Source organism: Mustela putorius, unplaced genomic scaffold (genome assembly GCF_011764305.1).
Source record: "Mustela putorius furo isolate JIRA1106 unplaced genomic scaffold, ASM1176430v1.1 tig00003988_pilon_pilon_pilon, whole genome shotgun sequence".
In the NCBI taxonomy this organism is placed as follows: Eukaryota; Metazoa; Chordata; class Mammalia; order Carnivora; family Mustelidae; genus Mustela; species Mustela putorius.
In genome coordinates, this window is record NW_025422127.1 from 14,553,575 (window position 1) to 14,668,899 (window position 115,325).

A 115,325-nucleotide genomic window follows, 5' to 3' on the forward strand; every position below is an offset into this window, starting at 1 on the left:
TAGAGGCAGAATTTGAACTCAGGCTTGTGAGATTTCAAAGTCCACTACTTACAGCTACCAGGCTACACTTTAACTCCAGGAGGAAAAAAAAAGACAAGAAAAAGGCTACGGAGCACAGCTCTGGCTCTGTGTTTGTTTGGGCTATCGCTGGCCCAGGGGATTAAACAGAGCTCTCTTAGGAGAGAGGTAGATAATGAAATGACAAGAAAAAAAATACTCCTTTCACTGAAAACTTCATCAGACCTGAACTATTTTAACAATCTACTTAGAGGCAAGTCTCCTACCCAGCTGTGTGTACAATCGTCCCCCACTGCTCTACCTTCCTGAGCAAAGAAGGAAAAATCGTGACTTTCTTCTTTAACTCCAGAAAATTGTTCTTTTCCAATCGTATCCAGTTTCTTCTGATCCCCGTTTCCCAGGTTTCTCATCGGATCCTCAGAATACACAGAGAGGAGAGTTTGCAACATTTAGGTAACTAGCCTCAGCAGGAAACTCCTGGCTGATGAACAGTGAGCGATAAGGGGCTCTGACTGAATGGAGGAATTCTCAACATAGCTTCGACACCCTCACACGATAGCCCAGAGCCACGGTGAGAGATTAGGGCAGAGGGACCATGTGTAGAAAGAACAATTTCAACCTCTGTACAGTCTTTTATGCTGAACATTTTTCCACAATACTGCAGGCATTTATTTGTGATAGGCAAGGGCGTACATCAATGCCCTGATCACTTGCCGATGGATATAGAACTAGAGATGCGCCCATGATCTCACCTCTCACAGCTGAGGACTCTTTTCTTCATCCAGAGAGGGAAAGGGAACCCAAAAGAGTTTGCTCTCAGAGGCCGTGGCCCCAGCTTCTCACATGCACTTTCCCCTGTTCTCAAGCCTCCAAACAAGTAGCCCTACCCCAGCCTTCACTCTTGTTACATCTCACTCCAACTCCCTCCATTAAGAAAATGGAAAAAGAAATTTCTAGAATAGACTGACATCATTTGGCCATTTTCCTCTCGATTCTTCTAAGATTAATATGTAAAATCTTCTGAATCAGAAATCACAAAGCATTACCAGAGAGTCTAGAGGAAAGCTTGCTTCCGTGGGCCTTGTGTCAGCTAGGAAAGAAAGGATTAAGAGAGGATAACCTCCCTAAGGGGTTTCTGCAAATCCTTCTTTGACACTAAGAACTCAACCACTCTAGGAGGGTGTCAGCTTGTTAGAATGTTTACCATTGTGGCCCACAGTCATGTGTGTGAGAATCTGGTCCATGCACTCCTGCCAACTTTGCCTCCCTCTCCTTTCAAACACGGTCCTCCCCTCCCGGCAAATGCTTTTTCTCAAAGTCTCGCCTGGTCTACTTTCCCACATTCACTCCAGATCCTACCTGCTCTTTAAGACCAGCTCAAATCCCACACTTTCCATGAAGTCTTCCTCAGAACTGGACTTCTGTGGCAGCCTGTACCATTTAAAGATTTATATATTTGAGCGCAAGGAAGAGTGAGAGAGGGCAAGAAAGAGCACGAGTGGGAGGGAGAGCGCGAGTTCCAAGCAGACTCCCCACTGAGCACAGAGCCTGATGCGGGGATGGATCTTAAGATCCTGAGATGGGGACTTGAGCTGAAACCAAGAGTCAGACAGTTAACCGACTGCGCCCCCTAGGCGCCCCCAGCTGTCCGTACCATTTAATCCAACAATCTCTTGTGTGTGTTTCCTAATGAGTTTCAGTGCAAGAGTTTGTGAAGTCCTTAAGTGGGAAGAACTACTTCTTTTTCTCTATTCTCAAAGAATACATAGTGTTAGGCACGCGGGAGGTTCTTGATGCCTGCCTGCTGGCTGATCCACTTCAGGGAAGCAGGTGTGTAACTGGGAAAGGAGGCAACCGGAGGTGGATGGAGAATTCTTCCCAGTTGCACAGCCTGGGGTGTTTTTCAGGGCAAAGTTAATGCCATCAAAATCTGCAGTGTCGGGGAGCCTGGGTGGCTCAGTGGGTTAAAGCCTCTGCTCAGGTCATGATCCCAGGGTCCTGGGATGGAGCCCCACATCGGGCTCTCTGCTCGGCAGGGAGCCTGCTTCCTCCTCTCTCTCTGCCTGCCTCTCTGCCTACTTGTGATCTCTGTCTGTCAAATAAATAAATAAAATCTTTAAAAAAAAATCTGCAGTGTCTTTCCCACAGCAGATGTTCATGAGAGGTGGAAATCAGGAGGATGTGATCCTTCCCTAGAAAGTGATCCCCCCCCCAAAATAAGTGATTCCCAGCACTGACTGTACATCAGAATCATCCATAGGGCTATATGAATTTGAAGATAGCTATATTTAACTACATAGATGTAGATAGATATATAGATATCAATCTAGCTATATATACATATTATATATAATATACATATATACATAATATACATGTAATAATATACATATTATCTATAACATATATAAATTTATAGTTTGGGTTCCATCAAAGAGATTTTGATTTGTTCTTCTGAATGGGGTGCGTTCCAGATAGTTCTGTATTTTTAAAGCTCTGCAATGTGATCCTATTGTTCACTGACCCTGATTCTCACAAAGATGATCTTGATTGAGAACTACCGCATCTAAAGAAGGCTACCCCATCAAAACCTACCTCTAAGGGATATAAAGACGGACAGGCAGACAGACAGATAGATGTAGATACAGACAGATACCTGTGCAGATGTATCTATACCTATCTATCCACACCCAAAGAAGCTAAGCGTCTGTTACATACGCAAACCATTTCTAAATAGGAAGACCATACACTCCACTCAGAGTCCCCTCTCAAATCACATCAGTCTTAGCAGGTAAGGACCAGTTATCTTCACTTTTAACCTTGTTTGCCCATTGGAATCACCTGGGAAACATTTTAAAAATTGCTGACGCTTGGTTCCCAACTCTAGATTCTCATTTCATTGTTCTGAAGTGCAGCTTGGCCATTGACTTTTTTTTTTTTTTTTAGATTTTATTTATTTGAAAGAGAGTGAGAACTCAAGTGCACATGAGCAGGGGTGGGGGCAGAGAGAGAGAGGGAAACGCAGGTTCCTCGCTGAGCAGGGATTCCGACTCCTAAGTCGGACCCCCTCCCAGGACCCGAGATCACAACCTGAGCCAAAGTCAGACCCAACTGAGCCACCCAGTCACCCCTTGGCCATTGACTTTTTTTTTTTCTTTAAAGCTCCCCGGATGATTCTAATGGGCAGCGCAAGCTGAAAACCTCTATAGCCAAAATCCCCTCGCTGCAGCAATCTTATTTCTCATTCCACCCTCAAGAAAGATGTTCTGCAGCTGGCCTTATATTTGAAATCTTTTTGAAAGCCACCCTCAGCCCTTTCTTCTCCAAGATAAATAACCCTAAATCCTTTCATCTTTTCCAAGAGCTCTCCTTCCTTACTCCACCCACTGTTTTCACTGCTGTCCTCTGGAAGCTCTCCAGGTTCATAACATATCTGTGAAGCCGGAGTGTCCCAAACGTCCCCGTGATTCCACCATGCCCTATCACCACTGACCCATTCGGATTGTGTTTGCGTCAACAGTGGCTCAGTTCTTGGTTTCCACCAAAAGAGAAATCCAGCATTGGAGGAATCCCACATACACACCCGCAAACCAAGGAGCAGAAGCCTGAAGAAGTGACTGTTGAAATCAGGTGGTAGGTCCTACCAGGTGACCAATGGCAGGTGCATGAAGGAGGCAAAAAGAAAGGCTATAAATGCAGAAGGAGGGAAGAGCAAATTTTAGTGCGATGAAAGAAATGGATAACCTGGAAGGCAGAAGTCCAAGATCTCTGTAAAGCAGAGGAGGCGCAGATACAGCTATGGAAAGACACAGCTTAACAGAGAAACACCTTCAAACCTGGCAATATCATGTGTACTTAAGCCAGCATCTCCTTCTCCCTCCACCTGTCCATTCATCATCCTCCATAGTCTCAACACACCCTACACACCAGACAAAGCTTTGCTTGGTAAACAAATATTTCATTGTACAATGGTGCTTAATTAGTAATATTAGAAAAAACAAGGTGGAACTAGGCTGTTTATACATAATATTTCCCCAACACATTTTTCATGCAAGCAGTAGCCACGTTTTAGAACTGTTTAGAACATGTTTAGAAATGATTTAAATGCTATTGTATTAGCACTAGAAGCATGGAAAAATTGACATTCGGATGCCTGGAAATGTTAGGGCTATGTCATTCTCAGACATGATTTAGGATATATGTATATATGTGTGTGTATGCATAGAATTTAAAGCAGAATATTAAATATATCCCAGAAAAAAACTACAAAACAACACAGAAAGCCAGCACTGACTCATGCCCTTGCTGAGGTAGAAAAAGCTCTCCAGGTGATTCCTATAAAGGAATCACCCATCAGTAGCACAGATGGAAATCTTACTACCTTCAAAAGAAATTACTATTAATTTTCAAACTTGGGATGAGAACTTTTAAAAGTCTGAATTCTTCTTCTAGTCCCTTGTCTCCTATCTTTTATTACCACACTTCAAGAAGGCAGTTTACAAGAAACTCCCAACTAAACCATCCCTAGGAACAAAATAGAAACTCTTAGGAAAATAGGAGTGTAATTACAATGATGAGGGAATCCTCACATTTCCATATTTGTGAATGAAAATTAGGAATGGAAAGTACAGCAACTATTGCTCACAGCCTCCAAAAGCACGAGGCTACAGAAGACAAGAAAATGCATGGAGAGGAGGCAAATTTGCAAAGACTCTCTGCTATGCATCCTGTGAATCTTATGAATTAAGAAATCCAAGGAGATTTGACTCCTTCCTCCAGAATTACAGCTTAAAGATTAAAAAAATGCTTTGCGTAGACATTAAAAAGGATAGGAACAATCTGGAATGTGTTCAGAAGAGAACTACCAAGAGGGTCAAGGAACTCAGAACACATAGGAATAGATATGATGTGAACTGGAGATTTTTACTGCTCTAAGAAGTGGGAAAGATTTGTTCCACTGAATGCAGGAGGAGATTGGCCAAAGGGCAATTATAATTACTTCAAATTGCAGTAGTCTTATAGAAGTTAAGCCCAAGTGAAAAAACTACTACTTTTCTTTCTCATGAACATTAGAAAAACAAAGCCATTATGCTTTTCTTTTACAATCTAACTTGAATAGGAAAGTACGGAAACTGTGAATGTTGCTTAGCCTAAGGAAGTTTCTTTTCTCAGGCAATGTCAGTCTTAAACTGATGCAGCGAATTACTCACCCTCACTGTGTGTGTGTGTGGGGGGCAGACAGATGTAAGGTGGCCCCCACACAATCACTGCCTCTCCCCTTGAGCAGGAGCTGGACCTCTTAGTTCTAACCAACAGATCACAGCAAAAGTGACGGGACATATGTGATTAGATGTACATGATTACATAAGACTAACATCTGCGGGGTGCCTGCGTGACTCAGTTGGTTAAGCATCTGCCTTCAGCTTGGGTCATGATCCCAGGGTCCTGGGATTGAGTCCCACATCAGGCTCCCTGCTCAGCAGGGGAGCCTGTTTCTCCTTCTGCCTGCTTGTGCTCTCTCTCTCTCTCTGACAAATAAATAAACTCTTTAAAAGAAAGAAAAGAAATGCAAAGCCAATGCTCAAGTACTTTGAAGAGTGAATGAGTATGCAGTAAGAAACTTAAGAAATGTAGTTGACAGAGGAATAATCTAAAAAAATTTGTCATTTTTCACACCAATTAATTCAGGATGGAACAAAAATTTAGTATAGATAATAAAACTAGAAATGTAGTAAGCAAAATCACAGAGGTATTTTTATTATCTTGTAGAAGTCATTCTAAGAATGTCAGGAAAACCAGGAATTATAAAACTAAAGAAGTTTACATTATAAAATAATAACTTTTATAAAGTAAAAAATAGTAAGAATAAAAGACTAATAACAAAGTCATCAAAAATTTGCAACACAAGACAAAGAAATAGTGTCCTCAATATACATAACTCTTAAAAATCATTAAGATTCCATATTATGCAAAACTATATAGCCATTAAAAAGAATACAAATCTGGGGGTGCCTGGGTGGCTCAGTGAGTTAAGCCTCTGCCTTCGGCTCAGGTCATGATCTCGGGGTGCTGGGATCAAGCCCCACATCAGGCTCTCTGCTCAGCGGGAGCCTGCTTCCTCTTCTCTCTCTGCCTGCCTCTCTGCCTACTTGTGATCTCTCTCTCTCTCTCTGTCAAATAAATAAATAAAAATCTTAAAAAAAAAAAAAAGAATACAAATCTGTATATTTGTCTTCTACGAATGCTCGAATGCTCTTATTATTAAGTAAAAGAAGCAGTTACAAAGCAGCAGAGTGTGACCTCATTTATGTAAAGCTGTACATATTTATGTATATCCCTATATAAATATGGACAGATAACTGTCAGGAAGTAAATCTGGTTAAATCTTAACAGTACTCATTTTTTGATGGAGGGTCATTTTTCATTTATTCTTAATATTTTTCTTAAACAAATGTGCATGTACCATTTTTAATGTTTTTTAAATTTTTATAAAGATTTGGGGTCCCTGGGTCACTCAGTCATTAAGTGTCTGCCTTCAGCTCAGGTCATGATCTCAGAGCCCCAGGATCCAGCCCTCCATCTGGCTCCCTGCTCAGTGGGAAGCCTGCTTCTCCCTCTCCCACTCCTCCTGCATGTGTTCCCTCTCTCGCTCTCCCTGTGTGTCAAATGAATAAATAAAATCTTTAAAAATAATAACAAAATAAAATTTTTTAAAGACTTTATTTCTTTGTTTATTGGAGAGAGAGGAGTGGGGAGGAGCATAGAGAAAGGGACAAGCAGACTCCATGCCAAGGGCAGAGCCCAGTGCAGGGCCTGATCTCATGACCCTGATATCATGCATGGCCTGAGCCATAATCAAGAGTCAGACACTTAACTGAGCCACCCAGGCACCTCTGTGCTATTAGGGAAAAAAAAAGCACAAAAAACAAAAATAAAAATAAAAAATAAAAAACGGAAATACATTTTCTTCAAAACATTTTTGGAAGTACTAGTGCAAAAATCTATATTTGGCAGAGAAGTTAAACAGAAAACATTTAGTGAAAAAACATGAAAAAACACCAATGTGAAAGACACTGAAAGGAAAACAAGTTCATGGATGGGATCAATAGCAGTATGTTGTAGTCATTTCTGGAGACTACATTATCTCAGGGAGAATGCTCCTGAGATCACCTCTGTCACTGGTAATTTACAAGCAAAAGGGAGAAAAGCAGACTAGACATGTTTTAAAATAGCTTGGGGGAAAGCATGGGAATCAATTTTTTTTTTAAGATAGATTTATTTATTTATTTGCCAGAGAGAGAGAGAGGGAGAGAGAGAGCACAGGCAGGGGAGCGACAGGCAGAGGCAGAGGGAGAAGCAGGCTCCCAGCTAAGCAAGCAGCCCAATGGGAACTCGATCCCAGGACCCTGGGATCATGACCTGAGCCAAAGGCAGATGTTTAACCAACTGAGCCACCCAGGTATCCCAGCAATTTTTTTTTTTTTGGTGTTTTTTTTTTGTTTTTTGTTGTTGTTGTTTAAGATTTTATTTATTTATTTGACAGAGAGAGATCACCCAGGCGCCCCTCCCAGCAATTTTAATTATGATTCTAAGAAGTATAAAAGGAAAACAATAGAATGGTCTATTAAGTTCTGTTCAAATTAATGATCTTGTCATACTAGATGGGTGAATACACTGGCGTAGGTGGGAGACACACACGTGAAAATATGTGAACTATTCTTATGATACACAGCCCTTAAAAATAATTAAGACAGGGGCGCCTGGGTGGCTCAGTGGGTTAAGCCGCTGCCTTCGGCTCAGGTCATGATCTCAGGGTCCTGGGATCAAGCCCCATATGGGGCTCTCTGCTCAGCAGGGAGCCTGCTTTCCTCCTTCTCTCTCTGCCTGCTTCTCTGCCTCCTTGTGATTTCTGTCTGTCAAATAAATAAATAAAATCTTTTAAAAAAATAATAATAATTAAGACTCCCTACAATGCATTTAGAAATGTGGTTCTGAACCTTTGGCTGCATTATTAAAATCACCTGGAAACTTTTTTTTTTTTTTAATCCTAATGCTTGAGTTTAGAAAAGGCAAAGCTATGGAGACATTAAGTAGACTGGCGGCTGCTGGGAGTTGGGAGTGGAAATGGGATGACTTTGAAGAGGCATGAAGCTTCTTTTCGGGGTAATGGAAACATTCGAAAGTTAGACTGTGGTGATGGTTGCATAATACTGTAAATTTATTAAGAGTCTTTGAATTTCATGGTATCCTATCTCAAAGAATCTGTTCCAAAAAATACTGGCGCCTGGGTTCTACTCTAAGACACTTTGATTCAACTGATTTGGGGGTGGGAGGGGCAGGGATGGATTTCTAAAGCTCTCCGGAATATTCCAGTGTGCTATCAGGGCTGAGAACCACCAACTCAGTTCTAGGAGACCACCTTAGAGAATTACTTTCCTGTTACCAAGGCCAGATTCTTTGAGATAGGTAACAGACAGAGCTTCGGACCACCTCTGGTTTCCAGTGTACGTGTCCAACTGTGCAAAAGGAATGTTAGTCGTATCGATCATGAAGTCCACTGTGTTGGGTTGACACTACATATCCAGTTTCACCTTTAGAATTGTAGCTTGAAAGCTAAAAGGATGCTCTGAATATATATTTAAGATAGATACGAAGTCGGACTTCGTTCAGATAAATCCAGTGAGTTTGAGTTTGAAGAGACTCAAAGTCATAGCACATGAGAAAGAATTAATATTAAGCCAGAAGATTGATGGTGAGGGGTGGGGAGGTAAAAATAACGGTCATTGTCAAATATTGAAATGCTGCCAAAACAGAGACAGTCAGACTAGTTTTTCATGTCCTTAAAGGAATCAGGATTAAAGTATGAGGCTACAGGAAGACGGATTTTAGTTCTTTATAAGGAAGATCTTTTAAAGATTCTTTTTTTTTTTTAAAGATTTTATTCATTTATTTGACAGAAAGAGAGAGACAGCAAGAGAGGGAACACAAGCAGCGGGAGTCGGAGAGGGAGAAGCAGGCTTCCAGGGAGCCCGATGTGGGGCTCGAATCCAGGATCCTGGGATCATGACCTGAGCCGAAAGCAACTGCTTCACGACTGAGCCACCCAGGCGCCCCTATAAGGAAAATCTTTACAATAAACTTGTTCTAAGCATTGTGCTAGAAGCTGGAGATATAAATATAGTGACTATGATGCAGTTTAGTGGTTCTCGAATTTCGGCAAACTTCGCAACAAACTGGAGGGCTTGTTAAGATGCAGGTTTTGGGCCCTGCCCCCAGGGTTTTGATTCAAAATGTCTGGGGCAGGGCCCAAGAATGTGCATTTTTTTCTTTTTTTAATTTTTATTTATTTATTTTTTATAAAGACTTTTTTTTTATTTGACAGAGAGAGATCACAAGTAGGCAGAGAGGCAGGCAGAGAGAGAGAGAGAGAAGAGAGAGAGAAGGAAGCAGGCTCCCTGCTGAGCAGAGAGCCTGATGCAGGACTCAATCTCAGGACCCTGAGATCATGACCTGAGCCGAAGGCAGCGGCTTAACCCACTGAGCCACCCAGGCGCCCAAGAATGTGGATTTCTAAACACATTCCCAAGTGTTGCTGATACTGCTGGTTCAGAGACCACACTTTGTGAACCACTGTATAATCTAAAATGCTATCAGCTCCATGAAAGGACACCTAAATCAGATTAGGAGGAAAGGATTAATCTGAAGACTTCTCAAAAGAGTTTTGGGGATGAGCTGAATTTCAAAGAATGAGGACTTTTCAAAAGACAACCATAGGCCCAACATGGAGTCACTTGTGTCAGGCCAAATCACCAAACTGGGACTTAATACCTAATCTAATGCAGTTTCAGCCTCCCTCAGAGAAGTAGTCATAATCAGTCAGTTAGGAGTTTTCTGGCGAGCATCAGTGAAGTAATCTGTCACATGGGTCCTCTCTATCCCTCCCTCCCCAATAGAAGATATGGTAGTCAGCTTGAGACCTCCTGATCTTCCCCCTAAGGGAAACTGTTTGACCTTCTCTGAAATACTTTTTTTTTCTTTTTTTTGCTAATAACATCATTGCCCCACCCTCCTTCCCATAAAAAAATTTCCATTTTGTACAGGTCCTCAGAGCTTCCCTCTTAACTTGGCTAGATAGGATGCTGTCCTCATGAATCATTTAATAAGCCAATCAGATCTTCATATTTACTCAGTTGAATTTTTGTTCTTTAATGGGAGGCAATGTGGATGAGGGCATGGCAACTCAAACATAGAGTTCGGTATACTGAGAGATAACAATATATACGGAGGATCAAAGGCACGAAACAACATTCACTCAAGTCATTTATTGAATGCTTGCCATATGCGGGGGGTTCTTCTAGTTGGTGTGTACAAAGAGATGAAGGAAACAAAGCTTCTGGCCTCACAGAACTCATAAGCAAATATAATACATATTGCCAAGTCCCATAAGGGAGTAGGACAAGCTGTTGTGAGAGAACAAAGGCACCTGAAAAGGTAGCGTTTAAACTGGCATCTTGAGAATGAGAGCTAGAAGAGCATTCCAGAAAAGGCTTAGGAAACCAACATCTGTGTCTGAAGCAGTGACTTAGGGTGTGTGCGGAAAGAGATGAACTTAGAAAGGCAAATGGGCAGATTCCATAGGACAATGTAGGTTCTTTTTTAGTTTTGTTTGTTTGTTTGTTTTTCTCATGGGACAATGTGTTGAACTGACTGGCTCTTTAGATAATTCATTCTAGTAATTTGCAAGATTAAACTAGCTTGACCAGACTAAAGCCTAGTGCAGAAATCCAGGTGAAAATGGAGGAGAGCTTGAGTTAATGCATCACAATGGGAACAGAGGAGATAATTGCATACAGGAAGGGAGGGGTCAGAAAGAATATAGGATGGTTTACAGAATTTTGGCTTGGGCATGGAGCTATTCTTTTGGAGGGAGTAAAGACAAACTGATTCGGGGGTGGGAAGAGAAGTTTGATTTTTGACACAATGAGTTTAAAGTGATTGAAATAATACAAATAGAAATGCTTACCAGACAGTTAAGGAGCAAAAGAAGGCAAGCATGGGCGATACTGATTTGGGAAAAATCCAAATAAAAGTAGTAAGGGGTAGTAAGGGGTAACTGGAAGTGAACTAGGGCATCTGAAAGGGGTATACAGAGAAGAGCCTCTGATGAAACTATTTTAAGATGTTGATGATATAGGTGACTAGGGAGACTCAGAGCTCTCCTTAGCTTTTAATTTGCTCAAATAGGTGTTAGGAGGGTAGGCCTCTGCTGAGGGAGGAGGTGGTGGGTGGAGATTTGACCTCAGTGAAAGTTGGAAGTAGTCTTTAAAAATGGAAGGGTTGCTGGACCACTGGGGCTTTAAGAGCCCACCTACGTGAGTCCATTTGTGGTGCTACCAATCAGTGGTGTGTACTCGGTAGTATTCAGCAGCCCATAAGGGCAAAGTCAGATGGCTGAAATGATCCAGAAATCGGTTCTACAGGGCCAGAGTGACGGGGAAACACCATGAGAAGATAGGCCATGCAGCCTAGGCTAAATGGAGAAGATAGAGGGTGGGATATTCAAAATAGGTCTGAATATTCCCTCATCAGAGTGAACTGAGATTGGAAAGGGAAGAGCGACTGGGGTTTCTCAAGGTCATAGAATAAATATACTGAGAGGAAGAGATCAAAGGACAAGATGTTAAAAATCAGACTAGTATGATTAAGATCCTAGACATTAACATTTCAGAAGTAAGGCTTTTAAAATTGTTTTATTTTTAGAGAGAGGGAGAGAGAAAGAGGGAAGTGGGTGGAGGTGAAGGAGGGGGAATGGGAAAGAATCTTAAGCAGACTTCACAGCCAGCATGGAGCCCAATGTAGGATTCGATCTCAGAAACCTGAGATCACGACCTGAAGGGAAATGAAGAGTCAGATGTTTAACTGACTGGGCTACCCAGGTGCCCCCAAAAAGAAATTTTTGAGAGTCCAACATATGGCCTTAGAATTTGTTTGCTAAATGGAGTGAAAATGATTATTGGAGATGGAGGTCCAGAAACGGTGAAGTCATCAATGATACTGCCCCGAATAACGGTAGGAATGAAGGCAGAGAGGCACATGAACCATCAAAGTCCTCCATAAATGTGGAAGAATAACCAGTGATGACAGTAATGAGGATAGATGGTGGTGCAGCTGAATATCAGAGGCCTCAATGTGTGGCAGTGGCAATCAGTAACAGCATAAGCACAACAGCCCTTATAACCTACCAGTTCACACCTTGTAGTAGTAAAGTGAGAAAATGAGCACCCTCAACTTGAAATAGCCCTAAGGAAATGTGGCTGAGAGCCAAGTTCCACTTAATGAAAAAGTAGGGAAGTTCACAAAAGAATAGGGAAACCAGAGTCTCAATTTTATATATATATATTTTTTCTATATAAAATATCTATATAATATATATATTAAAATCTCCATTTATATATATATTTTTATATATAAAATCTCTGCACCCTTGAACTCACAAACCCAAGAGAGCCACATGCTCTACCAACTGAGCCAGCCAGGTGTCCCTCTGTAAAGCAGGAAGTTTTAAGAAAGGGCCGCAATGGGAACACGAATTGGGGATAGTAGGTAACAGCAATTGAATACAAGGAGAGAACACTGATGACTGGATAGGCTTCTATCATTTATTCTTTCCTTCTTCCTTTGTTTTCTTTTATTGTAAGTGGGCTCCACACCCAACATGGGGCTTGAACTTAAAACCCTGAGATCAATACTTGAGCTGAGATCGAGAGTCAGACACGAGAGTCAGACACGTAACCAACTGAACCACCCCAGCACCCTCCCCCTCCAGACACCAGTTTTAGATGGCAGTAATGAATTACAAAGAGGAGAAACCAAGGGTGTTAACCCAGCCTTAATGTTCCAACTGGAACTCTGATGTGTCTATGACAAAATAAATAGAAGCACTGAGCCCTGATCAAGACGAGGTGTGCTTGAACGGTTGTTCTGGGTTCCAAAGAGTATTAGTGACAACAATCTTGTGTCTCAACAAAGCTTAGCCCCCAACTCAAGAGGATGGCAGGGTTAGGCCAGAAAGACTAAAGCAGCGTACCAAGACTAAAGACCAGTGAGTGACCTACTGGTTTCAGCACAGTGCAGCCTAGTAGGGAGAGGGAAGAGGCCTTTGCTTTGAGTGGTGGAAAAATACTAAGACCTACCAATTCAGGAGGAGGAGTGGTACACTTAGGTCCGTCTAAACGTATCTGATACTCTCACCTTCCCTCCGCAGAATTGGGCACTGGATAGAACAGCGAGGTGCCAGTCTTGGTACTTACATAAAAGTGCCTGATAAGCTCTGCAAAATTCAGACTCAAGTGAAGACTATGGGTAAGCTCTAATATGTAAGTGACTAAGTATGTAATATTTACATTTTCTAAAAGAATACTCATTGTAGTCTGTATATTCCCTCATTAGAAGTACTGAATAGATCTATCAATAAATAGAGATTTGGACATGTCCAAAGTCCATCTGCCTCTTGAAATTCTTTAAGTTTTAGTAGGAAACATCCTTAAAAATCATCTTCTGTTTCACTCTAAGGGGAGGAGCTGTAACTTAAATGTCTTTCTATCCACACAAACTAGCCCGCACATGGTAGAAAACCCAGTCTCAAAAAAACTAATATAAAAGCGCCTAGGTGGCTCAGTTGGTTGGCCCACTGCCTTTGGCTCGGGTCATGACCCTGAAGTCCCAAGTTTAGGTCCTGCATCAGGCTCCCTGCTCAGCAGGGAGTCTGCTTCTCCCTCTGACCCTCCCCTCTCTCATGCTTTCTCACTCTCTCTCAAAATCTTTTTTAAAAAGCTAATATAAGATCATATGCAGAGCTAAAACCCATTATTTATTTGACTCCTAAATCTTTGTTCTTTACTTTATGTAATCCTAAAGTCCTCATCTTTTTGAAGTTTTTGTTCATTTGTTTTTGTAAACTACAAACAATTCTGGCTTCATATTCTGGGAAACCCACCAGGGTTCCTTAATACAAGGTTTACGAGCTGGATCCATTAAGCCATTTTCTAGACTTCCTGTGGTGCCTTCTTTCCCATTAATAAGATATTCAACCTAGCTCCAAAGACAAGGTTAGGAAAAATCTTTGGTAAAGAAATTTCATGGAACTTTACTAAATGTCAAATAAAATCTTAATAAAATCTTAAAAAAAAAAAAAAAAAAAAAAAAAAAAAAAAAAAAAAAAAAAAAAAAAAAAAAAGAATTTCATGGAACTTTACTACATGGAAATGTGAATTAAATCTTTCTTCCTACTAAAAGTAGTGCAGAAATATATTTCAAAGAATAAATAGGTAAAAATAAGAAATTCCAAAATCATTCTAAATTTATTCATATAATATAGTTTTTTTTCTATTTCTCTTTTCTCTCCTTGTATCAACTGCTGACTTCCCAATTAATGGCTAATGGCCAAGATTCAGCCTCTTCAACTTACTCATATCAACCACAATGCTAAAGTCCCATGAAATATTTGCTATACTGGGAGGATCCCACATTAATTCTTAAACAAAATGTGTCACTGTATAGAATTTCAGGGGTCTTCTTTTGTTGGTAAGAAAAATATTTTTCAATTTAAGAGATAACCAGATTTTTTCCCCCTCCTTCCACCAATTTTCCTCACCAATACATACATACATATACACACTCACATACTTCATATTTGAGGCCAACTTCACTGAAAGCAGAAACATTTTCAGCAATGCCTGTATGACCTGGTATCGTCAGCAATGAGTAAAAAATGCAATCTCTAAAGTCAGCTGCAGTTTGAACTAGCTTAGAGCATTAGGAGACCAAAATATAGTACTTCCTCATTTTCCCTCTATTACTGGTTTGCTGCAAGGAACAAACTGCTCAAGAATCACAGGCTGGGAAATGTCCATTGGTCATCGCTGGATTCTTGCTGAAAACAGAGGAGAGCTGAAATCTTCTGGAATCACTTCTTCCACTTCACACTTTCTGAAAACACTGTTCTCAGGAATAGGTTAAATACACCACTGATCAAATTATTTGAGGCCGGTATTTTATTTTATAGAGAGCAATTGCAATATTAGAAACTGCTTTGGCACAGGTTGAAAGCGGCTCTCATATACTTGCCAGTTTTCCCCAGGGATCAATACTCATGACCAAAATTGACCTTTACTTGGTTACCATTTAGAGTTGCCACCAATGTAAATGACAGAGTAGGGGGGAACCTGAGCACACACACAAAACTTCTTTTATTTTTTCAGATGTAATGCAAATAACCGTATCTAATATTCTTTCAGAAAACAAAAGAAATGGAAAACATGCTCAAAAAACAAGAAATCAAGTTATACTTTTCATAAGGCACCACCAAAAACCCTGGTAAATTAGAGTCTGTATTTAAGTGTGTCACTAACAGGTAAATAAATACGTAAGAGAATAATCAGTAGAGGGTCTTGAGGTTTACAAAAGACATTCCTGTTCAGAAATCTTGGAGTATTGCAAAAGTAAGAATAAGCAGGCTCCATCTGAACCCAGCATCTCCTTTCCCAGTGCACATTATTCATTGCATAGTGGTGATTGGATATGATCCAGGCCAAGAGAAGACTGCAATTCCAAAACATATTCACATCCCATTCTTTCCTTCTCATGTTTTGAGTATCACTTGGCACATTCATATCCAAAGAAGTAATGATATGATTTAGTTTTTAAAAGGGGGGCGGGGTTCAAAAGGTAAAAGACAAATCAGTTGCCTGCTTTTAAAAATTTAGTTTAACAGACCTACTGCAAAAGCAACTTTCTACACGCATACGAAGCTAGTTCCATATGTAAACCTTTATTGAACCTGGTTTATGTGGGACTTTAACAGCTTAATTCTTTCACAATTTATAATTTTTAAATCCCACTCCAAATCGTCACTTTCTCCTTTAAAAAGCAGATAGTCCCATCGTTTGAAAGAAGGGGTTTCTCAATTTCTCCTTTCATCTTCCCATTTTAAGTACTGGCTGATAGTCTCACAAATGTACTACAGAATTAAAATATTGACAAGCAGGGAGTTTCTTTTATGTGTACTGAAACTGTATCCAGAATCTTAAAATTAAGAAAAGCAAAGAAACTGACAGTTTTTTGGACACCAAAGACAAAAGCAGAGAAGAACAGAAGTGAAGCACAGGTAAAATTATTCTAATCTTACAGGCCTGCTAGCCTTTGCTAAGATTCTGATTACTAAATAAGTACATGGTAGGCATTCACAGAATTAATGCTCATCTTCTCAATTATTCAAAGTATGATATACAGTAATTTGTAATTTTATTGAGGCACAAATTTGAATCATGCAGTGCAAAGGTGGTTTGCAGCAACTCAGGAAGGGAGCCTTAGCATCTAAATCTCAACATGGCTTTGTTGAAGTAACTATCAGTAAGTAAAAAAACATTTGTGGGAAGAAAACGTCCCCTCTTCTGCCAACAAGAAAGCAAACTACTAATGTTACAGTTGTAAACTTGGGGATTTGCATAGCTCCAATGACCTACCCCTTTTGAGAATGTTAAAGACTTACATAGCATTTTTTTCATTTTTCTTTCTCTAACCTTCCCCAACATAGCTATAATGAAGGTAGTAAGAAATACATTTGATAGAATTAACATATAAGTTAAAATACCAATGGTGAAAATTTGCAACTTTGGAGAGAAGGGTAAAGGAACATTTTAAATCAAGTTTTAATATAAAATGTTACAACACTGAAGAATGGAGTAAGTTGAAAGTAAGTAATTTCCTCTAATGGAAAACAATGTTTTATATTATATCAGGACATCAGCATGACTTTAAATAGATGAGTCTTAGTTCATTAAAATTACAGACTTGTGTATGTTCATTTTTCTTCCTCCCTCCCTCTCTATCCCTTTTTAAATTTTTTAAAATTAATTTCTCTCATCTGTTCTTCTCAGCCTTGGTCTAAATCTATGGTCAAGAGTCAGACCAAATCCTCTGACTTTCAAATAAATACAGAAACGCTCACAGTATCAACTAAATGATAGATTTAAGTTTCAAAATACCAGAAGGTAAACAGGGAGCTACTCATGGGGGAAGACTGCCTGGCATCTCTCTCACATCTCCAGCAGGTGAATACCATATTAAGGACATAAATTATTCCCTAAACAGCCATCTATATCCATCCACCATAATCCAGAAGCAGAGCACCTTAGCCATCTTTCTCAGCATCTTCATGCCCCTCCACTGATGGCTGAGTAAAGCTAACAGGTGACTAGGAAGAAAAATTAAATATTTTTAAATGTAGTCTACCCAGGCAGCCATCACTTAAAACTCCAATATTTTTACTCACAAGTATTTGAAGATCTTTACAGAGAGGATGAAAAGGCAAACAATATTGTGCTTTCTTTTATAACCAGATAAAATTTTTAACTAAGTAATATCTTCACACAGATTGGCAAAATGAAAACTTATGAAATTGGTTAACAGTTACTTTGCAATATCCACTGAAATCTTAAATCATATACACACGAGATCATGCACAGTGACATTTATGAACCTCTTAATAGGTCAAAATACTAAAAATGTTATATAAGATTAAGGGAAGAATGACTAAAAATTAGGTAGTATGAACCACAGAGAATGCATTTACAGAAACTGGGTTTTACAGGAAAGCTTTTGCTTTTTTGTAGTAAGATGCCTTTTGAGTTAAATCTCATACCCACTCAAACTGTAACTGGACAGTACATTTCACTTCTAGTTACTAGAAGACATTTCTTTAAAAGAGATTGGGGCCAAAAGGGAAAAGCTGTTCTCTAGGCCCACCTTGCTCCTCCCTTTTAAAAAGAAAATGAATTAAGTCAAACCACAGATTTGGGACACAGGATAGTGAAGACCAAACACTTCTTTTAGGGTTTTTTTTCTTTCTTCTTTTTTTTTTTTTTTTTTTTGTCCTTTAAAAAAAGATGAGTCCCCTTCTAATAAACATTTCCATACAGCTTACCTAACACCTTAACAAGAATAGAGAACACAACAGGAGGAAAGAGAACACAGCACCATAGTTTCAAACATTCACATACAAAAACAAAACAAAACAGCCACCACAGAAATAGTAGGACCAAGTTTCCCAACAGATAGGGACAAGTTCTAACACACAAAGGAAATGTAATCTATTTGAACAAAACAACATGGAAAATCTGGTCAGGTTAGGACGGATAAGGAAGTGCTAACTCCTTGTACTACAAGGAAGGAATGGGATTTCTTTATTGAAAAGCAAAAAAGAGAAAGCAAGCCCCCAAATGGATTTTTGATGCTGAAACTCTGTCATATGCTGCTGGTAACAGTAAATATATATATTTATATATTCATATATGTGTATTAAAAAAGGAAAAATAATCTATTTATAGAACAGTCAGTAGTCAGAGACATTTAGAAAAAAGTAAAAACAAGTCCTTTTTTCTTTTTTTAAAAATGGATTTACTAAAACAACTTTATCACCCAGAGGTGCTACAACCCCACATTCTCTGATGAAGCCATGGTGTTATTCAACAGCATCTGCTGTGGGCCACAATCAGAAATTGCCAGTGTTGGAAATAGCAGACATTGGGGTCAGGGCTGCAAGGCAAAAAGCTGTTATTTGCTGGTCTTGCTCATGGCCATGCCTGAAGCCTGGTGGTATCTGGTACTTGTGAATGAAGGTTTCCCCGAAAAGCATGCATCACTGTGTCTCAGTAAAACCTTCTGACTTGTCTTCTCTTCTTTAGCAGGAGCCTGGATCCATGTACCTGCTCGTCTCTAAAATGCAGACCCAAGACAGCAAGACTTCTCAAAGCCAAAAAAGGGCTCCTTGACTTGAAATGAGAAAAGCTCTTCTTTCCAGAATCCAATCTAGTCAGATTTCTGAACTAGAAGACATACTCCTCTCCTTGGGAAGATAAGGGGATCTGCCTCTCACTTAGGGTTTTCTTCTTGGTATGAACAAGCTTGGATCTAGACTCTGGCTGGCTACTATCCCATGATTAACAGGAGTTAACTCTGGCCCTGTTGCTCCCATCGTTGTATCTGTAGGGCATTATATGCCAGGTAACAGCAGAAGGGGAGTGGTACTCTCACTCCTCTCCAACTGTCCTAAGGAGAGCCAAGTCATCGGCACCTCCAGATGGTGCTGCTGCTAGGTTGTACTCCACTAACTAATACCAACTGGCCATGAGCCACATCCTACACGCCCTGATAGCATCCCAGTATATTAATGCCAACCAGCATTCTAGAGCTCAATCACATGTCTGGCTGTAAAGTAACAAACCATACTCAGAGGAGACAAATTGAAATATTGGCTGCTGTACCAAAGACACCCTCTGCATAGATGTGTTGAAGAGAATGTAGATCACACAGACCATGCAAAGAGGAAGTCAGCTCAGAGGACTTTCTCTGAAGGCCATTCGTCTTTGGAAGCAACATTCTGAGTGGATCTAAACCACTCTACTTGATGACTAAGGTCTCAACGTGGTCCATTTCTCCCCATGTCCCAGACTAACCCAGCAACTGCTAACTGGTCTCCTTAAGATCCTCCATTGGTAGTTTGTAGCTCATTATGTAGGAAGGAGGTGGTGCTTGACCTGGGCTATCTGGCCCTTGCTTCTTTGCACAGTTTATACAGATGTAATCTTCATTTTCAGCCATTTCTGGAGATACACCCACACAAACTTGATGAAACCACTCATCACAGCCACCATCACATTGTACCCAGTCTACCTGTAGGAGACAAGATTGGGGAATGTTTAGGTCACATAAACATTAAGCCTCAGGGGGAAAAAAAATATCAACAACAAACAAAAAACAAAGAGCTTTCTTGGCTTAAATGATAGCAAATAATTGGGACGTCCAGAGTCAGACAATGACTTCTTATGGGGCTACTTTTTAAAGACAGAAATTGGGAAGTTAATACCCCCAAATTCTATTTTACCATAGTATGTCCACAAAATTGGGCCTCTTAGGTACTCCATTACCTCATAATTACCCGGGGCTCCTTTTGAGGTAAAAACATATTTGAGAAAAACTTGACAAAAAAGGAACTTCTAATAGAGCAGCCAAGTAGTTTTAGCTATTAACAATTTCTAGGCTCTAAGACAATGCAATTATTGATCAAGAAAGGAAGAATACAACAATGTGAAGGCAATCCTGTGTATTAGCTTTATTTCAAAGAGATAAGCCAAAGTACTAAGAGCATTAAATACCTTTTTAGAAAAGCAGTCACATAGGCCACTTTTAAAACTAATATTTTTTATTCTTCTCTTCTTCCGTTACAAATACAACTCCCTATAAAAAGTTAGCAAATATCAGAGGTCAAATCTTACAAATTATCCAATTAAAACAGTCAAAGTCACAGGTCAATAGATTACTCTGGGGTTTCAAATTAGAGTCTGTATAACTGATAGGTCAGTAGTGGACACTAAGCAAACTTTGACCCTCCAGAGAATATTGTGAGGCTAGACAACGACTGTAGTTTGGTGACTTTAAGCCTTGGGCCTAGAGATAACAAGAAAGTGATCTGGGGCTTTTGTATTTGGAGGGTGATTGTTGGTAGTTTTTATAGCTGATGTCACAGCAGATGAGAACATTTAAGATTAAAAGAGCTACTCCTCAGTATGAAGTGGATCATCTCACTGGCAACTTACAAAGCCACTTACAACACTGGGCTCTGCCAGTTTTCAGAACAAAGAGGCATGAAAGGGTATAATAGGTACCTCAGTGCAGCTTATGAGAAAGAAGAGGAGGTTTTGGCTAGGTAAATAAGTGTCAGGGAAAGGGAGTAGTTTCCAAAATTATCAAAATGATGATATTCACATTAGTGGTTTTATGACTATGATTTAGCATGGGAAAAATCATTGGTCAAAATAATCTTTCTGCTTCTACTTCTACTGTTCTTATTCTAGAGTTCCAGATCTTAAGAGATGGTGTTGTGCCAAATGAAGACTACTGAATTCAGTCTCAAGTTTTGAGTTCTGATATGTATGGGTTGAGGCTAATAATTTAATCTCATTAAGGCTCAATTTCTTCATCTGCAAAATGGAGATAACATCTTGTTTACAGGATTACTTAGAGGAAGAAATGAAATAGTATATGGCAAAACAGCTAGTTCACTGCCTAGGACACTGGAGGCATTTTTTAAGATCACGATTTCATGACTCATTACCTTATCTTACACAAAAAGCATTTTGCACCTTGGATAACTGCCTACAGCACTGTTTCTCAAAATGTGTAGAGCACTTGCATAGAATTACCTATTGTGTTTGTTAGAAGTGTGGCTGAGACCCATCCCAAACCTACAGCCTCAGAATATCTTAGGGGTACAAGCCTTAAGACTACATTTTCTGTCAGATTCTAGGTAATTATATACCCTAAATCTGATCGTCCCTGGCACTCTGTGATACTGTTTGCTAGTAAATTCACAGCCATTTAACAACTTGTCCTAAAACAAATCCTTTTTTTGTTCTGAAGTTGTTTATGTAATATTTAGCTTCTGAAGTCTGTGTAGTAAAGAAAATTGATCAAAATGTTCCTATTGCAGCAAACTAGTACGTGAAAGACAGAAAGGGGAGATAAACGACTTCTGGGCAACAAACTAAAACTACAGGTAGTACAGCTATGAAGATTTACAAAATGCCAATCTGATGGTAAGTGCTTTGGCTCTTTGAGCTGGTAAAGAGAACTGGGAAGATGATCTGTTTCTCTGAGCTGCCCAAATTTCAGGTATTGCCGTCTTTATGATGCCACCCTGAACCAAGAGACAACTCTACTCCTACCTCCAACCCTCTTACTCCAGTCCAGTCCTCAGTCATGCTAATCCACAGAATAAGAAATTTCCTAATTTATCAGTTATCTGCTGCCAAGAAAAGCAGTTCCATGTGTCTTAAAATCTAATTCTTCACTACACTCACTGGGTTCCAGGTTTCCTCAAATTAAATCTGCCAACCTCTCGCAAGTAAGGAAGACATGTTCTCTTTCGTGATTTTGGCTAGAGATCCATTCCTAAGCCTAGCTCTCCCACCATTCCAAAAAAGTATAAACTTTTCTTGAGATATTCACCAGTACACAGATTCTACCCCAGCCTATGGATTACGTAACAGTTCACTTCAATAATCGAGCAGGGGGAAAAAAACCCAGTTCTTCCCTTACAAGTATCTTATTATTATTATTATTTTTTTAAAGATTTTATTTATTAATTTGACAGAGAGAAATCACAAGTAGATGGAGAGGCAGCCAGAGAGAGAGAGAGAGAGGGAAGCAGGCTCCCTGCCGAGCAGAGAGCCCAATGCAGGACTCGATCCCAGGACCCTGAGATCATGACCTGAGCCAAAGGCAGCAGCTTAACCCACTGAGCCACCCAGGCACCCCTTATTATTATTTTTAATCACATTCACATACTAACAACCAAATCCAGTGCTATTCTTGTTTGAAAAGGCCCACTGGATCATAAAGCAAACTGAAGTCTGGAATGTCAGTGGAATCCACTAATGATTTCTGACACAGGGGCAACAGAGTATATAGTGCCTGAAGACACAAGAACACAGAATGTGGCTGACTGCATATTAAGTTCTAACAGTCACTTCCCCTTTCATTATTTTCAAAAGAGCTACTTATCAAATCACAAAAATAATAATTAAAAAACTTCAAAGCTATAAGTTGTTCAAATCTCAAAGGACAAGAGATTTAGAAGTATAGTACAAACAGATAGCAGCTCGATTTGGGGAAATTTTAAAAAAGAAATATGGTAAATACAAGAAATAATGTTAATTTGGCATGTTTTGCTATATGGTTTGGAATTTACCCTTAAAAATATCTTGTTCACTTTGCAGAGCATACTACTGCACTGGGGAAAAAAGCAAGCCTGGAGAGGTAGTGATATTCTTAGCTTAGTTCCCCTTACTGAGCTTTTATTATTTTGGCATTCAACTCTACTTCACCCAAGATTCCTTGCGAAAACCAGATACAAAAAACTAAAACAATTTATTCAAAGTACATTATAACAATGTTCAGAATCCTTGTGTTTATTTTTTTGGTGCTCTCAACGTTAAGGGACCAAGCTTCCTAGCCAGCCCAAGATTGATATTTCCCAAGACACAGGAATTTCACTGCTAAAATTAAGAAAATCCAGGCAAATTGGAACAATTGGTTAGCCTATTTCCATGTCACCATAATTTGTGTGTGTGTGTGTGTGTGTGTATTGCACACACACTCAGGGTAATCCAACCTTTGATTATCTGTGCTTTTAAAAAGAGATATGAACTAGTAACACAAACACTATAGCTGAGGCATCACCATGAAAATCTTTTAAAATGAAAATGACTAACAAATAATAAATGTGAGAAACACAGGCTTATAAACTTAATCTCTATTTACCATCCCAAACTTCTTACGGAAGTGGTAATGGATATGGAAAAGGCCCACAGGAAGAGTTTGGTTTAAAAAAAAAAAAAAAGGAAAAAAGTCTATTTTCCTAAATAAGATGATTAAGTATTTACTCTATACAGAAAAAAAGTTACCTAAATATTAGCTTGAAAGAGTTTGCTCCTTCAAGTTAACTTGTTTTACTCTTGGTAACAGTTAAGAATGAATGAAAGGGGCAGACCTCAGGGAAAAAAAGATTCTGAACCTTAAAACTAATTTTTTGAAAATACTCATTTTTTTAAAATTAATTTCACCTTGAGGTTAATTTGACAATGATGGAAGAGACAGTTTTTTCTAAAGCCCTTTACAGTATTATTCTGAAAATGTTTTTCTTTTCTCTTTCTAAAACATCCTGAAATTGAGCCTATATATATTCAGGTAGCCCTTCAAAGTCTTCTCAGTCTGCACGTTTTTGGGGAAAAGGAATATTATTACTGGTTAGAAAAATGGTAAATGTACATTTACCTAAATATGAATAAACTCAAGAAGTTATTTTTGCTGCATGACATTTAAGGAGCATAGACTTCTCTCAAAACATTCTTTTCTTATCATTTAGTTCTGAAGATATGTGTCATGCATGTTTTCTTAGAGAAATACTATACTTCACATTGAGAAAGTTGTAAGATTCTTTTACAAAGCAGTTAAAGAAATACACCTTTTATTTAGTAAAACTAGTGCTGAGAACAAACCTAGAGAACCATAAATACTGCAAAAACAGCAACAATAGGCAAAATGTTTACAATCTGAAATAATTTGTTTAAAATTAAACACATTACAGAAATACAACATTTACTAAGTTTCTTTTATGTAGGATGATGACAGGTTCAGATATACCTTCCTCACTTTTGCATGTGCTTGAACAGTTTGAAACAGACATTTTATCTGCATGTTCAGCTAAGTCTCCTTTTGTTCTATTAAGAAAACTTTGTAGGTTTTAAAAGATACCTTTAATGTTAGGAGCAAATATAACCATCACATTTTAACACTGCATTTTGTTAGCAAGTACTTTCATAGAGATTATCTCCTCTTATTCTCATAACCCTGAGAATATGCAGGGCATGTGTTAACAATTTCATAGCAGACGAGAAAAAAAACTTCCTGTAGTGTTTATATGCTACAGGAAGATAACAGATGACCTGAGCGATATTTAAAATGCTGAGCAGAGGAGAGGGAAAAGATTACTAAGTGAAAAGGTGAAAAAAGAGAGAGCAAAAGGTTCATGATGGATATAAACATTGTAGGAAGGATGACAGGAAAACTTGAAAAAGAAACACCACTTCTTGCTGCCAGTCTGATACTACCACAAAATCAGTTAGAAAAGAAACAAAGGGAGAAGGTTCTGCCAACACTAAGCTGCCAATACTTCAGTACCCAAAGAGAAACAGCCTTTCATCAGCCTCTTTACTGAACAAATTCAGATGAGAATAAATTTAAAATGAAAGAAAAATACAAACACACATATAATGTAGCTACTAAAATACTTTAAAAATGTTTATAAAATAGAAACATATTTATGAAATCAATAAAGATACAAAAGTGAGAGACAGTATGACATGATATAAAATAAACTATATGGAAAAAGGACTAGAAGAAAACACACTAAAGTATGTATAGGTATTGTCCCTGGAAGGTTAGACTATGGGGATATGTTTCTTACCAACATATATTCATTTTCCAAAAATAAGTGGAAAACAGTAAGTATAATTTAAGTCTTAAGTGTCATTTAGTTTTGGAATGTTTTTGTACTTACATCTTAATTATCGGTAGGATGGGGATGAAGAAAACCTGGTCTCAGGAGGGAAACCTCGGTTCTACTTTTGGCTTTGTACTACTTAGCACTATGACTTTGGTCACAGTGAATCCTAACCCAGCTGTCATCATTTATCTTCACTGAGTCCTGGTTTCATCATTTGTAAAATGAAGACCCTGAACAAGGTGACCTCTTCAAGCTCTAACACGTATTTGAGGAGGGAAATAAGGGAGTACTGATGCAGTTATATTTATTCTGTTCATATATTCAAATTGAGGAGGTAATAAAATTTTAAATATCAAGTGGTATAATGAGCAAAATAAAATTAGAACTATGAATTACTAATCTGGATGGGAACCATAACAGATGTCTCCAGTCATTCAATGAACTGGGATTTTTCATAAAATCTATCCATCTTTCTCAAAAATTCTTAACATCAGTATTACCTAAAAGAACAGCCATCATGTAGTAACTATACTTAAAATTTAGGGCCAAAACTTTTAAAATAGTATCTTCAAAGGTCTTAATTATTTTTTGCAAGGTGTCTGGAAAAAATCTCATTCCATTTTAGAAGAATGCAGATAGGCCTGAGTGTGTGTAAGACACAGACCAAAAGTGAAGCTTTAACCCCTTAGTTTTAGGTCTTTAGAACAAAAATTTTAACACAATTTGCCAGAGCTCTTAAAACACTGGCTCAGAATGTTTTGAGGCCACCGTGACTAACTGACTGACAAGGTATTTAGTTCTCTGAGTCACCCTACAGGGAAGGCAAAAGGACTCAAGGACTACACTGAACCCCGCTATGCCAACCACACATGAAATGCACGGCTACCCAGGGTTATCACATAGCTTCTCTCTGCTCTGGTCTTCTTATGTTCACCAGGTACATGATTTTTAAAGCACAACATTTCTTCCATTAAGCACACTGACCTAAGAGCCTCATAATGAAAAACAGTTTATAGAAACTGTAGAAAACATATTCTGCTGGAAGCCCAAATCCTGGAATCAAAACCAGATTCTCATGACATCAGGCTTCTGTCTCCCGACTACTGCTCCTTGGCCTCTCCCCCAGGGGGGTGGATACAGTTAGAGCTCACCTTGTCCTTGCAGGGCCGCTGGCAGTTCTGCGCGGCACACACGGCATTTTCGTCATCAGACTCCTCTGCTCCAGACCAGTCGTACTTTGAGGGGATGTCCAGCACCTTTTTCTCTCTCTTCTTCTCAGTAGTCTCTTTCACAAGGTCAACTTTGGCTGCAGCAGCCTTCTCCTTCTTTTTCTTTCTCTCTTCTTCCTTTGCCAATTTCTTGGCCAGTTTATTCAGCTCCTTTGATTTTTCTGCACTTAGTTTTAATTTCTTCTTTTTAGGTTTATCCATTTTCTTTAACTCCTTGGACTTCTGTTTTCCTTCTCCAAAAAGTTGTTCTACTTTTTCTAACTTCCGTTTCCGTTTCTTCTCTGAAGAGTCTTTTCCTTTTATTTTTAATGGTTTCTCTTCCATGCTGTCATCCTTCAACAATATCAAATTAGAAAGAATTTTAAAGCAAGACATTTAAAAAAGCTTTATTCTCTTGTAGGAGGTACCTTGAATAGACAACTTCACAGAGACAGAAAGACAAGAGAGGTTACCAAGGGCTGAAAGAAGGAGAAATGGGACTTACTGCTTAATGGGTGTGGGGGTTCTGTTTGGGATAATTCAAAAGTTCTGGAAATGGACAATGGCAATAGTGTAACACCGTAAATGCCATTAGTGACAAGTGAACCATATACTTAAAATGGATTAAAATGGTAGATTTTATGTTGGGTACATTAGAACACAATAAATGTTATAAAGAGGGGCGCCTGGGTGGCTCAGCGGGCTAAAGCCGCTGCCTTCGGCTCAGGTCATGATCTCAGGGTCCTGGGATAGAGCCCCGCATCGGGCTTTCTGCTCAGCAAGGAGCCTGCTTCCCTCTCTCTCTCTCTCTGCCTGCCTCTCTGCCTACTTGTGATCTCTCTCTCTGTCAAATAAATAAATAAAATCTTTAAAAAAAATGTTATAAAGATATTTTAAATACATTTTAAGAAAACAAATGTAATAGGGGTGCCTGGGTGGCTCAGTGGGTTAAGCCACTGCCTTCGGCTCAGGTCATGATCTCAGGGTCCTGGGATCAAGTCCCGCATTGGGCTCTCTGCTCGGCAGGGAGCCTGTTTCCCTCTCTCTCTGCCTGCCTCTCTGCCTACTTGTGTGATCTCTCTCTCTCTGTCAAAGAAATAAATGAAATCTTAAAAAAAAAAAAAATGTAATATTCAATAAAAACAGAAAATAAAGAAAAGCCTGTAGAAAACATGTGACTTTAGCTTAATAGGGAAAAAAGATCATTGTTAGGCTATATCAGTATATGTGTAGCACCTCTAATTGAGATAAAACATATATATAAAGCTAAAAGTATTAAATGTAATAATTTCTTGGTCTTCACTTAGCACTACGACAGTTCTTTATTAACTCATAATTCCCAATGGCTAAGAAGTTATTAAAATTGTTGGCAAGACAAAAAACTGTATCCATGATCTCACTACATATAGTGACTCTGGCAAGGGCTAGAGATGTTGATGTGACAAAGCAAAAAAAACCCTTATTTTTCAATTTTCTAATATTGTTCCAATTTCTACTATCTGCCGATGTAATATACATTAAAATTTAAAAAATTTTTTAAGGATTCTATATTTATTTGAGGAGGGGAGAGAGAGAGGGAGTGCATGAGAATGGGGGAGGGGCAGAGGGAAAGAACCCCACACAGACTCCCTGCTGAGCACAGAGCCCAGTGCAGTGCTGGATCCCACAACCCTGCGATCACAACCTGAGCTGAAAACAAGAGTCAGGATGCTTAACTGACTGAGCCACCCAGGTGCCCCAGCATTAAAAATTTTTAATAGTGAAAGTGTGTCTAGCACACTTTCAGAAGAGGAGGAGGTAGAAAAATAAATAGTGAAACATGTACGTTTGTAATTAAATACCACCTGAGAATTCATTTTGTGACATATTTGAGACTGAAAAATCTTTGATGAGAACCTAAGAAACTGCAGAATGCAGAACACTGCATTATAAATGTCTTAAGTCTACCACATCTCAAACTACATATTTACCTTCTCAATAGTCTGTTTGCTTATGTGTAAAATAAAGAGGATCAGATGAGATAATGGATGTGAAGAAAACCCTTTGTATTTTGGAAAACAGTATCTAAATCAGGCTACCTTTAATCTGAATTCCAAACCAAAAGCTAACTATCATCTGCCAAGTTTATCTGTATCAACTGTTGGTGACACCGTATCATTCCACTGCATCAAAGTAAGTAATGGAAAAGAATAATGAAAAGAATACTCGAAGTGAAATGCCCAGTTGGAATCCAGGTCTGTTTTTAATAAATGTGTGGCCTAGGCCAAGTTTCCACATCTCTGACCCTTTATTAATATGTAGAAATAGGTCTATCCTTTTCTCTCATCCATTCAGGATTATTTATACTGAGGATAGAATGAGATCATGGATATAAAAACACTATATAAACTGCAAACTGCTCTTTAAGTATTAATATATGAATGCAGACTTTCTTTCCCACCCAATCTGCTGTTTAACCCTCCCCTCTTCTTCCCTTGTGCCTCCCCTATTTAGCCCTCCCCTTGCCTTTTTTTTTCCACCTGAATTTTCTTCCACCTTCTTTTTTGGGCCTTTCAACAGTGGGAGTATGGGCTAAGGATGTTGTTCCTTCCTTAGGAGAAAAACTAAGAGTTTTCAGTATCCTCCATTCTTTTTAGTGGAAATGGCGTTTGGTTCCCCCCCAAAATATTACATAAAATCGCAATTAGACCATAAAGCAGAATTACATTTGGCTTAATAGGAAAGGAGGACAGCCATAGTACTACCCACTCAGCCATCCCCATTCTGGCATATGTGGCACCTCCAAAGAACCAAGGCATTCTAAAAAACTTTAAAACCACTGTTTAAGTAAGCTTTAACTCCTTGCCTCCATGATATGCAGGAATCTGTCTTCAGAGGGTGGGTGTGTGGCCTGCAAAATCCGCCAAATGTGTTGAGTCTCATCCAGAGATACTTCTAGGAGATCTCCAACCATCATAAGTTCTTCCAGCTGGGCTTTAGCTCCAGGTGACAACTCTAATACTGGAGGTTCCAAACTTCGGGGCACCAAAGGGCTCTTCCGAGGTTGTTTCCTTGGGGTGCTAGAACCTTTCCAATAAGACAAAATAAGACAAAACAAAAAATGAAAACCATGGAAAAAATATGTCATGTTTCGAAAGTAAGTATTTAAGAGAATGGTCCCTCCTCCTCCAGTACTTACTCTAGATATCTGAATTCACTGTATCCATATGAAAGTGAAAATGAAATCTTCAAAAAAAATACAAAACAGAAAGATCCAGAATTCTAATGCCCACTCTAAAAAATTAGTTGAGAGTAAAAAATTGGGGGGCACCTGGTGGCTCAGTGGCTTGAAGCCTCTGCCTTCGACTCGGGTCATGGTCCCAGGGTCCTGGGATAGAGCCCCGAATCAGGCTCTCTGCTCAGCAGGGGGCCTGCTTCCCCCTCTCTCTTTGCCTGCCTCTCTGCCTACCTGTGATCTCTGTCCGTCAAATAAATAAATAAAAATATTTTTTAAAAAAATTGGTTCCTTATTGATTCTTTAGTCTGTGACTGACAGTGGAAGGAGAATGGGAAAGAATCTCTTATTTTTTCTCCACTTTAGAGGGGACCAAAAGATTAAGCACATGAGGTGCCCTATAAAAATAAGCTGCTATCCTCCTGATAAACCAACAGTAATATGCCACTCCGTAAGATCCTAAATTTTACTATGAAAAGAGAAACACCCTTTACTTCTCAGACATGTGACCTAAAGCAGTGTGATATATTTTCAATGGGGAAAAGCAAAGTAGACATATGAGGGCAATTATCTACCAAGGAAGAGGAAATCCCTAACACTTCACACTTTCCAAAACAAGAATGAATATTTTCAAAAAGCGACAAGCTCCTCGACAAGTGGTAATGAACAAATAGAGGCCTATCAGAGATTTTATATAAACAGAGATGGCACTAGAAGGCCTCTAAGGTTCTTACTAGGATTCAATAATTCCATGTAACTTTTTTTAGGTTACCACCTAGTAACATAAAGTACATACAAAGACTTAGCTTTTCTTTCTTTTTTTTTTTTTTTTTAAAGATTTTATTTATTTGACAGACAGAGATCACAAGTAGGGGGAGAGGCAGGCAAAGAGAGAGAGGGGGAAACAGGCTCCCCACTGAGCAGAGAGCCCAAAGGTGGCTGGATCCCAGGACCCTGGGGTCATGACTTGAGCTGAAGGCAGAGGCTTAACCCACTGAGCCGTCCAGCACCCGGAGACTTAGCTTTTCTTAATCAAAATCGCATTTTCAGGTTTTACAAGCATTTCATGGCCAGGATGTACATTTAAGAGGGATTCATAGTCTGGAGCGCCTGGGTGGCACAGCTGCTTAAGCATCCAACTCTTGATTTTGGTTCAGGTCATGATCTCAGGATTGCTGAGATCACGCCCAGAGTCAGGCTCTGCCCTGATCCAGCCACCATTGGGCTCTCTGCTCAGTGGGGAGCCTGTTTCCCCCTCTCTCTCTTTGCCTGCCTCTCCCCCTACTTGCGATCTCTGTCTGTCAAATAAATAAAATCTTTAAAAAAAAAAAAAAAAAAGAAAAGCCAAGTCTTTGTGTGTACTTTATGTATGAGGTCTGCTTGAAATTCTCTCTCCCTCTTCCTCTGGCCCCTCCTGCTCCCTCTTTCTAAAATAAATAACATTAAAAAAAAATTTAAAAAGAGGGATTCATAGCCTTAGTACAATGTTTCCTCTCCCTGGTTTCAGGTATATCTTTTTTTTTTTTTAAGATTTTATTTGTTTGAGAGAGAGACAGAGATAGCAAGAGAGAATAAGAGCAGGTAGGAGGAGAAGCAGGCTCCCTGCTGAGCAGGGAGCCTAATGCATGGCTCGATCCCAGGATCCCAGGATCATGACCGGAGCTGAAGGCAGACGCTTAACCAACTGAACCACCTAGGCACCCCTCAGGTATATCTTCTTTACACTGTTTTAAAGGGTAATACCTTGAGAACAACTCTTAGAAGCTGAAGAATAAGCATGTTCCGCACAGAATGAAGGTGCTGTCCACATGTGAGTGACCACCTCTTCAGACTTGATGGGAATTTCTTCATCACAAAACAGATTGGGCTCCAGACTACTGGAGGACTTCACACTGGCTGTGTCCTGAAGAAGAAACAAAGAAGGAAAAAAAAGGGGAAAAAAAAGAGGAAACGAAGAGGGGTATTCAGAATTAGAACCACTTCATTTACCCTGTGACAAGGACCTAGCTGCAGGCTTTCAAGCTTGTAATATACTAAAAATATGACTTTAATGGAATACTACCAGCTATCAAAAATCATGTCATTTGCAATGACATGGATAGAACCAAAGAGTATTATGCTAAGCAAAATAAGTCAATCACAGAAAGACAGTTATCACATAATCTCACTCATATGTGGAATTTAAGAAACAAGGCAGAGGAACATAGGGAAAGAGAAGAAAAAATAAGACGTGACAAAATCAGAGAGGGAGACAAACCACAACAGACTCTTAATTATAAGAAACAAATAGGGTAGCCTGAGTGGGGAGAATGGATGGGTAAGTGGGTGATGGACATTAGGAGGGCACGTGATGTAATGAGCACTGGGTATTATTTAAGACTGATGAATCACTGAACTCTACCTCTGAAACCAATAATACATTATATGTTAAATAACTGAATTTATATTAAAAAATTAAATTAAAAAAAATTTTAAATATGACTTTAAAATTAAATGCACAGTATTAAATAAGACAGAAAATGCCCACAGTGTGGGGGAATGGTGGAGGGGGTCAGTAATGACTACAGTTTTAGGTCAAAATGGAAAAAGTAAACCTCAAAAACAATCCAGAGATAATAAACCTATAAGAAAATTACTACTAACTAATCTACCTTCTACAGTCTACAACTAAAAAAAACTCCTATACTCCCAAGTTAGAGAACCTTGACACTTTTCGGACTTAGGAAGGGAAGAAAGGTTTAGATGTGACATCTGAAAGACACAAATCATTTAATCCTCTCCAAAGGTTTTCAAGCCTAGAGGCTTATCAATTGCTCTTAGATTGTTCTTTCTTAATACAATGAAGAGCCTAACTGGCAATATTCAAATTATGTACTTCTGACAGCTTTAATTAGTTCTCAGATGATTCTCCCCTGCAGTTAGTTTCCAGAAGCTCACATGTAGAGCTTTAATGGTAGAGTGCAATCAGGAAGACAGAAAGCACAGGCCTTTCAACAAGGATAATTTAATGAACTGGTTAGATGTATATTAAAGGCTTGAAAAGACAAAAATAGCACAGAGCTAGCACCGAGCTAACACCAAGAAAAAGTTGTCAACCCTAGAGTTTGCAGTAACAAAGGGAAGAAGTGGGGTTATTAGAACCTACAAGCTCAGAGAAGAGGCCCTGCAGAGATGGGAGCCAGATCTCTAAGAAGGAAGTGTTGGCCAGTTCATTCTGCTCTAACGGAATGTGATGTAGTTGGTTTCACGGATGTGAAAAAACAACTACAAATTGGACCCAGTTCCCATTGCCAGAGCAAAACAAAAAGAAAAAGGAAAAAAGAAAAAAACAAAACATGCAGTTCAGATGATAACACGAATAGAGAAAAATAAAACATGGGAAAGATCACGTCCCTTCTCACTATTCAGGCCTTTTAAATATTTTCTAATGTCCTCTTCTAGCAGAAGGCAGGCAGCAGGCAGAAAACAAATGTGGAGAGCAGAACTGGTTGGCACACTGCAACCCAACTGGCAGCTCATTTTTTGTATGGCATATAAGGTAAGAATAGTCTATGTCTTTAAAGAGTTGGGGGGAAAAAAAGGATATCCACTAGGGACCATATGTGGCTTACAAAACCTAAAATATGGGGCACATGTAGGCTCAGTGGGTTAAGGCCTCTGCCTTCGGCTCAGGTCATGATCCCAGGGTCCTGGGATTGAGCCCTGCATCAGGCTCTCTGCTCAGCAGGGAGCCTGCTTCTCTCTCTCTCTCTCTCTCTGCCTGCCTCTCTGACTACTTGTGATCTCTCTGTCAAATAAATAAAATTAAAAAACAAAAAAAGAAATAAGGCAGAGGATCATAGGGAAAGAAAAAAATATAAGACATGACAAAATCACTGAAGCAATCACTGAAAACACATAAACAAAAAGAGCTATAAGGCAAGAAGTCAATAAAGGAAATGAAATCAAACATTACATTTTTTTTTTCAGGTAACCCAAAGAAGTACAACAAAGGAAAAAAAATTAACAAAAAATAAACAGCAAAATGATCAACTTAAACACAACCATGTCAACAACTACATTAAATGAAAATGAACTAAATACCCACAATTAAGAGAGACTGTAGTATTACTTAAAAAATAAAACACAAAAAACAAGACTCAACAGTATTACACAAATGCATACAGATGCAGTTCAGAAAGGACCCTACTATATATACTATGTTCAAGAGACACATTAAAAAAAAAAAAAAAAACAGGCTGAAAGTAAAAGAACTGACAAACAACAAGCTTAAACAAATTACTCTCCATAAGGAGGAAAATTATAGTTAAGTCCCATTAATGGCAAACATAGAAGAAAGGTAGAATGTACTCTTGGTGAGAAATGTGTTTTATATACAGATCTGTCACTCTATCTTATGTGGTATTATGCTGGACTAAACTCTCAAATAAAACTGACTCTATTTCCACCAAAGCTCAAGCAGTCCAAGCATTAAAAAGGGTGAAGAGGAAAACCTAAAAGAATCTAAGTGTTTTATTTGCCTTTCTCATTTTTTAAAAACGATTTTATTTATTTGACAGAAAGGGAGAGAGGGAACACAAGCAGGGGGAGTGGGAGATGGAGAAGCAGATTCCCTGCTGAGCAGGGAGCCCAACGCAGGGCTTGATCCCAGGACTCTGAGATTATGACCTGAGCCAAAGACAGACACTTAACAACTGAGCCACCCAGGAACCCAACCTTTCTCATTTTTAAAATAAGCAATTACTAGGTTGCAAGAAAGAACTTCTCAGGAGAGAAGAGCTACTACTGTTGCATATCCTCCTTTCTGATGCGCAATTCTGCACTAAATGCATTTGCAAAATATAAACTGTGATATGGACAGACAGTTTCAGTAAAGGGAAATCAATATGCCCTAAAAGGAAATGATCATATGAGTATGTGAAAGGATATGCCAGCCACACATACAAAAGATCCATGACAGACTTTCCTTCATTAAACATATATTTTCCTAAGTAATGATTTTCCTGATTCAGTGGTGATTACAAGATACTACATGCAAATGAAGTAACCCAACAACATAAAGCACAAATTAAATGCTATGATAACTAGGATCAAATGACTGATTTTATTTTTCTACTCTTCTTCCTAAACGTTAAGGGTTCTCTCTCAAGCCAAGATACTAAATTCAAACTATTTTAAAGATGAATTCATGGTTATAATCAGGAACTTCATAAAAATGGAAAAAAAAATCACCAAATTAATTATAACTAAATCAGCAAATAACATTTTAATTAATTTTTAAAAATATTTTTAACCTACATCAAGGTAAATGTGACCTTGAATTATCCTTTTTATAAAATTTAAATTCAGTTAGCCAATATACATTACAGCATCACTTTCAGATGCAGAATTTAATAATTCATCAGTTGCCTGTAACATCAAGTGCTCATCATATCACATGCCCTCCTTAATGCCCATCACTCAATTAACCTAACCCCTCCAGCAACCCTCAGTTTGTTTCCTATAATTAAGAGTCTCTCGGGACACCTGGGTGGCTCAGTTGGTTGGACGACTGCCTTCGGCTCAGGTCATGATCCTGGAGTCCTGGGATCGAGTCCCACATCAGGCTCCCAGCTCCACGGGAAGTCTGCTTCTCTCTCTGACCGTCTCCTCACTCATGTTCTCTCTGACTGTCTCTTTCTCAAAAAAAAAAAAAAAGAGTCTCTCATGGTTTTTCTCCCTCTCTGATGACTTCTCATTCAGTTTTCCCTCCCTTCCCTTATGATCCTCTACGCTGTTTCTTATATTCCACTTATATGAGTGAAACTATCTAATTGTCTTTCTCTGATTAACTTATTTTGCTCAGCATAATACCCTCCAGTTCCATCCACACAGATATAAATGCTAAGTATTCACTCTTTCTGATATATATCATATAATGGGATATCACTATATCCCATTATATGGAATATATATTATTTATATATATGATTTATATATTTAATATATAAAATATATTAAAATAATGATGTATATGATATATATTTTATTGTATATATTACATATAATATATATGTAATATTTTATATATATCATATGTATGATATATACAATGATATATATATTTATCTCACATCTTCTTTATCCATTCTTCTGTCAATGGACATCTCGAGGGAGAGAGAGAGATATATATATAATTTATTGATGGATATATATATTATTGATGGATATGTTATATAACATATATTATTATATATCCTATATATGATGATATATGTATTATATATCATACATACATATACATTTATACATATATATATATCACATCTTCTTTATCCATTCATCTGTCAATGGACATGTCAGCTCTTTCCACAATCCGGCTATCATGGACACTGCCGCTATCAACACTGGGGTGCAGGTACCCCTTCGGGTCACTACATTTGTACCTTTGGGGTAAATATCTACTAGTGCTATTGCTGGGTCACAGGACAGCTCTATTTTTAACTTCTTGAGGAAGGTCCAAACTGTTTTCCAGAGTGGCTACACCAGCTTGAATTCCCACCAACAGTGTAAGAAGGTCCCACTTTCTCCACATCCTCACCAAAATTTGTTGTTTCCTGATTTGTCAAGAATTAATTACCCTAAGTCTTGCACCTACCATTCTTCTATTTTTCTAAGCTATCAAATATATTGCTAACACTAAATTCCTAATTCATATTATAAAGTCCCCTCCTACCAAAGGAGAGCTCATAAGCTAACACCACTATATAATTTTCATTAAAAAGATTACTCTGTACAACCATATCAAACCATAGTTTTGATCCCTAGCCCTAAAATCATGTAATATTTGTGATGTTTTGTTTCCACAGGTTTCTAAAATGCTTCTAAAGTCCATCCCGTTTAGCAATTCTAGAGCACTGATTGATACTTACTGTGCTAGAAAGAGAACAACCCAGATAAGGCCTCTAAGCATAGTAAATGGGCAATTCTAGCATTAGCGAACTTATATGTGGCATGGGCTGCATTCCTGCCCAGCTGCTTCTTTAGAACTTTACCATAACAGGCTAATTCAAGTTTTAACTTTGCTCAAGTCTTTAATTCATAAAACTAAAAATTCCCTCGTTAAAACATTCCCAAGATCCATTTTTATCTTGAGAAAAGTATTTTACAGCAGATAGCTTACAAGCATCTATGACAGATGGTATTAATGGTTAGAGACACAAATTCTAAACAGTTCAACAAAGACTAATATAAAACAGATCAATGGATTAACTGCAACCTGACAGAGTTTCTGCCTGTTATTACTACTAAGTAAAAGACAAAGCACCTGGGCCTGACACAAAATAATAAAAGGCCAGTAGGATCTAACACAAAACAAACTTGCCAAAACCAGTGTAGTGTCATTATCAAAAGAATCACAGTGAGGGTAAATAATTTGTTCTAGCTGCAGCTGTAACTGCAAATTTGAACCATGGGCCCAAGTATAACTCATCTCTGAATAGGACATTCTATCTTGCACCATCCAGATGAGAAATCAGAGCAAGACTCAAAGCACTGCTAGAATGGGATTCTTAAAACATAACTATACAGACTTAAGCTACCCAAAGGAAACAAAATTCTGAAATGAGCCATGAAAGCTTTCAGTAATCTAAATGCATGATTTTTATTTTTAATTTTTTTTCCAGCGTAACAGTATTCATTATTTTTGCACCACACCCAGTGCTCCATGCAATCCGTGCCCTCTCCAACACCCACCACCTGGTTCCCCCAACTTCCCACCCCCCACCCCTTCAAAACTCTCAGACTGTTTTTCAGAGTCCACAGTCTCTCATGGTTCACCTCCCCTTCCAACTTCCCTCAACTCCCTTCTCCTCTCCATCTCCCCTTGTCCTCCATGCTATTTGTTATGCTCCACAAGTAAGTGAAACCATATGATAATTGACTCTCTCTGCTTGACCTATTTCACTCAGCGTAATCTCTTCCAGTCCCGTCCATGTTAAATGCATGATTTTTCTAGTCCCTTTAGGCCACAAGGAGTTACAAGGTAAAGAAAATAAACACCGATTTTTTAAAAAAAACTCCATCCTTTAAAAAAATTGTTTTATCAGTCTGTATTCTGGGGGGCTTAGAAAAAAATGCTATCACCACAAAGGCAGGATAAATAGACTAGCTTCCTCTTTTACTTTCAGGCTTCAAACATTAGTGTTCAGTAGTTTTAACAAGCCCAGTGATCAGGTATGCCTGTCCATTAATTACCTTCATGTCATAGCCATATGTCTCCCGGATATCTTCATCAGAATCTGTTTCTTCATCATCATAGTCCATTGTTTGTCGAGGGGAAGAAGAAACACTGCTCACCACCCGGTTAAAAGCAGACTGCTGGAAACTAGGTAAGTGTCCCTAAACAACAAACAATTCCAACATGAACAGAGGGAAAAACTAAATAAACAGGGGTAATTAATGTGCACTTAAGAACACCTAAATGTAAGACCAACAGAATTCAACAGTTAGTACACATCAAATTATTTGGTTATGATGCCAAGGTCTGTCTCAATGATATTTCCAGGTTAATGGTTCACTAAAATGACCAGGTATATACCCAAAGAAAATTCTATAGGCATATACAAGAAAGATGTTATGGATAACATAGCTGCTGGCAACTTACTGTTTTCCTAGTCAGCTGGTAAAATATATTTGATTTACAATTTATACACATAATCTCATGAAATAAAAAAAAGAAAGAAAACCCTAAACTTGCCTGTAAGTCTGGATTAGCAGCTGCTTTTTGGAGTTCTGCACTGATGATCTTTTCAGTCTTTTCTCGAGCTGCCTGCTCCACCATGCGCTGGCTCAACACAGACAGTTTGGCTAGGGCAGAGGACAGTTCATCTGTGGCTAGGGCCTGCCGTGCTCTATCTTGCCAACTCATAGCTCGTTCTGTCAAACACTGCAGGGCCTCTCCTTCAGGCAAACGTACAGGCAGCTTCTGAAGAGATACCAGGAGTGAAAGAATAGTCTCTAACCTCGGCCTTCGAGACCGCATACAAAGAGGGCAAAGGAATTTTACTTCTTTAGCCTGCCAGCTAGACCCTTTTTTCTGGGAACCTGATTTAGGAAGGGGAACACAGCTGTTATGGAACCAGTCTTTGCAGAGCTCACACTGTAGCATAAACCCACTGGCTGTCTTGCGGCAAATGCAAAATTTTACTTCTTCTATACGGTCCACCATTGTCATCTTGGCTAGGTTGGCTGCTCTGAGGGAATGCATGGCTTCAATCTCTTTTTGCTCCCGTTCTTTGAAAACTGCCACCTGTACACAACAAACATTTAAGAGTCATTGAAAAATAGTGCAAAAATGCCAAATCAGAGCTGAGAGATCATCTCCACACTGTGCCCTCATTATGACAAGCACTGTCTTTAACAAACAGGCATTTATCAATCATTTCCTGTAATTTGGGTGCAAACATTCCTCATCTGTGAAATGGGCAAAGTGCTGCCATATTTGGCAATTTCTATCAGTAGAGTACCTAGAACTCTTCTGTAGGGTAAAATACAAAGATAATCTGCGTTAGAGTTAAGCAACCTAAGCACAAAGCCTGGCTCTTGTACTTACAGATGGTTGGTCTGGGGCACAAGTTTTCCAAATTTCAGTTTTCTGAAACATGAGGATACCAACCAACCCCATTTTGTTTTTTTGAGGATTAAATAAGGTAACACATGAAAGTGCCTAACTTGGTGCCTCGCACAAGGTTAACACCCAATAAATATTACTTCTCATCCCCTTGTAATTCCTTCTCAGGGGATGACTTCTACACAAATCAATTTTTATTTCTTTCTCAATAGCTTCTCTAATTCATGCAGAAGTAGAATAACAAAGTCTGATGGCCAAATATAACAAGGTTTTATGTAATTCATTTAAAAAAATAAGTGAAAGTAAACAAAATTTAATTGTCATGAACACTGCCAATGCATTTTCTTTTTTAAACTGATAGCACTGAAACAATTTTGAAATAATTTCCAGTTCTATTCATCTGACAGGACTGACTTGATAGGCAGGCTCCCTAATAAATCATTTCCACTGGCCTCAAAACAGGATCATTTGAGGGTGCCTGGGTGGCTAAGTCAATTTAGCATCCAGCTCTTGGTTTCAGCTCAGGTTGTGGTCTTGGGGTCCAGGAATCGAACATCACATCAGGTTCCCTGCTATGCGGGAGAGTCTGCTTCCCTGCACTCTCTCCCTCTGTCCCTCCCCCTGCTCATGCGCTCTCTCACTCAAATAAATACATCTTAAAAAAAAAAAAACCCCAAAACACAGGATCATATGTAGGCAGAAACATCATATCAAGTAACTTAATGTATGTAATTCCCTACTGTTAAATAGGCCCAAACTCATTTTTTATTTCTCTTTATATCCTCAGGCTCCTAGTCATCTTCACACATTCCTCCTCCTCTCCAAAAACACCCATCATTCTACTTAGTTACAAGTATTTTCTTGAGCATCCACTACACTGTGAATGAGACTAAGAGAAGGGAGATATTTTAAATAGCAGCTAGTGTCATTAAATGGATATAATTCCTTTTAAAAGCACAGTATTAAATGTCATAAAATGCTATTAAATTCTAACCTGGTAACCACATTCCTAAGAGCCAAGTATAAGAAAATAATTTGAAAAAAGGAAAAGACTTTATAAAGAATTTTCACTTTATATTATCCATAATAGCAAAGAGTAATAAAGTATTTGATGTATCAGAGAAGTGTTCAATAAATTATGGACAATCTGATGGAATATTAGACGACTATTAAAATAGTAAAAAAGAATAGAGATATGGAAAAGACAGTTTCACAGGGAATGAGCAGACTAATAAACTTGGATTATAAATCTATAAAAATGAAATATTTTACTATAAAGCCAAAGATAAAAGTAAAAATAGTTAAGAACATAAAACCAGCGAATCTAATAGCTTTATAGAATTCTATATTCACGATGCAGACTCAGAATGCATTACATAATTTCTTACCACCATAGCTGTATCTCTGGTTTCCTCCAATCCTTCCTCCAGATCACTCAGAGGCTCAAGGTCCAGATCCTTTTCTTTTTCTTTTTCTATTAGTTCTTTTACTTTTTTCCTCCTGTTTTTACCACTCCCATATATACCAATGTCAGTCCGGGGACTCAGCACCTACAAAAATAAAACCAAACACTGAGTCCTGGCTTTTAAAAAAATCTTAAAACTGGGGCGGCGCCTGGGTGGCTCAGTGGGTTAAGCCTCTGCCTTCAGCTCAGGTCATGATCTCGGGATCCTGGGATCGAGTCCTGCATTGGGCTCTCTGCTCAGCGGGGAGCCTGCTTCCTCCTCTCTCTGCCTGCCTACTTGTGATCTCTCGCTGTCAAATAAATAAATAAAATCTTTAAAAAAAAATCTTAAAACTGAAAATAATAAAAAGGAACCATTTACTGACCACTCATCTTGTCCTAGGCACCTTCTTATGTACCTTCTACACACACCTAATGCAATCCTCACAACCACCTTCTTTTGTAGGTATATCACCTGTATTTTACAAACTGGGGAACGAAGGCTCGGAGAGGAAACAACTTGCCCAAGGACACAGGGTTAGCAATTAGAGAGCCAGTCCTCAACATGAAGTACCTTACTCCAAAGCCTATGCTCTTTAACTACTAGGGCGTTTCAACTGCTCAAGATGAAAAGGGTAACACATGTAAGATATTTCAAGGACAGAATCCATTAGTAACAGAGATAAGATCCAGGCTGATTCCTTTTTCTGGATGCAGTACAAGATGAACTGTGGATAAATCTGTGTAAGGCAACAGATTTCCAGTCAACATTTGGTATCACTTAATAAGAATCACTTATAAAACCATGACCAGATAAATTGAAAATAATCTTCACCAATGAAACTCCTACCTAAGGGTATTAAAGTACTAACTGTTCTTTACCTGCAACAGGGTATGGCTAGAATTCTTCTTAAGGAAGGTCCTCCCAGTCCGTTCTCTCCATGCCCGTGCAGCTGCCACTTGTGATTCTACCTGGGGTAACGCGTCCAGACGCACAGGGATAGGTCGCCCTTTAGCAGATAAGCTCTCCAGCTGCTCTAAGTAAGCATAGTTGCTGCCACTCTGAAACACAAAAGTGCATTCTCACATGACTTGCACTTTCTTATGGAGTCTAGTGATATTGGTCAGAAGATCTTACAAAGAATTTAGCATTGAGTTTTTTTATTAAATGTTGTTCTTTAAACCTAGTTCTATTTCTTGAACTAATAGAGCTTCCAATGTCCTTTTTTAAAAGTCTGAAAATTCATTCTGTCAAAGATTTTTATTAATCAACGAGGGAGCCAGTCAAGATGTAAAAATCAGTTCAAAAGATAATCTAAAGAACAGACACAGGGGCATCTGGGTGGCTCCACTGGTTGAGCATCTGACACTTGGTTTCAACTCAGGTCATGAGTTGAAGAGATCAGGCTCCATGTCCAGCTCCCTGCTCCGCAGGAAGTCTGCTTCCTCTCTCCTCCTGTGACCCTCCCCCATTCACACACACTCTCTCTCTAAAATAAATAAATAAATCTTAAAAAAAAAAAAGACATTTATAAATACAATCAGGAAATTTGCTAACAGATGGAAACATACTTAATATCATATAGGACAATTCATCTTCTCTACCATGGAGAAATCAACTGTTTCATTATGAATTTAACTGTCTTTCTATGGACACAATTCATTTGTAGTACTCTAAATTTTAATAACTGCGAAGTTGTAAAATAGCCTGGTCAAAAAAAATCCACAGCATGCACTCATAGAGTAAGATGATCCTGGAGAGTTCTCCAGAAAACTTCCAGTACTCCACTAAAAGAACACCCATAATTTCTCCTATTTCAAAGGCTTTCAAACTTTCCCAATGACTACAGAGCAGTATTTTGGTGCTGATAGCCACCTCCATTTTATGTTATATAAATACAGATGAGAACAGATATTTGCCTAAGTCACAATGGTTTAATATTTCCATATAATGAAATTACTGTTTTTCAAACTATTACTGCTTTAAGTTCACTAAAGAAATCATTATAAAGAGGTGAGAGGGTTAACAAGTAATCCATTTCAGGGATTTGGCAAGAACACCTGCAGTGGGTTGGCAGCCAACAGGCAGTAATTCAGAGTAATACCTTAGACTGGATGAATCTCCAGGCAGACAGACACATAGTCTAAGAAACTGTATACATGCCCTTAACATTCATTGTTATTAAGAAGCTCTGAATGAGGGAAAGGCATAGTTACATGCTATAAACAGACATTGCAATAAAAGGTTATTTCCTATGTTAACTGATTCATTTGCCTATAAATTCATTTTGAAAGTTATACTGGAATATTTGGAAAAACAGACAAAAAACTTAAGTGATTTTTTTTTTTTTAAAGTAGGCTCCACACCCAGTGTGGGGCTTGAACTCACAATCCCAAGATCAAGAGTCACATGCTCCACCAACTGAGCCAACCAGGCACCCCAACTTAAGTGAATCTTCAGTAATAATAATGGGAAGGTTCTAGCCCTGAGTGATATTACAATGGCATAATTAAATCACTGTGGTACTAGGATTAAAGAACAGACAGGTATATGAAAGAGAAAAGAAAGCTCAAATAGGTACAACTGAGAAATACCATGTTTACTGCTATCCCTTCCTGTACCCAACTATAGCCATTTGACTACGAAAGACCTTCTGGCTAAGGCTTGACTTAGCCTGTTCCCAAGCTCTGTATCTTAGAGTATGCCTGTCAACAGAAGTTGTCCACTTACTTAGATCCTATGAGTCAAGTCTTCCCAATGAAAGGAGGGCTTGGCGGAGGACAAGTCCTTCAAAATTACAGAGGAAACACAAGACAGCCATCTTGTAGACTTGGTCCTATAGTCATAAATTAACAGCCAACTAAGGGTAATCAAATATTTGAGGACAACCAACCTCCTGAAATGGGTTAAAGATGAAACAGAGAATGGGGTGCCTAAGTGGCTCAGTGGGTCAAGCCTCTGCCTTAGGCTCAGGTCATGATCTTGGGGTCCTGGGATCGAGCCCTGCATCGGGCTCTCTGCTAAGCAGGGAGCCTACTTCCCCCCACCTGCCTCTCTGCCTACTTGTGATCTCTGTCAAATAAATGAAAAAATCTTAAAAAAAAAAAAAAAAAGATGAAACAGAGGAGCTGTCCTGATGAAAACAGAGATAATTTTTTTTCTTCCAATATTTCTTAAAGTCAAGTTAGTTAACATATAATATAGTACTGGTTTCAGGAGTAGAATTTAGTGATTCATCACTTACAGAGAACACCCAGTGCCCACCACAACCCATGCCCTCCTTAATGTCCATCATCCATTTAGCCTATCTCCCTATCCACCCATTTCCCCTCCAGCAATCCTTAGTTTGGAAAATACAGATAATTTTAACAACAGTATAGAAAGAGCACATCTAAGAAGCTCCCAGAAAGAGTTAACTGAAAATAAACTAAAACAAAAGTCATTAGAACTTGACACCTAGAGTATGTTCTTTCTTGGGACAGCAAAGAGTTGGTTTCCTTTTCTTTGGATATAGTTCTACAATAGAGTACATACAAAAGAAAAGTATATACATACTCAATAATGAAATGCTGCAAGGTTTTTATAATTCAGGAGGTATGTTATATATTGTTTTAAATTAAAATATATAATACATGTCTTTCTGAGTGCCAGCGTACTATCTTTACATCCTTCCCTCACATTTCCACTCCCAAACAACTAGAATAATATCTATTATAAGTGTTATGGTGTTCGGTAAATTTTAATTTCATTTTCTTTTTTCTGCCTATTTTAAAATTTATTTGCACACATGGCAAAGATTCAAAGAACACAGCAGGGAATAAACTCCCTATTGCTAGGAGTTAAATAAATAGCTAATTCCGCCATCTTTCATAGCAGGGAGTCCAGAGAAGTAACATTTAAATAGGTAATATTTATTCTGAATGACAGAATCAGATGGAAGAACAACTGAATTTTAAGTACCATTATTTTATTATGGTTATTCTATTTTAAAGAATTAAAGGCTTAAAGGATTCATCTGTGAGATAGCATTACCAAAATTGTAGGACAATTCAAGAGGCTCCTTACCTGAATAGCTTCCACTTTAGCTGTCCATTCTCGAGCTTTTTGTAATGCTTCTTTCAGGGACAATACATTGGGTAGAAAGGCTGGAATGTTTTTGGCTTCATTAACTATGCTTTCTAAACTTGCCACACTGTGCCGTGGTCTTAAAAAAACCACAAAGACAGGGCAGATGCATAAGGAAAAGTCAAAACACTACCAACATTTAAATTAGAACATGCAGAGAAATTTCATATATATGATTTCATTTAGTTCTTACCACAATCCTATAAGGGAGGCAAAGCAGCTATTACTTTAATTTCCAATTTACAAATAAGAAAACCTTAACTCAAAAATTATTTCTTTTCCTAAAACCATTTAATACGGTGAATGGCACAGCTCAAACACTGATTCAGAATGAGTCTCAGATACCTTGCTCTTTTCACTACACTAAATTGCATCTATGTTAGTTCTCCACAATATCTGAAATTGTCAGAGATGCGTGTCAGACAGCAGTGTGGAAAGCAATAGTCTAGGAGTCCAGGAATAGTCTCTAAGTCCAGGAATTAATTCAACCACATTCAATATCACCTAGTTAAAAGATGAATAAAATAGACCTTATCCTCAGTGAATCAGAATACAAGGTAAGAATTAAACTTGTACTGGGGACAAAGAGCAAATCATTTTAGGCTCACCACTATGGGAAGTTGTGATTAATTCTGCTTAGAGGAGCTGAGAAAGGCTTTGAGCCAAAGCTTAAAAAAGAAGTGTGATTTTCTCAAGTGAAAGGTTAAAGGAAAAAAAAAACAACCCAGGAATATAATGAACAAAGACATGAAGAAATGTTTAAAAATTAGTTAGAGGTCCAGGAGCACCTGGCTGGCTTAGTGGGTACAGCATGTAGCTCTTGATCTCAGGGTCATGAGTTCAAGTACCACTGGGGGGGGGGGGGTAGAGATTATATATTTTTTTAATTTAAAAACTAAAATCTTAAAAAAAAAAAAGTTAGTAGTCCAGTGTGAGGACGGGAGTGAGGTAGGAGCAGGAGTAAGAGCAAGAAGTAGGGGAATTTTGACAGGAAAGAAAGATGTAAGAGATTTTGAGAGCCATAAATTTCACCATGGAAGCAATAGGAAGCTACCGAGGGTGGGAACAGTTTCATTATCCATGAATCCTACCACGTGCTAGGCACGGTGCTAGTTCCTAGAGACTATTAATACACAGGAGTGACAGAGTGACAGAGCCCTTGCCTCATTAAACATTTTAATCTTGTGGTGTTAGAGGGGGATTATTCATAGCACTGTTAAGATGCTATCAAAATATAATAGCAGGGGGACCTAAACTGACTTGGCAGGAGATGGAAGGATTCCCAGAAGTGACGCCTAAGCTTTCTTAGCCTTTCTGAATAGGAGTGAGTCAGGAAAGCTGGGACCAGAGGCTGGGTAAGTGTATACCACAGGGGATGGGGAGAAGGGAAGAGTGTTCCAGAGGAGAAAATGAGCACATGCAAAGGCCCAGAGACAAGAAAGAACATGGCATGTCTGAGGAAAACAGGGTGATCATGACACTTGAAACACAGAATGCAAAGGAAGACTAGCAAGGGATGAGGCTTAAGCAAAGGGCTAGATTACAAGATGGCCTTATGAATTAGATGAAGGACTCTAAATGTCATCCCCAGGGGAATAGGAAACAGTGAAGGGCTCTAAGCAAAGGAGTGAAAAAAACTACAGCTGTCTTTTAAGAAAATACTAGTTGCAGTGCAGAGAATGATGAGAGCAGGGTGAGGTCCCAGAGCCTGTGGCTATGATTTAGGTCAGCTATGACAGTACCCCAAAGAAGAATGAAAGTGAAAAACATCAAGGAAATATAATCAATGTGACTTGGTAGTTAACTAAGGTTGAGGGTATGGAAATGGAAAGGTCAAAGGTAATTTCCAAAGCTTGTTTAAAGGAGAAAAAACAATGGTTTAATTCAAAGGAAAAAGGAACAAAGGACAAGATGATGGGAAAGAGTTAATGAATCCAATTTTGGATATGTGGAATCTGAGGTACCAACAAGACATCCAATGGAATTACCAAATAGGCAGACAGTATCTACGAAAAATATCAGTGCTATAGATAAGAATTTGGAGTTAATTAGCATACAGAGGGCCAATTGAGCCAGAAAATAAGAAGAAATTTCCAGGGAGATGTACAGAGTGAAAAAAGAAGTGGTCTAGGCCAGAATTTTGAGGAATGACATTATTCAAGAGGCAGGGAGAGAAGGCCAAAAGCAGAGGAGCAGGATATTGAGAAAACAGCGGTCAGAAGTTAACCAATCCAAAAGGCCAAGAATACATCTATCAAAATATAATAATAGCAGGGGGACCTAAACTGACTTGGCAGGTGATGGAAGGCTCCCCAGAAATGACGTAGATGTGTTTCAGAAATCTAACTTCAACAGAAGTTAGAAAACAAAGAAGATTCCGCTTCCCACTATCCCCACCAAGCCCTCTTCCTCTATTTTCTTACTAATTTTATTTTCTTCATGACACTAATTATCTGAAGTTCATTCAAACATTCATTCACTCACTTTTCACCTGTCTCTCCCCACTAGAATGTTGGCTTTCTTGTACAGCAGGGACTTTGTGGGTCTTTTCCCCTACTATCTCTACGGCACTTAAAAATAGTACTTGGGGGGGACGCCTGGGTGGCTCAGTGGGTTAAAGCCTCTGCCTTCAGCTCGGGTCATGATCCCAGGGTCCTGGGATCGAGCCCCACATCGGGCTCTCAGAGTCTGCAGGGAGCCTGCTTCCTCCTCTCTCTCTGCCTGCCTCTCTGCCTACTTGTGATCTCTGTCTGTCAAATAAATAAATAAAAATCTTAAAAAAAAAAAGAAAAAAGAAATAGTACTTGGCATGTAGTAGGTACTCCATAAATACTGAATTGCAAAGATTAAGGGAAAATACAAGAACCCCACACTTAGGTCAGTGACAATGGAGTTGAGGAAGACAGATTCGAGAGACATTTTACAGGTGAGCTCCTTAAAACTTAGTGACTGGTAAATGTGGAAAATGAGAGGAAAAAAGTCTTCAAATACTACTACCAACAAAATCTCATTCTGTAGACTACTCTAAGTTGCATCAGGTGTATCAAAACAGGTTTTGCATTCCAGTTATTTAGCTTTTCCCATTTACTATGCTCCTGGAACTGCCATGAATAATTTGAAGGTTTCAAACAGGAAAAGCTATAGATACATTTTAGTATGTATTCCCCATGACAACTAGACAGCAAAATATCCAGCAAAAATATATCCAGCCTTTTCTCGGTTAAACAGAACTGTGTTTGTTATATAACACAGCTCAAATCTATTTCTTTATTTATCATCTCTCTGGAGGTCTTACAATGGACTTTTTTTTTTTTTTTAAAGATTTTATTTGCCAGAGAGAGCAAGAGAGAGAGAGCAAGCTCGAGCGAGGGCAGCAGGCAAAGGGAGAAGGAGACTTCCCGTTGAGCAGGGAGCCCAATGTAGAACTCAATCCAGGACCCTGGGATCACAACCTGAGCCAAAGGCAGATGGTTTACCGAATGAGCTACCCAGGTGTCCCAACACAGCTCAAATTTAAAGCCTTTTCCACTTCATTCCGGAGTCTTCGTGTACTTAAGTACTTTGCCAGCCACTTATTTTTGTTGCAGTTGACAGGAAAAGTTGTGTTATTTAGTAACTATGGGCTTTAAGTATGCCAGGTTTCTCATCCTCACAAAAGAAATTATAGGTCTTAATTTTAGCTGAAGAAATACTTTCATAAAGAACATTACAGTCTAATTAGCTGATATACAATCAAGTACGGTGAATGGTTTACTGAAATCTTGCAAATCCAATGAGGGTACCAATGCTAATGCAACTGTGTAATGGTCTCCTGTCTTTCTTGCTTCCCCTTTCCCACTACTTTCCTACATAAATCCTTACTCAAACAAAGCCCATTTAACTTCTGTCACCTAACACACCCTAAGTATTCTTTAAACTTATTAGTTGGATCTTTCTTACTCTCCTTCCATTCAATCCCACTTGTGCTTCAAAGCTTTACCTAAGTTCTTTATTTTCTCTCAAGCTTCTCTCCTGACCACTAGAGCTAAAAATGACCTCTCCTCCTCTGAATTCCTATAGCATTTTTCTGTACCTCTCAGTTAACAATAACATATTGCAGTGAGCATTATATTTCTTAGCTCTGAACTATAGTATAGGTAATGAGAAGGTTCTAAACAAAATACTACTTTGTTTCACTTAAACTACTTAGCAAAGTACTCTGCAGGAACATGCACACAATATTTGAAACTGTTTATATGCAGACTTATTTGATAATTTAGTGACTGGTCAGGGAAGGCATAAAACATCTAACTAAATATTTAATGAAACAGATACTTAAATTCATCCTTCAGTTCTACCATTAGTTATTAAAGAGGCAACAGTCACCAATATATGTGTTCACCTTGCCTGTAGGCAGACCTTAGCCTTTTCTTCCCATCGCTCAGAGACTGTAAGGAGCTCCTGTAGTTCAGCCATTGCCTTCTCCACGGCATGGTGGGGGGCCAACCCCACCCCAGAGTCTATAAGTTTCTTCATGACATCCAAAGTGACCTGTTGTGGATCTGACAGGGTCAGTCTTACTTCATCCAACCATCGAGCCTGCTGTAGTTCTTGCTTTAGTCGGGCTAATTCAGGTAGCTCCACATAGAGACTAGAGCCCATGTCTATCAACATCTGAAGTTTGGAAGAATCTGGGGTTTCATCCATCATGGCCTCTTGAGCACGTTCATGAAACTCTTCCACATCATCCAGGAGATTCTGATAAAGTCAAAAAAATAAAAATAAAAAACAAATTTAAAAGATACAAAATGAGTATGGAATAGATATAAGTTCAGGCAAAATATCAAATTCTAGACTAATAATTCTAATCCAATAATCTCACCACTATAGCACCAGATATACTAGTTAAGAACATAATTATGCTTCTCTGTAATTACTTACACATTTACTTTTAAAATATGATTAATTCATTCAAACAATATTTAATGACTGCGGACTACAATGCAGCCACTGTTCTAAGCACACAGCATTGAAACAAATGGAAGTCCTTGTCTTCAAGGAACATATACACAGCCAGACACTGAATAGAAAATGTTTCAGTTAATTTTAAGTGCTGTGAAAATAAAACAGGGCAACACAATAAAGAATGACCAGAGAGGCGGGCATATTACTTTGCAACGGTGGTCACAGGAAAGAGATGAACTGACACTAAAATGAGGAGCTAGAGGACCTTAGGAGGAAGAGCAGTTCAGGCTGGGCGGATAATAACCACACAACCTTTCACAGAGGAACGTCCTGCTCTAAAGTGGATGATGGGAAGCAAAGGGGAAAAATGCAGTTTAAAAATAAACAGAGGTCAGATTACATAATGCCATATAGGAGTTTAGATTTCATTCTAATGGTTTTGGGGAAGCACTGGAGAATTTTAACCACAGAGAAGTGATATGATTTCATTTACATTTTACATGATCACACTGGCTACCAAATGAAAAATAAACTGTCAAGGACCAGAGAAGAAAAAGGGAGATGAGTTAAGAGGCTATTACAGTAATCCAAGGGGCAGAATCTAGCAGTTCAGAGCACAGTTTAAGCAATGGAGATGATGGCAAATGGTTCACTTTGGGAAACATTCTGAATATTCACACTTGTTTAGAGACTGGATGTGGGCTATAAGGGAAATAAAGGAATCAAGGATTTGATTCACTAAAAGGTTTTTAAGATGCCTTTTAGTCATAGGCAGAGGGATACAACTGGATAAGCAGAGCACACAACTGGATGTACAAGCCCGTAGGAGAGAACAAAAGCATTGAGAGTTGGTGATCTGGGGGATCAATAAGATACAGGTGATATTGACGTCACTGAACAAGTAAGATGTCAGGATCTAAAAAAAGAGCTGAGACTCCTATTATACTCCAACACTCAGAAGTCAAGCCAAGGAGAAAACAAATGACAAAGAACACCAAAGAGAAGGAACTGTGAATGAGCGAAGAAAAACAGAACGTGTGATGATGTCCCAGATGTTCAGAGAAGAAAGTTCTCTCAGGAAGGAAAGAGTGGTCAACTACTAAATGCTCCCATGGCATAGAATAACAGCAGAAACACAACTGATACTGGATTTTACGCGCGGATACCCCCCTCCTTTATTTTAAGATTTTATTTATTTGACAGAGAGAGAGTGCACACAAGCAGGGAGAGTAGCAGGCAGAGGAAGAGTGAGAAGCAGGCTTCCTAATGAGCAGGGAGCCCCATGCAGGGCTCAATTCCAGGACCCTAGGATTAGGACCTCTGCCCAAGGCAGACGCTTAACCAACTGAGCCACCTAGGTGCGCCTAAGCTGATAACCTTGATAAAAACCATTTTAGATACCCTGCCCATGGCCAAATCACAAACCACCACAAACTACCAGAGGATTACTAACTATGCTGATTAATATATTTGATATATACTTTTTAAGACTGTACATATTCAAGAAGCCATCAGGGCCCTAGTAATTTCAGAGCTCACATTTTTAAAAGCTCATGAACTAGTAACTTACTGATACATTCAGGTTCTTTTAACTATTTTCTTGCATCTCAATTACATCTGTGCTAAATGAGGATTCCGATCTAAAATCAATGTAGGAAAAAATTCTAAACTAACTACATTGGTTCCAGAACTTGAAAAGGAGAATACAAGGCTAAGAACAAAACCAGGGGTTCTTACTGCCTACTGAAAACCTTCAAACAGCACCATTTATGTGACAAACGGAACAAAAAGCTAGTCTAGACATACTATTTTGTTGACCCAAAACAGAAACCCATACTACAAAGGATATTACCCCAGAAAAGAATGTAATACTCCACCTTTACTTGTCGAGCTTGGCTGATGACACATGGAAGACTAAAAAGTTGTTGGACAAAGGCCTTCAATTCTTCCACTGTCAGTTTGGTCCGAGTTCTCCCACTATCTGGGCTCTGCCTGATATGAAATAATATTGAGACATAAGTAAGAAAAATCCATAGTCACCTGATAGCAAAGGAGCTTCTAGTCTCTCTAGAATTCTCACCCAAGCAATCCCAGAATACGAATGTTTGAGAGGTTCTACTGTAATGGTGATCACTTCCAAATTAGGTTTTTACCCTCATTAGTTAATGACTCAAAGATTCAACTCTCCAAGTTACAGTTCCTCCAATCTTCCAAGTATTGAGCACTTTAAACAATCAATAAATTCCTCAGAGTAAAATACTATGTTTATTAATAAAATTAAATCTTCTACCTCAAAAACCTTAAAATGTGGAACAAGGGCCTTTAACTTGGCTAGGGGATGATAAACCCCTCTGAAACGGATTTGGAATGGTATGTGTATATACATTTTTCTAAGAAAAGGGTCCGTATGCTTTTGTCAGATTCCCCAAGGGGGTTAGTGACCCAATGACAGGTGAAAATTCCCTGATCAATGCTTCAAAGAAAAGTTCTCTAATCAAATGGTAAATAAAAAATGTACAAAGTGATTTAGAACCCAACATGAAGGGCCATAGCAAAACCCATTCAGGAAAGTGTTGGCATGTATATGAAACAATACCGCAGAACATTTAGCACATGTGAATTCCATTAAATCAAGGGTGCGTACTTCTACACTTTTTTTTTTTTTAACTTCTACACTTCTTAAAAATACAGCCTCTCCAGCATCCACCAAGGTTAGTCTTTGCTGCCACCTGCCTTCAGCATGTAGTATCATTTATTTATTTACAAATATTTATTGCACATCCAGTATTTGCAGGACACTATTCTAAGCACAAGAATAGAGCAATGAAAAAGGATAAAAAAAAGTCTGCAACATTCTAGTCTAGAAGGTGTCTAGTGGGACTGGGAAAGAAAGGAGGAGATAATAAATAAACCAGTATATCGGGACGTGACAGGGCTAAGAGAAAAAGAGCTCAGGAAAAGAATAAGAAGGTTGCAGTTTTATAAAGCGTTGTCAGAGAAGGCCTCTTCAAGAAGAATGTGTCAGCGATCTGAAAAAGAACTGAAAGAAGTGAGGGAACAAGCCACTTGGATATGATAGAAGAGGGCTCGAAGAGCAAAGTGCAAAGGCGCTAAGCAGAAGCATGCCTGGTGTTAAAAAGCTCAAAGGGGAAGAGGACTCAAGAGTGGAACAAGAAAAAAGGGAGAGCAGTAGGAGAGAAAATTGGGACATAACTGAAGAGAGAGAAATGGCCACAACAAGAGGTCAAAGATAGATTGGGAGGGGCCAGTTACACTTTTGGCTTTTACTCTACAAGAAAAGCAAACAAGCAAAACGAAAAAATGCACAGGAAACCACTGGAGAACTCTTCTTAGTCTTACCTATGCTTCTGCTTTTTGCTCAGAAGCAGCTGAGCCACAGAGGCGCAAGTCTCAGCTTCCTTCACAGCATCTCTGAGTTTTCTAAAGAGATCATTCTCTGGGTATTTCCTATCCTCAGCATCTTCCAGCATTACTCGTAATTCGATCAAATCTGTAAAAACAAAGCTACATACTATGACCACAGACATAAAAAGGCATTTAAAAATACTCACCAACCTCTCTCAAGTTAGTCATCAATCTATTAGTGGAAACACTGCAGCTGTGAAAATCTCACCAATGCAATAAAAGCTTAAGAACAGGTGCCCATTCCTAACCCTTAGAGACAATTTCTCTCCAGGAAGGTAATTCCTCTTTCTTAACTAACCTTTAGTGGCAGTCCACTGATAACAATGGCTCCCCAAAATACGTTATCTACTGTAAGTTAGTTGTCTGTCCCATTTTATATTAACTATTTATGTAAAAGAAAATTTTCAAATAGAAAACTAACCAACCTACTAGCTACAAATCCCATATGAAGCCTACAATTTTCCCTTACTGGAGGAAAAGCACATAAAACAAAATAAGACCTCTTTCAATGTGTATGCACACAAAAGCTTAACCTTTCTTGTGGTTGAAGTTGGCAGATAATGCTTCTGTAACACGGCTGACCCAAGTGTCATAGGACTGTGCCCTGACCTTCACACCATACAGCAGAGAAGGGAGGTCCTCTAATGGGTAGCGGTATCTAAGCACAAAGAAAAACAAAACAAATAAACAAAAAACACAGAAATTAAAAACGTTGCAAACCAACAACATTAAAATAAATTTTAAGTAAAATCAGCTTAATAAACGACCAAGGAAATGGGGTCTTAGATCAAAGCCACTCACAGAGTTTTAATGCAGGGAGAGACAAGGAACATGTGAAATCAACTGATAAAAATATCTAACATTAGTTGCCAAGTTTAGGGCCAACTTTAAAGGATTGGTCCTCAGCAGGGAAGCAGAGACAAAGAAAAGTTCCCAGTGCACACTTGGGAAAGGGGAATTACAAAGAACAGTGCACTCGGTTTTTTAAAAGAAGTAACAAGTTTTACAAGAAACTTAAGGATACCTAAGACATTTCTTCTGCATGGGGCAGGGGCACAGATCAGTTGGATGGTAGAGACACACAAGGCGTTCAGGATTACAGGAGCATGTGAGAGCAGAGAGAAAACACGTGGTTCTGCACGCTGAACACTGTCGCTCATCATCAGGAACAAGTTCAAACACTTCTTCTTCTGACATCAGGACGCCCTGAAAAACAATTCATGTCACTACATCAAGTCTTTACAAGCTCTCAAGCATCAGAACTTAAGAGTTATTAAATTTTCTTCTACAGGTAAATCTGACTTAAGATATAAACACGAGGGGTACAATGGCACATCATCAAAATACTTTCTAAAATTAATCATTCTTAATTTTTTTTAAATGGGAAACATTAAACCTTTGTGTGCAAGAATACACAGTTGACTGATAGAACTATTTTTTAAATTCAGGGAACTTACTACAAAGGTCAAAGTAGTCATTTTTGAGGAGAGGGAGGGAAATTGTAATTGGGAGACAATTTTGGGGTGGCTAACAAAGTTCTATTTTTTTTTTTTACAAAGTTCTATTTCTTTTCTTTTTTTTTTTTTTTTAATTTATTTATTTGACAGAGAGAAATCACAAGTAGACGGAGATGCAGGCAGAGAGAGAGAGAGGGAAGCAGGCTCCCTGCTGAGCAGAGAGCCCGATGCGGGACTCGATCCCAGGACCCTGAGATCATGACCTGAGCCGAAGGCAGCAGCTTAACCCACTGAGCCACCCAGGCGCCCCCAAAGTTCTATTTCTTGACTAGAATTGTGATGACAGCAAAGTTTACTATATAACAATTCATGAAGCTATATATTTTGTTTCATATGATTTTGTCTTCTCCTTAAAGCAAGAAAAACATCAATTAAAAAAATTTTTTAAGATTTTATTTATTTATTTGACAGAGAAAAATCACAAGTAGGCAGAGAGGCAGAGAGAGGGGGAAAGGAGGCTCCCCACCGAGCAGAGAACCTGATGTGGGGCTGGATCCCAGGACCCCGAGAACATGACCTGAGCCGAAGGCAGAGGCTTTAACCCATTGAGCCACCCAGGCTCCGCACCCCCCTATTTTTTTTTTTTGGTCCGAGGGATAATATACCCTTGAATCTTGAATATAAATATATTAGTAATCAATGATCTCAAAATAACCTGGATAAATACAAATATATGCAAAGATAAAGTAGTAAAAATTACTTCAACTATGCAAATCAAAATATAATCTACTTCAGCAAGACATCAAAAAGAAAGGTAATTAAATTCAGTCTGCCAGCTTAAGAAAATAAGAGCATTTGAAGTGCATTTTATAAAGACTTCCATTTAATATACAAGGGTTCTCTTTAGAGTCACTACTTGTGTAAGCAAGGTACTTATAAACCTAATTTCCCTATGAAAGCAAACTTTTACCCAAGGTAAAAACACAATAATTTATTCACTGGCAGACACAATTCAGTTCTTACAAAACAGATCTTGTTTTTGATATTGGTTTTAATCTACATGTCTCTTAACCATACACCCATATCTTCCCATTTCTGATATTAGCCTTTAATATTTGCTTTAAAAATTATTTCATGTAGGGAAGCCTGGGTGGCTCAGTCAGTTAAGTGCCTGCCTTCAACTCAGGTCATGATCCCAAGATCCAGAACCAGGCTCCCTGCTCAGTGGGGAGCCTGCTTCTCCCTCTGCCTGCTGCTCCCCTGCTTGTGCTTTCTTTCTCTCTCTCTCTCTCTCTCTGTGACAAATAAATAAAATAAAATCTTTTTTAAAAATTATTTCATGTAAAAATGGTTCCAAAATGCACTGCAGGTATTTCTGAGCTTCTAAGAATTTACACAGCTTCAGAACAGCTGGCAAACAGGATATTAATACATCAAGAAATGTGGGGCACCTGCATGGTTCAGTTGGTTAAAATGGCTTGGGATTCTCCCTCTCTCTGCCCCGAGGCCCCCACCCCCTGCCACTCACTTTCTGTCTGTCTGTCTGTCTCTGTCTCAAATAAATTTTACACCAGATCCTAAAGTATGCTCCAGGAACCCCTAGCCCTAGAAGATACTCTGCAAAAAAATCAAATAAATTGTCTATGGGAAAACGCTATGTATTACCCATATACTCCCAATTTAAGAGATTAACAATGAACACCAGCATATCATAGAAGTTTTACAGTAAGGAATCATTACTTCTTTATCCCCAAGTTTTTTCTTTTTTTTTTGAAGATTTTTAATTTATTTGACAAAGAGAGAGTAGGCAGAGAGGCAGGCAGAGAGAGGAGGAAGCAGGCTTCCCGCTAAGCAGAGAGGCTGATTCGGGGCTCCACCCCAGGTCCCAGAGATCATGACCTGAGCTGAAGGCAGAGGCCCAACCCACTGAGATACCCAGGCACCACGCCCCCCAAGTAGTTTTTTCTTAATCTACCATTTCCCAAGCTTTGCTATCACAGAACAATTTTTCCTTATAATACTTTTCAACATTATATAACTCAGAAAATTATAAATTATTAGGAGAGAACAGAGAGAAGAAAAAAGAGATACAAATTAAAAGGCTATTTGAAATAATCAAGGTGAGAAAATTAAGGAATGAAACCAAACGGTAGCAGTAAAGAAAAGGGGGATGGGAGTGGAATTAATGAGACACTGCCCAAGTAAAAACTTCAAACGAGATAGCAGATGACTGTGAAAGAGACGGATGAGTCAAGGATCACATCAAGTTTTTAAAATAATGATCCTGAAACTTATTGGGAATTAGTAAAGTGGTCTGTGAAAGGACAGATGGAGAGGAGATGATATTCTATCTCAGATGCTGAAAGTAAGATGACAAAAAACTAAACAGAAATGTCTCCCAGGGAAACTTGGATTACAAATGGGTGACTGGATATGACACCTCTTTCAGAGTGACAATAATTCCTGTGTTTGCATAAACTAGGAGGAAATATCAAAACCTGAGAAATGAAACCACAAGGTAGTAATTGAAAAAGAGGTAAAATCCTAAGGAAAGCTAAGAATTCCTCGTAAAGTAGCACGAAAAGAAAACAATAAAAGGTCAAAGGCTGCACCCTGCAAACACTGGCAATTGAAGATGAAGAAAATAATTAAAAGTGACTGGCAAGGGGCACCTGGGTGACTTGGTTGAGAGGCTGACTCTTGGTTTCAACTTGGGTCATGATCTCAGGGTCCTGGGATGGAGCCCCAAGTTGGGCTCCATGCTCAGCAGGGAGTCTGCTTATGGATTCTCTCGCTCCCTCTCCCTGTCTCTCCCCCAGCTCGTTGTCTCTCTAAAATAAATAAATAAATCTTTTTTTTTTTTTTTTAATTTTTTTAAAGTGACTGCCAGTGTTATCAGGTGCAAGAAACAGTAGGCAAGTGTTAGGGAAAGGAACAAAGAAGCAAAATGTAGTGCAACAAAGAGGTCATGGGGATAAAAGACAAAGAGCAACTAGATTTTGGCAATAAAATCACTAACAAATTCTGAGAATTTCAGAATGACAGTGACAATGAAGGGATAAAAAGGAAACAAGGGCACTGGCCACAGAAAAACCACTCGAGTTTTTTGGTAGGAAAAAAATGAGAACTTTCTTCAAGATAGGAAAGACAAGGGCACAATATGCAAAGAAAGGGTTGAGATTAGAGTCTCAAGGGCATAAGAAGAAGTTGAGTTTACAGGAAGAGTCCTTAAAGAAATGTGATCAAACAATAAATAAAATGATCAAGAGATGCAATACTCAAATTACTGCAGAACAAGGAAAAACGATACCCCATTAATAACGAAGGTTAAACCTGAAATGAGACTATACCACAAAAACCGACTTCATGAGTCTCCACCAATGTACAGGCAGACCTTGGAGATATTGTGGGTTTTGTTTCAGACCACAATAATAAAACAAGTATCATAATAAAATAAGTCAAATGAACTTTCTGGTTTCTCAGCACATATAAAAAAGTTATATTTACCCTATACTGCAGCCTATTAAATATGCAATAGTATTATGCCTAAAAAAGCAATGTATATACCTTAATTTAAAAACTCTTTATTGCTAAAAAATGCTCAATATCATTTGAGCTTTTCACTGGTGGAGGGTCTTACCTCCATGTCACTCGGGCTGCTGCCTGACCAGGGGGATGGTTGATGAAGGTTGGGGTGGCTGTGGCAATTTCTTAAAATAAAACAAGAGTCTGGGACACCTGGCTGGCTCAATTGGTGGACAACAATAACAACAGAGTCTGCCACATCAACTGCTTCTTTCACGTGTGACTTTTCTGAAGAATACAATGCTGTCAGATAGCATTTTACACACAATTAGAACTTCTTTCAAAACTGGAGTCAATCCTCTCACAATCCTGCCACTGCACTATCCACTAAGTTTATGTAATATTCTAAATTCTTTACTGTCATTTCAATAACCTTCACAGCATCTTCACCAGCAGACTTCATCTCTGGAAATTACTTTCTCTGCTTGTCCATAAGAAGCAACTCCTCAACTGCTCAAGTTTCATCATGAGATTGTAACAATTCAGTCCCATCTTCAGGCTCCACTTCTAATTCTAGTTTTGCTACTTCCACCATCTGCAGTTATCTCCTTCACTGAAGTCTTGAATACTCAAAGTCATCCAAGCCAAGACTGCAATCAGCTTCTTCCAAACTCCTGTTCATATTGATATTCAGGCCTTGCCTCATCTATCAGGGATATTCTTTTTTTTTTTTTAAGATTATTTATTTATTTATTTGATAGACAGAGATCACAGGTAGGCAGAGAGGCAGGCAGAGAGAGAGGAAGGGGAGCAGGCTCCCCGCCGAGCAGAGAGCCCGATGCGGGGCTTGATCCCAGGATCCTGGGATCATGACCTGAGCCAAAGGCAGAGGTTTTAACCCACTGAGCCACCCAAGCGCCCCTATCAGGGATATTCTTAATAGAATCTAGAATGGTGAACCTTTTCCAGAAGGTTTCCAATTTATTCTGCCTGGGTCCATCACATGAATCACTCACTATCATGGCAACTACAGCCTTACAAAATATTCCTTAAATAATAAGACTTTTAAAGTTGAATTACTCCTTGATCCATAGGTTGCAGAACAGATGTCCTGTTTGCAGCATGGCAAACTAGGTCTAGACCATTTGTAAACAAATGTGCTGTCATCCAGGCTTTGTTGTTCCAGTTACAGGACACAGAGTAGATTCAGCTAATTCTTAAGGACTCTGCTTTTCAGAATAGTAAATAAGCACTGGCTTCAACCTGAAGTCATGAGCTGTATTAGCCCCTAACAAGATAGTCAGCCTCTCCTTGGAAACTCTGAAGCTAGGCATTCATTTCTCTCTAGCTAACAAAGTCCTAGATGGCATCTTCTTCCAACAGAAGGCGGTTTCTTATACACTGAACATCTGTACTTAGTGTAGCCACCTTCACTGACTTCAGCTAGATCTGAATAAACTCGTGCCAACTTCGACATCAGCACTTGCTGCTTCACCTTGCATTTCTGTGGTATAGAGATGACTTCTTTGAACCAACCTCTGCTAGCTTCACGAACCAAACTCTGCTAGCTTCAAACCTCTGTAGCTTCTTTACCACTCCTAGCCTACATAAAACTGAGGAGTTAGGGCCTTGCTATGGATTAGGCTTTGGCATAAGAAAATACTGTAGCTGGCTCCATCTTTTATCCAGATCACTAAAACTTTCACTACATCAGCAATGAGGCTCTATATTATAGTTTCTTATTGTTCATGTGTTCATTAGAGTAGTACTTTTAATTTCCTTTAAGAAATTTTCGTCTGCATTCACAACCTGGCTAACTCTGGCACAAGAAGCCAAGCTTTTGACTCATCTAGGCTTCCCACATGCTTTCCTCATGAAGCTTAAGCATTTTTAGTTTCTGATCGAAGTGAGAGGCATGTGACTCTTCCACTTGAACACTTAAAAGGCCATTGTAGGGTTATTAATTGGCCTAACTTCAATATTGTTGTGTCTCAAAGAACAAAGAATGAGGAAACAGCCAGTTGGTAGATAAAACATTTATCTAATAAGTTATCATTTATCTAATAATAATAATTTCACTGTTATATAAGCACAGGTCATGGCACCCAAAATAATGACAACAGTAACATCAAAGATCACTCATCAAAATGACCACAACAAATATAATAATGAAAAAATCTGACCAATTAAAAATGGGGAGGGGTGCCTGGGTGGTTTAGTGGGTTAAGCATCTGACTCTTGATCTCAGCTCAGGTCTTGATCTCATGTTTGTGAGTTCAACCCCCACACCACCCCTACCAAAAAAGGGCAGAAGACATGAACAGACATTTCTCCAAAGACACAGAGATGGTAAAGAGACACATGAAAAGATGCTCAACATCATTTATCAGAGAAATGCAAATTAAAACCATGATATATCAGAAATAAAAATTTTTTTAAAAATTCTTAAAAAAAACACGATATATCATCTCACATTTATCAGAATTATTAAAATTAAAAATACAAGAAACAAGTGTCAGCAAGGACGTGGAGAAAAAGAAACAGTCATGCACTATTAGTGGAAATGAAAACTGATGCAGCCACTGTGGAAAAATACGGAGGTTCCTCAGAAAATCAAAGACAGAATCACCAAATGATCTAGTAGATGCATTACTCGGTATTTACCCAAAGAATATGAAAACACTAATTTTAAAAGATATATGCACCCCTATGTTTATTACATAATAAACTATGTTGGGCTCTGTGTTCAGCGTGTAGTCTGCTTGAAGTTCTCCCTCTCCCTTTGTCCCTCACTCTGCCTGTACTCTCTCTAAAATAAATATATAAGTAAAATCTTAAAAAAAAAAAAAGAATTAGAGCAGAAATTTGTGAAATGAAAAAAGGGAAATGAGTAGAGAAAAAAATCAATAAAACCAAAAACTGGTCCTAAGAAAGGTCAATGATGCTGATAAGCCTCTAGCTGGGGGAAAAACAAACAAACAGGACACAAATTACTAAAATCAGAAATTAAAAAAGCGGTCATTGCTATAGATCCCATGGATACTGAAAGGATAATTCAAGAATACTATAAACAACTCTATGCCCACAAATTTCATGACCAGATGAAATGGACCAATTCCTGGAAAGATAATGTCAAATTTCTCTTCCTCTCTCTCTCTCTCTCACACACACACACACACACACACACACTTCTGAGGATATCTGAATAGCTCTATATATCTATTGAGGAAATCAAATCAATAGTTAATAACCTTCCAAAACAAAAAACACCAGTCCCAAATGGGTTTATTGGTGAATTCTACCAAACATTTACAGAAGAAATTAAGCCAATTCTCAATACTCTTTCAGAGGACAGAAGCAGAGAAAACATTTAACTCATTCTATGAAGCCAACATTATCCAGCTACCAAAACTACTACAGGCCAATATCTCTCATGAACATAGATGCAAAAATCTTCAATAAAACTAGCAAGTTGAGTCCAACAGTATATATTAAGAATTACATAACCAAATTAAGTGGAATTCATCCCAAGTATGCAACAATTAGAACTTTTCAAAATTAGAGTCAATCCTCTCAAACCCTGCCACATGATTCTATCAACAGATGCAGAAAAACCACTTGATACCCATTCCTAATAAATTTTTCTACTAAGACCAAGAATAAGACAAAAATGTTCCCTCCCACCACTCCTTTTCAACAGGAAGGCCTAGTTAATACAGTAAGACAAGAACAGGAAATAAAAAGGATACAGACTGGGAAGAAAGAAACCAAACCATCTTTGCTCATGGATCATAAGATCATCATGCAGAAAATCTGAAAGAACTGACAAAAACACTCCTGGAACTAATAAGCAATAATAGCAAGGTTACACAGATACAAGGTTAGGATTCAATTCAATCTCTTTTCTATATACCAGTAATAAACAAGTGGAATTTGATATTAAAAACAAATTACTATTTATATTAGCACCCTTCAAAAATGAAATACTTAGGTATCTAACAGAATACATACAAGAAAAAAAACTACAGGGCGCCTGGGTGGCTCAGTGGGTTAAGCCCCTGCCTTCGGCTCAGGTCATGATCTCAGGGTCCTGGGATCGAGTCCCGCATCGGGCTCTCTGCTCAGCAGAGAGCCTGCTTCTCTCTCTCTCTCTCTGCCTGCCTCTCTATCTACTTGTGATTTCTCTCTGTCAAATAAATACATAAAATCTTTAAAAAAAAAAAAAAAAAGAATAAAATCTTTAAAAAAAAAAAAAAGAAAAGAAAAAAAACTACAGAACTCCTATGGACAAAATCAAAGAGCTAAATAAATGGAGAGGTGTTCCATGTTCATGGATAGAGGTGTTCCATGTTCGGTGTTGTCAAGTTGTCAGTTCTACCCACTTAATCTATAAATCTAGTACAATCAAAATCAAAATCCCCATGGATATTGATAAAGTATTCTAAAGTTTATATGGAAAATTAAAAGACTCATAATGGTTCAATACTGCAGAAGAACAAAGTCAGAAGACTAATACTATCTGACTCTAAGACTTAGATAAATTGTACACTAAACTGTGTGTCAACTATACTCAAATAAAAAATCAATAAAAATTTTGGGGCGCCTGGGTGGCTCAGTGGGTTAAGCCGCTGCCTTCAGCTCAGGTCATGATCTCAGGGTCCTGGGATCGAGTCCCACATCGGGCTCTCTGCTCAGCAGGAAGCCTGCTTTCTCCTCTCTCTCTCTCTGCCTACTTGTGATCTCTGTCAAATAAATAAATAAAATCTTTAAAAAAAAAAAATAAATAAAAAATCAATAAAAATTTTAAAACATTATAAAGCTACAGTAGTAATGAAGATTACATGGTATTACAAAGGAATAGACAAATCAATCAATGGACACAACAGAGGATGTAGAAACAGACTCACATAAATACAGTCAACTGATCTTTCACAAAGATGACAACACAATGAAGCAAAGATATTCTTTTCAATAAATCATGCTGGAACAACTAGACATTCACATGAAAAAAATGAAAGGCAATCTGAAGACTATACACTGTATGATTTCAACTATACAATATAAAGACAAAACTACAGAGATAGTAAAAAGATCAGTATTTGCCAATGGAAGGGAGTGGGCAGAGATAAACAGATGAAACATTGAGGAATTTTAGTGAAGCAAAAATACTCTATACTATAATGATGGATACATGTCATTATATATTCATCCAAACACAAAGAATATACACCAAGAGTGAACTGCAATATGAACTATAGACTTTGGGTGATTATGATGCATCAAAGCAGGTTCATAAATTTTAACAAATGTACCACTCTGGCAGGAGACACTGATAATGCAGAAGGCACTGCATGTGTAGTGATGGAAGACATATGGGAACTCTCTATAATCTACCCTTTCCCTTTTTTTTTTTTTTTAAAGATTTTATTTATTTATTTGACAGAGAGAGATCACAAGTAGGCAGAGAGGCAGGCAGAGAGAGAGAGAGGGAAGCAGGCTCCCCGCTGAGCAGAGAGCCCGATGTGGGACCCAGGACCGCGAGATCATGACCTGAGCCGAAGGCAGCGGCCCAACCCACTGAGCCACCCAGGCGCCCCCCCCTTTCCCTTTTTTTGCTGTGAACTTTCAACTACTCTAAAAAGACAGTCTTGGGTGCCTGGGTGGCTCAGTGGGTTAAGCTGCTGCCTTTGGCTCGGGTCATGATCTCAGGGTCCTGGGATCGAGTCCCACATCGGGTTCTCTGCTCAGCAGGGAGCCTGCTTCCCTCTCTCTCTCTGCCTGCCTCTCTGTCTACTTGTGATCTCTCTCTGTGAAATAAATAAAATCTTTAAAAAAATAAATAAATAAAAAATAAAATAAAATAAATAAAAAGGCAGTCTTATTAAAAAAATGAATAACCGCGGGGCGCCTGGGTGGCTCAGTGGATTGAGCCGCTGCTTTCGGCTATCTCAGGGTCCTGGGATCAAGTCCCACATCGGGCTCTCTGCTCAGCAGGGAGCCTGCTTCCCTCTCTCTCTCTGCCTGCCTCTCCATCTACTTGTGATCTCTCTCGATCAAATAAATAAATAAAATCTTTTTTTTTAAAAATTACCTACTCTTTTTTAGCAGAGCAGGTAGTTCTTTTTTTCTTTTATTTTTTTTAAGATTTTATTTATTTATTTGACCGAGAGAGATCACAAGTAGGCAGAGAGGTAGGCAGGGAGAGAGGAGGAAGCAGGCTCCCTGCGGAAGAGAGTCCAATTCGGGGCTTGATCCCAGGACCCTGAGATCATGACATGGGCTGAAGGCAGAGGCTTTAACCCACTGAGCCGCCCAGGCGCCCCAAATAAGTAAAATCTTAAAAAAATAAATAATAATAAATAAAAATTAAAAAAATAATAAAATATAAAAGGCTAATAAAAAATAAGCAAAGAAATCTTTTAAGAATATAGATATAACATGAGAATATTAACTATATCAAGTCATAAATTCATTTTTCTCAAAAAAATTTTTTAAAAAACAAAAAGATTCACTTTTATCTTGTTCTTTCTTCTTCTTCTTCTTTTTTAAAGTTATTTATTTATTTGAGAGAGAAAGCATGAGCGGGCAGAGAGACAAAAGAAGAGGGAGAAGCAGACTCCCCACTGAGCAGAGAGCCCACCTCGGAGCTTAATCCCAGAACCCTGAGATCATGACCTGAGCCAAGGCAGACACTTAACTGACTAAACCACCCAGGCAACCCTCTTGTTTCTTATCACAGGTAATTCAAATTAGAAAAAAAAATCTGACCATATAGCAAAAACTCTAATTTCCAAGGTCATAAACTCTTAAAAATAATTAGCTTAGGGGCACCTGGATGGCTCAGTGGGTTAAAGCCTCTGCCTTGGCTCAGGTCATGATCTAGGGTCCTGGGATCGAGGCCCACATCCAGCTCTCTGCTCAGCAGGGAGCCTGCTTCCTCCTCTCTCTCTGCCTGCCTCTCTGCCTACTTATGATCTCTCTCTGTCAAATAAATAAAATAAAATCTTTTAAAAAATAATTAGCTTATAATATTAATATTTACATCATTTGTAGTATGTATAGCTTTATACAGCTTTAAACAGCTATATATAGCTTTGGTTTAAAGATTTTTCCCCCATTTACGCCCATAAAAAGAATGGTGAAATTGATTTTTCTTTTACTTTTCAGATTCAAATTCCTATCTACCACAGTATTTTTCTTCAGCTTAAACCTTTATTTCCTCAAAACTCTTCAAATCTAAGATAGCCCATTATTTGAAATTTTTTAAAAATAGACAAAGTCCTGGGGCGCCTGGGTGGCTCAGTGGGTTAAGCCGCTGCCTTCGGCTCAGGACATGATCTCAGGGTCCTGGGATCGAGTCCCGCATCGGGCTCTCTGCTCAGCAGGGAGCTTGCTTCCCTCTCTCTCTCTCTCTCTCTCTCTCTCTGGCTGCCTCTCCGTCTACTTGTGATTTCTCTCTGTCAAATTAATAAATAAAATCTTTAAAAAAAAAAATAGACAAAGTCCTTAATTTTGTGATTATATAAACTTTTCTAACTGAAAATGGTGTTTTCAAGAAAATTCTGATTTTACTGAGAGGAAACAAGGCTTCTGTTACATTCTACCACTTGGGATATGTCAAAAAATAAAGTGTCTTCTCAACCTACCAATTGTTCTTATTATTTTTGGTTACTTGGTTATTAAGTTAGCTAAAACCAATTGTGCCAAAACAGGAGATCTCAAGTTAGTAATCTAATAAGTGGGCTTGAAATCATAAGTGACATATGCAAGAAAATAAACTCTGATCCATACCTCATTCCACATACAAAAATTAACTTGAAACAGACCATACACATAAATGTATGAGCTAAAACTAAAAAATTTCTGGGAAACACAGGAGAAAATCTTCATGATCTTGAATTAAAGATTTCTTAGGTATAGCCAAAAGCCACGAGCCAAAAAAGAAAGAATTGATAAACCAAAGAACTCCTGCTCTTCAAAAAATACTATTAAGAGGGGAACCTGGGTGGCTCAGTGGGTTAATCCTCTGCCTTCGGCTCAGGTTATGATCTCAGGGTCCTGGGATTGAGCCCCACATCGGGCTCTCTGCTCAGTGAGGAGCCTGCTCCCCACCCCCCCCCCACCTGCTTCTCTGCTACTTGTGATCTCTCTCTCTCTGTCAAATAAATAAATAAAATTTTTTTAAAAAAATACTATTAAGAAAAGGAAAAGACAAGCCACAGACGGGAAGAAAATATTTTCAAATCACCTATCTGGTAAAGAATCTGTATCTAGACTATATAATGAACCCTCAAAATTCAGTAAGAACCCAAGTTTTAAAAGTTGGCCAAAAGATCTGAACAGAATCTTCCCTCAAAGATATATAGACAGTGGGGCACCTGGGTGGCTCAGTGGATTAAAGCCTCTGCGTTGGCTCAGGTCACGGTCCTAGAGTCCTGAGATCGAGTCCCGCTTCGGGCTCTCTGCTCAGTGGGGAGCCTGCTTCCTCCTCTCTCTATGCCTGCCTCTCTGCCTACTTGTGATCTCTGTCTGTCCAATAAATAAGTAAAATTTTTTTTAAAAAGATATACAGACAGCAAATAAGCACCTAGAAGGTACCCAACATCATTAGTCATTAAAATTAAAGCCACAATGAACTACCACAACAAACCTATTAAGAGTATCTACTTAAAGTTGGGAATGCCTGGGTGGTTCAGTTGGTTAAGTGTCTGCCTTAGGCTCAGGTCATGATCCTGGGATCCTGGGAACAAATCCTGCATTGGGATCCGTGCTCTTGGGGAGCCTGCTTCTCTCTCTCACTCTGCCTCTCCCCCCAGCTTGTGTGCTCTCTCTCTCTGTTCAATAAGTGAATAAAATCTTTAAAAAAAAATCTGGGGGCGCCTGGGTGGCTCAGTGGTTTAAGCCGCTGCCTTCGGCTCAGGTCATGATCTCGGGGTCCTGGGATCGAGTCCCACATCGGGCTCTCTGCTTGGCGGGGAGCCTGCTTCTCTCTCTCTCTCTCTCTCTCTCTGCCAGCCTCTCTACCTACCTGTAATCTCTCTCTGTCAAATAAATAAATAAAATCTTTAAAAAAAAAAAAATAAAATAAAATTAAAAAAAAAAAAAATAAATAAATAAATAAAAAAAAATCTGAAGTTAAAATTCCAAGTGTCAGGGAGATTGCAGGACAAGTGGAACTCTCATATTCCTGGCAGAACTGTAAAAACTATTTTGGAATACAGTGTGGCAGTTTGTAGAAAAAATTAAACATACACATGTCATAAGACCCAGTCATTCCAGTCCTAGTATTTATCAAGAAAAATGAAAATATATGTCAACGCAGAAATCTGTTCAGAAATGTTCACAGCAGCTTAACTGGTAACAGGAAAAAGTCTGAAAACAACTAAAATGTTCATTTGTAAGTGAAGATACACTGTGGTATATCCATACAAAAAATACTACAACTACTACTTGGCAATTAAAAAGAATAAACAATTAATACATAAATACATAAATGAATCTCAAAGTATGTTAAGTCAAAGAAACTAAACAAAAAGTATCAACTGTATGACTCAATTTAAGTAAGACACTTTTTAAAAAGGCACAAGAAAGAAAGCAGATTGGTGTCTTCCTGGAAGAGGGTGGAGTGGGAGTAGTGAAGAGGGGGAATGGGACAAGAGGGAAGGATCATACAGGGGCCTAAGAAAATTTTTGAAGGTGATATGTTCATTAACTTGATTGTGACAAAGGTTTAGTTTATTTTAGGCATTCAAAATCCCAACACCTGTGGGAATGGTATAGCCACTCCACTGCCCAGCCACCATCATTGTAAGAAACTCCATCAGAAATTCAACTGGCTTTAAAAAAAAAAAGAAAGAAAGAAATTCAACTGGCTTCCAAACTGGAGGCGGATCCCAGGGGAAAAACAAAACAAAAACAGATCAATCCACCAGTCCACTCTGACAGTTGGAATCACCAGAAGCACAAGTTTTATTCATTTCAAAGCTCAGAGTAAAGGATCTGAACTTTCTTATTTAAAGAAATAATACTGTATGTAAAAGGTTTAAAAAAGGAATATATCTAAGAAATTCTACATGACAGGATTCCATTTTTTAAAATCTAGAGGTGACATAAAGATTTCTAAAACCTTTCATTTTGTAGAACCAAAATAGCAAGAATAAAAATATACCTTCTCCAGGGTGCCTGGGTGGCACAGTTGGTTAAGCACCCAACTCTTGATTTCGGGTCAGGTCTTGAGCTTGTGAGATCAAGCCCCGTATCAAGCTTCGTGCTCAGCAGCAGAGTGCACTTAAGATTCTCTCTCCCTCTCCCCACTCCATTGTATACTTTCTCTCTCTCTCCCTAAAATAAATAAATCTTTAAACACACACACACACATACACACACACACACACTTTCTCCCAACGTGTGATTTTTGTGCTCATCTTCTAAAGGAATCAAAGATGAAAATGGATTCTTTCTACAAGTTCAATTTTTAGTATATTCCATGAGCTGTATCAAATAGAGAAAATGTGGTCCACAAACTCACCATTTGTACAACAGACTCTCTTAATCTTGTCTCTTCTTCAGTCATGAGAGTCAATTCTTTGCACACCATGGCAGCCAGCCCCACGTCTAAGCATTCCGGATCTGCTGCCATCTTGAAAATGAGTTCTTCATGGGAAAAGACACAGTGGCGCCTTAGCCGTCGGTAGTGATTAACACATTGACGTCCAATGGGCAACTGTAAACAAAATTGTCAAATTAAATTACTTGCTTATAACATATTCCAGAGCAAAAACCAGTACTTAGTCTACAGCTCCTCTGTTTTATTACCAAAAAAGGTAGAATAACAAATTTCATTTGAACATAAAAGGAAATGTAAATATAAAATCTTTATGGCCCAGCAGGAATTTCAAAGGCCTTCCCACAGAAAATTTCTATAATTTGAGATGCTAAGCTTCTAGCCTAAGCTATTGATTTTCTACTCTACTCATTATGTACAACAAGAAGTACAGTTCCTTGATACTTAAATGAAAAAGCAAACTCTTTTAGACCACTTTAACATAAGCTGCCTTTAAAGAATAAAGAAAAAAACATTTAGGTAATAAAGGGTTAAGTGGATAGCTTCAGCATGGAAGTTTCCACAGACCAAAAAGCAGAGATGTTATTAAAAGTTTAAAAAAAAAGAAGAAGAAAGAAAAGGGGAGGAAAAAAGCACTACCTTCAACAATTCATATTAACTTTTATTATAAGAACCAAACCAAAAGACAATTTAGATAAAGCATCTAGAAATTCTTTTAAAAGGATCAGTCTGGTCTAAAGAGAATCCAAGTGAAATCGTAAGATTATACACTTTATTCTCCCTAAGTGAATAAACAAATCACTAGATGCTCACTTTTCATAATCATCAGATACACCTTTTAGGATAAATTCTGAAAACTTCTTTAACCATCAAGCTTTAAGCCAAATTATGATACTGGTTATACTACATAGGCACACCTTGGAGATACTGTGGGTTGGGTTCCAGACCACCATAAATAAGTATCACAATAAAGTAAGTAAAATGAATGATTTGTTTTTCCAGTACACATAAAAGTTATGTCTACATTATAGTGTAGTGTTTAGTGTGCAACAGCATTATGTCTAAAAAAACAATGTACACAACTTAACTCAAAAATACTTCCTTGCTAAAAAATGCTAACCATCATTGGAACTTTAAGACGTAATTTCTAATCACAGAGACCAGAACAAATAATAACAAAAAAGTTTGAAATATTGCCAGAATTCCCAAAATGTGATACAGAGACGTGAAGTGAATAAATGCTATTGGAAAAACGGTGCCAACTGACTTGCTCTCAAAACAGTGTTGCCACAAGCTCTCAATTTGTAAAAAATGCAATTATGTGTGGAATGTAATAAAGCAAAGTGCAATAAAACAATGTATGCCTGTACATAAAACAAACACATATATACACACACATTTCCTCCCTCCTATCTTTCACCAACTTCTACCCTTCTGTCCAGCAGGAAAACCTGGGTAGTTTAAATGGGAGTTTTAGTTTACATTTGAAAACTATGACATAAAAGAGAAAAAATAAGAAAATGGACCTTTAAGAACCTTTAAGAATTCACCTCCATGTTGAAAAAGGCAGAAGACAATCACAGGAATTACATTTTGAGAATATAAGACTATCTCTAAATCAAACATTGTTTCCATGCTCTTTTTTTGTTTTTTGTTTTCTTTTTTACGTAGGCTCCACCTCCAGTGTAGAGCTCAATACAGGGCTTGAACTCAGGACCCTGAGATCATGACCTGAGCCAAAATCAGAGTTGGATGTTTAACCAACTGGGCCACCCAGGCGCACCTACTCTTTTAAAGAAACAGTATTTCGGAGTGCCCGGCTGGCTGAGTCTTTAGGCGTCTACCTTTGGCTCAGGTCATGATCCCAGAGTTCTGGGATGGAGCCCTGCATTGGCGGGGTGGGGGGCGGGCACAGTCCCTGCTCAGCAGGAAGCTTGCTTCTCCCTCTCCCACTCCCCCTGCTTGTGTTCCCTCCCTCACTGTGTCTGTCAGATAAATAAGTAAAAATCTTAAAAAAAAAAAAAAAAAGAAAGAAAGAAAGAATCTTTCCAAAGAAAATAATGATACTGAACTTAGGCATTATCCTATTAACACACAACTCTTCCATTTCCTAATTCATAAATATTTACTTGTTAAACATTTTTTATATAGATTAACAATGGCAAGAAAATATGAAGATCTTAATTATTATACTCTGTAAAGAAGCCACATAAAATAGAACTGATTATCTGTTGTGGCTTATAAACTTAGTACCATCAATCACCATATTCCAAATCTAAAGCTACTATAATTTTTCATATCTAGCATATCTCTTCTTTTCAAGAGTTTCAAGGATTTCTACATATACCATCTCAATTGTTTGAGGTTATTAAGAGAATCTTAGTATCTTCACAGACAAGGTAAAAAACTTAGGCACACTGAAATTAAAAGAGTTGCCAAAGGCCACACATCAATAACAGCAAACACATTAAAGGCAGAAACCATCTCGAATTCATTTCTGAATTATCTTTATTTCCTATACTACATCCAGCCAAGAAGTAAATCATAAACATTTTAATAAAGGTTAGCTGAATTTTAAAAAATAGACCTCACACCTAAGGGAAAGTCCTAAGCTCAGTCTTGCTCATACTGCTTCCTAAGCCTAATGTTTCAAATTACTAGATCAAATAAGATTACTCATCACGTCATTCATTAACCAAGGAAACAAAAATTCATGAAATCATGAATCATGGAATTTAATAAATTAATGTGCCCACAGAAAACACAAGACCCACTATTACTAAAAATATCTCCCCCTTGGGACACCTGCATGGTTCAGTCGGTTGGCATCTGACTCTTGATTTTGTTCAGGTCGTAATCTCAGGGTCCTGAACTCAACAAGAGATCAAGCCACATGTCAGGCTCTGCGCTCAGCATGGAACCTGCTACAATGATCTCTTCTCCCTCAGGGTGCTCTCTCTCTCTCTTAAAATATAAAAACAAAAACTCCCAAATATTGAGAGGAGACCAAAAAAAGATCACAAAATGAAAACTAAAGTCAAAGAGTGTATTATAAATTTGCAGTCTTTTCCCAACCAACATGACATAATCATAACTAGTCACGTTTTGATATCTACCTCATACAAAAAAGCAAAATAGCAATCACTGGCATTATCATTTATTTTATTTTTTAAAAGATTTTATTTATTCCTTTGAGAGCAAGAGAGAGCACAAGCAGGGGAAAGGGTAAAGAAAAAGGGAGAAACAGACTCCCTCCTGAGCAGGGAGCCTGATGCAGGACTCCATCCAAGACTCCAGGATCATGACCTGAGCTGAAGTCAGATGATTAAACGACTGAGCCACCCCAGCACCTTTGGCATTATCAGTTAAACACAAGTATATCCCACAAGAGATCTCAGAACTATAGCTACTCTTTAAGTTTTTTTTTTAAGAAATGCAAAAAAACATAAAATGGTAGGAAGAATAAAATCACTTAATTGTCTATAAGAAGGGAAGTAATAAAGGGGTATTTTAAAATAAAAATCCAAGTTAGATACCTGAAAATACAGGTAAAATTAATTCTTAAAAAGACCCAGTTGTCAAAAAGAAAAGATCTAGTTGTCATTATAAAATCCTTAAGTTGCTCAGAGAAGGCAAAGACTAGAGGCACGACAGTCTCTCAGAAAAGAAAGATTCAAAAACTAACAAGTGCTCATTTAAAATTCAAACAGAATGGGGAAAAGAATGAATGGATGAGAAGTAGAGAACTATAAAATCTTCCAAATAAAAACTGCAATGGAAACTCTAACTGAATTCTCTAAATTACAACACCCATTCCAGTCTCTACTAAAATATTCATAAGGGCACCTGGGTAGCTCAGTTGGTTAAGCGACTGCCTTCGGCTCAGGTCACGATCCTGGAGTCCCAGGATTGAGTCCCGCAGTGGGCTCCCTGCTCGACAGGGAGTCTGCTTCTCCCGCTGACCTCTCTCCCCTCATGCTCTCTCTCTCTCTCAAATAAATAAAATCTTAAAAAAAATAAAAAATAAAATATTCATAAATCCTCCCCTCTCCACCTAAGCAAATATGGCCACTAAGATGCATTTTCCAGGGGTGTTAGTAGACGTACAACAGCTACTTGCTATAGAACAGACCCAGTCAGCAGTACAGAAGTTCACAGCTTCAGCAAAGTTGTAGCCCTGGTTAAATCCAGAATGATAGGCACGAGGAAATGTCACAACAAACTCGCCAGCACACTGATTGGTCCTGTACACCTAAATGCAAAGTGGGAACAGGGATACAAAACAAAACAAAATAAAAACAACAAAAAAGAGGAAGAGATTTTATCAGTCACTTTCAGAGGCATTTTCTAAAATTAAAAACAGTAAAGCATTCACCTACCCATATCAGAAAATAATATCAGGGTTTAAGAAGCAGCCTGAACTCTTACCTTCTTTATTTTATTTTTTTTTAAGATTCTATTTATTAATTTGAGAGAGAGACAGTGAGAGAGAACATGAGCGAGGAGAAGGTCAGAGGGAGAAGCAGACTCCCCATGGAGCTGGGAGCCCAATGTGGGACTCGATCCCAGGACTCCAGGATCATGACCTGAGCCGAAGGCAGTCGTCCAACCAACTGAGCCACCCAGGCGTCCCCGAACTCTTACCTTCTTAAAACAGTCACTGATAACAAGCTACAATAATTCACAACAAGAAGTAGCAGACAGGGAGCCTGGGTGGCTCAGTCATTAAGCATGTACCTTTGGCTCAGGTCACGATCCCAGGGTCCTGAGATAGAGCTCAAATTGGGCTCCCTGCTCAGACGGAAGCCTGCTTCTCCCTCTCCCACTCCTCCTGCTTGTGCTCCCTCTCTCTCTGTGTAAAATAAATAACTAAAATCTTTTTTAAAAATAAATAAAATAAAATTGTAATTGACTTAAAAAAAAAAAGTAGCAAATTCTCAAAAAGAAAATGTTACTCCTACTGGGCTACTAGTTTCTGAAATGTGATAAAATTTTTACAATTAAGAGACTTTTTCTTGGGACGCCTGGGTGGCTCAGTTGGTTAAGCAGCTGCCTTCGGCTCAGGTCGTGATCCCAGTGTCCTGGGATCGAGTCCCACATCAGGCTCCTTGCTCCACAGGGAGCCTGTTTCTCCCTCTGACTCTGCCTTCCACTCTGTCTGCCTGTGCTTGCTCTCGCTCTCTCTCTGACAAATAAATAAAATCTTAAAAAAAAAAAAGAAAAAGAGAGACTTTTTGTTTTATCCCTTCATCCTTATGTTGTCAGTAACATTAAAAAATGGAATTGCCTCCTACTCTTAGATAATTTTTTGGAAATTAACTAGGTAATTAGCTCACATGTTATATGGCGATAACCTCAAAATCAGTTTTCCTGGATTCCACTTATTTTTATGATAAGATTATGTGTCTTTATTTATTTATTTTAGAGACAGTATGTGTGCGCTACCCAGCCACCCCAATACTATGTGTCTCTAGAAAAATCCCAGATTCAGGGGGCGCCTGGGTGGCTCAGTGGGTTAAGCCGCTGCCTTCGGCTCAGGTCATGATCTCAGGGTCCCAGGATCGAGTCCCGCATCGGGCTCTCTGCTCAGCGGGGAGCTTGCTTCCCTCTCTCTCTCTCTGCCTGCCTCTCCATCTACTTGTGATCTCTCTCTGTCAAATAAATAAATAAAATCTTAAAAAAAAAAAAAAGAAAAGAAAAGAAAAATCCCAGATTCTAGTATAAGTTCACTCTGCTTTTAGCTCAGGTCATGATCCCAGGTCCTGAGATCAAGCCTTATATCCAGCTCCCTTCTCAGTGGGGAGTCTGCTTCCCACTCTGCTCCTCCCCGCTGCGGGCATGTGTATAACGTATAAGCGCTCTCTCTCACTATCTCTGTCTGAAACAAGTAAGATCTTTTAACACAAATTAATACTGGGCGCCTGGCTGGCTCAGTCAGTTACAGCATCCAACTCTTGATTTCGGCTCAGGTCATGGTCTCAGGGTCACGAAATCAAGCCTCACATCAAGCTCCATGCTCAGTGCAGAGTCTGCCTGAGATTCTGTCTCTCCTTCTCCCTCTGCCCCTCCCCCCATTCATGCTTGCACACTCTGTCACTCTCTAAATAAAATCTTTTTTAAAAAGGTAAAGCAAAAAAGGTATTCATAGTATTTGATTATCACATATTTATTTATTTGTTGTTTGTTTATTTTTAAAAATTTTATTTATTTATTTGCCAGAGAGAGAGAGAGCACACAGGCAGGCAGAGTGGCAGCAGAGGCAGAGGGAGAAGCAGACTCCCGCCGAGCAAGGAGCCCGATGTGGGACTCTATCCCAGGATGCTGGGATCATGACCTGAGCCGAAGGCAGCCGCTTAACCAACTGAGTTACCCAGGCGTCCCTGATTATCACATATTTTAAAAAAAAAAAAAAAAAGCTGTGAAACCTTTAATGAAGTATGATCTCCAAAGGGTAAGTATTAGTTTCAAGTATCACTTAAAAATACTCTATACTCGGGGCACCTGGGTGGCTCAGTGGGTTAAGCCACTGCCTTCGGCTCAGGTCATGATCTCAGGGTCCTGGGATCAAGTCCCGCATCGGGCTCTCTGCTCAGCAGGGAGCCTGCTTCCCTCTCTCTCTCTCTCTCTGCCTGCCTCTCTGCCTACTTGTGATCTCTGTCAAATAAATAAATAAAATTAAAAAAAAAATACTTTACACTCTGACAAAACAAAGATAATACAGATAATAAATTAGAGAGTATTATTACTTCAATAGACAATAAAGAATGTAAGATTTTTGTCAAAACCAGGATATAAAGGTTTACTGAAAACAGAAGCCTACTGAATAGGTTGCTAATCATAAAGTAAGATTAATACTTTAAAACACCTCTTTCTTACCAAGAAATGTTGTTCCCTTCAGAATATAAATTGTAATTTGGCTAGAAGATGAAATCTTTTGCTTCGAGTTATAAAACAAATGTGTTTCTGTCTAATGAGAAGATAACAGAACCTTAAAATGAAAATACTAAAAGGAGACACAAAAAGACTCACAGGCACACCATGCTCCATCAGTACATTGGGGTTCATGATGGTGACTAACTGATGCAGGAGATCAGGCTGGGACTCAAACAACTCAGGGGCCAGCTCCCTCATCACCTCCTCCAGCTGTTCAGCAGCATGAGATGGCACACCATACCATGTCTTTGGCTCCCCCCTAGCAAAAAGAAATAATTGTTTAGCTAGGTGAGCATGTTACCAACAAGGCCAGAGTCTCTCATTCAAATCCACTGAACTACAATTAATTTTGTCTTGTCCATGGTCACAGATTATATACCCTGAATCTTGGCAAACCAATTCATGAATCTGTTCATAACAGGAAGTAAGGCAAGGTACATAAATACGTAGACACATACTTATCACTACTATTAAAATTAATTCTAAATCAACTTAATGCAATTCAAAGCACATGAACTCTTTAAGGTGGATCAATAAATAGTTTCTTCATATAGGAAAGGCACTATATGAAAAATAAACATCATTCCAAAGGATACTAACATACTACCTTATTTCCTAAGTCCCCTGGACATTCCCATTATCCCCACAATGATCAAATCTGAAGTCAACACTCTGTAGAATACCTTTACATAACTTCACTAAGTTGAATTTTACTAACCTAAAAACTAAAGCAAGGGTAGAAACTGTTGAAACCTTGAAAAGAGTTCTATCTACAAATCTTAAGAACCAAAAACTTGGCATCATTAATGCACCAGACTTTAGTGAACTAGAGTTCATTTATAATACGATGCTGTACTTCTAGGAAATAGATTTAGTGAGTCATAGTATTTATAAAACAGCTGAATTTCCTAATCCTAATACAATCCAGTGCTGTCTCCAAGAGAACTTACTGCAATAATGAGAATATTCTGGGGTGCCTGGGTGGCTCATGGTCTCAGGGTTCTGGGATCAAGCCCAGCATTGGGCTCTCTCTCAGCAGGGAGCTTCCCCCTCTCTCTCTGCCTGCCTCTCTGCCTACTTGTGATCTCTCTCTCTGTATCAAACAAATAAATAAAATCTTAAAAAAATAACAATAATAATGAGAATATTCTTTATCTGTGCCGGCCAATACACAGGGCTCTAGTCACCGGTGACCATAAAGTACTTGAAATGCTTCCTGTAACTGGGGAAGTACATTTTTAATTTTACTTAATCTTAACTAATTTAAAAAGCCACATGTAGCTAAGAGTTATCGTATTATACAGCACAGTGATAAAGCAGAGAAATAAAATCACTACAGTTTTCCAATACTGCATAGTGTGATTTGAGCAGTATTTTCCAAATGGAGAAAATCATTTAACTGATGTCATGATAATTTACATGGGCAAGTCAATGAAAGCTGTGGGGGAGCCACAAAAAAATTCAGCCAAAGAATTTAATAAATATGCACATAACAGGCATTTTTAGGGAAAATGGCATTAAAAAGAAAAAATCTTTTAATAACTTCCAATCCTGAAGGTTTAGTCAGATCTCAATTATACATACTTTTTTTTTAAACTATACATACTTTAAAATCCTACCTTGCATATCAAAAGATATACCAAGGTAATTGCCCCATATACCAAATTAAGTATCACACGACCTAAAACTGCAGGCTCTGATGCATGCTCCATGTACATACTTTAAAAGGGAAGGTGTCTGAGATATACATACCTTTAGGACCTTCTATGCTTCTCTATATATTACCCTCCTTTGGGTAGGAATAATTTTAAATTCAGTTCTTGCTAATATATCACCTAATATCATTACAACTTTTTTTTTTTAAGATTTTATTTATTTGTCAGAGATAGAGAGAGAGAGTACACACAAGCAGGCAGAGAGGCAGGCAGAGGCAGCAAGAGAAGCAGGCTCCCTGCCGAACAAGGAGCCCGATGTGGGACTTGATCCCAGGACCTTGATCCCAGGACCTTGGGATCATAACCTGAGCTGAAGGCAGCGGCTTAATCAACTGAGCCACCCAGGCGTCCCTCATTACACCTTTAAAAAGATTCCTAAGCATGTAACAAAAATCATACATACCAGTGTAAGTAGTTGATTGAATAACTCCAGTGATCTTCAATGTGCCAGCAAAAAGAAGAGAAACACATTCCTACATAGAGCCATGGCACCTTCATACCAGAGATGTCTACATTAATATGTGCAAGAACAGATTGCTCTAGGACAGGCATATTATTCAAATTCCAACCAGAAAGCGCATATTCCTATCAAGAAAAAAAAAAGATATATATGCAAGATCAGAAACGACAAGTGCCCCAATTCCAAGGGAGTCTTCAAAAAAAACTAAAAAATGCATGTAGTATTTATAATAATCTAGTTCATCTGTGCTCTTTGCTCTGTAACACATAACTCATGTAACTATCTTATCCAGGTGGTATTCACATTTCCCTTTAATTATTTCAGATCCCTCCGGTTTATCCTGAAGGATAAAAGCATTTTTACACTATTCCTCCCTACCTTACTGGTAAAATAATGTAAGACTCATTTTAATAGGTCAGTATTATATTTCTATTTTACCCCCAGGAGTGTAATTTCCCAAAATGTTTACCACTATGTTTATAGAATGGTGTCAGATGCTATGAAAACAAAAAATAGTAAGACACTTAATCCTGCATTTATGTCAACACCAAAGACTAAGATGATGCAGAAAGTTACCACTACCACCCTCACTACAAACATGTCCAGAAATATTAAATAAATTATAACAATAACAAAAACATCTGTTTCATAGAAGAACTCAGAAGAGTAAAGAATTCCCAGTTTCCAGAAACAAAGAAAGGAATGAAAGGCAGAATGAAAAAGGAAAGCTATTGTCCCTGAGTTTTCATTGAGGTTTCTAATTAGACGGGACACCAAGTTTCCCAAAAACCTATCCTTGAAGCCGTGAAGTAAAGCCTTAAAGTGCTTATCGTCCTTGTGGAGAGCAATTCTCAAAGTGGGGTCTAGGGAACCTAAGACTATTTCAAGGAATCTGCAAATCAAACTATTTTCATAATAACTGTAAGATGTTATTTGCCCTTTTCACTCTCATTCTTGCAGGAACATAGTGTGAGTTTTCCAAAGGATACAAGGATATGTGACATCACAACAGACTGACAACAGACTGAATGCAGAAACAGGTAAGAGAATCCAACTGCCTTCTAATAGGAGGTTGATGACCTGCTGAACCTGGATGCCAGGTACTCTAGGGAAGAAGGGAAATTCCTTATTATGTACACTTTCATACATTTGAAACTTTCTATAATACAGCGTTGAAAAATAAAACCTGCAAAGTAAGGGATTTAACAGCCAATGACAACAGTGAAGAGAGAATGTGTCAACTAGAATTCAGATTTGAGAGTATCATCCATAATGTAGCACAAAACAATGAAAACTATATTTGTGATTAAGAGTCGCAGAAGATAGAATAAGAAAGTCCAGCACAGGTTTAAGTAAGAATTCCATTAAAAAATAAAGACATGATTCATACCCTCAACAGGCTTTTTAAAGAAAGCTTTCAGGGGTGCCTGGGTGGCTGAGTTGGTTAGGTGTCTGCCTTCAGCACAGGTCACAATCTCGACCCAGGATTGAGCCCCACATCAGGCTCCCTGCTCAGTGGGGAGTCTGCTTCTCCTTCTCCCTCTGTCTCTCACTTTATCTCTCTCTCAAATAAGTAAAATCTTAAAAAATAATAAAAATAAAAAATAAAAGAGGCTGTCAGTTATTTAATATTTTATTTATTTATTTGAGAGCGAGCAAGACACAGTGTGCATGAGTGGGGGAAGGAGCAGAAGCAGCAGACTCCCTGCTGAGCACCAAGACTGATACAGGGCTCAGTCCCAGGTCCCTGAGGATCATGACCTGATATGATGTCAGACATCTAGGCAACAGCCGCCCAGGCGCCCCCAAAGCTTTCCACAATTACTACTCCATATGCTTTTTAGTTGGTTGGTCTGCTGATTGCCTGAAAACATAATGAATCACTTGAAGAGATAAGGCCTACATACAAAGTTTCAAGACAAGGCTGTATAGGGACGCCTGAGTAATTCCTAAGTAATACCCTGCTCAGCTGGGGATCTGCTTCTCCCTCTTCCTCTGTACCTCCCCCTGCTTGTGCTCTCTTTCTCTCTCTCTCTCAAATGAATAAATAAAAATCTTTAAAAAAAAAAAAAAAAAAGACAAGGCTGCATATATTAAACTCCAAATACAGATAAAAGAGCAATTTCTTTAATTCTTCAGAGGACAATAGTAATCAGTATGGGTTTGCATCATTAAGAAAACTTCTATGAAAAGGAAGAAGCAGAGTACAGCTTGGAAAAAATAGATAAGCTTTCACAGTAAATGACGGAGGGACCAAAAATATACTGTTCTGACAGGTGAAAGGGAAGAGTAGAATAGTCATGCTCAGAAATACAGGAAATAAGATTAGAAAAGAAGAATCTTGGACCTTTAATCTTATGTTTCAAACTAAGAAGCTTGGATTTTAGCCTATGTTCAGAAGAGAAATAAGACAGAATTTGAAAAATGAAGCAATATAAACATAGTATCTTCAGTATTTTTAAACTTTTGATTATGGAAAATTTTAAACCACTTTTAAACTTTTAAACTACTTTACAAAAAAAAAAGTAGACAGAATTGCATACTAAACTCCCAAAGACCTTTCGACCTTAAATTTTTTTTTTTTTTTAAGATTTTATTTATTTATTTGACAGAGATCACAGAGAGGCAGGCAGAGAGAGAGGAAGGGAAGCAGGCTCCCTGCTGAGCAGAGAGCCTGATGCAGGGCTCAATCCCAGGACCCTGAAATCATGACCGGAGCTGAAGGCAGAGGCTTAATTTAACCCACTGAGCCACCCAGATGCCCCCGACCTTAAAATTTTAAATAAAAGCAATAATAAAAAAGATTGCAGAGAGAAGCAGTAAGCAGAAAATGGTTACCATAACAGGCCTAAGACTGCTTTTCTTCAAAGAGCCTGCTTAAAGTTCTGTTAGCTGGCATATGCAAACTTACATCATCAACAGTTCCCTCCACTAATACAGAGTGATTCACAATGCCTAGGCTATACAACGAGGTTTACATACACCTGCTTTCCTTCTGGGTGTCTGCGGTGTTAGTATGTGTTGAGTAGAGGATGCCTTCGTCACCATGTTCCTATAAAACCTTGAGCACTAAGTCTCTAATGAGCTTCTCCGGTAGGCTAATACTTCATACACACTGTCAATTTGATACTAGTGCATCCTGTGTAACTCCATTGGAAGAGGACTCTCGGAAGCTTCTACCTGGTTTTCTCTGGACTTGGACCATGCATCTTTTCCCTTTGTTTATTCTGCTTTGCCTTCTTTCACTATAATAAATCATAGCCATGAGTCCTCCCAGAAAAATCACTGAACCTGGAGATGGTCTTAGGGAGTCCCAACACAAGTGGTCATTTATGTAAAACTATGGTAATCATCCCAACATGATATGATAGGACCTAGAGAAGGATGGTGGTAGTGGGTATGAAAAAGAAGGCAATCCTATAGAAAATAATGAAAAGTGAACTAACAGGATTTAATATGGAGCAAAGACAAGAAGGAAAAAAAATGTTCCCAAGGTTTCAAGTCCTATACCTCTTTTTATTTCTTAGAAGTTCTGTTGATAAGCACACTGTACTCATAAGATAAATACGTTAACTTTGGAAGTACTTTTCCAGTAAACTTTGATACCAGAGAAATATGCTATCAGATATCAACAGTTAACCCATATAGAAGTTCAACATAAATGTACAACTCCTGGTGAAAAGCTGCAGTTATCTACTATTCTAATACAGTAACTTTCAGAGAGGAGTAATGAACTGATATAAGTATTAAAAAGTCTGAAGTGTTTGTTTTTTTTTTTTAAAGAGAGAGAGAAAGAGAACATGTGGGGGGGGGGTTGGGGGGATGCCACAGAGGAAGGGAGAATCCTGAAGCAGACTGCCGCTGAGTGGGGAGCCCATCTCAGGACTTAATCTCACCACCCAGAGATCATGACCCAAGCTGAAACCAAGAGTCGGCCACTCAACTGAATGAGTCACCCAGGCACCCCTAAAAAGTCCAAAGTTTGGGGCACCTGGGTGGCTCAGTGGGTTAAGCCTCTGCCTTCAGCTCAGGTCATGATCTCAGGGTCCTGGGATCAAGCCCCATATCGGGCTCTGTGCTCAGTGGGGAGCCTGCTTCCCCCCACCACCACTTGCCTCTCTACTTGTGATCTCTGTCTGTCAAATAAATAAATAAAATCTTTAAAAAAAAAGTCCAAAGTTTCATACACATTGTCTAATTAGTCCTTAAAATCCCTTTGTAATAAACAGGTTATCTCATTCCATCTTACAACACAAAAATAATATCCTGAGAAAAACACAATTGCTTAGAAAAATGGCAAATCCATGACCCAGTCTGTATCATCTGTCTCTGCATACTATGGTTGGTTACAACCCAGCATTTCTGCAGATCCTTTTCTTTTTTTAAGATTTTATTTATTTATTTGACAGAGACACAGCGAGAGAGGGAACACAAGCAGGGGGAGTTGGAAAGGGAGAAGCAGGCTTCCGGCTGAGCAGGGAGCCCAACGTGGGACCTGATCCCAGGACCCTGGGATCCTAACCTGAGCTGAAGGCAGATGCCCAGCAAGTGAGCTACCCAAGTGCTCCCCTCCACATTCTTATAAGAACGTGAATAGAGCAAAAACAGAAATAGATAAATGAATATTCATTCAAAACTCACACATGGAAAATTATTTATATTATTAATATTAATCACTGAGGTTTGACACTGAAAACAATCTTTAAAAACTCTATGACCCGGGCGCCTGGGTGGCTCAGTGGTTAAAGCCTCTGCCTTCGGCTCAGGTCATGATCCCAGGGTCCTGGGATTGAGCCCCACATTGGGCTCTCTGCTCAGCAGGGAGCCTCCTTCCTCCTCTCTCTCTGCCTGCCTCTCTTCCTACTTGTGATCTCTGTCAAATAAATAAATAAAATCTTTTAAAAAAAGAAAAAAGAGTATGTAAGGGGAGCCTGGGTGGCTCAGTCAGTTAAGTATTCAACTCTTGATTTCAGCTCAGGTCATGATCTCAGGTTGTGAGATGGAGGCCCCCATCAAGCTTCATGCACAGCAGAAAGTCTGCCTGAGGTTCTCTCCCTATCCCTTCCCCCTCTGTGCACTCTCTAAATATAAAAGAACAAGTCTTTAAAAAATATTTTAAAAACAGTAAGTAAGGGACACCTGGGTGGCTCAGTTGGTTAAGCAGCTGCCTTCGGCTCAGGTCATGATCCCAGCGTCCTGGGATCGAGTCCCACATCAGGCTCCTTGCTCAGCAGGGAGCCTGCTTCTCCCTCTGCCTCTGCCTGCCATTCTGTCTGCCTGTGCTCGCTCTCTCTCCTTCTCTCTCTGATAAATAAATAAAATCTTAAAAAAAAAAAAACAGTAAGTAAAAAGGAATATGTAATTCTGTATGTATGATGTATAAAGGCTTATATAGATATAGATCTGGAAGGATGCACTAGAAGATAAAATAGGGTCTTCCTCTGTCACACTAGAGACTTGGGTATGAGGGGTACTTTTTTTAAGATTTTTTATTTATTTACTTGAGAAAGAGTGCGAGCAGTGGAGAAAGGGAAGGCAGAGGGAGAGCAAGAAACAGACTCCCTGCTGAGCAGGGAGTCCAACGCAAGGTTCATTCCCAGGACCCCAAGATCATGACCCAAGCCAAAGGCAGATCCTTAAATGAATGAGCCACTCAGACGCCCCAGGAGGGAGATTTTTTAATTGTGAAGAACTTCCAGCAGTGGTTAATATGAAGAGATTGGGCAATTCTCCTCCACAGACAACAAAGATAAATCTGGACAAAATTACCAAAACCACCATTTCAAGGCACTTGAAATAAAAAGAAAAAAAAATTGAGAACCATTTACTGTTAAAAGACTAAAAGAAGGCTGAATAAAAATGTTCCCAAATAAGCAAAGACTAAAATAATTTATTGCTTAGATACCACACTAAAATAAAAGCAGTCCTCCAGACTGGAAGAAAATGAACCCGAAAGGCAACCTGTATCCCACAGGAATAAATGAAGAGCATCAGAAATGGTAAATTTGTGAGCAAATGTGTAACAGGGTGTATGTGTATTTTTTCCTTTTCTTTTTTTTAAATGCAAAATGGTTTAGAGTAATAATTATACTGCTATGTTTTTGTATTTATACATGTACATATAATGTATAACAATACACAAAAAGAAAGTAGGAAATGAAAAGATATTGTTTCTAAGTTGTTATATGCACCAGAATTAAGTCAATATTAACATGAAGTAGGCTGCATAGAGATGTACATTCTCAATAAAACCATTTAAAAAAATGTATATTATAATTATTAAAATCACTAAATAATTAAAAGGATCCAACCAAACAAAAAATAATATGGAGAAATTAATATGATATTATAAAAAGTATCTGTTTAACACTAGAAAATGGCCATAAAGGAGAGATAGAGGAAGACATACAAAATCACAAAATGGCAGACATACATCAGTATCAATAATTATGTTAAATGTAAATGAACTAAACTCCAATCAAAAGGCAACCCTCAGACTAGGTTTAAAAAAAGCAAATCCAGTCATATGCTGCCTAGAAGAGACACACTTTAGATCCTAAGGTAAAAACAGCTTCAAAGTGAAAGAACGGGAAAAGATATACCTTACAAACAGTAATCTTAAGAGAACTGGAATGGCTGGATATACTTTTAACTGTATATCCTATTGTACTATATAACCCTTTTTTTGGGTTTTTTTTTTAACCATGTGTAACTCTTTTAATAGGAAATAAAACTATTAATTACTGCCAATTCTAGAGGGAGAGAAAAAGTAAAAAGAACCAAAATAATGAGAAAAGGAAATGATCATCTTAATTCAGCTTTGTACATAGAGGTTTATCACTAATGCAAGAGGATTCCATTGTACATTACAGCTTAAACATATTTGAAAACCTACCTGCTCAAGTACTGAAAGAAATTTAATTTGGGGCCTATCAATGAAAAAAATTCTTTAAAAAAATTAAAATTAAAATAAAAAAGTACTCTTAAAGCACCTTCTAGATTCTCAAACAGAAAGAGGCAAAAAATTCTTTTAACTGGAATCATAGTTTTAAACTAATTAAATTGGTTTTAAAATGCAAAGTTAAACTTTGTTTTAAATTTCTTTTAAAGCTTGAGTGCTAGTACAGAGCTCCAAAGAAGGGACCCAAGAGGGCTGCCCTAAAGTTAAATTTTTAAAGATACTTTGAATGTATTATTTTTAAAACTGGATATTACTTATAATGTCCAAATCCTGCATAGTTAATATTTTAAATTAACATAAACCCATAAGATTAGAGAAAGGTAGTTTTCTACTATGCAAAGACTAAATCAACTTGGAATAAGTTTGAATTACTACTATCTGCTGCACCTCTTCTTCTGGCAGCATCTTTCTCCGACCATCCTTTACAGGAAATCCACTTCCAAAGTCTTTTGAGGAAATATCTGCTCCATACTCTACAATAACATCTTCTTCAATGCTGCTCACCAACCGCCAGAATTCCTTTTCTACTAGTTCTGTAGGAACCATCTACACAGGGAAAACAAAGATTACAGATTACTAACTCAACCATAACCATCTAACACATTATATGCCTGTCAAATGAAATAAACACATACCCATGATAAAATGAAAAAATCCTATTTCCAGAGCGAAAAAGACCAGGGTCCTAGCTCTTCCCACTAAGGACAGGGAAAAGCTAAAGACAAACTAGATATTGAGAAAAACATAATAAACTTGCACTGCCTTTTTGTGTAAGCTATTTCCCAGCTAAGAAATATAAAGATGACCCAGCAAGCACATCAAGGAGGAAAAAGGAAATGCAAAATTCAAGGCTGATTTTAATAGCTTTGCCAAATTTTTTGGATAGGGATTTTAAAAAGCCCAAGATCCCCTAGGAAAAGCAGCAAACTTCATATTACAAATAACCAAGCAAAAGGAACAACGGTCATATACTTCATGTTTTTCTATAAAAGATTACTCACAGAAGGCTAATAAACAATTCAAAGATCAAAGCAGATTTCTCAACAGGAGAGTACACAGTGCCACATTAGTGAGTGAAATAGAAACAGATGTCAAGGCCCCTTAATCTTCAAGATTTAATATTCTATCATCTTTTTCATGCTGTCTGTTTTTCCAAAAAATGATGAAAGCAAACCAAAAGCTTTAGACTCAGATAAATATTCATACCCTCCCCAAACTGACCTAAATGATAGATACTCACATGAACTGGCATATTGAAATAATCAGACTTAAAATTATCTGCCATCTCTCCAAAGCTCTGAAGCGTATACTCTCGTACAGCTTGTTCAAATCCAAAGGCCTCTCGAGGTTTATTACATTCCTAAGAAGAAGAAATACCTAAGATTAACTCACTGAAAATGAACTAACAAAATATTAGTATTACCTTCTTTGATAATTTCCCTAGGTGAAGCAAATCCAATCAACCTTAGACAGCAAAACAAGTATTAATTACTTGCAACACAGAATCAGGAAATAATGTTCTAGAACCTCAACTACATTTTCACAGCCTTCCGTAAGGAAGGTGGTAACAAAACAGCTTCAGACTCTGGAGTTGATATTAAGCTCTGGCACCAAAACAAACACTGGGAGAACTACTCCCATGCCATGAAGTCCAAGGATACCTATCATTCTCAGCTTCTCAGTGGATTTAGCTACAGAGAAAATAAATGTTCATGGACAAAGAAAATATAATGGATAAAGGGATATCCACTGGATTGCAAGAATATCTAGCTATAGGAAAGGCTGTTCCATACCATCAATAACCCTGACCAGTATATGAACACAAATTCTCAGAGCAGAACTGCTGCTGAATCATCTTACCTTGAGAATAATAACTCAAAGCTCTGAATACACCCACATACAGCCCAGTCAAGCCCTTCCCTTCCATGTACTATCACAGTATTTAGTTAAAATAAGTAAACAAATTAGGTATTTCAGGACAATAATGTCTTTAGACATTAAGAATAATTCAGGATAATCAAGTAAAAATTAAACTAATAGAACCATCAGTTTATCTGGTAACAGGAAAACTGGATGAATCCTAAGTTCTAGAGCTTCATGTCTGACTTATTTTTAAATTAAAAAAAAAAAAAAACCTACAGTCTTTCTTCATTTTTATTATTTTCCAAGAATACTAAGTTCTGAATATAAGTATCATTCATCTACATCAACAAACAGAATTATCTAACAGTCAAAAAAGAACTTATGAAAGGTAAGCTGCCGCAATACAATTATTATATTTTCATTCAATATTGCTCTTAAAAAATCGCAGAGACTTTAAACATTGAAGAACAAATTAAGAGCTTTTAATGGATTTACTGTATGTGTTATGTGAACATCACTGTTGTTAATTAAGAAAGGATCTGTAAAGTTTAGGCTTGTACCTCAGCAACACATTTAGGACACCTCCAATCTCCTTTGGGCACATCAGGTAGTGGGGGAATTAAACAAAATGTATGATAGCTGTCATCACATCCATCACACAAAAGCAACTTATCTTCATTATTTCCCCGACCACAAAACATACAAACATAGAGATCAACCTGTTAGAAAACAAACAAAATAAAATAGAAGTCTATTTTCTATATTAATAATATTAAATTTTTACCAGGAACTCCTTAATTGAAACAAACAAAATAATGTACACTAAGAGCACACATAACTTAAATCCTGAATATTTTTTAAATGACTGTATTTAGACAACTTTTCATAAAACTTCCTCAATCTCCTCAGTGCTTCTCAGGCAAGTTAATAAAAGCGTATCAAGTTACTGGAATAAAGAAACACCACAAATCCAGGTTACTTGAAAGTCAATTATATAAATAAAATACACCATGTCATCCTATACACAAACACTCTTCAGTAGAGAATGAATTCTGAGCACTGTCTACAATACAGCTCAAGAATTTACAGATTCATATTCATTCTCTCACTCACAAGGTACATGTGAGTATAACTCAGGGGAAGAGTCAATGTAAACAGACAAAGCAGGGTTCACATTACATTAACGAAAGCTGCAACTTTAGATTTACCATCTAGTCTTCTAACCAAATGAACTAACTAAACGGCATACCAAAATACAGCGAGATATAAAGTGCAAAACTAAAAATAAATCCTTTCCCTCCTGACACATCTCAGAACACTTACAAAGTTAACAGAGAGAGTTCCTTTCCGTTGTCTCATTTGCATGTTAAATGCGTCTGACCTGTTGGTAACTTTTCGTCTTCGGGAGACCTCATCTTGAAATAAAAATAGTTATATAATAATAGTAAAAACTAATGTTGAGAGCTTACTATGGACCAGACACTATTTAAAATAATTTATATTAAATCTCAAAAACACTATGAGATAGTTATGCTATTATCCCCACTGAAGATAAAGAATCTAAAGTCTAGAGAAGTTAGATAACTTGCCCAAAATCACACAGCCAGTCAGTGGCAGATCTGGAAATCTAACCCAGGCAATCAAGCTCCAGAGAGCTAAACTACTAATTCTATACTGCCTGTATGTAGTGTTTATCAGGGACTAATTTGAGACTAGTTTTAAGATCACTGCCAGCCAATGCAATAGGTACGAGAATGAAAAAGATAATCAAAGTGCTTAATTCTTAGAAGGGTGATAATAAACATCACTATGTATGTAGTGCGTCCTATCACAATGAATGTTTTTAGAGTGATGGGACAATATCATCTGACCCTCCAGAGTTCTCGTCCACAATCTGAATTGTGATGTAATTTCTCATTATCAAGAAAAGGGTAATAATACAACCCGTGATTGTAGTATTTCACTAAATTCATATACATTAAAAACAAATCCAATACAATCTTTATAGAGTTTTAAAACTGACACGTATATAGAGAGAATAATGGAACTTGATCTCTGCATTAGCAATTTTACTCAGAGTTTCAAACATATTAAGCTGAGAATACAAGGCTTTCTACAAACCTAGAGTTTATTTAAATGAAGTGTCATAATATATCAAGGCAATTATGGAAAAATAAAATCAGAATTAGAATTTTAATCATGGGAATTTTAATCATAAGCTCTCCACAATAAATTTTGATACTAAAGGTCAGAAAATCGATCTTTAAATTTAAAAGTTATAAGGTATGGATCACCAGGTGAGAATCATTCATTCCACCTTTCTCTCCTAAACTAGCCTTGAGAAATTACAAATTTCTGTCATATATTAGACATGGAAAAGGAAAATTTCTCTCTTCCAAATATTACAAAAATTCAATAAAATATGGTTCCTCAAGCCTTAAATTCAAGATTAAATGCCATAAAAGGTGATCCATCTAGGAACCACATTCCAAGTTTACACTCTTAAGAAAATCCCAAGGCAAACTTCAATTCAAATATTATGTGAATCTTATTGGAACCACATGGCTAGACCTTATTTCTTTTCGTAACCAAATAAGAGATTTTACCTTCTTTATCTTTTGCTCCCACTGCCAGGCCCACGACCTTAGGCCCAGCCCCAAAAATTCGAAGTTTCTTCAGTTCCGTGTTTCTGTTCACTTCTCCAGATTCTGACTAAAAAAATAAATACATAAACAAAACTGCATTATCTAATCATTCTGATTCATACATTTACTTTCTTACCAAGGGAAGTTTCAAGATCCTCTTCAATATGAAGAAAAAAATATTTTATTTTTGCTCTCTAAATCTACTCACAGCCTTATTACAACAACTGGATAGTCACCCAGCTTCATTTCCACAAAAGGAAATCTATCTTAATTAAAACAACAGTTGTCAGTTAGGTTCTGTCCATAAACAAATGCTACTGGTTATAACCAGTGTGCTACTGGTAATAATAGAAATCCTCACTTCTACCTTGCTAATGGACACCCATCTTTGATCAAAAGGCAATATGCCCACCCTATTAGATGAATAATGATTATTCTAAGCCAATCATGCCATTCCTCTTTGTTAGTGATGACTGAGCTAGGAGTAGAAATCTTAATCTGGTCTGGACCAATGAAACATCTTCTAGAAGCCTCTGGGAAAGATTTTTGTCTCTAATAAAAGAGAAAGCTTCTCAAAGAGTAGTAAGGCTTTTACCCAACCTCCTTCCCTACTGTTAGGAGATGAAGCCTGGTGAAAGCACTACACTGGACCCTAGCAGCCATACTGCAGCTAAGAAGAGATCTATTACCCCCACACACTGAGGAAAGCAAAGTAGAAAGATGGAAAGAGCCCAGGCCCTTCATGGAAATGTGCAGTTGTTGCATCAACCCTAGAACTACCTATTTCTGGAAATCTTATGTGAAAAATGTGTCCTCATGTGAAAATTGTGTTCCTAATGTTTAAGCTGATATTATCTGCCACTCTAGTATTTGAAGATGAGAACATCCTGATAGTTAAAGTGTTACACCATGAATTCAAATGAACCATATACTCTGAATGTAAACTAAGTAAATAACTAAAACTTATTAAAAAGAGTCAATAAGAATAAAAATGAATCAGGATAAAATATATACGTTGTGAGTCTATGATCATAAAAGAATCAACCAACGAAAGAGCATTTTAATATATTTAAAATTTAGTAGATCAATTTAATTATATTAATCAACTTCTACAGTCTGAGGATAAACATGACACTATACATTCACCACTATTAATGCACAGTATATAAGAAATCCTAACATACACTAAGCAGATACTGTGTACCATAAAACATACAGTAGCAGATACTATTGTACCATACTATTTTAATCAATTGATCCTCACAACCTTTTCAGGCAATAAAGTTCCAAAAAGTAGAAATAATAAAACATTATCTGATCTTAATGGAATAAAAGGTAGAAGTAGCAAAAATAAAAAATAAAAAGACCGGTCAGAAATCTTTAACTTCCTATTAAAAACTGGTAACAACAACAATAATAAAAGACTATAAATCAGAATATCCAGAATAAATCAAAGCAGTGATCACAGGGAGTTTTATAGTCTTAAGCATCTCAGTCAAAACAGAAAAATAGAAATAAATTACACTGCCAACTCAAAAAACTAGGAAAAGAGCTATAACATAAACCAAAAGAACTTTGAGATGCTAGATTAGAAATGAAATTATCAATCCATTTCTGAAAATATAAACTCATAATGTTTTTAAATTTTATTTCCCAGCTCTAACCACTAAAAGGACCTACAAAAGCAATGGCATCCCAGTAGGAACAAGCACACCTTGTGCTCAGATCTTGGTTAATGAATATTATTTCACACTAAAATGAACCAGAATTCCACGGAGAAATGACTGATTCCAAATCTAAAGCAAGGCAAGAAAACAATGAGCCTTTTTGTGCTAAACAAGTGCTCAAATAAGGATAGAGACAAGTCAAAAGAGTATCATGAAGCAGCTTGATGGGGTTCCCATTTAGAGAGCAAATTTGGAACAACAGTATTATCAAAAAGGAGTAGGAGATGGTAATAAATAATAAGACATTATATTTTTTAAAAAAACATTATCTGTAGTGACTATAGTGGGGGAGTCAGTCATGGTTCCACAGGTACAGACATTTACTGAAATTCACAAAACTGTACACTTAAGATATAAACGTTTTAGTGTATGAAAGAAGTAACTCAAGAAAGTGTGGGAGAAGAGTTCTCCTTTAAAGAAAAATGTTAACAAATATAGAAAATGACAGAGCTAGAAAATCACCCAGCTTGCAACCACCAATATAACTAATTCAGGTAAGGATCATCAATGAATGTGAGAACACTGGGGAAAACATAACTGGAAGTCAAGTTATTCACACTGTCTTACAGTGTACTCTGATTACTTTTATTACAAAAAAAGTTAAGTATGATGGAAATCTGGCTCAAACTTAAGGTCACCAATAATGAAACAAAGTGGGGCGCCTGAGTGGCTCAGTGGGTTAAGCCTCTGCCTTCAGCTCAGGTCATCATCTCGGGGTCCTGGGATCGAGTCCCACGTCGGGCTCTCTGCTCAGCAGGAAGCCTGCTTTCCCCTCTCTCTACCTGCCTCTCTGCCTACTTGTGATCTCTGTCTGTCAAATAAACAAAAAAAAATCTTAAAAAAAAAATAATAATAATAATGAGACATACTGGCATCATGGGCTTCGTACTAATGTATAAATGTGTTAAGGGTCTAATAACCCTTCATACAGACAAACTGTGACTCCAGGTTTCAAAAAGCTCACTAGTGAGGTCAAAGATGAAAAAAACAATCACTGCAGGGGTACCTGGGTGGATCTGGTTAAGTGTCCAACTCTTGACTTTGTCTCAGGACATGATCTCAGGGTTGTGAGACAGAGCCCTGCCTCAGGCTCTGTGCTCAACAGGTCTACTTGAGATTCCCTCTCCCTCTGCCCCTCCCCCCACTTGCATGCACTTTCATTTCTCTCTCTCTCTCTCTCTCTCTCTCCCCCTCTTTCTCCAAAATAAATATTATTTATCTATTCTTTAAAAAAAAAAAAAAAGAATAAAAACAAGAGTAAAACAAGTGATGTGATAGAGATAAGAAAGTGGAATAAGATAACTTCTGTAACTTCTGTTTCTTGTCTAAAAAGACTATTGGATGGCTGTGCTTGTCATGGATACCAGGCTAGAAAATAATAAAGAAAAAACAGATTTAGAGAAGATGGTCATGTATGAGATGTACTGAATTCAGCATTCCTGCTGTGGCCACCAATGGCCACCAATATGCACACACACATCTTTGGTAAACACAAAAGAAACATGAGCGTTACAACATATTTAGGAGTCTCGAGTGTACAGGTAGTAACTGAAATCATAGGGTAGATAAGATAGCTAAGGAGAGCAAAGATAGGAAAAGACTTAAAACCACCATGTAAAGGGCAATAGGAAGAGAGAACAAAGATGACTGAGGAGGGAGAGAACAAAGATAACTAAGGAGAGGTCAGAGTGAAGAGGATAACCAGGAGAGAGGCATCACGGAAGCCAAAGAAAAATCAAGTTAACTGAATTTCAAAAAGGGGAGTCAACTACCCTATTAAATGTATATATCCTCAAAGATGAAGAAGAAATAAAAAGCCCTCAGCTTTTGACAATTATTAACTCAGTGGTAACTTGGGTGGTGCAGTTTCAACAAAATAATTTAGCTCAGTGTCAGATTACAGAGTACAAAAGCTAAACCGATCCTGAGGAAAATGAGACAACACTGACTGCTTTTCAAGAAACTTCATGAAAAGAGGCAAGGAGTAAGGCATTATCAAGGAAAGGAGTTTTTGTTTAAGACGACAGAGACTTTAAACATGTTTACATTGGGGGTAGGAGGAGATTCAGCAGACAAAGGAGGTAAGAGAGAAAGATCTCACAAGTGGCGTATTAAAATCCCTAAAGAAGCCAGAAAGGACAGATGTGGGAGGATTATCCTTAGAGACAAAGGTACCCTTTGCCCACAGAAACTGGCAGAAATTCAGAAGGAATACCATCAGTTCTGTGTATGGGGCAAGAAGTCAAAGGAGTTCTACCAGAAAGCCTTTCTCTTCTTTTTGAAATTGAAGAGTAGGAATGAGGCAGACTAAGGAATATAGAAATTAAGGACAAACTGTGAATTGAACAAATTCTTCACTGAAAAGCCTACAGTAAAGAAAAAACAAAAAAAAAAAAACAAAGAAAAGCTTACAATGGTTCTAGTTTCTACCTCATATCAACAAATCTGACTACATTAACAATTATTCCAACGAGTAAAAACATTCTATATTGTCTTTTTCTTATATACAGGCAATGAGCAGCCAAGCTTTTTTATGGTTTCAGAAGGAACATCAAAAGAACTTTCATCACAAGTAGTCAACTGATGAGAGGAGCAGGGCCACCTGGGGCAACTCTTAGTGAGTCACCAAGTCAGAGACTACTAGTCTTCAAGTGTTTCAGGTCTTGAAACAGAATCATCACTATATACCCAATGATGGTTAGAACTTTTGAGATCAGCCACAGTAACAAAAATCACTTAATGACCAAACCAGAGTTTACTAATTTATAATGGTTTATAACTAAGAATTCTCATTATGCTAAATATAAATTATATTATTATAATGCAATAAAATACTTATTTAATTATAAATTACCAAACAATTTATATTACATACTGGTAACTTACTAATAAAGGAACATAAATTTATAATTCACTTTCCAGTGAATTTCCATTAAATTCACATTCTCCATCCAAGACACCTACCTTTCTGTTATCAAAGTACCTAAGAAGCTAAAATTACCATGGAGGAGATTTAAGGAGCAATTCAGAGCAAGGAAAGCAGCATCTACCTGTCCCAACCTACAGACCTATCTTTACAACAACTTTAAAAGCACACTTTGAAGACCACAAATGAGAATGGGGAAAGGAAGATAGGGCAGGTCCAGACAAGAAGAAATTAGGGTATTTTTCTTCTGATGAAATTATTTTTGGCTACAAGAACACTATAGAAGTTAACATTGGAATGGTTCAAACACTAAAATTTATACTCTAGCTTTTAAAGGAATGAGCGAAAAATAAAACCACCCATTCCTACTCCTCTCATTTCTGCTAACCATGAAAATAAAATAAACTACAGTTCATCAGCATGTCTATAACACTGGCCCTACAGTACCCAGAGTTACCCTCTGATTTGTCCTCCTCATCAAAACTGTTCAAACTTAACAAAAAGCTTCCTAAATCAAATCAGACTGAATTTTACAATTTCCTCCTTGTTCATCTTAAAGTTAAATGAAAGACAGGTGTCTTCACATTCTAAAGAACAACAGTATGTGAATGCCTCCAATAACCACATAATTGTTCTGCAGTCAATGCATTTAAAACTCCTATTAAAAATGATCCATGGAGGTTGATACCTGAGACTTGACACGCCTTGTTCTCTTCGGCAGAATGTTCATTCTTGTGCCTGGCTCTGGGGAAGTTTGGACATCAGTGCCAAGAACCTCAGGCTCTACTTTTTCCTTAAGATCTAAATTAGGCATCTGTATACCCTAAAGAATCAGAGCACAGAAAGAAAGCAGGTTCACTGATAAGAAGTAAGATTGGAGAATCAGGAGAGAAATAATAAATTTCCAATAAATCCCAAAACTACATGAAACCAGATGACAATTCTACCCAGCAAATCCATCTACAGATTCAAGACAATCCCTATCAAAATCCTAGCAGGCTTTTGTTGCAGAAATTGAGAAGTCAATTTCTAAAATTTATGTGGAAATGCATGTTCTTTGAAAATTCTGAAGAAAGAAGAACCAAGTTGGAAGACTAACACTACTGGATATTAAAACTTAAAATACAGCTACAATACTCAAGACAGTATAGTACTGGTGTTAGGGTAAATATATGACCAAAGAACAAAACAGAGACCAGAAATAAACCACATTAATAATCAACTGATTTTCAACAAAGGTGCCAATGTAAATCAATAGGAAAAGGGTAGTAGTCTTTTAAACACATGATACTGGTACAACTGAATATTCATATACATATACATTTCCCCTCCCCCCACAAATGAACTTACACTTTTACCTCATACTTTACACCTACAAAAAAACGAACAAACAAAAAAACCCAAAATGGATCTAGACCTAAATATAAAAGCTAAAACTATAAAACTACTAGATGAAAACAAAAAAGAGTATCTTTGGGGACTTGAGTTAGGAAAAGATTTCTTAAATATGACAACAGAAGCACAATTCATAGAAGGGGGGTAAAGGAAATTATTAATAAACTACTCTTCAAACAGACACCATTATAAAAATGAAAAGATAAGCCACAGACTAGCAGAGAATATTTGTAAAATCATATACCTAATAAAAGACTTGTATCCAGACTACATAGCAAACTCTTAAAACAAGTGTAAGATGACACAACAATCCAATAAAAAAAAGATCAGAACAGACACTTCATCAAGAAAATATACAAATGGCTAATATGCACATGAAAAGATGCACACCACTGGTCATTAGGGAAATGAAAATTAAAACCACAATGAGATACCACTACACACCCACTAGAATGGCTATAAGCAAAAAAACTGACAATACCAAGTGTTGGCAAAGACGTGAAGAAACTGGAAGCCTCTACATTACTGGTGGGAATGTAAAATGGTTCAGCCACTTTGGAAAACAGTTTGGCAGTTTCTTAAAAAGTTAAACATAAACTTACCATATAACCCAGCAATTCCACTCCTAGGTATCTACCCAAGAGAAATGAAAACATATGTCCACACAAAGACTTATACATGAATATTCATAGCATTTATTCATAATAGCCATAAACTGGAAACAATCCAACTGTCCACCAACTGGTAAATGGATAAACAAATATGGTATATCCATACAATGGACTATTATTCAGCCATAAAAAGGAATGAAGTATTAATACAGGCTAAAACATAGGTGAACCTTGAAAACATTAGGCTAAGTGAAAGAAGCCAGACACAAAATTATACTGTATGATCCCATCTATGTGAAATTTCTACAAAGGCAAAAAACTACAGAGCCAGAAAGAAAATCAGGTGTTTATCTGGGTTTGGGGTTATGAACAGGAACCAACTACAACCAAACACAAAGGAACTTTCTGGGCTGATGGAAATATTCTAAAACTGAGCTGTGGTGATTACTGCATAGATGTATAATTTATTAAAGCTTACTGACTGTGTATCTATAATGACTGAATTCTACAGTATGCAAATTATAACATCAATAAAGCTATTTAAAAAATACATGAAATCAAGAGGAGGATTTCTTCAAAAAGCTTAAGTCAAGAGAATTTATTTCAAATAAATAAGAAAACAACCTTCATTCCCATTGACCTTTATCTTGTAAACCATCAAAAGTAGCTGCAATTTTTAAACCACACCTTGCTACCCCAAATTTTGGTACCCAGAGAAACCTTTTTAACTTTCTATGCTTAGCAAACTGCTACCTTGTTACAGAAAACACAGTCTAACATTCATTTGGAGGACTGGATTTATCCACTCCTGAAAACAAAAAATGATGCATCTCACCATAAGGCTGACACCAGATTGGAAAAGTTCATATGGGTAGAGAATTCTTTCATAATGTGACTTCAAAAGAGACCCAGTTCCTTTTCCTGGCAGATATCCCAAGCGACTACCCACTTTAGACCATTTCTTCTCTTTTGTAACCATTTCAAAACCTCCTTTGCTGGCAACGATCTGAAAAGAAAGTAAAAATCATTTAGAAAAAGAAGGCAGATTAATGCATTCTGACTCTGTATCTTGCCTGCTAAACAGAAAACTTGTTCTGAGCTTAAGAAATTAGATTTCTAATTTCCTTTCCACATACACCTGACATTGAAATTTGTCAACATTTAAAGCATGAAATAAAGAACAACTTTCAGAAGTTTTAAACTCTATTATTTAATGTGCCTATTTTCAATGAATTAAACAGTTTTATGTACTCCATATCCATAAGGAACTCAAAATATAAAGTAAGAATTAAAACAACAAAAATAAACATAAATGTAAGTTATATAGCATGAAATAAACATAGGAAATAAAATTAGGAAATGTACCAAATAACTTAGAGAATTTTAACAGAAATGTCAAGGAAACAGTGGATTCAGAGACTATTTTGGAAAAGGCTATAATTTTTCAAAAGAAGTTTTACATGGAAGATTACAAAGGAAAGATGAGATTACAGTGGTAAACTTACTAGAAAACATAGTACAGAATGTATTAACATAGGAAGAGTTAAGATAAATTGAACAATTTGGCTGAATGCTCACATCAAACCAGGCACTATATAGAACATACATATATAAAGGTTCCCTATCTTTCAGAAACTGATACTGTACATCTCTCACACTCTAAAATACAGGCAGTGTTCAGGTGACTGATGATAAAATAAAAAGGACTGTGACATAGTTACCTGAACTCAAAAAAAATTTGAGTGTACACTTGTACACTACTGCTATTTCTCTTCATCAAAAAAGTTAAGAAAAGGGTGCCTGGCTGGCTCAGTTGGTGGAGCATGCAACTTGATTTCAGGGTTGTGAGTTCAAGCGCCACACTGGGCGTAAAGCTTACTTAAAAAAAGTTAAAAGGAAAATTAAACATAGAATTACCTGACTCAACAATTCCACCCAAAATAACTAAAAACAGAGAGTTAAACAGATACTTGCAAACCAATGTTCACAGAGGCATTACTCACAATACTCAAATGCTGGTAACAATGGTGGAAAAAACCCAAAGGTCCATCAAGAAATGAATAAGCAAAATCTGATATATACACATATACAAGAATATTATTCAGCCTTAAAAAGGAATGAAACTAATGCATGTGACAACATGGATCCTTGAAAACATTATGCTCAAACACAAAAAGATGAATATTATATGATACTACTTATATGAAATACCCAGAATAAACAAATTTAATAGAGGAAGTAGAATAAGAGGTTTTACCAGAGGCCTGAAGGGAAAGGGAAAGTTCTGGAAATGAAGAGTAGTGATGGTTGTACAACATTTTGAATGCACTTAAAGTCATTAAATTGTACACTTAAAAAATGGTTAACTGTTGTTATGCATATTTTACCATAATTTTGAATAAAAAGGCTAAGAACATGGACTGTGGAGCCAGATTTCCAGAGTTCAAACCTCACTACTTAGTAACTGTGTGACCTTGGGTAAGTTACATCATAATTTGCACTTTGGAGCCCTATTATTAAAATATTAATAATAGCACTTACAATTTATTATGAGGCAGTTATAAAGAAAAATGAAATAAAACACGAAAAGCACCAGGACAAAATAAGCACAGTGTCAACGTTAGCAGTGTTATTATGTCTGTGTGTATAGGCACGTGAGGTCTGTGCATGCTGTAAATAAACACTTCATGTTTATTTTTTCAGCTCTTGTACTCCACAATGCTTTCAGCTCTTGTACTCCCACAATGCTCTTATACACAAAAACAAACCTATACCAAAGCAAAATTTCCCTCAAAGCTTGGTGGGAACATGTAAGTTCATGTGCACAAAAGTTGAACATATCTCTAATTCTTTAGCTTCTTTTAGCACATCCTCAGAGAAGCCGTCTCTGTTAAAAAAGACTTGCCAGGGGAAAATTATAAGGAGAAAAAAGTTTATTTTTCCAATCTTGTAGTGTAGAGGAAAACACAATGAGGGTGTTTTAGAGGGCTATCTGGAAGCAAGTGCATGAATCAGGATGCCTTTAATTCACATCTTTCCAGCGCTTCTATACTGTCAGGTACTATTCTGGGTGCTTAGGATACACCTGTGAATAAAATGAAGATCTCTGCCCTCATGGTGCTTATATTCTACCAGGAAAACCAGCCAATAAACATAGTATGTAAATTTTAAAGTGATAAGCCCCATAGAAGAAACTTTAAAAAGCAGTTAAAAGACCTCACAAGTGAGGGTTTAACCAAAGTATAAATGGTCACAAAAAAGTTCATTATAAAAGTGAAATTTGAGCAAAGACTTCTTCAAGGTGAAAGAGTTACCCAAGCAGATATACACGAACAGTCAGAGCGCAGGCTCCATCTTAGAAGTATACCTCAAATGTCTGAGGAACAGTAAGGAAACCATTGTGGTTGAAGCAAGTGGGGAAGAGTCCAAAAGAAACAGAAGCCCTCTTAGTAGTCTTCATTATACAATACATTTATCACCATTACATACTATTCTAGTTTGTATGCAAAGCACCTTAAGTTAAATTTACATTAGTAATGATATATCTGCATGGATCCAGTCATGCTGTACCACCCAGTTAAGATGCTTACTGGCATGCAGCTGTGAAAATGACAGCTAGCACAGTCAGAGTATGGCTAAGAAATAAGATAAAACTATCTCACCAAGAAAGCAATACTATGACTTTGTTTCCATGTATATAACACTCTAACAATCTAACAGGACCTGATACCATAAAACACACAAAATTTTACACTTATTTTTCTTTAGCTGACAGATTCAAGAATTATCACATATAATTTCACAATATAAAAACCATTTACTCCTAACATTTTACCATGAAATATATCACACCATTATCACCAGAAAAATATCACTTGTAAGCCATGTCCTATAAAAAGGCACATGACATGCAAAGGTAAACCGAACAAAATGGAAACAAGCCCTTCAACCAAAAGTTGAGCGAAAAGTAATGTTAATCAAGGTGAAAATTTCCATCCAATGTAAAACTAAGTCTGGCCAGTAGGAGACAATCTTAACAGAATTAAGTAGTAGTCTCCTACTTAAAACCTCCCTCTCAAGCCTCCACTGAAAAGATAGTTAAGGTACAAAAAGGCACAGGACCAAGAGAAAGCAGATACATTAAGTGATAATCTAGCAGGCAAGAACAAAAACCAACAAGCACCTTCAACAGAAGAAAGCCACGGAGAATCAGAGCCTGGAAAGACCTAAGAAATGGAAGCAGCAGTCCCTTTAAAATCAGAGATGGTTGGGGCGCCTGGGTGGCTCAGTGGGTTAAGCCGCTGCCTTCGGGCTCAGGTCATGATCTCAGGGTGCTGGGATCGAGTCCCGCATCGGGCTCTCTGCTCAGCAGGGAGCCTGCTTCCTCCTCTCTCTCTCTGCCTGCCTCTCTGCCTACTTGTGATCTCTCTCTGTCAAATAAATAAATAAAATCTTAAAAAATAAAAAAATTAAAAAATAAAAATAAAATCAGAGATGGCGGGCGCCTGGGTGGATCAGTCAGTTAAGCATCTGCCTTCAGCTCAGGTCATGATCCCAGGGTCCTGGGATAGAGCCCCAAGTTGGGAATTCTTGCTCAGCAGGGAGCCTATTTCTCCCGCTCCCTCTGCCTGCTGCTCCCCCTGTTTGGGTTATCTATCTCTCTGTCAAATAAATAAAATCCTAAAAAAACAAAATAAAATAAAATCAGAGACGGCAATAAAAAGAGAACAGGACTGGTTGAAAACCTGTATAAAAGCAATTAGACCTCCTCCAGTCAGCACAGCCAGGCAACTATTGCTCTCTAACCCCAGGACAAGACTAAAGATTTACTCTCAGGAGTCTGAAAAGAAGGAATTCTATCCATTGTGAAATGTGTACACCTAATGATTCACAAACCTGTACCCCTAGGGCAAATAATACAATGTATGTTAATAAAAATAATTCAAAAAAAAAAAATGAAGGGACTCTAACCTAATAGAACTAGGTAAGCAAACTTAGGATCAAATACTCTAATAGTCTAGAATCAAGTTATCAGTCTAACATTTAACTAATAAAAGTTCAGAAAGTGAGAAAAGATAAGTGGGAGATATAATTATCAAAGAATACAAAAAATACAAGAAAAGTTATAAGACCTCAAACACATGAGTTCAGAGAAGAAAACTTAACAAGTGGGGAAAGGAGTGGGGGGCGGATAGGGTGGCTGGGTGAAGGACACTGGGGAGAGTATGTGCTGTGGTGAGCAATGGGTGTCGTGTAAGACTGATGAATCACAGTCTTGTACCCTTGAACAAATAATACATTATATGTTACTGTTAAAAAAAAAAAAAGGAATTAAACATACATGCCTGAGTGCCTATACCAAGTTAAAAAAAAAAAAAAAGAAGAAGAAAAGTTATCAAGTGCAATCAAAGTATTAAATGAGATAGTGGACATTCTCTCCTCAAAAGTGACTTCATAGAGAAGGGTACAGGAAAGCTATGAAGAAAGCAATAGTTTGGGTATATATGGAGGAAGACAACATGGCACATTACATGGAGTTAAAACTGGATCTGAGATCGAGGGCTATCACAATTTTGCTTTTGCCTGGAGAGGTCTCCTGCAATTGTGACACTGAGAAAGATAGCAAAAAGACTGAAGTCTTAGGATCACTGACTGGAATGATTCACAAATTCCCTTATGATGAACCTACTTACAATAAACTTCATAAACACTTTGACAAAAATAAAACGTACTTGACCCCAAAACCAGACAAAGACCCCATCAAAAAAGAGAGTTACAGACCAATATCCTTGATGAACACCGATGCAAAAATTCTCACCAAAATACTAGCCAATAGAATCCAACAGTACATTAAATGGATTATTCACCACAACCAAGTAGGATTTATTCCAGGGCTGCAAGGTTGGTTCAACATCCACAAATCAATCAATGTGACACAATATATTAATAAAAAAAAGAACAGGAACCATATGATACTCCCAATAGATGCTGAAAAAGCATTTGACAAAGTACAGCATCCTTTCTTGATCAAAGCTCTTCACAAGGTAGGGATAGAGGGTACATTCCTCAATATCATCAAAACCATTTATGAAAAACCCACAGAGAATATCATTCTAAATGGAGAAGAACTGAGAGCTTTTCCGCTAAGGTCAGGAACACAGGAGGGATGTCCATTATCACCACTGCTATTCAACATAGTAATAGAAGTCCTAGCCTCAGCAATCAGACAACAAAAAGAAATTAAAGGCATCCAAATTGGCAAAGAAGAAGTCAAACTATGACTCTTTGCAGATGATGTGATACTTTTTGTGGAAAACCCAAAAATTCCACTCCAAATCTGCTAGAGCTTGTACAGGAATTTAGTAAAGCATCAGGATATAAAATCAATGCACAGAAATCAGTTGCATTTCTTTACACCAACAGCAAGACAGAAAAAAGAGAAATTAAGGAGTCAATCCCATTTACAATAACACCCAAAACCATAAGATACCTAGGAATAAACCTAACCAAAGAGGCAAAGAATCTGTACTCAGAAAACTATACAGTACTCATGAAAAAAATTGAGGAGGACACAAAGAAATGGAAAAAAGTTCCATGCTCATGGATTGGAAATGTCTACGCTACCTAAAGCAATCTACACATTTAATGCAATCCCTATCAAAATACCACCAATTTTTTTCAAAGAAATGGAACAAACAATCCTAAAATTTATATGGAACCAGAAAAGACCTCGAATAGCCAGAGGAATGTTGAAAAAGAAAGCCAAAGTTGGTGGCATCACAATTCCAGACTTAAGCTCTAAAGCTGTCATCATCAAGACAGTATGGTACTGGCACAAAAACAGACACATAGATCAATGGAACAGAATAGAGAGCCCAGAAATAGACCCTCAACTCTATGGTCAACTAATCTTCAACAAAGCAGGAAAGAATGTCCAATGGAAAAAAGACAGTCTCTTCAACAAATGGTGTTGGGTAAATTGGACAGCCACATGCAGAAAAATGAAACTGGACCAGTTCCTTACACCACACACAAAAATAGATTCCAAATGGATTAAAGACCTCAATGTGAGAAAGGAATCCATCAAAATCCTTGAGGACAACACAGGCAGCAACCTCTTCCACCTCAACTGCAGCAACTTCTTCCTAGACACATCGCCAAAGGCAAGGGAAGCAAGGGCAAAAATGAACTACTGGGACTTCATCAAGATCAAAAGCTTTTGCACAGCAAAGGAAACAGTAGACAAAACCAAAAGACAACCGACAGAATGGGAGAAGATTTTTGCAAACGACATTATCAGATAAAAGGCTAATATCCAAAATCTATAAAGAACTTATCAAACTCAACACCCAAAGAACAAATAATCCAATCAAGAAATGGGCAGAGGACATGAATAGACATTTCTGCAAGAAGACATCCAGATGGCCAACAGACACATGAAAAAGTGCTCCACATCACTTGGCATCAGGGAAATTCAAATCACCACAATGAGATACCACCTCACACCAGTCAGAATGACTAACATTAACAAGTCAGGAAATGACAGATGCTGGTGAGGATGCGGAGAAAGGGGAACCCTCCTACACTGCTGGTGGGAATGCAAGCTGGTGCAGCCACTCTGGAAAACAGCATGGAGGTTCCTCAAAAAAGTTGAAAATAGAGCTACCCTACAACCCAGCAGTTGCACTACTGGGTATTTACCCTAAAGATACAAGTGTAGTGATCTGAAGAGGCACCTGCACCCAAATGTTTATAGCAGCAATGTCCACAATAGCCAAACTATGGAAAGAACCTAGATGTCCATCAATAGATGAATGGATAAAGATGTGGTATATATATACAATGGAATACTATGTAGCCATCAAAAGAAATGAAATCTTGGCCTTTTGCAACGACATGGATGGAACTAGAGGGTATCATGCTGAGCGAAATAAGTCATAGAGAGACAATTATCATATGATCTCCCTGATATGAGGAATTTGAGAGGCAACATCGGGGATTTGGGGGATCGGGAAGGAAAAAATTGAAACAAGATGGGATCGGGAGGGAGACAACCGTAAGAGACTCTTAATCTCACAAACCAAACTGAGGGTTGCCGGGGTGGGGGCGGGGGGTGGAGGGGGTGGTAGGGATAGGGTGGTTGGGTTATGGACACTGGGGAGGGTATGTGCTATAGTGAGTGCTGTGAAGTGTGTAAGCCTAATGATTCACAGACATGTACCCCTGGGCCAAAAAATACATTATATGTTAATAAAAAAATTTCTAAAGTAAAAAATAAAATGTAAATTTTATTAAGCTTTGTTCATTATGAAATGTTCAGCTGGACTTTAAATTAGTGAAAGTTCTAGACTTTCATTTTAAAGATGACAGATGAACAAAGATGAAACATCAAGGAACACATGATGTCCACCTGTGAACTGTTTAAAAATGTGATAAAAAGCAAAACAATAACTAAAGATTTATGTATAAATGAAAAACACATACTAATGTGAAATCTCAAGGCACTGGGAATAAAGATTAGATTCTGCATCTTCAAGAAAAAGAAAGCCACATAGGAAGGAACAAGAATTAATTTAGCATCATTCTTCTCAACAGCAACACTAAAGGCGGAAAGATTGAGTAAAGCTTTCAAAATATTAAAGATGGGGCGCCTGGGTGGCTCAGTGGTTAAGCCGCTGCCTTCGGCTCGGGTCGTGATCTCAGCGTCCTGGGATCGAGTCCCGCATCGGGCTCTCTGCTCGGCAGGGAGCCTGCTTCCTCCTCTCTCTCTCTCTCTGCCTGCCTCTCTGCCTACTTGTGATTTCTCTCTGTCGAATAAATAAATAAAATTTAAAAAAAAAAAAAATATTAAAGAAAAACAATTTAAAATTTAGACTTCTAAACACTAAAGTGTAAGAATAGAACACTTTGAGATGAGCAAAAATTTATATTCCATTCACCACCTTCTTCATGAAACTAACAAGAAATGCTTCACCAAAATAGGAGGAAACCAAGTAATATGGACTTGAAATAAGGGGAAAGGGAAAGGGAATTCCCAGAACAATACAGCATAAGGAGGTTCCAAGCTGACAGCTGACCTTAAAAAACAAGGAATAGAGATCGGAGCAGGAAAAAAGAGCTCCAAAGGAATGGCCTCAAGAAGAAAATGGAACTGATAGATTACCTGACAGGTAAATCATGTGGAAAGATACTGCTGCTGGAAAATCTGAAAATAAATTTTTGATGGTTACAAAGAAAACTTACAAAATGACCACAGGGAGGGTGATTATTAACTCCAAGGAAAATAAAAATTGGTATAAGGAAAACAATCATAGCATACTATAAGGCTCAGGTACAAATAATATTTGTATTTACAGGCAAACTAATAAATTTTGATTAATAAAAAACTAATCTGGGACACCTGGCTGGCTCAATTCATGGAGCATGCAACTCTTGATTTGGGGGTTTAAAAAAATTTTTTGATCTAACTACACTAAAATAGAACAGGGGCAGTAAGTAAGGATTTAGGTTTCTTACACCCCCTCTCCATCTCTAACAGGAGAAAATCAGTGTATAATATTTAAAACTAAAAAGTGAAGAGCTAGCGTGAGTACATTACTTGGAAATACAAAGATCTAACTCAGAAACAGCTAAAAGAATTGAAAGTAATTAGTTCTGAGGACTAGGAATGGGAGTGGAGAGGAAGGATGTTAGTTTTTATTTTAAGCCTGATATTTTACAAAGTATTACACTGACCAAAAAAGTTGTTGGTTGTTTTTGAAGATTTTATTTATTTGACAGAAAGAGAGAGCAAGCATGCACAAGTAGGCAGAGCAGCAGGCAGAGGGAGAGGAAGAACAAGGCTCTCAGCTACGCTCGGAGCCCAATGTGGATTCTGATCCCAGGACCCTAGGATTATGACCTGAGCCAAAGGCAGCCACTCAACCAACTGAGCCACCCAGGCACCCAACCAACAAGGTTTTTAAGGGCTAGAATGAATGTTCCTTGCTGCACTGATTGTAAACAGTAATTGCTAATTTTAAAACTCCATTAAATTATAGACATTCCAAGTATCACTTTTTATTATTAAAAATAGTAAGACAAAATTATAATTTAATCAACAAGGAAACCATCAAAATGAGAATTTACTGACTCAGACTGGTGACTGAAAATTTGTTTCCCATTATAAAGTAGTGGAAAGCAAAGTGTTTCAAAATCATGTCTCTAACACAAACTCCAGAGATGATAACCAGCTATCAGCCAAATCTTTTAAGTTTCAGTACAAAATTTAATATAAAATTTTTAAAGTGGGGCGCCTGGGTGGCTCAGTTGTTAAGCGTCTGCCTTCGGCTCAGGTCATAATCCCAGGGTTCTGTGATCGTGCCCCGCATTGGGCTCCCTGCTCGGCGGGAAGCCTGATTCTCCCTTTCCCACTCCCCTTGCTTGTGTTCCCTCTCTCTTGTTGTGTATCTCTCTGTCAAATAAATAAATAAAATCTTTAAAAAAATTGTTTCACAGCATTCTGACCTGACACTAAATTTAAAATGTATCACAAAAAATAGCTTAAATATGTTTGTCTTGTTTTTCCTTGAAAATGAGTCTCCAAAATTAACTCTATAATTTGAGTAACAATTTTATTTCAAAAGAATGTATCAATCAGAGGATATGAAAGACCACAAAGAAAGATATTTTCAAAGTTCCTCAGATAATCAAGCTATCTTCACTCACAAGTCAGAAGGATCATATGTTTTTATTACTATATCAACAAAACATGTTTTTAAGGTAATTTTTAAAAAATTTTTTTTTCAGATTTTATTTATTTGACAGAGAGAAATCACAAGTAGGCAGAGAGGCAGGCAGAGAGAGAGAGAAAGAGAGAGAGAGAGGAGGAAGCAGGCTTCCTGGAGAGCAGAGAGGCCGATGCGGGGCTCGATCCCAGGACCTTGGGATCATGACCTGAGCTGAAGGCAGAGGCTTCAACCCACTGAGCCACCCAGGCGCCCCAAGGTAATTTTTTTTTAAGATTTTATTTATTTGACAGAGATCACAAGTAGGCAGAGAGGCAGAGTGGGGTGGGGGGGCGGGAAAGCAGGCTCCCTTGTGAGCAGAGAGCCTGATGCGGGGCTCAATCCCAGGACCCCGAGATCATGACCTGAGCCCAATCCACTGAGCCACCCAGGTGCCCCATTTTTCAACGTAATTTAAATGCTGCTGCAGATCAGTTAGTTCTTTTCACATTAGGAAATAAGATGTTACAAAATTAACGAGTTTAGGCAAAAATTAATCTAAACTCTTCCCTCTTAAGTTTTCAACTCTTACTCATTCTGGATAATGCTGGCTTCAGTTACCCCTTAACACTACTTACAGCTATTAATACAATGGATTCATATCACACATGAGAATAATGATATGAATTTCTTTTAATGTAACAAATTTTCAATTAAGAAACAGAAAAACGATGACAAGGTCAACAAAAAACATTATACACTCAACACAAGATAATATTAACAGATTGGCATCATTTCTCTTGCATATTGATTATCACAGAGCCTACTAATTTGCCATTAAATATGTTAAATCTTTCTTTTTTTTTAAGATTTTTATTTATTTGTCAGAGAGAAAAGAGCGAGCGAGCACAAGCAGGGGGAGCAGCAGGCAGAGGAAGAAGCAGGTTCCCTACTATGTGGAACTCGATGCCAGGACCCCAGGATCATGACCTGAGCCGAAGACAATAGCTTCACCCACTGGGCCACCCAGGAGTCCCTAAATATGTTAAATCTTAACTATAAATTATAAAATAATTTTAAAGATAATTTCAAAATTTTTCATTTACATTTCATAGTCAAACACACAAATCCTGCCCAGGAAGGAATGTTTTCCATCAAGTTTATTAGAAATTCCTAATTTCATAGATTCATTAGCCTCTGCTCCAATTTCTTTTTTTTTTTTTTCCCCCTGCTCCAATTTCTAAACCAAGTACAAGCTTCACCTTGCTCAAAGCATACAGATCCAGGATTTTTCTCTCCACCACTGGAATCTTCAAAGTAGATCCTTGGAGTTCCCAAAATTTTGCTAATTGATCCAAGAAGTCCAGTCTCACTCTGGTCATTGCCTAAGATTTTTAGAAAACATAAACCAGAAATAGGAATTAAATTATGATTGAAAATAAATCAGCTTTACTTAACAAAGGTACTCATTTTTTTTTTTTTAAAGAAATCCAAAGACCTCATTATTGCTTAGTCCAACCAAGAAACAAAATACTTCTAAGAAACTTTATTCACTAAGGCCAAAAATCACTCTAAGATATCAGAAATGTTCTTGTATTTTATAAACCAAAGCAATTTTTTGGTAATAGTTGGCTTAACTTTTAGCTAACCAGAAAATGTAGTAAATTGGATTATTCTGTTTCTAAACATTCTATCATCTCATCCATAGAAAATATGCCTACCTCAGATACACCAATTCTCCACCCTACTGATATTAAAATCCTTCATGTATCTAATTACAAGAGACTAAGGGGAAAAAAGGATTAAAATCCCAGAAAATAAATGTCTCAGAAACATCAAGAGGAAAAAAAAAACTTCACCATGACATATTAAGCCTCAGCTAGCTAAGATTTCTCTTTTGTACTCTGAAACACTTTTCTACTACACTGAAATATCTTTCAACAACCCAGCAGAGGTATAACAGCAATATTTAAATAGACTTCAATCTAGAAAATTTAAAAGAGACCAGTAATACTTAAAGAGACATGTTAATAAATCAGATTAACAGTCTTGGAAAAGTTCTGTTAAAGCTAAAAATAACCTTTGAAAACCTTTCATAAAATATTAAAACATATTCTTCCAAGACCCCAAGAGAGAATCTTCCGACATTAACATAAAATTTTAGTAGAATAATAAGTGCTAAAGGAAGTAGAACTTAGAATTTCAGGATCTCAGGGCGGCTGGGTGGCTCAGTGTTAACCCACTGCCTTCGGCTCAGGTCATGATCTCAGGGTCCTGGGATAGAGTCCCGCATCGGGCTCTCTGCTCCACAGGAAGCCTGCTTCTCTCTCTCTCTCTCTCTCTCTCTCTCTGCCTGCCTCTCTGCCTACTTGTGATCTCTCTCTCTCTGTCAAATAAATAAATAAATAATCTTTAAAAAAAAAAAAAAAGAATTTCAGGATCTCAAAATTTAAAAGAAAAAAAGAATTCCAGGTCTCTGCAGGTAAGCAATAGATATATTACCACTATGAAACACATAGCTAGAGAGTGTTTTCCATAGTCCCAGTTAAGTGAAAAAAAACTGTTAACAACTATTTTTAACAATTTGATCTCAGCCCAGGTCTTGATCTCAAGGTTGTGGGTTCAAGCCCCATGTAGGGCTCCATCCCAGAAGTGGATCCTATTTAATAAGGAAGGAAGGAAAGGAGGGAGGGAAGAAGGGAGAGGAGAAAAAAAAATGGAAAGGGAAAAGAAGAAACCTCCTTCCATTCAATCCCAACTAACATTAATTCTAAGCCTGGTACATGAGTTGCTCCAAGTTCTCTGCTAGAGCCCAATATTAAGAATGAATCAGGAGGAGGGCGCCTGAGTGGCTCAGTGGGTTAAGCCTCTGCCTTCAGCTCGGGTCATGATCTCAGGGTCCTGGGATCAAGTCCCGCATTGGGCTCTCTCTCAGTAGGGAGCCTGCTTTCCCCTCTCTCTCTCTGCCTGCCTCTCTGCCTACTTGTGATCTTCTCTCTCTCTCTGTCAAATAAATAAAAAAATAAAATCTAAAAAAAAAAAAAAAAAAAAAAGAATGAATCAGGAGGAAGAAATCCTGATCTAACACTCACCTCAAGTTCATTCAGGCGCTGGACTCTGGGAGTGAAACGAAAACTTTTTACTTCACATGCAAATGGAGGTTGCCAATCCTAAGTAGAAATATATACATATATATTTTTTTTAAACATACTGATGTATAAGCAAAGAATGCATTATTCACTCCCTTAGTTTAAGGGGATGAATAGCCATAAATCATAATGAAAAGAAGTCGACTTTTAAGTATTTTTCATTGTAGAAACAGAAAGAGTAGTATTTTTCAGATGAGATATTTTCAGTATTACTTATCTCAATCACTCATCTCTCATATTCCATTATTAAAATTATTTTATCTATAAATCCTCCTCAAATTGCACCAGTCTGTTTTCCCCAATTACTCAAGTGGAATGCAGTGAACTCATGTATCACAACAGTGTCTAATAAACATCTAAGTTTACCAAATTAAAAACAAAACAGAATCTGAAATAAACTATAAAGGGTAAAACTGAGGATTAAAAAGTAATTTTTTCAAGTACTTATATAATTTTTGAAGTACTTATATAATACATATATAATCTTTTTTTGTTCATGTGTAATGTGACACAGCACTTCATAGTCTATGTTACATAAATGTTTTGTTCAAAGCCTGGTTTCTCAGCATCCAAGTATTAAAAAAAAAAAAAAAAGTAAGCAAATCCACAGAACAAGGGCAATTTCCAGATTGGAGCCATGGTATAAATGAAATGAGATAGCACAGTTCAAGTAGGGTTCTAGAAAACGTATTTTGATTTGGCCTAAATAAGAGTAAATCTACCTAAAAATGTGGGAAGTAGTCAAAAAATTTTTTCTTATTTTTGGAAACTAAAGAACCTCACCAATATTGAAATTAAATAGCGCTTATAAACAAGATTTATTTTTAATAATAACATAACATACAAAGAAAAGCTATATTATTTCAATCTTTCAGTAATAAAAGGCATAAACACACACACACACACACTTTTTTTACCTGAAGGTACACTAGTACAATTTCTAATTCATAAAGGCAAGACAGGAGATAAAAACATGGTTTAGGAAAAACTTCAGTCTTCAAGTTTTGCCAGTATTAAGTAATTTTGATAGCTAAACAGTTAAATGAAGCTTTAGGAAGATGGCAATGCATATACCATCAATTATCATAGCAATCAGTTTTTAATCTTTTGCCTGTTATTAACAGTTTATAAATCTTAACCGAATTCATTAAGCACAAACAGGTTTAGCAGCGTGTCTGAGTTTTAGAATCAAACAGACTGATCTAGGTTCAAAATCTACTTTGCCACTCACCCAAGATCATACATTTGATAAGTTATGTAACTTATTCAAACCTGTCTCATCTGTAAAATGAGATGTTATTTACCCACTAAGGTTTCAAAGAATATTAAGTGAAATACTCTGTAGGTGCTAAATTAGCTCCTGCTCCTCCCTCCTATCTTAAACTCTTTTTATTCTCTAGGGTGCCCACCACTTGTGGTTATCTGTGGTGAGAGACACTTTTTAAAATGCAACACGGAAAACAGTATTTCACCTTTTATTCAGATTAGTAGACAAAACACAAAGCAAGGAGTCCCTTTAAGAAACACCGAAGGCAATAGTTCACAAACTTTAATGTGCATTAAGCATCATCTGAGAATACGTGCTGGAAAAGAACATTCTAGAACTTCCACATCCAGAAATTTATTCTAGTCTGAAAAGGGGCCTAGAGATCTGCATTTTAACAAGCATCTGGTTGAGCCTTGTGCAAGTGGACCAAGAATAGCATTTGGAAAATGCTGGTTTAACCGGTAAAGAAAAAAACCCTTTGACCTTGAGCAAATCACACAACCTCTTGGGGCACTAATTCCCCCAAAGGCGTAGTCTTGGCTTTCCTTGCTTTAAAGACAGAAGATTATAAAAACCTACAGGCGAACAGTAATTTGCAATAATTGCAATTCATAAATCTTTGAATCTTGGTTCCTTATGTCAAAAGATTCAACGTTTTCTTCCACCTCTATTGTTGACTAATTCCTCTTAAGCCACCAAATTCTAAAATAAATGCTTTTCCTTTTCCCCTGGGAAGCCTCTTTCATTGCGGCAACAGAATCTAGGGTTCTTGTTTGGAAATACCATCTTAGGGGACAACTAGATCTCAGATTACCGTTTAAGAAACCTTACCCTCGAGACGAGGCCTGCAAATATTTAATAAATTAAGCACTAACAGAAGTTGGATAAAAATAAAAAAGTAAATGCAAGGGCAGTTTTTACTATAGCACCATAATGAGCACAGTACAGGAGGGTAGGACGTGTCATGCCCTAACACTTCAAACACCATCTCGGCCAACGAAAGGCCTGAAGTCTTTTGTTAGCCCTGCCTACAATCAAGAAGAGAAGTACCAGCTCCCAAGTTCTAGGCGGAAAGGCCCCTGGGACACCACTCTCGCGTTCAGACGTACCTACCACATAAAGCCTGCAAAAGAAACCAAGGCAAGAACATCGAGAAACTTAGCTTCTAGTTGTTGAGAAACAAGAGAGTAAATATGAAAGGGCAGAAGGACCCGAAAAGTAAAGCTAAAGCACTCTCCCTGCCCTCTCTCCTCGGACTCCGGTACCTTGGGCGGTCGGATTTTGCAGATGCCGGTTTTTTCCGCCAGAGGCCGGATGCGGCCGATAAAGCTGAGCGGGTCCGTGAATTCCTCCCAGCTGGGCTCAAAGACTGGGCACTCGGGAGGTGGCACAAACTCCGCCGCGTAGCCCCCCGGCCCCACGCCAGCCATGGCAATACCCGGAGGGCCCCCCCGGTGGGGAGGAGGCGGGGAACAGGTGGAGAAAGGCTGGCTGAAGCCCTCCGAACCCTCTCACGTCTCCTGACAGCGGCCAAAGCTCATCTTCTCGGACAAGAACTGCTCAACACAGGAACCCCACAATCGCTTCCTCTTCTCGTTTGTTATTGTTTCCTTCGGGGTTTTTCCTCTCTGGGTCAGGACTTTTCCGGAAGTTAACGTACTGTCAAATCCCTCCGCCACCACAGAAACAGAATCCCTCCGCAGCAACGCGACGCCTTGTCGTAGGGCCTTCCTTCTTCCTCCCTTTGCCGACAGCCGGGTGTGGTTCCTAATCTCCTTGTCTGCGAAAGTTCTGCGCTGTCCGACGGCTTCAAGCGGCAGACCCCGGAGGTTCCACGAGCGTTCCTTTAGGGAAGAGAGCGCTGAGAGGAAAACAGCCGGAACTCAGGGGGAACGCACTCTTCCGGCGCGGAGGAATGTGTAATGTCCCAGAGGGCAGAGGTTCTGCTTCCGGTGAGGAGGGCTCTGTTCCCCTTTGTGTACAAATGACACGAAAACAAACTCAGCCAGCCCTAGGCGGTACTATCTCTCTGCCCGGGTACCGCGGCGTGTTTTAACCTTCTTGTCTCTTTCCACGTAACTCACTTTTTCGGAATCTCTTTCTTTAGTCTTTTGATTGTTAGTCTCCCTTCTGAATACTCTCACTCGGCCAATTTATAGCCGCCTCATCTCCATGACAACAGGTTCAGGTCGAATCTAACCCCCCAAATCCTGCCAGCCGATTTTAGCCATCATCTAGGAATTGCTTTTCGTGCACATGGAAGCAACCGCTCTTGACCTTGTTTTTCCAGCAATTGATCCCAAGTCATCTCAACAGCAAGCACTTCACTCTGCTACCACACGCTCCGTAAACCTTTGTCAGTATGCTGTAAAAGCTATTGCAACCTTCTGATCCTGCTTGTCAAAAATTTCTATGCCAGTGTACATCTCCACTTACTCCAAATTGTGGGCAAATAACGTAGAAAGAATTAAAGAAGAAACCATGAAGTGGTAGTTCCAGTATTATTTACTGGAAGGAAGACTTCCTTTCCAGGGCTTTTCCTCATACTCCCTGGGCAATCTCAGCTACCCCAGGACCTAAATTGCCAACTATAGTTAATGATTCCCAAAACTGTATTTCCAGCCAAGATTTTTCTTTCGTGTTACAAACCAATACATCTCGCTAGATACTAGATAAGCTCACTTGGTTAATTCAAGTACCTACAGTTTTTTCAGGGTTTCCAATTTCCATGAATGACTTCATCCACCTACTCAGCTGCCTGAGCCAGAAATCCTCTAGTGCTCCCTTACTATGCATAATCAGATGTCAAGTCTAGAGACTGCGTCACCTAAAAATCTTGAATTCACCCATGCCTCCCTATTCTCATTATCTCTATCCTAATTTAAGTTCTCTCCCACCTGAACTATGATAGCTCAGTTCTTACCCCCATCTCCAATCCCATTCTATTCTGTAGTCAGATTGCTTTGTCTAAAATCCATCTTACTCCCAAATTTCACTTGCTATGCTTCTCCATATACCACACCAAGAGTTTTGTGATGGCTTTAATGCACCATGCTTTCTCTCATCTCTGAGCCTTCACAGATATGTTTCCTCTGTCTGAAACATGTTTTACTCTCCTGATCCCACCCCACAGTTTCATATATCTCCTTTCTGACCTACTTCTCTTTCTCTCTCTCTTTCTTTAAAGATTTTATTTATTTATTTGAGAGAGAGAGAGCATGGGCGGGGTGAGGGGCAGGGGGAGAGGGACAAGCGGACTCCGTACTAAGTTGGGTGCCTAGCGTGGGGCTTGATCTCAAGACCCTGAGATCATAACTCGAGCAGAAGGCAGACATTTACCTGAGACACTATGTGCCCTTGACCTACTCCTCTTTCATCTATCAGGTCAAATATCACTGCTTCTGTGGAAAACCTTCCCTAACTCTCGAAAGTTATTTACTCAGCAGCAACCTGTACTTCCTCATCAGACTTTTTTGAAATTGCTTAAATGCCTTTTTTCCTCAGACTTTAAGCTATACAAAGGCAGGTGCAGAGTCTGTTTTATGGACCATTGTAGCCCCATTCCTAAAATAGTGGTTGGTGTATAAAGGCATGCAATAAATGTTTGCTAAATAAATATCTGTTGAATGAGCAGATGGATTCACCCAATAAATTTACCTTGTGTTTCACTGACTTATCCTACGTTTACATATAACAAATTTTGAGACTCTACCAGGGTGTGGCATATGTAATATCCCTTAACTTGATTTTAGCATCCATAAAAATTCACACCCAGTTACTCACACCTACCAGTCTAAACCCCATACACACTTTTTTTTTTTAAAGATTTTTTTTTTTTTTTGACAGAGAGAAATCACAAGTAGATGGAGAGGCAGGCAGAGAGAGAGAGAGAGAGGGAAGCAGGCTCCCTGCTGAGCAGAGAGCCCGATGCGGGACTCGATCTCAGGACCCCGAGATCATGACCCGAGCCAAAGGCAGCGGCTTAACCCACTGAGCCACCCAGGCGCCCCACCCCATACACACTTTTAAAAAAAGATTTTATTAATTCATTCGACAGAGAGAACACAAGCAGGGGGAGTGGAGAGGGAAAAGTAGACTCCCCCACTAAACAGGGAGCCCGATGTGGGGCTCGATCCCAGGATCCTGGGATCATGACCTGAGCCGGAGACAGACACTTAATCCACTAAGCCACCCAGGCACCCCCCACAAACACTTGTTTCAGTTAGTCTTTGTTATGTAACAAACCACATCAAAACTTAGTGGCTAAAAAAACTTAGTGGCTTAAAATGAAAACTATTACTGCAATTT

At 38.1% G+C, this 115,325-nt stretch overlaps 1 protein-coding gene and 1 long non-coding RNA gene across 3 annotated transcripts; one reads left to right on the forward strand and one right to left on the reverse strand.

Moving 5' to 3' along the window:
- The first annotated feature begins 12,970 nt into the window (after positions 1 to 12,970).
- LOC101672110 lies at positions 12,971 to 15,410 on the forward strand. Its single transcript, XR_200899.3, has 3 exons — positions 12,971 to 13,120; positions 13,283 to 13,380; positions 15,315 to 15,410. It is a non-coding gene; the product is annotated as an uncharacterized LOC101672110 (long non-coding RNA).
- Positions 15,248 to 112,927, reverse strand: KDM5A (lysine demethylase 5A). 2 transcript variants are annotated; one of them, XM_013046431.2, is made up of 28 exons: positions 112,283 to 112,927; positions 109,694 to 109,771; positions 107,864 to 107,986; positions 96,731 to 96,901; positions 94,578 to 94,712; positions 89,198 to 89,303; positions 87,915 to 88,006; positions 87,152 to 87,310; positions 85,969 to 86,088; positions 85,101 to 85,274; positions 77,711 to 77,892; positions 75,689 to 75,851; positions 72,792 to 72,911; positions 68,624 to 68,818; positions 54,138 to 54,319; positions 53,647 to 53,771; positions 53,048 to 53,198; positions 51,565 to 51,679; positions 49,125 to 49,480; positions 44,684 to 44,822; positions 41,500 to 41,679; positions 40,562 to 40,723; positions 38,301 to 38,852; positions 37,799 to 37,942; positions 31,307 to 31,466; positions 29,195 to 29,415; positions 26,293 to 26,703; positions 15,248 to 19,749 (listed from the first exon to the last, which is right to left on the reverse strand). In XM_013046431.2, exons 1-28 carry the CDS (start codon positions 112,445 to 112,447, stop codon positions 19,543 to 19,545), a joined length of 5,088 nt encoding a protein of 1,695 aa, XP_012901885.1. In that variant the 5' UTR covers positions 112,448 to 112,927; the 3' UTR covers positions 15,248 to 19,542. The 2 variants fall into 2 exon arrangements, with proteins under 2 accessions (XP_012901885.1, XP_004773766.1); XM_004773709.3 differs by having other exon boundaries at positions 85,116 to 85,274; positions 112,283 to 112,926.
- Positions 112,928 to 115,325: the final 2,398 nt, after the last annotated feature.

Excerpts from the sequence above, each read along its gene's own strand:
- KDM5A (XM_013046431.2), bottom strand. The coding sequence starts at position 112,447 with ATGGCTGGCGTGGGGCCGGGGGGCTACGCGGCGGAGTTTGTGCCACCT. Across the intron at positions 72,912-75,688 it reads TGATGGAGCATGGTGTGCCT|GTGTACAGGACCAATCAGTG; the intron begins GTGAGTCTTTTT and ends CTTTGCATTTAG. Across the intron at positions 49,481-51,564 it reads GCCAAGCTCGACAAGTAAAG|AATCTCCTGGATGATGTGGA; the intron begins GTGGAGTATTAC and ends TGACTTTATCAG.